Genomic DNA, 144,179 nt, shown 5'->3' on the forward strand with positions numbered 1-144,179 from the left:
TAACTTTGAGGCAGCGTGAATTTGATGAGTAGAGCTGTCTGCATCAGTGGCCATGTGAATCAGGAGATCTGGAGCTGGACCCATTGATGAGCAGAGGGCAGGCTGCTGGGGACATAGGGACAAAGCTGCAAGGGAGGGTGATTCATCTTCAGTTACAAAATTGCCCTGGAGATGTCATCTGAGAGATTAATTTTACCTGGAAGGGTGAGCAAGAAGAGGACAAGAGAGGCGGAACTGAGCCTGTTGATATGGTCAGGCCATGGCGGACCTCGCTGGAAGAGAGGAATCTGCCTCCAGTTCCCAAAACACCCCAGACATGTCATGCAGGAGATTAGTGTCTCCTGGAAGAGTAGAGAAGCAAGTAGAAAAATCTATATATTAGTTTTGTACATCAGTTAATTTATAGATCCCCTAAAGTTTCCTTCTCCAACTGGCCTGAACTTTTTACAATTGGTGGCATAACTTCAATGCCTGAGTCCCGAGAGTGACACTATCAGAAGTCATTTGGCTATTTTGAAATAACATATCATTACTTGCATTGTTGATTGAAGGCATCGTGAAGGCCCTTACAAGGTCAATTGTTTTTAATGGGAGAATTTAAAAGTTTTGGGAGATGTGCATAACAGGAAAATTTGCTCAAAGAATTTGAGAAAGTATAACCTGTCCCGGTGTGTGTGTGTGTGTGTGTGTGTGTGTGTGTGTGTGTGTGTGTGAGAGAGAGAGAGAGAGAGAGAGAGAGAGAGAGGGTCTCCCACATTATGGAAGCAGTGCGACTAATAAAACTTGGAGAAAAAAATTAGAGAAACAATGCAATGATGTATATCAATATTCTAGCAGCCTATTATGAGGATTCATAGGTCCTTAAGAACACATTGATTGTGACAAGAGAGAGTTAAAATCAGCCTAAATATTTAATTCTATGGAATAAATAAATGCCATAGAATTACATATGTACGGTATTCAGAAGACAAATATAGATGCATAATAATATTATATTTTAAATTTAATGAAAGACTGGGAAAATAATTAAGGCATAAAATGCTACTACATATTTTCAAAGACATATGTATCTATTAAGTATAGAAATTAATTTGAAATTAATTTTAATTTATAATTTTTATTTACTTATTTTATGATTTTAATTTATTTATAATTTATAGTAATTAATTTTAGTTAAATATACCATGACACAAATTGTTTCACATAAAGTATTAGTATAATGAAAAATGTTAAGCCACCACTGTGTATCATAGGCTTCTGACTAAATCAAACATTTTTTTAAATTGGTAATAGAGCCATGATCATAGTCATCGGCCAGGAGAACATAACTTGCATAAGACCAAAATTCTATCCCTGGTACTGCATGTCCCTCCAAACGGTGCTGAATGTAAATCTGGGAGTCCGCTACCATTCCATGATCGTTCCTGGTACCATTGGGTTCCATAGTGCTACATTTCCAGCCCCCGGTGTTGAATGCTGAAAATCTGGCTTACTTGGTTGAGTATTACAGGGAATGACTCTGGGCCCACTGAATACTGCTTGGGAAGCCCCACACCTCAAGTTACCAAAACACAGAATTTAAGTGACTTTCTTCTTTATGTAGGTGAAATTTCAAGGAAAAATATTTTAGAATTCTAAATTTAAGCTACACTTAATGAGAAATCATTAATGATTTCTCTTTAAGTGTAGCTTAAATTCTCCTTGTAAAAAAGTATCTAATTTCTTAAGAAAAAATAAATAAAAGTAAATTGAAATCCCATATGTATGATTATTAACATCTATTTTTCTTTATCAAATGAATCAATAAATACTATTAGTGCTAATTTTTTGATTATTAATTTATAGTTTGATAGGGAATCAAATTAGACAACATGGTTTAATGATTCAAACACTATATACCTTCATATACTGGCAATTGTAAAATTGTTTATATATATATATGTGTGTGGTTCAAGTTTTGGTTGGAAAAGGTAAAATATTTGTGGATTTGTGATTTGTGGCTTATATACTGGGTATATTTCTTCCTCTTTCTAATGAAATAAAATAATTCATATGTAACATTTATTTCAGGATCTGATAAAGAATCGAATATTTGTACTCCTATCACTAGGTAAAGCAATGGAATATTTACACATGATTGGAGCTTCTGGATTTGTACCTACCTTTATAGAGCATCAGTTTGTATTATCAAAGAAGACTGCGACTTTGATTGCTGGTTGTACTTATGCTTATCTGTTAGTTATACTTATTTTTTAATGAAAAGTTTTCTTATATGTATTTATGTTTAAGAATAAAGTAGTAGTATTCGTAACTTCTGCACAAAATATAAATATATAAGCACTATATGTTTCAATTAAAAATATACAAGTACTTTGCCCTTTTTTTCCTATTTGGATCACACCTCATGGTGCTCAGGGCTTACTTCTAACTCTGCACTCAGAAATCACTCCTGGCAAGGTTCTGGGACCAAGATGCTGGCGATCAAATATTGGTTGGTTTCATGCCAGGCAAGCATCCTACCCACTATGCTATCACTCCAGCTCACTTTTATCAATAGTTCTAAACACTAAAATCCTCATTAGGATAAATACCCCTTATACCATTATTTTCTTCCTCTATATGAGCAACCACTTGTCTAAAGTTAGAGTCCTTCCTATAATTTGCTTATTTTTTATGGTTTGTGTGTCAATCCACACATCACCTACATTTGACATATGCTTTTATATGTCTTTTTTCACTTTTACCTTAGGTTAGTTTTTATCAGTTATGTTGATCTGTGATTTATCATTGATCATTTTATGGGATCCTCTGGGATCCTATTTTGTAAATATGCCCATATTTATCCAAGACTGTGTTAATGGATATGAGGTGGTCTCCATGCAGTAACAGATTGGCTTAGCCATGTCTCCTTCCATACGACTATAAAAATTCGTGATGGATTACATGCTCAAAGAACCCATTTTAAAGAGTATTATGGATAATTCTGTGCTGATACATTGTAGAGTTTACATGAAATAGGCAAACCCTACAAGTGTCAAATTTAGTAAGTAAAGAGAATTAAGAAAATTTAAAAGGAGAAACGTGAATAGGCCTAATAAGAGTACTCAAGGTGTTTTTATCATAATGAAGGAAATACTGGCCTTATATTAGGAACAATTACACATTTTACTTAAGTGTCTGCATTAAAAAATAAAAGGTTGCAATAAAAACCTCTATGGGTATTAAAAAAACTAATAAGATGTAGAACATCTAACATAACCAAATATTATTTCACTACTGACATGTATAAAATCCCTTAGCGAGCGAGGGTGAATATACCTTTCTTAATCTAGTAGAGGGTAACCATAAGCGCCATGAGTGAGTGCAGATGCAAGACCATGAGCTGGACAGTTCACCCTGTTCTTTAAAGAACTCCCTTCACGCTTCTTGCAAAGCTGGTTTCAAGGTCATGGATTCCCTGAGCTGTTGCCTGTCTATGGAGCTCTGCACTGCAAATCTAGCTGGAGAGTGTCTTGGGAAGGTGTTCTTTCCCTTGACTTTTTTTGGTATATCTCCCTCCATTCTCTTCTGGCTCATAGAATCTCTTTAGAAAGATATGTGGTGACTCAAAAGCTTTCTTTTGTACTTTTTAATTTTATTTTTAAAATTTGTTGCTTTCAATATTTTGACTCTGTCTTTGGTTTTTGTCATTCTGAGCACAATGTGTTCTGCAGATTTCAAATTTTTTTTCTGGGACCTTTTGGGCCTCTTGTCTGTTTTCCTCAACTGTGAGAAGATTTTAACTCTTTTTTGAACTGTTAGACACTCATCAAACACATAGATGATTCTTCTATAGTTCCTCTTACGCACATATGATAGTCTTCTGGTGTGCTGTTTATTTCTTTTTGAACTTTTTCCATACATTCTATTTTTTTTCTAAAAGTTTCCTCTAACTCATATTGGAGCTACTCGATCCTTTCCTCTGCCAATGTTATTCTTCTGCTCAGAGCTTCTAATGCTTCTTAAAATCACGTACCTGACTTCCATTTTCTCTCATTTCTCCTTACAATTTTCTTATTTTGGCTCACACACTTTCCATCTGTGTCATCATTTCTTTGGGTCCACTAAACATCCTCACGGCGGTGTCAGTAAACTCATTTTCTAAAGATTTTCAGAGCTGATTGGTGTTGGTTAGAAACTTCTTTTTATTGTTTTGCCTATTGAATCTGGTGGGTTTCTACACATTTTCCCCACTGGTTTTCCAGTGTTTCTGCTGTGCTAAGGGTGAGTTTTGTAGTTGGATCTCCTGGGGAACTCTGAATGATTAGGCTGAGAGTTGCTCTTTTCCTTCTTTGCCAGTCTTTACCCGCTGATATGGAGTGTAACTGTGAGCACTATAAATGTGTTCCTGTGTACGCTTCAGGAGTTGGGGCAGGGGCTCATTAACATGGCAGAGGTAAAGAATGAAGCTGCTGGAACCTACTGGGAAGTCAGAGGCTCTGACTTATGTTCTGAGAAGGCCAGTGGTCTCAGCCAGAGATGAATCTCATCTGGAAGTTGGAGCCGCAAGTCAAGTTTCTGTATATATCTTTACTTTTTCTAAGATACTGAAAGGGCAGGGCTGGAGCCATAGCATAGGGTAGGGCATTTGCCTTGCATGCAGCAGACCCAGGTTCGATTCCTAAGTCCTTCTTGGAGAGCCTGGAAAGCTAACAAGAGTATCCCACCTGCACAGCAGAGCCTGGCAAGATCCCTGTGGTATATTCGATATGCCAAAAACAGTATCAAGTCTCACAATGGAAACATTACAGGTGCCCGCTCCAGCAAATCAATGAACAATGGGATGACAGTGCAACTGAAAAGACTGAGGGGTGGGGAGTGAGAATGAGTTTTGGGAGAAGATTACTGTCACTGTCACTGTCATCTCGTTGCTCATCGATTTGTTTGAGCAGGCACCAGTAACGTGTCTCATTGAGAGACTTATTGTTACTGTTTTTGGCACGGTAGCTTGCCAGGCTCTGCCTCGCGGGCTCGATACTTTTGATACTTTCAGTAGCTTGCCAGACTCTCCGAGAGGGGCAGAGGAATCAAACTGGGGTCGGCTGCGTGAAAGGGGAACGCCCAACCTCTGTGCTATCGGGAGAAGATTACACTTGTACAAATTGTTGTGGCCTGTATGCAGAGAACTCTGCATACATTTTAAAAAATTCATCTTATTCCCAGTGGTTGGTGTCAGAGATTGATAGTTAATATTTCAATGATGTTTTCTCTCCCTCACTTCTTCACTCAGGATTGAGTGTGTATTTGTAACATGTTTTGTCTAGGTTATTAATTCTATCTTTGAAAAATAAGCTACAATTGTGGTCCTTTTGCAAATGATATGCTATCTTCTAGCTTTCATCATTCTTGTCTATTACTGACATTATGAAATTTCCCTACACTTTGTTGCTTAATTTTGAATCTTTTTCAGTAGCTAGGGTTTACTTTTGTTACCAGGACCAATGTTGAATTCGTTGCAGAAATTTTCTATCCTCAAGATTGCTTCTCTGATATTTCTTTTGTAATAGTTTTCACTGTAGCTAGGTTCTGGTGGTCTTCGGCCGCTGGGAGCTCTACTGGGGTGGGGGAGGGAAGCTGGAGCCCATCCCCTTCCCCGGGGGGAAGACAGCCAAGCGTGCGGGCAAGAGACTCTCTGCCAGAACCTAGCTACAGCCATGCTGGAGGCTCCGCTCCACACGTTCGGACAGACCTCGTGCATGAAGGTACCGGCAGAGGAACCCAGGTGTGTGTAATCCCATCAACGGCCAACATCCAGAGAGAGACTTAAAAGCAAGCTCTCAGAAGTGCTCGGCCACGATATCTTTAGCCTACTTCTCCCTCTGGGAGAAGCTGGCAAGCTTCTGAGAGTTTCCTGCCCACATGGGACAGCCTTGCAAGCTTCCCATGGTGTATTCATATGCAAAATCCAGTAACAAGCTGGATCTCATTCCCCTGACCCTGAAGAGCCCCCAGTGCAAAATCGTTAGGAGGGCCGAGTCGATATGGACTTCTAAGATCTCAGGGAAAGGACGAAATGAGATGTTACTGAGCCCGCCCGAGAAATCGATGATTAACAGGATTTTGTGATTCGTGATTAGTGAATAATTTTCACAAATTATATAAAATATTCTGTGAAATTTCATATTCTCTTGCTACTACTTTCCCTATTTTTAATATTATTTTTAAACTGGTCTTAAACTGACAGAAAAAGTATTAACAGAACAGTGAGTTTTCATGTATTATACATCTAGCATCTCCTTTTGTTAATATTTTATATTAGTATGGTTGGTGTGTTAAAATGAATGAAATATTTGAACATTAATATTAGCTAAATATCTTCTGCATAATTTCTTTTTCTTTTCTCGTATCTCATTCAGGATACCAAGTTATAATTATTTGTCATGTTCTATAGGTTCCTCTTGCCCGGACAGTTCCTCAGTATTCCCTTTCTTTATAATGGTCTAAAGCTGAGGAATGCTGGTCTGGTATCTTTAGGAATTGATGTTTTTTCATGTTTACACAAAGATTATGAGCATTAGGGGAAAAAATAACAGAGATACAATTCCATTTCGTCACAGCACAACAAATAGGTACATATTACCAATATGGCTTAGGACTTTGACCTTGCTCATTTGAGGGAAGTAGAGTTTATCAGATTTCTCCATGGTAATTTTCTCATTATCTAGTGTCTTAATTTTTTGTTTAAGTTATACTAATTGTTTCAGTTATACTAATTCACTCTTTTTACCTTTTTATTTGTTTTTTATTTTTGTTAGACTTCAAAACTTAAGGCTCATTGTTTTGTTTTACTGACCTACATTCCAGTTCTGTTTTTCTAATAGAGTTTCAAAGAAACACAAATCTATCTATATTCCATATTGTCTGATAAAGATCAGAGGAAATTATGTAACATGTTTATTGAACATTTAAAATATAATATGCATAAACTTGTTAATAAAGAGTAAGCTTTTTTAAAGAGTACCTAGAAATTTCATTTATAAAATACTGAGTAAGTCGAGAGCTTGAATGCATCGCAGCTGAGGTCCTAGTGACACAACCATGCAAGTATTTGACCTCCATCAGCACAACTATATTGAGGTGCTAGACCAAAACAATTCTTCCAGGGAAATTAAGGGGGCAGAGCAATTGTATAGCAGGTAGGGAACTTACCTTGCACGCAGCCAACCTAGCTTTGATCCTTTGCACCCCATATGGTCCGCAGAGAACCACCAGTAGTGATTCCTGAGCACAGAGCCAGGAGTAAGACCTGAGCACTGCTGAGTGTGGCCCCCAAATCTTCTTACCTTTTAAATATAAGCTGGATTAATACCAAAATAGTATCCAGGGCTTTTCATATATTTAGATGGGACTTTTTTGCTCCAGATGTCTCTTGCTATACTCCTATTTAAATCTACTATGTCTATAAAGTAGAAAAATCTACTATTTCGAGAAAAGAGAAGATAATATCAATGCATAAATTTGCTGTGCTCTTTCATACATGTAATTAATTTAAAATTATGCTATTTTATACTACTTTTCTTCATCCTCCTTCTGCTTGTCTTTTTCTAGTTGCTTGTACTTGATTAAAAATAAAATTATGGGTGATACTAATTACTCTGAATTCTTACATTGTTGGAAATTACTGACACTGCATATCTACTTATTGAACTAATGGATGGCTTGCTTTCACTATTAGTCATGGACTCCTGTTTGTGCAGTTATCAGTGTGGAGTGCCTCTCTCTAATCACCTAATCCCAAGCAACTCTGCAACAATGTGTTTCAAGTACCACTTATTTTATGTCGTGTACAGATCAGGTTCTAGGTTTGTCTTAGGTGTCATTGCACGGACTTCATTATTGCCTTAGAGTCCAACTTAAAACTGTGTCTTTCATACATTGATGAGGTAGGCAAAGAATTAGGGAACACTGGTGGAGGGAAGTTGATACTGGTGGGGGGATTTGTCTTGAATTGTTATAGGCCCAAATTGCAGCTATCAGTAACTTTGTAAATCATCGCTCTTTAAGAAGAACTGAAAAATAAAGGGAAAAATTCCCACTTTGTCTTTCTCCTCAGGTTTAGATTTGTTGAGACATTTACCATGCCTATCTACATTTTTACTCTATCTTTTATTTGAATTTATGTATTAGATGTTTAAAGCGGGGAAAATTACATAAATGTCTGATTTTTTTACTATATTTGCTGATTTATTTGAGAACTATCTTAGCTGGTTATATTTTAACTATGCATTTTCCTTCCCTTCTCTGCTTCACAGGAATTGTTTTAATTCCAGCAAGTGCAATTGGTTATATTCTAGGAGGTCTCATTGCTTCCAATTTAAAACTGTCTGGTCGAGGCCTTATGAGACTTATAATGATTTCTTCTGGTGTGTCATTCATACTGTTTGTGGTTATAATGATTTTACACTGTGACCCGGTACCATTTGCTGGGCTCAATGAAGATTACGATGGGTAAATATTAATTTTACATTAGATTTTTACATCAAATTCAATAAGGTATTTCTCAGACAAATAATGATTATTTTTTCCAGGAATACATTTATGTGGTTGATGTAGATATTTTGTTGGAATTATTAAGTATGTAAAAGTAAAATATTACCTTTTTACTATTTATATTAAGGGTAGAAAATGATGATATGGCTATGTATTCTTAAAGAAATAAAACTTTGAGAACATTCAGAAAATATAATCAGAATTCTTTTGTTGATTTTTAAATTTTAGACCTGATTTATAAGGCCTTTTATAATGGAGTTTAGAGCATTAAATGTTCCAATTCCAAACCCACTACCAGTGTCATCATTGCCACCAATTTACCAAGATTCCTTCCCTCTCTTTGCCCCACCTCCTTAGAAAGCTTCCTTATTTTTGCCAGAGTGGACAGTGGGAACACCACGCAGTGCTCCTGGCTTACTCCTGGTCCTGTGTTTAGGTATCATTCCTGGTGGGCTTGGGGGACTATATAGGGTGCTAGGGATCAATGCAGATTTGCCATGTGTAAGGAAAGCACCCTAGGAAAGCTCTGGCCCCAGAAAACTTTTCTTAAAAAATACTTATTATAATAAATTTATCACATGTTTACAATAGTATTGACTCTTATGTTTTTTTTAAAATTTTATTTTATTATATTGAATCACCATGAAAAAAATACAAAGCTTTCAGGTATAAGTCTCAGTCATATAATGATTGAAACCCCATCCCTTCACCAGTGCACATGTCCCACCACCAAGAACCCCAATATACCCCCCTCCCACCCAGACCCCACCTAAGTAACTAATGATCTTCATTTTATTCTCTATACTTTGAATACATTCAGTATTTCAATAGAGAACTCACTATTATTGTTTGGAATTTCCCCCCAACAATCAGTCCTGTTGAAAAGGCATCATTTAATAATTTCTTTTCATTGCTGAGAATGAAGATTCTATGAGCTCAAGCGGCCGCGCGGTTTTGGATTTCTGATGTTTTAGTTCAATTCACAGTCTAGATGCATGTCTGTGAAAAGCCGCTCTGGGTGCCAAAATGGGTTAGAAGACCTCTTGGATCATAGTCTTAAGGAGCAGAGGGTCTGTTTCTCGAGCAGCAGCTCCGGATCTTATCTGGGCCGAGGGCGTGCCAGTACCGCCCCCTTCCCATGATCGCCTATGAGCCACAACATTGCAAAGTTCATACCTCTAGGCGGAAGTCTTAGGGGGTGGCTCTTGCCACGTGGATGATGCTGCACCGCCATTTTCCGTGCAGAACAGGGTGGAGAGGGAAAATCCCTCCCCGGGCGGCACATAGTCGTAGTACAGCTCAGTCTAGATGTATTTCTGTAAGAAGCCGCTCTGGGTGCCAAAATGGGTTAGAAGACCTATTGGATCATAGTCTTAAGGAGCAGAGGGTCCTCTTATGGTTTTAATATACAGAGTTAACTAATATCTAAGCTTTCAAAATGTCCAGGAACCCTTCTAATGCCTTCCTGTTATGTCAGTCCATTTGCTCATTCCCTCTCTCTAACCCATCCGACTTCCAAGGAGCTCTCATTTCTATAATCCAGAACCAAGGGTTTGTCATTGTATGATACCTCAATTCCCTTTTCTTACTGGTCTATATACACAGATATATGAGAATATGTGTCATTGGTCCTTCTCTCTCTGACTTGCTTTATTTAACATAAAAAAAAATCCTCCAATTACATCCAGATGCCATGAACTGCAAGATTTCATCTTTTCCTGTAATTGCACAGTATACTACTATAGGAACTTCTTTATCCATTTTTATGTTTTTGGCCATTTGGAGATTTCTATTACCAGGCAATTCTCCTGAGCACTGCAATGAACATGTGTGCATACATCTTTTTTAATTAATGAGTTTGGGTGGAAGGCATAGATAGAAATGATTTCCTTATTACAGTGGCTAGTCATAAGTGGGGGACACTACTGTCCTGGATAGCACAGTGGGTAGGGCATTTGCCTTGCAACGGGCCGACCCACGTTTGACTTGTCTGTCCCTCTCATAGAGCCCAGCAAGCTGCCAAGAGTATCCCGCCCGCACAGCAGAGTCTGGCAAGCTCTCTGTGGTGTATTTGATATGCCAAAAACAGTAACAACAAGTCCCATAATGGAGGCGTTACTGGTGCTTGCTGGAGCAAATAGATGAGCAATGGGATTACAGTGTTACAGTGATACAGTGCTACAAAGTTGGTCTTGTCTTGGGTTCCTGAATTGGCATAGCTGTTTTCTAAAAACATCAAAAATGGAATTGAAGTACAACAAGAAAGTGTATATGGATCAGGTCTTCTTTAAACTAAATGCGAGGAAAAAAAAAACACTCAAAGAACTGGGCAATGGTCGACATCAAATATAAGGCAACAGACTGGGCTCAGACAGAAAAAGACTGAGCTAATAAACTAAAGAAAATGTCTCCACTTCCAATACAGTGGAGAAGCTTTTGATCACACTGAGAACAGTCCAAGGAACTGAATAAAGTTTTAAAAAATATGTCTGAAGGCAGCAGATTGTTGCTTAAATCCTGAGAAAGACAAATCCTTGAGAGGAGAAATAATTTCCTGTAGTTACAGTTTCACTGAGTATATTTGTGATTTCTCAAACCTGCAAGAGGCTATGAACTAGAGCAAAGACTTGGGGAGGGGAAAATTATCTTACAAAGGGCTGGGAGATCACTCAGTGCAGTTGAGCACAGGCTGTGAGTGCAGGAAGTAGACCTGGGTTCAGTCAACAGCGCCATATGAAGCAACCCCACAGCTGGTCTGACCTGGAGCACAGCACAAAGAGGAGCCCTCATAACTCAGTGTTCACCAGAACAAGAACCAACCAAAATTCATCTGCTAGTTGAGTTTTTTAAAAATCATAAAAGCCTGAATTGGCAAAAATTAGGTCATAAATGGAGCATGATATCAGTGAAAGAGACTAAAGACATAAATCAAACAAATCTTATGAAAAGTAGAAAAAGTGGTTATCATTGTGACATTTTAAAAGCAAGAGTTGGAGATTAGAATATGCTGGAAGGAAAAAACAAAAGGAACACCCCATTCTCAGTTGTGATCTCTGTAAGGATGGAAGCTAAAAGGAAGACTATTCCTAAAGTATGTATCCTAGCAAGGAAATGATATGGTTTCTGATAAGGCTTATGGAATTAGCCTGTATTCTGTCTAGCAGCGGAAAGACAAAGAGAAATGTAAAATACTTGACATTTTTGTATATTGAATCAACTCAAAGTTCTTACACTGGAAAGAACATTTCCAACCAGACCAGAAATATGCTTCAAAACTGTGACTCTGGGCCAGAGAAATAGAGCAACTAGTAAGGTGCTTACCTTGCACAGAGCCAACCTGAGTTAGATCCCGGGCAATACCCAGGGACCACCGAGCCTGCCAAGAATGAGCCCTGAGTAGAGTCAGTACACCTGAGAACAGCTGGCTGTGGCCTTAACTCCCAAAACAAGCAACAGAAACAAGAAACACAAAACAAAGGAAAAAGAACAGAAACTGACTGACTCAAAATATGCCATAGACCCATAAGAAACTTAGATATTGGTCTCATCAAATAAGAATGGTAAATTTGAGGCCTGAGAAACAGAGTAATGGTTAAGGTACTTGCCTTGCACGCACATGCTGGTATTATCCTGATTTGAATCCCAGCACCACAAATACTCCCGTGAGCAACACAAGATATGACTGAGATAAGTGTGACTCCTGAACACAGACCGAGGTGTGACCCCTGAGTACCACCAGGAGTGGCTCCTGAATACCACCCGCTGTTGGCACAGGGTAGAGACCTAGATGTGACCCTCTGAACATAACCGGGAATGGCCTCTGAGCACTGCCTAGGGTAGTCCCCCTCCAAATACAGTGCTAAATTATATTGAGGGGCGCAGTAAGCACAAATTCTCATAAGGAAATGGGGTTTCAGAAGACAGTAGAATATCTTAGGAATGTTGAAAGATATACATTGTCAACTCATAATTTCTTGTCTAGTATATATTTTTAAGAATGAAAATGAAATATTTTATCAAGTGCATGATAAATATAATAATTTGTTAACTCCAAAATAAATGATGAAACACTGTCAGAGTTTAAGTGATACAAAAGGAAAACTTGAAGCTTAAAAGAGGTAAAAATTGATTCATAAGTAGCAAATATACTTATGTTTATTTTAATTTCAAATATATATGACTGTTGCAAACAAAAATTTAACATTGTCTGGTGTGGTTTTTAGGACTATATATGTAATATATGTAATGTATTTGACAAACATAAATCCAAAAAGAGAGGGTCTTAATATGTACATATTTTTTATTTTTTATTATTTTGTTTTGTTTGTTTTGTTTTTTTATATATTTTTTTAATTTTTTTTTTAAATTTTATCACCATGTGGAAAGTTACAAAGTTCTTAGGTTTATGTCTCAGCTATACAATATTCAAACACCATCCCTTCACCAGTGCCCATATTCCACCACCAAAATCCCCAGTATAGCCCCCGCCCCCCCACCCCCAATTGTATAACTGATGAATTTCACTTCATTTTCTCTTTACCTTGATTGTACATATTTCTTAAAGGGATAAAATATCAACTCAAAATACAGTGGCAAATTTGCTCATACACAAAACTATATATAAATAAACAGTTTAAGTTTATTAGTAACCTAGATATGCAAATAACTAAGATATCTACACATGCATGTATGATGCACCTTATTTTTATATCTATGACTGTAAGAACAATAGAAACATTGGACTTCTAGATTATATTACAACATATGAAGATCTTGTAAATAATCCCACATGTTCTCACACCAAGAAAAGATACAAATAAATTTAAAATCAACATCTCCTTAAATTCATTAGAGATTATCACAAAGAAAAGATGAGAAAACAGTATTATTAGCAGAAGCTGCTGAAGCCAAACACTAAAAAATTTGTAGTTTACTAATTGCCGGAGGTAGGACAGGTATTAATTTGAAACTTTTAAAAATTCTGGGGAGTACAATATTTACAGGAACCCCATACGCTTTCATTATTCATATACAGGTGCCTATCGGGTTCTAAGTGTGAAATCTGGCAAAAAAAATGGTTTTGGTCAGATTGAGAGGGAAAGTAACCATTTTGAAATATATGCCAAAGAGGTCTGTTCTCTGACAAATTCTGCCCGGTAGGTGCTGCTTTCCCAGATTTGACCCATCAAATTTTATGGAAGCATATTTAGACAAAGCAACAGTTCTTTTTCCCTCCTAACTCACATGAGGGAAAGGAAAAACTCACAGCTGAGAGGCCCCAGGCATACTGAAAGGATCCCATAAAATCTGGACTTTATCAAAACATTACACATCATGCCCCCTACAAAGCATTACCACTTCACGAAATCCTAAAATCTGATGTAATAAGAGAACTTGAATAGAAAGAACTCTCAGTTGAAGTGAGTTTAGTAATGAGTATCCAGAGGCAGATAGGAGATAGCTCAAAGCCTGGAGTGGAAACATAGGCAGAACCCTTTATCACATGAAATCTAAAGATATCTTCAATGAATCAGTACCACTGGCTAAGCAAACAGACGAAAATTGTAAACAAATGGGACTACGTCAAATTAAGAAGCTTCTGCATTTCAAGAGAAATGTCAAAAACAAATTTAAAAAATAAGTACAATAAAAACAAAAGAAAAAAATGATGCCTTGTACAAAAAGACACCTTTTACGAAAAGGTCATAAGAAATTATTTGTTCACCCCTCATATGACAATGAGTTAATATATAAAATATTAAAGTTAATTTAAAATGCAATACTGTAGCACTGTCGTCGGTTGTTCATCGATTTGCTCGAGCGGGTACCAGTAACATCTCCATTGTAAGACTTGTTGTTACTGTTTTTGGCATATCAAATACACCATGGGTAGCTTGCCAAGCTTTGCCATGGGACGGGATACTCTCAGTAGCCTGCCAGGCTCTCAGAGAGGGACGGAGGAGTTGAATCCAGGTCGACTACGTGCAAGGCAGATGCCCTACCTGCTGTGCTATCGCTCCAGTCCTTTAAAATGTAATACTAACCAAAAAAAATTAAAAAATAGAAAGTAACTATGGACACATTTATTTTAAAGAAGGTATACAGATGAACAATAGGAGGAATTCTCTGGGAAATTGAACCTACAGATATCCTTCATGGTTTGACACCAGAGGCAGACAACAAATTCAAAATTAAGAAATAGAACCAAAAAAAAAAAAAGAAATAGAACCATATCAAATGAAAACAATGTTCTGCATGGCAAAAGAAACTTGAGCTAAGTGTAAAAAGGCACTCCTACCCAGTGGGAGAAAATATTTGCATATTTATATATATACATATATAGGGGCTAATCATGAATATTTATAAATCACTCACAAAATTCAACAAAATTTATTTCCAACAAAATAACATCAAAAAATGTGGAAAGAAGAACAGACCCTACCCCAAAGCTAATAATCAGGTGTCAGTAGATATTTTCACTTCTCAGGAAAATACCAATCAAGACCACAGTGAAATATCGTCTCACACCAGTGAGAATGGCACATATGAAAAAACTAGAAACGAATATTGGAAGGGAGAGAGAAGGAGAAGATCTTCCATTCGCTGCTGGTGGGAATTTTCTCTGAGTTAGCTTTTATGAAAAGCATTATGGAGATTTTTCAGAAATGAATAAAAATACTAAAAGTCCTTTACAACACAGGATTCTTGACAGTGAACACCCCTCACCAATGCCAAACACAATTAATTAGAAAAGATACAGGCACACCATTACTCATTGTTGTGCTTATTACAACAGCTAAGACATGGACTCAAGGCAAATGTTCAACAACAACCAAGTGAACCGAGCTATGGCATGTATGCACAATAGAGTTCTGTGTAAGAGAAGCTGAAATCAACAGACCAAACATGATGACCTCTCAGTGTCTGTGTTGCAAGCCATAATGCCCCAAAGTAGAGAGAGTATGGAGAATATTGTCTGCCATGGAGGCAGGGGGAGGGTGGGAAATGGGGGGGGGCGGGTAAACTGCGGATATTGGTTGTGGGGAATGTGCACTGGTGGAGGGATGGGTGTTTGATCATTGTGTGATTGTAACCCAAACACGAAAGCCTGTAACTATCTCATGGTGATTCAATAAAATTTAAAAAAAAAAAAGCTGAAATCATACCGTTTGCCGCAAAGTAGATGGAATTGGAGGGAATTAGGTTAAGTGAAATAAGTCAGAGTAAATACAAAGCTGGATTATTTCATTCATCTGAGAAATAGGGAGAGACAAAAAAAAAAACAAGAGGATAGGTAGTGATCAATGAAAAATTTTGGAATTAGCATGTAAAGCCAATTACCAAACAGTTGGATAAGGGCAAGGTGGAATAAGGAAGATCAGATTAAAGATGACAGAGGGTCAGGGTGTGACCCCTTGAGTGCTGCTTTGATGTAGGACTTTTACATATTGTTTCTGTAAATTTTAATGCTAGTGTGACTTGACTACTGAAAACAAGTAGAAAGAAAATTTTAAGATTCATTTAATACAGAAACAAGTAAATTATGTGGAAGAGGAAGAGGAAAGTCCTATCATTTAAAAATAAGTAAAATAAAAATAAATCAGGAGACCAGGGCAATTGTACAGCAGATAGGGAATTTGCCTTGCAAGTGCCTGACCTGGCTTGGCCCCAGTCATCCGTGTGTCTCCCAACCACTGCCAAAAGTAATTCCTGAGTGCAGATCGAGGAGTAAGACAGAGCACTGTCAGGTGTGGCCTCCAAAACAGAAGATAAATAAATAAAAATTCTTAAATTAATAAAATTAAAATATAAAAATAAATCAAAAGAAAGTTGGTGAATAGTAACAGATGTGGTAAATTTTATAGCAGTCCAAATCCTTCAAACAACATTAGCAACATAAAGATATCATTTAAATAAAAAGTGGTCACTTAAAATTCACTATTATCCAGAATCTTTATGGACTTAAAGAAAACTTTACAACATTGGAAAAACTGTGCAAAGAAAACATAAAATTCCACAAATATAGTCGGTATCATGAAGCTCATCTCTTAGTTAATGACATGTATCCCAAAAAAAGAGTCAGTAATGATAGAATGCATTTAAATAGTACTTCCAACAAAATTTAAGTGACATTTGACCATCATGCACCATATTTTTCATATTCCTTTTAAGGACACATGAGACATTTAATGGAAAGTACCTTAATCTGTAAAAGAAGTCTAGGACAATTTAAATTTAAATCCTTAATTTAAAGGATTAAGTCACATAATGGAATTAAATCTTCTGATCATTAGAAATAAGTTAGTAACAATTTGGGGTATTATATCTAAATACCTGCTAGGTGGATAACAAACTTCCAAATAATCTGTGGATCAATAACTATTCAAAATGGAAATTGAAATGGCCAGAGTTATAACAACTTATGCTGTGAGCTTTATACATGGAAGAACCTATTTTAGGTTCTGGGCACCACAAAAAATAAATTAACATTTTTTAGAAAGAAAGAAAAGTAAAGTAAAAGGGAAAAGTGTGAAAAATATGTTTAAGAAAGTGTTAAATGTCTACAATAGAGAAAACAAAAAGCCTCAAGCCAATTATGTTTTCTTCTTATAACAAGAATGGGGGAAAAGTCAACATTAAAACAGACTGATTACAAACAAAATGCAAGGGATAAAAAGCAGTTGTTATCAGAACAGAAGTTAACGAAAACTTCAACGAATAGTGGAGAGGGCCTGAGTGATAGTATAGCAGGTGGGGCACTTGCCTTGCATGTAGCTAACCTGAAATAGATCCCCAGCATTCCATATTATCTCCTGAGCACTACCAGGAGAGTCACGAGTAACCCCTGAACATCACCTCAATGTGATGTGCCCTTCCCCTCAAAAATATATAACAAAGCAAAACAAAACAAAAATCCCTAGTAGTGGAGAAAATAGATAAAATCAGGGTTGTTGTTGTTTTTAAAATATTTATGCAATTTTCAAATCTCAAGTTAGGAAATTACCAGCAACAATATTTGGAATATATGTAATATATTGTAATATATGAATAAACTGTAATATAATAGTATAGAATGTACTTATATTAAAAATTATAGAATATCATTGCAATAAAGTTTATGCTCATACTTTTCACAACTTCAGTGAAATGGAATTTCCAGCAATTATCATACTATAAGGGGGAAAATTAGGTATGCAGTTAGGAAAAAAATTTTTTTTAAATTATTGAGGATAGGGCTGGAGCGATAGCACAGCGGGTAGGGTGTTTGCCTTGCAAGCGGCCGACCCAGGTTCTAATCCCAGCATCCCATATGGTCCCCTGAGCACCACCAGGGGTAATTCCTGAGTGAAAGAGCCAGGAGTAACCCCTGTGCATCGCCGGGTGTGACCCAAAAAAACAAAAAAAAAAAACAAAAAAAAATTATTGAGGATAATATGCTTATGAAGAAATATTTAAAACACCTATTTTTTAAATTAAATATATTTAGCAAGTTTTCAGGATATGTGATCCACAAAGAAGAATCTATGGGACCAAGAGATAGTGTAATGAGTATGGAATTTACCTTGCACTAAGGTCAACCCCACTTCAAAACCCAGCACTACAGATGATCCACCATGACCAGCTAGGAGTGATCCTTGAGCACACAGGCAGAAGTAAGCCTTGAGGCTAGAGCATCACTAGGTATAGGCAAAACTATTCTAACAATCTCAATCTTAATCGTATTTCTGTATATTACTGTTAAGTAGAAATTAATGTATAAAATAACATTTGTAATAGTAGTATCAAGAAAAAAGACTCTAGAACACTTGGTAAAATGAAACATTATTTTTTGCTGATCTTGGAAACAAAAATAGCAACATTACCAATAGTGTCAAGGAATAATATTTAGGGCAGATATGATAAAATGAAATTATGCAAGTCACATTCTGTGAATGCTACAAAGCATTGTTGAGGGAACCAGAGACCTAGGTGTGTTCTGGGTGTGATGCCTTCTAAGTGGTGCTCAGGAGGTCCTGGGGCGGGGAATGCTGTCTTGGTGGATATTAGCCAATTAGACTGGTGGTTCGATGCAAAGGTCCAAGAATGCAGAGCTGAGCCAACCTGGGAATTACCCTGACACTCCAGCAATGCTTGGGGGACCAGGTAGTGTCTTGGATCCAGAATTCAACAGTTCCTTAAAAAGATGGACACACACCTCCCATATGGTCCAAGCATTCTACATATAAATATGCTCACAAAAGATGGGGAGGCAAATGATAATAGAAAGTCGACATTAAATCAAGTTTCATCAGGGAAGTAAAGATAAGGAAAGTATGCTTGCTATGATTCCATTTCCCCAAAAGGTATGACACTTAAATAATCAGTAGTGACAGAAAGTAAATCAGTAAATGTTAAGGGCAATCAATTGGAAGGAGTTTTAAAGAAACTAAGGAAACGTTTTGTGTTGATGACCATTAGTATAGTTTCTGGTAGTCAAAAAATATGCACATATCAGAACACTTAACCTATATCTTTTAAGCATGTATAGTTTATGTGAAATAAAGCTGTCAAAATTATTTCAATTCTGGGCAGGAGACAAAGCACAGGTGATAAGGCACAGCCCCTGCACAAAGCCGACCTGGTTCAATAAATGGCACAGACCTCAGTGATCTTGAGCACAATGTCAAGAGTAGCCATGGCCATAGATAGGTGTAGCCCCTAAATAAAAATAATTTAAGCTACTATTTTATGTATAATAAGTATTTTACTTATGTAAATAAGCATAATACAGCAGCATTTTAATTACATACAATCTGGTTGTCTTTTAGTGTTTTTGTTTTGTTTTACAGAACAGGGAAGATTTTCAATCTAACAGCACCTTGCAATGATCATTGTCAATGCTTAACTTCATTTTATTCTCCTATATGTGGAAGAGATGGTGTTAGCTACTTTTCTTCATGCTTTGCAGGCTGCATGAGATCTAAAATAACAAATCAAATAAAGGTAGACATTCTTTTTATACTTCCTTTCGGTTAATATTTTAAGCTTATACGTGACATATACATTTTACTTGGGGCTCCTTTCGTTATTTCCCATATTTATAAAATTTTAAAAATAAGGACAAAATACTTGATTTGGAGAACTTATAATGTAATGGTTTATGGAAATGGGTAACTCCTTTATCAACACCCTGATTTACAAAGCCACTCATATAGACTTTCTGGCATGCAATGTTCCAAATGCAATCCCACCACCAGTGTTAATTCCCCTCTACCCATGTCCCCAACCCTTCCCCAGGCTGTCCCCTTGGCAGGCATATTTCTAAGTTTGGTTTGGCTCTCATGCTTACAGACTTGTTGGCTCTGTGTTTAGATATACACATGTAACTCACTTCTACACCACCAACATGCCTAAGATCCCTTGACCTCTGCCTCTATTATCACCCATCCATCTCATTTTACTCCCCCTTTTGATTTTTTTTCCTTTACTGTCATTGCAGTTTCTATACTCGAGGGTCAGGAGTATCACTGTATCACTGTCATCCTGTGGCTCATCGATTTGCTCGAGCAGGCACCAGTAACGTCTCCATTGTGAGACTTATTACTGTTTTTGGCATATTGAACACACCACGGGTAGCTTGCCAGGCTCTGCTATGCGGGCGGGATACTCTCAGTAGCTTACCAGGCTATCTGAGAGGGACAGAGGAATCAAACCCAGGTCAGCCGCATGCAAGGCAAAAGCCCTACCCTCTGTGCTATCACTCCTCTAGGTATTTACCCTTTGATGCCTTGCATTTCCTTGTCTTGGTTTTTCATTTGCTTGCTTGTTTGTTTGTCTTGGAGGATTTTTTTTTCCTGAGTGTTTTTTTTTTTCGTTTGGCCTTTGGACCACATCCTGCAGTGCTTAAAGACTTACTCTTGGCTCTGTGCTCAGGGATTATTTTGGGTAGTGCTTAGGGGATCATATAGGGTACCCTGGATAGAACCCAGGTCTGATACTGTGCAAGACTAATGCCCTACCTGCTGTGTGATTGCTCCGGCCTTGTTCTCCTTCTGACTTACTTCACTGAGCATGGGATCCCCCAGCTCCATCCAAGTTGAAATGAGTTGCATGATGTCATCATTTCTAGCAGCTGCCTATTATTCTGTGGTGCGTATATATCACACCATCATATTCCAAATGTTGTGCTAAGTGCTGCATGAATCATAGCACAGATAGGGCACGGATATGTACTTTTGAATGCATGTTTTTTTTTCTGTCCTCTGGGTAGAGACAGCGACGTATGGCAGCTCCATTCTTACTTTTCTGAGAAATGTCCATACTTGGGCTTGTACCAGACAGCATTCCCACCACCTCATGGTTTTCACCACATCCCACCAACAAAGATTGCTCCCAGTTGTTTTGATATGTGTCATTCTCATTGGTGACATGGGTGATATCTCATTGTTGTCTTGATTTTGTTTTTCCTGAGAGTAAGTGGCAATGAGCAGATTTTAATTTGCTTATTTGTCATCCATCCATATTCTTCAGATAAGTGTCTATACATTTTCTCTACTCATTTTTGGTAGGTTATTGGATTTACTGTTGATCTCTGTGAATACTTTATATCACTGTCACTGTCACTGTCATCCTGTTACTCATTGATTTCCTCGAGCAGGCACCAGTAACGTCTCCATTGTAAGACTTGTTACTGTTTTTGGCATATCGAATATGCCATGGGTAGCTTGCCAGGCTCTGCCATGAGGGCGGGATACCCTCGGAAGCTTGCCAGGCTCTTCGAGAGGGACAGAGGAATCAAACCCAGGTCTGCTGCGTGCAAGGCAAACGCCTTACCCGCTGTGCTATGGCTTTATATATCTTAGATATATAAAGATATAATACTTTATATATCTTAGATATTGGCCTTTTGCTGATGTGTTGAGTATAAATATTTTCTCCCATTTAGCTAGGTGTCTTTTAATATTCACTTGTGTTTCTTTTGCCATGCAGAAACGTTTTAATTTGATGTAGTCTCATTTACTTTTGTTTCTGTTGCCTGTGCCAATGAAATCATATAACAAATCATAGGACATTATTTGACTATAGCAATAGTTTCACTGTGCAGAAGCATTTTAGTTTGATATTGTCCCAAAGTTTAGTTTTACTTTCACTTTCCATGAAGATAGAATTGATTCATAAAAGACACTGCAGAAGTCGTATCATTTATTCCATATATTTTAAATTTAGCTACCCGTGGCGTATTTGATATGGCAAAAACATAACAACAAGTCTCACAATGGAGATGTTACTGATGCCTGCTCAAGCAAATTGGTGAACAACAGGACAACAGTGCTACAGTGCTACTAGTTATTTTATTATTCCATCAAGGCCAAAAAAATTCTTCTATTTTAATACTTATTGTTTGTTCTCAATGATAACAGTTGAGTTCTTTATAGAAATAATACAGGAAATCATTCTCTAATGTTCTCCTACATATCATTATTTGTGATGCAATACATATATTATAATAAAATTTTATAAACAAATATAAGCTGGCTCAGTGACAAACTCTTTTCTAGTTTTCAATTTTAAATGACATCTCAAATTGATAATAATCTGATGCCATTGTTGTAAACTTTTACAATATACTCTAAAGTAAATTAGAAGAGCATGTCAAACAACATTATACCTGAACCTTCTTAAAACAGTGTTTCCAATATTGGTCTCAAATTAAATATATATATAGATGTGCTGTGCATCTTCAGTTCAAAATCTAAATAACTATGAAAATAGAAAAATTAGTAAATAGTAGATATGAGTTTCTTTAAACATTACCACATTTCTTGAAAATTTAGTAGAAATTTTTCAAAGCATACTATTACAGTAGCACTGTAGCCCTATCATCCCATTTTTCATTGATTTGCTTGAGCGGACACCAGTAATGTCCCCATTGTGAGACTTATTATTACTGTTTTTGGTATATTGAATACGCCACAGGTAGCTTGCCAGGCTCTGCTGTGCTTTGGGATACTCTTGGTAGCTTGCCGGGCTCTCTGAGAGGGACTGAGAAATTGAACGTGAGCCGGCTTTGTGCAAGGCAAACGCCCTACCTGCTGTGCTATGTGTTGTCATTTTTTCTTTTCTAACATTTAATATGTGAGTTTGTTCCTAATTAGAAGAATCCCACTACTCTCTATTATCTGTTTATTGCTTTAAAGCTGTTTTAATTTCCCAAACATTTTGTAAACCTTCTTTCCCTAGTTTGCTTAAATTATAGCCATTTTCTAATGGGATATTCTTATTTTTAATTTTATAGATTCACTGTGAGATAGTTACAAGCTTACATGTCTGAGTTATAATCACACAGTGATTACCCATCCCTCCCCCAGTGCACATTCTCCACCACCAATATCCCCAGTATACCCCCCCCCCCGCTTCCCACCCTCCCCCTGCCTCCAAGGCAGACAATATTCCCCATACTCTCTCCTTTTGGACATTATGGTTTGCAATGCAGATACTGAGAGGTTTTTATGTTTGGTCCTTTATATACTTTTAGCATACATCTCCCATCCCGACTGATTCCTCCAGCCATCATTTTCTTAGTGATCCCTTCTCTATTCCAGCTGTCCTCTCACTGCCTGCTCTCGAGGCAGGCTTCCAACTATGGGGAAATCTTCCTGACCCTTCTATCTACTGTCCTTGGGTGTCGGTCTTGTGTTATGTTATTTCATACTCCACAAATGAATGCAGTTCTTCTATGTCTGTCCCTCTCTGACTCATTTCACATAGCATGATACTTCTTTTGTCTGACATTCACATCTATATTTGACCTTTTATTTCTTCATCACTTTGCCCCGAGAGAAAGCCCTGGGATGAGAGCTCCGTAGTCCTCTGGCTTTGGCCATTTCAATCTAACGAGCAGTCCTTGTGGAAAATAAGACATGCAGGAAATGTGACGTCATTGTGTCTATTTTTTTCATTCTTTCTCTTTTTTTCTTTCCTCTTCATTTTATTTTTTTGAATCTTTCTCTTGATATGGACGGACTTTCCTTGACTAAAGCTTTCTTTTCCTCAAAAAGACTCTTTCCTGGTGTTTTTCCTACTTTTGTATACTAGAGCAGTGCTTTAAAATCTACTTCCAATGTAAATAGCAGATTTGACCATCTTCACAATTTCCTCTCATCATAGTGGCTTCAGTTAACATTATCTTGCACTATTACCTCAATAAATGTATTACTAGTATTGTTTTGGGACAACACCCGGCAGTGTTCAGTACTTACTCCTGGCTCAGAGCTCACTCATGGCCATGCTCAGGGCCCACATGGGAGGTCCGGGACCCAACTCTATCTGCCCTTACCAGGCAGCACCCTGCCTGCTGTGCTATTGGGCCTAGTTCACCTCCTTTAGATTGTAAATTTTGTTTAATTATTCTATTATACACGAATCCGTACTTGGTTGAAACTCTCTCAGTTTTCCATCAGGTGGCATTAAATTAGATTGGAGGAGACTGAAGGGCCTCCTTGGGAAACCACGGGCAGTGCTGACCCCTGTGAATAGATGTCAGCCTCTGCAGTTGCTGTTGTCTGTGGAGTCAGGAAGGGAACTGGGTGGGGTGTCTAGTCTCTGCTGAGATGTTTATTTCAGATGAGTGAGTAACTGTCATCCCTTCATCTGGGCTCATCTGAAAGCAGGCCTTGGAGCAGCCAACACACCTTAGTGAGTGTACACTGATCACCAGATGTCTGAGATGCACTACAGACTAGGTTGTTTTAACTTTTGTCCTCTTTGCCTAGAATTTGTCCTATAATTCAGCATCTCCAAAGACCAAATGTCCCTTCCCACCATTTTCACTGTCTGCTCACCAGTTGTCCTGTTCCTTTTCCACTCACACTGTAGCCCGCAGGCTTCCACCTACTTTCTCTGAAATAAAAGGCATTGCAGTATCGGTTGGTATCTGAAGTACACAGGGTGCCTTTGTTTCACACCAAACTCTGTCTACTTCATACTTAACTCCTGGTTGTGCTTCAGAAGACAGCAAATAATCTCCTCTGTTACTACGTTGGTCTGAAACACACACACACACACACATACACAGAGCAATTATTTGTGTAACTGTTAGCAAACTATTTTGGTGAACCTTTTTAGATTAATGACATTTTTGCAGGGTGATATTAATTACATCTAATTATTTTTTAGATAAAATACCTTGGTTGTTATCATTAATGCTTCATATTCCAAATATGAATGTAAATTTTAATGTAAAGATATATGTAATAGACATATATTTATATTTTACTGTGTTTGGGAACCATATGGAATGCTGGGGATCTAACTCAGGTCAGCTGCATGTAAGTCAAGTGCCCTACACACTGTACGTTGCTCCAGCAAAATATCTAAAAATTAAACTACCTATTCTCCCTGATGTTATTGATTATTCTATAGCAATATATTTTGCTTTCTCACTGTATTTCTTAAAGATTGTTTACTTTCTTCATTTTTCATAGACATACTACAATTGTTCTTGCATTAATGTAGGATTAGTATCTGTAGATGAAGATAATGAATTTATTGATGCTAGTGATGGAAAGTGTGACTCAAACTGCGACAAATTGCATTTCTCCATTGCTATTTTCTTTTCTATGGTTGTATTTTCTGGGCTTTCTGGTATACCAGGAGAACTGATCATTCTCAGGTATGTATCTATTACTTATAATTGTTATTTATTTATTACATACAAAAGGGATCTTTAGGATATTGGAGCGAATTATTTGCTCTTTTGTTCCAAACAGAAACTGCTAGGGGGTAAGCAATGTCATTTTGTCAAAATTCAAACATATGCCTCATTACATATTTTAACTAATTTAATTACATGAATTTTCTATCACCTTTATTATAATCAAACATAAAATTGAATAAAACTACAAAATTTCCAAGTACAGGAAACGTTAAAATAAAAGTAAGATCATAATGTTTCACGGGTTATTAATGCTAATTTATAATTTACTTTTTTACTAGTCAATTTGAGTATAAGGAAACATTGGTGTCATCAACAAAGGAGCATAAACTTTAAAATTTTGTACTTTAAGGTACATTATTATTTTAAATTAAACCATTTTCATTTAAATATTCCTGAATTTGTGAAATACATATATTAAAATTAATCATAGTCGCTCATAATTTTATAAAGCACTGTCGTAGCACTGTTGTCCCATTGTTCATTAATTTGCTTGAGCAGGCACCAGTAACATCTCCATTGTGAGACTTGTTACTGTTTTTGGAATATCGAATATGCCATGGGTAGCTTGCCAGGCTCTGCCGTGTGGGCAAGATACTCTCGGTAGCTTGCTGGGCTCTCCGAGAGGAATGGAGGAATCAAACCCAGGTCTGCCGCGTGCAAGAAAAATGCCCTACCCACTGTACTATAGCTCCAGTTCATAATTTTATAATTATAATAGGTTAGCATAGCCTCTTAATTTATGGAGATGAATTTATTATCTCAAGGAAAACAGATTGGCAAATGAATAAATATATGGAAAAAAAAATCTCCAGATTAGGGAAATGCTGTGTCCTCCTTCAGGAAATTTGCAGCTTAAGTGAAAGATAAAATGTCGACATTAAAAAACAATGAGGTTGCCTTTTGTTGTTGTGTTTTGTTTTGGGGCCACATCGGAAGTTCAGGATTTACTCCTGACTTTACACCCAGAATTATTCTTGGCAGGGATTGGGGGACCATATGTCGTGCAAGTAAGGAATTCATTCCAGTTAGGCCTTAGTTCCGCAGCATGGAAAGCAAGTGTTCTACCAGCTGTAGCTTATCTCCAACCCCAGTGTTGCCTTTTTTAGCCACTCTTTTCTTCAGAATAATGAAAATTGCCTTCAAATTGCTTAGAATTTAGTAGGGAATTCAAAAATCACATGAAAAGAAATACAGTGATATTTTGATACCTCTTGATTGAAGCCTGCTCCAGGAACCAAGAAGGAAAGTGACAATTTCTAAATTAATTCGGTAGTACTTATAGAATGTATTGCTATAAGTTACAAAATTTAGTGATTTGCAGTGATGCTAACAATCTGGGCTCAAGTTCTTAACTAAAAAAGTGTTGACGTATAACATTCTTGCAAGGAGTTTGTTATGACAGGAAAATTCATAAAACTCCTTCATGATGATAAAGAACAGGAGATTTTAGCTTCTTTAGATGTATGAAGATTTTCTTTGCAACATTAATATAAATGTTGGTCTGTGTACAATGGGAAGACATTTAAAACAGTCTCAGAACTAACAAAGGTCAAATTTTTTAAGTAGAGAACTTTGAGGATTATATATAAGATGAACAAAAAGTGTACAAAAATGTTTTGTGAACCACAATGCAAAACATATGAATATGTAAATATATAAACATAAGTATATATAAAAACACATATTTGCGTATATAAATCTCCTCTCATAGAAGATGACTGGTGGGTAGGATATTGGTGGAGGAAAGTAAACACTGATGAAGGGGTCAGTGTTGAAACACTAGATGCCTGAATCCCAGACATGAAGCACTTGTATCACTTGTCATCCCGTTGTTCATCGATTTGTTTGAGCGGGTGCCAGTAATGTCTCCATTCGTCCCTATCTCGTGCTAGTGTAGCCCAATGACATCTGCTCGCTCCAGGGATACGAAGGGCCTCAAACTGTTCATTCGGAGTTTTGACGAAGTCTGACTATCTCATAGGTGGGCGGCCATGTGGTCTTTTGATGTCCTGTGGAATCCAGTCAGTAACAGCTCTAGTCCAGCGGTTATCTCTGAATTGCATTACGTGTCCAGCCCATCTGATTTTCACTTTTTCTTTTGGAAAATAAAGTGAATAATAGGAACATAAATTTAGGACATTATAAAAATGACCAAAAAAGATATATGTAATTATTATCAGAATTGAAGCAGAAGTGGAAGGCAACTTGTGAAATTACAAAGACTTTACAAAGTATAACATGTGAAGAAGATCTCAGTTTTGACAAATCTCAAATCCCTCTAGCATATATTTCTGCTCAGGAAAAACACCCCCTTAAGAGGAAAGTTCTAAGAATAGAGTTACCAAAAGAATAGATTTGAAAGTTATAGGTTCTTAGCACACACACACACACACAAAGTTGTAACTAAGTATAATAGTGACAAAAAAAATGGTTATGTTGTACATCTGAAATGACTCTATATTTCTGTATTTCCCATTGATTATTATAAATCACACTAAAATAAAAAAATGAAGCATAACACATATCAACAACTTGAAAAATAATGGAAATAACCATAAAAATGAAATAAAAATATTCAGTAGTCAAAAAACTAAGAGCTAAATTTTTTCTCTCTCTTTTGTTTTATTTTTTATTTTTATTTTTTTAATTATTTTTTTTAAAATTTGATCACCATGTGGAAAGTTACAAAGTTCTCAGGTTTATGTCTCAGTTATACAATATTCAAACACCATCCCTTCACCAGTGCCCATATTCCACCACCAAAATCCCCAGTATACCCTCCCACCCCCCCACCCCCAACTTTATAACTGATGAATTTCACTTCATTTTCTCTTTACCTTGATTACGTTCCATATTTCAACACAAAACTCACTATTGTTGTGGGAGTTATACCCCCAAACAAGATAGCCCTACTAAGGAAGCATTTGATAATTAGTTTTCCATTAAAAGATTGTATGTTTTCAGGTTTTAGAAAAGGTCGCTCGGATGTGTTCCAGTCCCAAATCCCGGAGCCCTGTTAATTGCTGCTCAGTGTCGCCAGGGCTCCATCTGGAGAAGGTGTGCTGGCTGCACCTCCTCCTTCCGGCTCCCCGGTGTTGCTGGCCCCAATTCGGGTCCAGAGCATTTTCTGGGCTGCGTTGCTCACCAGAATGCCTGGCCGCTTCTCTGTTGAATGTGGCAAGATGGCGCCGAGGGTGGGTCGAGGGCGTGACTTCCGGCGGCAGGGACCACGTGGAGGCTGGGCTGGCGCCGCCCCACTCCAGTGCCCACCCCCCCCCCCGAGGCTCGGATGTGTCCCAGTCCCGAATCCTGTAGCCATGTTAGTTGCTGCTCAGTGTCGCCAGGGTTCCATCTGGAGAAGGTGTGCTGGCTGCACCCTAAGAGCTAAATTTTAAGTGGCATTGTACATTGTAAGCTTCCTTCCGGCCTCCTTGTTGTAGAATTTGAAAAATTAAACTTACACAATCACTATGTTCATTTAGTAGAAGAAATTTGAAACAGTGGCTATGCACAGGTACATGGGGAGTGGGAAAGGAGGTGATAAGCTAATATTCAGTTATTTTTAACAGAAGATAGAAAGGGAGGAGGAAAAGGGGGAAAGAAGGATTAGAGGAGAAAGAAAAAAGAAAGAAGACTGAGACAGACTCTGTTGGCCATAAATCCTCCCTCTTTAAGAGTAGGAAGTCCTGGAATTCATTGGCAAGGAGCAGATAGAAGCAGGAGTTGCAGTTTTGTGTGTACATATACATATAGTATTGTGTGTATATATATATATATATATATATAATTCAAACATAATGAGCTCTGTCAACTGACTAAAAGGAGTCTGTGTTTAATGATGCACAGGAAAAAAATTAACTTTGATTCTAGAAAAACATTTTAACTAATAATAATGATATGTTGATATTATTACTGTTTACTTGCAGGATAGTACCTGAAGAAAAACGTTTGCTAACTTTCGGTTTGGGTTTTGAAATTTCGAGATTATTTGGTATGAATTTTGGCAAAATTTTATTAAATTGCTATACTCCTTGATATGTATGTCTATATCTAAAATGTCAAATAACTAATAATGGTAAACTAACATAGTACAAATAAATGGAGATGGGGGGACTAATTTTCAAAATTTAGGAAATAACACTTAATATAAAAATATATGTAAAGCATATCCAAAATGTTGTATAAAATAGCACTAACATTACATGCCATTAAAAATAGTTTATTTGATAAGTATATTATTATCAATTTTTTTGATAAAAAATATAAAACACTTTGTAAGTTGTTGCTTGCATGTTTGAAAGTCACCTACATAATTATTTTTAAGCATTTTCATGGCCAGCAACTTTGAATCTGATCCTTTTAAGAATTTGTAGGCAAAGCCACAAATTGGTTCTGCAGAATGTTGTATAATTTGGATTTCAGAATTTTAAAAAATGGTTTCACCTAGCTGCCATATCTGTATTATGACTGTATTAGAAACTAGGATTCAAAGATGCTGATTCAAATAAGATTGATAAGAGGCAGAGAGATAGGGCACTTGCCTTACATGTGGCCAATCCAGGTTCTACCCTTGCACTATATATGATCCTCATACAACCAAGTGTAAGCCTGGAGCTCAGAGCCAGAAGTAAACCTTGAGCACCACCAAGTGTGGTCCAAAAACTAAAGAAAAATATGCAAGAAAAAGATCAAATTGGATTAATGTCTGAAAGAATTATTGGATCAAATTGGATTAATGTCTGAAAGACATTAATATTATGTATTAAGTAAATGAATGTGGAGAACCTGAAGGTAGATTTATGGTGACCAGAGAAATCATTCTATAGGCAGGTAGGAGTAACTTTTCCTTCTGGCTTTTTTGATTCTTTATTCCATATAAAAGTCTCACTGATATGAGGTAATAATTAATTGTTGTTTTGATTCGCATTTTCCTGATCAGTGATGCACAGCTTATTTTTTATACACCTATTGATCACTTGTGTGTCTTTTTACTATTCTTTTTATTTATTTTTAAATAAATTTATTTATTGAATCACCGTAGAGCAGTTACAAAGCTTTCAGGTTTAAGTCTCGGTCATACAATGATGAAACACCCATCCCTTCACTAGTGCACATTTTCCTCCACCAAAACCCCCAGGACACCTCCCCATCCCACACAGTCCCCCTTTCTGTGTGGCAGATGATTTCCACGTTGCTCTCTCTCTCTCTACTTTGATTACATTCCATATTTTGACACCAGACCCACCATTATTATTTGGGATTTTACCCTAACACTCAGATCTGCCGAAAAGGCAACCTTAGACAGTTTGTATTCTATTATTGATTATGAATAGCATATGGTGTCGTGCAGCCACTACCGTGATTTTGGAAATCTGAAATTTTAATAATTAAATCTGGTGAGGTTTCTGCCAAAATTCACTGGGTTCTGAAATTTGTTTTTGAGTCCCTGGGATCATGGCTTAATCAGCTTGATCAGTAGCCAGAGGGCCTGATCGTGGATGGCGACTCGGGATCTCACTGGGGCAGGGAGGAAAGGACCACCCCCATGCTGTGGGGCTCTGTGTGTCTCATCACTGCAGGCCATACTGGTTGTCCATTGGCCTCTGAAAATGGCAGCCACCGAGCCCTTAGGGGGAACTGACAGAGGGACAACACCATTTCCCACCCGGGGGGCCCAGGGCCTGTAACCCAAGGTGAAGTCTGGACGCATTTCTGCCAAAAACCGCTGGGTTCCGAGATTTGTTTCTGAGTCTCTGTATGTCTTTTTAAAGGATGTTTCCATTTATTTGCCCCCTCTGTTATTTGATGGGGTTGTTTTATTTATAAGCTTTAAAAGTGATTTATGAATATTGAATATTGAACCCTTACTAGTTGAGTGATGGAAAAATACTTTTTTCCTAGTCTGTTTCGTGCTTTTAAAATTTTGGTTATCGTTCCTTTTGAGGTGCAAAAACTTCTTAATTTTATGTAATGTTCTTTATTTTTGCTTTCATTTGCTTGCTCATTGACATAAAACCATTAAAGATATCTCAAGATTTACTGTCATGAACTATAGTACCTATGTTTTCCTCAATGTATATGATATCAAACTCTTTTATCCATTTTGAGTTGTAATATAAATGTCTGAATTAATACATTTGATATGTTTCATAGCAAACAAGAACAATTAAATCTGAGACAGTTACAAATATTCTAAGGAATTAACATTATGGGTATTTTTTCCTTGGAATGAATAATAAATTTTTATTTAGAGAAATAATAAATAGCACTGTAGCACTATCGTAGCACTGTTGTCCCGTTGCTCATCGATTTACTCGAGCGGGCACCAGTAACGTCTCCATTGTGAGACTTGTTGTTACTGTTTTTGGCATATCAAATACGCCACAGGTAGCTTGCCACACTCTGTGTGAGGGCAGGATACTCTCGGTAGCTTGCCGAACTCTCTGAGAGGGACGGAGAAATCAAACCTGGGTCGCCTGCATACAAGGCAAACGCCCTACCGGCTGTGCTATTGATGACAATAAATAATAAATAAAAATAAAAATAATAAATTTTTTCTCTGATGAATAATACATATACATTACAAAATTTTGGTTGTTTGGGGGCCACACTAGGGGGCTTACTCCTGGTTCTGCACTCAGGATCACTCCTGAGGGGCTTAGGGGGGAACCATGTGGGGTGCTGGGGGTCAAACCTGGGTTGGCAGCAGCAGGGCCAATGCCTTACCTCTGTGCTTTGCTCTGATTCCAGAGTATTTCTGCATAAAATACTGTCTTCTAAATATTTTGTGAAAGAATAAATGAATAAAAATCATAGCACCTTTTAAGAATCAACTAAATAAGTATGAACACAATGTATTTCTGCTCTTGGGGGGGACACACCTGACAGTGCTCAAGGATTACTTCTGGCTCTGTGCTTGAAGGTCACATATGATAGGCTCGGGGACCACATGTAGGACCAGGTATCAAATCGGGGTCAGTTGCTTGCAAAGCCTGTTCCTTCTCTGCTGTACTATCTCTTCAACCCAAGCATAACGTTCTTTCAAGATAATTCTAGGTCTGGAGAGCTAGAACTAGAATTAAAGGTTAAAATAACTGCCTTGTATGCAGCTGATTCTGATTTTTAATCCCAGCACCACATACAGTCCTCTGAGCACTGCTGAAAGGGATGCCTAAGGAGAGAGACTGAGTATTGCTGGATGTGGACAACTTTCCAAGTTAAAGATAAAATTCTACTTATATTTTATACCTACAGGAATAAGAGACGGCCCGCCCCTTGACCCAAATATTAACATAAATGCTATTCTACTTAAATCTTGAAAATTTTTTCTGCATAACATGCTTCTTTAGCACCAAATATAAGTGGCTCCTAGTCACTTCCAGCTATTGCAATCCCACCCAAAATTAAACTCTTAGATAAGTTTCACATACTTATAGCCATAAGGATTAAATGTACAAGTGTAAGTTTAATTTTAGGAAAAGGATAATGGTTTCCATCTATGTTTTTATGAATAATTTACAAAATCTGCATTTGCTTCACAGGGACTATACCAGGAGCAATAATTATTAAATCAGTAGCAGAACTATCTTGTATATTTCGCAATGTTGAAACCTCTGAAACTGTAGGAAATTGTTGGATGTATAACTCAAGAGTTATGACCTATCAGTTGCTAACGTTATGTAAGTAATATCTACTGAAAAAATATAGGAGAGTACATTGCTTATGTTTGCTTAAAATCATATATAGTAATAAGAAATGATTAACAAATTGATATTTGGTGATTGAAGAAGCATGTTATATAGAAAATATTTTCAAGATTTAAGTAGCATAGCATTTATGTAAATATTCGGGTCAAGGGAGTGGGCAGCCTCCCCTCACTCTCATACTTCCAGAAACCCTGACAGCCATCTGTCCCCCAGCTCTGCCCTCTTTAGCAGACACGTACAAATTTACTTCATATTGCTTGTTCCAACACAATAACAAATGGAACTCTCCTAAAGTACATTTGTGGTCACTGCTATATCTCACAACGATATTCCTGAAGTCGTAGACTATTCACTGAGCTGGTTGAGCTTGGCTGGGCCTTCTATGTTACTGTTTTCACTCACTGAGCTTGGGAGGCTTCTATGCAACTCTAATGCCCAATTTGCTTTGCTTCTACTGGACTGTCAGAACTGGGAAATCAGAGGAGCCTTGGGGATGGACTTGCTTAAGTGCAGAGGAGGTTGGGTGTGGAGATGGCTGGGTCTTTCGGGAAGGAAGAGAGATCTGCAGGCCCCCATTCCTAGAAAGGCAGAGTTTGTTTTTTTTCTTATTTTGGCTTTCTGGGTCACATCTGGTAATGCTCAGGGGTTACTCCTGGCTCTGCATTCAGGAATTACTTCCAGCAGAGCTTGGGGGACCTGGGGATCAAACCCGAGTCTGGCACGTGCAACACAAATCCCCTACCCACTGTACTATGACTCAGGCCAGAAGAGAAATTTTTTTTTAATTTTTTATTAGTGAATCACCTAGAGGTACAGTTACAGACTTACAAACTTTCGTGTTTGCGTTTCAGTCATACAATGGTCAAGTACCCATCCCTCTATACCAGTGTGCATTCTCCACCACCAATGGTCCCAGCATCCCTCCTACCACCCCCACCCCTCCCCCTCCACCCCACTCTGCCTCTGTGACAGGGCATTCCCTTTTGCTCTCTTTCTCCTTTTGGGTGTTGTGGTTTTCAATGTTCGGTCTATAGTCTACTTTCAGCCTGCATCTCCCATCCCAAGCTGGCCCTCCTAGCACCCTTTACTTGGTGGTCCCTTCTCTATCTGAGCTGCTGAAGGGCAAAGTTTTTAGCCCGGAGATGGATCTACCTGAGATGGTTCAGTGGCTTGGCAACTTGTTGTTAATAATTTTTTAATGAGCCATTAAGAAATATCAAGCTATTCTACTTCACTTAAACACAAATTTCACATGATCTCCTTTTGCTCAACGAGACATTATTGTGTCGTATGTGAATCCTTTATTTCATCCCTTGTATGTGAGGCTCTGCTTCTCTCTTGCTTCTTTAGGTAGCATGTCTCTATCTTTGATTCTTGCCATTTTGGTTATATGTTTATTGGTATATGTGTACTGATAATGTTTTAGTTGGGTTTCCTTTGATGCTTGTTGGTGCTCTTGGATCAGTGCTCCCACTCTATCCTTAGAACTGGGAGAGTTCTCACCTATTACTTCATTGATTTGTTTTTCTTCCCCCCCTCTCTTTCTTCTCCTTTAATTCATATGATTCTGAGGTTGTTTATCTTGGGATTGTCAATAATAACCATTGGATTCGTTCTATTCTTTCTTCTTCTATTTTCCATTGCCTCATCTTGCTGAGGCTGTGCACCATCTCTTTAAGCTCATTGATCTGACTCAGTTTTTAACCATTCTGTTGCTAGACTTGCTACTGAATTTATCAGATCCTTTAATTCTATTTTCCTTTCAATATTTTTTGGTTTTAATTTGAGGGTCACACCTGGAGGCATTCAGGGTTTATTCCTGACTCAGGGATCACTTTTGAAGGGACTCAAAGGGACCATTTGGGAATCAGGGAGATCAAACCCAGGTCATCCATGTGAAAGGCAAGCACCTTACCCACTGTACTATTGCTCTGGCACCCTTTATTTCTGTTTCCATGAGCTCTTTCATTTTTTACCACCAGTTCTCTTCAAGTTTATTGTTTCTTTGTTCAAAGGAGGTTTTCACATCATTGAACATTGATAATGATTGTTGTCCTAAATTCTTCAGGAAGATTAAAAAGGTCTGACGTCAGGGGAATTTTTCTTGACTTTTGTCACTGCTAATAATTCTGAGTTCTTTGGTTTCTGGCTCCTGTTGTTCCCCACCCCCACAATTATTCTTGGTGCCTTAGTAACAGGGGTGGGATGCTAGTCACTTGCTATTGAGGGCATGTTCTCACCAGTGAGTGTGGCTCCATAGCTCCCCTAGGTCTCCTATTGCTGTGACTTCCTGCAAAGACTGAGGATGGACCTGGGCTTGACTTGCCAGAATGCACCCCAATGCTGGTGCTTATAGGCACGCTGAAGCAGTACATGGCACTGTGCTATATCTGTGGGTACTTGCAGGCTACCATGCTCAGTCACAGGGGCTCACCCCGAGACTTCTATGCCTAGTGAGTTTTATTAAAGGTGACATTTTTGCCACTGCAGTGTCCCTTTCATCATAAATCAGCTAATAATGCAGGCGTGTGCTTGCTTCTTGGATCGCTACTCATTAGTCACTGTGATGATATTTTCTTTACTAACCTATCCGGTCATTCCTAGAGCTTATTACTCAATTTTCTTATCAATGCCATATCACTTACAATGTTGTTTTTATTTTCAAGATACGATTGAATAATTGATATTGATCATATTTGTCTTTTTGGCATCCATATGAATTCTAATTCCCCTTTCAACTTCAGAGGAAATATTCCAGAAGAAATAATATTTTAATATTTTGTTTGAGACATAGGTACCACAAAATAACCTAAGAGAAGTGGTATTTTTAAATCTTTCTATCTAGAAGTGTGATCATTTTTCTCATTTACCTACCACTTAGTTTTTATAATTAAATAAATTTTATAGTTCACAATGTAGAGGTTCATGTAATTTTCAGTAGTGTTCTCTTGGTATTTGATTTTTTCTATTACTGCATTTGCTATATTATTTATTAAGAAAATATCTGCACACAATACATCAGATAAAAAGCTAATAACCAAAATCTATAGAGCATTCACAAGGCTCAACAACAACCATCAAACAAAGAGGAGGGAGAGGAAATCAACACTTTCCCAAAGGAGACTTATGAATAGCTAGTAGGCATATGAAGAAGTGTTTTCACTTATTGTCATGGAAATGAAAAAAATAACAATGAGATATTATTCTGCCTAGTGAGAATGGCATATACCCAAAGGACTTGAAAGAGCTGGTATTTCTGGGAATGTAGTGAGAATATAACCCTCATTCAACTGTTGGTGGGAATGTCACATGATCCTGACTCTGCCGAAAGCAATAAAAAAAAAACCTCTCAAAATAGTAAGATTATATCTCCTGTATGACCCAGCAATTGTATGTCTCGGTTTACCCCCCAAATAAAAGAAAAACCATCCACTTGAAAAGATACATGCATACCTGTGTGTGCTGCAGAGCTTAGCACAGTGGCCAGAGTATGAGAGGAGCTGAGTGGAGTAGCCAGAGTATGGGAAGAACTTGGTGCAATTTGGAAACAAATTTGTGTGCTAGGATATGAATATCCAACAATGAATGAGGGATAAAGAAGTTGTGAGACATGTACCCCGTGGAACTCTATGAAATGTAAGAAAAGATGAGATCATGTTTTCTTTCTGCAACGTGGATGGAAATGGATGGCATCATGTTAAGCAAATTAAGAAAAAGAAGGAAATATACTGGATGATCTTACTCATACTGAGAGACAAAAAAGAAAGTAAACAGTAATGAACAGTGGTAAACCTTTGGCATTGAAATATGAAGCCAAATAGTGGGAGAAGTGGCAGGCAGAAAGACCAGACTAGAGCTTGCGTAGGACCATGGTGGAGGGCTGCACGTGGGCCCTTTGGTGAGTCTGGAGTGCAGTATTTTATTTACAGGTACACTAAACACTATTTTTAGTGTTAATACTATTATAACTCCCTAAAATATAATACATTTCTAAAAATGAATAAGTCAGAAGTCTTTGTTACTTACATATACTATCTCTTGATCCCTACCTCACATCATATTACAATTAGTTATGGATTTCAAACTTTTATAGATAAGTCAGTGAGAAAATCGGGAAAGTGTACTTGGAACTTTGGAAGTGATAGTCCAACAGAACCCAAAAAGCAGCAGCTACTAAAAAACAGGTTGTATTAAATTTAATCACTCTAGTAACCAGAAAAAATAATTTAGAAATAAAAATTTAGCCACAATGTATAAAACAGTGAAAAGGTAAAAAAAATAACTAATATAAAAATATGCATAAAGAACTCTCACAACTCAATAATCGTCAATGAATTGATAAACTAGTAGAAAAGTAGACAGATAACCTGAAAAAAATTATAAAAGTGGATAATCAGATAGCAAATAAACAATGAAATATATAAAGTATAGCATGAACAATAAAGCATAGTATTTTGTGGAATACTATATAACCACAAAAGTGAAAGGCATATAACTACATAAAACAGAAAGGAGTTACACAAATACAAATAATGCTGGTAGTAAGACACCAAACATAAAGATATGCATGCATGAAGTTCACCTCCACATACAGTTTTAAGTCCACGTATGTGAAATCCACATACATGAAGCATGAAGTTTACCTCCCACGCAGTATTAAGACACAATCAAGGCAGTCTTTCTGAGTAAATGATTTTGATCATGAGAAACATGAGGAGGACTCTCCTGGAGTGCTCACCAGGTTTTTCTTGATCCAGATGCTGGCCACACCATTCCCAGCATGTTGAAAGTTGTTGCAGACAGGAATCATTTTAAGGGTGGGGCTGAGAGCCAAGCTAACACTTTCTCGGGAGGGGACCGCATGCCAGGAGCAACCTGAAAGCTAAAGGAAAGCCAAATCTGGACCTTGATTCACCCAGGACAGGGCCTGCCGGGGGACGGGGCACACACCGAAAAGAGACAGGCAGGGTTGCTAGGCCAACTGCAGTCTACTGGACAGGGCAGCCCTGTGGGAGCCGTAAGAGGCCACAGCAAAGAGACATGGAAGAGGCACCCAGGGTGTGGTGTGGGGGTGATCCAGAATGCTCCCCAGGGGCAGGGGCAAACTGCGGAGACAGGTCCCTCTCGCAGCACAGCCAGCAGTCCTCAGGGCAGGCGCCTCTGTGGGAACAACCACCACATGGACTTGAGGCCCAACTGTGAGATCACCTTTAAAGCAAAATTCTGACAAAACAGCAGGTGTTTAGTCAAACTTGATGGCGCAGCCCTTCGCAGAACTATCCACTGAGACCTGAGCAAAGGCCCACACACCTCAGGCCCACACCTTAACAAGACACCAGCATGGCCCAGCTGTGGTGCTACAGAGCCTCTGCCTGCCCATCAGAACTTCCCAACACGAGCTGGCACTTTGGGGCGTGACTGATCCGAAGCCTACTCCCTCAGAGTTGAATGAGTTTGTTTAAGTTATCCTTGCCCTCTCACCAGTCTGAAGAATGTATGTAATTTCCAGAAAACTGTCCATGAGGCAGCCCGCCACACCTTTGAAACCCCACACGAACCTATCACAATAGTAGGACTGTGTCATCCTGGCCATCTTTCAGGGTTATTTAAACATAATATTCAGGAATAAGGAGACACATTTGAATCAGTTCATCCTGATTCAAAACCTTCTCCAACTTCACAGGCCTATTCAAACCATTGCAACATCACCATGGTGTCACTGTATCACTGTATCACTGTCATCCTATTGTTCACTGATTTGCTCAAGCGGGCACAGTAACATCTCCATTCGTCCCAGCCTTGAAATTTTAGCAGCCAATCATTACTCATCTTTCCCAACGATCAGAAGCTCTTTTGGGGCCAGGGGAATGAGACCTGTCATTGTTACTGTATTTGGTATATTGAATATGCCATGGGGAGCTTGTCAGGTACTTCCATGTGGGCGGGATACTCTTGGTAGCTTGCTGCACTCTCTGAGAGGGATGGAGAATGTATATAAGAGAATACAAGCAAGTATGTTAAAACCAAACACACGTGTGCCGCTTTAGGTACATCAGTGGGTGAGACTTTAACAGGTTGCACAGTGGCATTGCAACCTGGTGCTTCCAGGAGCTTTGTTTTATAGTCTCTGGATCTTGGCCATTGATGGGATTACATGGCACCATGGGCAGTTTCTGGGTGTGGCTGCCAAGCTACTGGCAAATGGGGGATCTGGGTGGAGGAGGCCCGGTCCCGATCCGAGCAATCTTGGAGATCTCAGCCCCTGGTCCTGCATACCTGGGTTCCTCTGCCGGTTCCTTCATGCATGAGGTTTGTCTGAGCATGTGGAGAATGGCCTTGAGCATGGCTGTGGGTCGATTCCGGAGGGTTTCAGCTGCCGGGGCTCTGCTCGGGGTGGGGAGGGAAACTCAATCCACCCCCTTTGAGGGACCCAGTGAAGAAAGCTCGGGGGCAGGAGACTCTGTGTTGCTCTCTTCCAGGAGCTTTGTTTTATATAGTCTCTGGATTTATATAAAAAAATATAGACTGGAGCGATAGCACAGTGGGTAGGGCGTTTGCCTTGGATGCAGCCAACCAGGTTCAATTCCTCCGTCCCTCGCAGAGAGCTTGGCAAGCTACTGTGAGTATCCCGCCCCCATGGCAGAGACTGGCAAGCTACCCGTGGCGTATTCGATATGCCAAAACCAGTAACAACAAATCTCACAATGGAGATGTTACTGGTGCCTGCTCGAGCAAATCGATGAACAATGGGACAACAGCGCTACAATGCTGAATCTATAATGTAAGCCCTGTAATCCCATCAACAGCCAAGATCAAGAGACTATGTCACCAAGGTAGCCAAACAGATCTGCTAAACTTTGGCTCTATAATTTAAATCACTGTATAACTGTCATCACTGTCATCGCATTGTTCATTGATTTATTTGAGTGGGTGCCAGTAATGTCTCCATTCATCCCAACCCTGAGATTTTAGGAGTCTCTCTTTACTCATCTTTCTCAACTATTGGAGGCTCTTTCAGGGTCAGGGGAATGAGACTGTTATTGTTACTGTTTTTTGGCATATCGAATACGTCACAGGGAGCTTGCCAGGCTCTGCCTTATGCTTTTATAACACACCAAGACAATTTCAAGTAGTAGTGATTAACGCGGTGTATTCCCAGCCCCTAGAGAACAACACAAAGATTAGCTGGACAGTTGGGACTGGATATTCATGACCACTCTCCTCGGTCACTGCTTAGGCCATTAGATGGCCCCAATCAGTTGTCAGACACTAGGAACCTTGAAACTGAATCCTAACAAAATCAAACCAAAATCACCATTAATCTCATAATTTCATGCAAGCGCTGAACTATAGGCACCAGATCAATTTTGCAAACATGAGTCCTTGAGTCCTCTCAGATCTGCTGTGCTCGAATACTCACCCCAGCTCTCATGTAACACCAGGCATAATGGGGGGTGGGGAAGAAATCAGCTTTATTGATGGATGTGGGGGGACAAGAAGAACCAGGAAGGCGATCTTCTTCAACTTAAATATGTTCAAGCATTAATATTAGTGATATTCAAATACATGAAGAAACTATTGAAAGAAACTAGAAATAACCTTGTAAAGTATTTGAAGGAAGATATATAAAAAAAACACATTTAAGCAAAAAAGAAAAAGTGGTGTGTAGTTGGGCTTAAAAGCATCCTCATTTGCGACTTATCAACAGAATGTAAGAAGCCAAAATTCAAATTTGTGACCTAGTACTCACCATGAATAAAGAAAAGAAAAAAAAGAAATGAATCAGAATGCATTAAGGGACCATTAAAAATGTCTTGTACATTATTAAAAGAAATAACATCTCTTAAGACTTCCAGAAGCTTAAAAGAGAAGGGGAAAAACTGCTGGTGGAATAAATAATAATCAAGAAGTTCTCCCAGTGCCAGAAGGGATATTGAAATAAATTCCAAACAAAATAAACACAAATAAAAGAATGCCAAGACACTTTGTAAATAAGATGGCAAGACCATGTTAGAAATACATCTAGAAGCATCAAGAAAGAAGAAGACTCAAATATAGAGTAATCTGCATTATATCTCCCCAGTGACACTCTACAGGCCAAAAAGGAATAGTATGATATGTTAAAAATCTTGAACGAAAAGAATCCCTAAGCAAGAATCCTCTGTTTGGGCAGCTATCACTTAGATTTGAAGACATGATTAAAAAAACTCAGATAAACAATAGCTAAATCAGTCAAAGAACTTATTTGTTGGATCAAAAAACAAAACCCAATCTTTGCTGTTTTCAAGAGATAGAAATATCGCAATAAGCACATAAAAATTCCAAGTAAAAAGCTGGAAAACAATTATATTGACAAATGTTAATAAAAAAACAATGCAGGGATGACCACATTTGTATCAAATTAAATAGGTACAAATTTAAAAATGCAACAAGAGATGAATATTGTATAATGATTTAGGAATCAATCAATTTCAAAAATCCTTAATTTCTATCAACATATAAGCACCGAAGTAAAAGTAAAAGTTTACAAAGTTTGTAAAATTACTAAGGAAACTGGTGATACACAGAGGGCAGTATATTAATAGTGGGATATTTAACCCTACTCTCAACACTGATCAGATCAACCAGACCAAATCAGCAAGGGAACAAAACCTATGTGAATAAATTAAAGACTTAATAGCCACATATCTCCCTCCCATAATAGCTGACTAAAAATTCTTTTCAAGTGTGAATGGAATACTCTCCAGAATTGATCACAAGCTGGGGCACAAAATAAGTGTCCATAAAGTCACTAAGATAGAAATAATATATTTATATAAAAGTAAGACTTGACAATCAAAAATAAAAGCTGGGGAAAATTAAAATATTTGGAGATTAATAAAAAATACTGTTGAACAATCAATGGATCAAATCAAAAATCAAAGAAGAAGTTGAAGGATTTTTCAAAATGATAATTCTTAAAGCTATTAGGAAGTATGGGGCATGGCAAAAACAATGCTGCAAAGGGAAGTGTATAGTAATACAGAATTATAAGATACAAGAAAGATCTCAGCTTATTATCCTAACCTCACATTCTGAAAAACTAGGAAAAGAATAATAAGAAAGTAGGCAAAAAAGAAAGAAGAAAAATTGAAACAGCTATCAATAATATGGAAATTAAGAAAAAAATATAATATCAGTTAAAAACAAGTTTTCCAAAATAACAAGATTGACAAATGGCTGACTTGGTTCACAAAGAATCAGAGAAAATGGGCAGGAGAGAGAGTGCAGGAGTTAATTTGCCTTGCAGTTAGCTGACTCCAGTACAATCCCCAGTGCAGCATTTGGGCACTGCCAGGGGTGGTTACTTAGGAGAGAACCAAGAGCCCTGAGCTCTACTGGATGTGGCTCCAAAGCAAAACCATAAAAATTTTAAAAGACAAAACTTACAATTTATATCAGAAATGAAGGGGAGAAGTTAGATCACTACTATATAAATACCAAAAAGATCATAAAGATCACATAAAGATCAAAAGATTACTAGGACCAATTCTATGCTAGAGGACCTGGAAGAAATGATGAAATTTTAAAAATTATATAACTCCCAAAGACTAACTAAGGAGGAAGTAGAAAATATGGACAGACAAATTATTAGTGAGGAAATTTGAAACAGTTATCAAAGCTCTCTAAAACCAAAGTCCATGTCCAGACAGATTTAATAGTGAGTTCTATCAAGTACTGAGTACTTCCAAAGAATCCAACAAAGCTTAGTGACCCAAATTCAGCAATGTATTAAAAAGGATTATTACACTATAATCAAGTTGGACTTAAATCAGGAATGTAAAGATGGTTTAAGATATGCAGGTTGATTAATGTGATATAGTAAATAAACAAAGGAATATTTAAAATATGACTATGTCATTGAATCCAGAGAAAGCTTTATTTTTGTAAATTGGATCACCATGAGATATACAGTACAAAGCTGTGCATGACTGAGCTTCAGCCATACAATGTTCCAACACTATCCCTTCATCCTGTATAGTTTCTACCACAAATTACCCCAGTTTCCTTCCCCACTCCCTAGCCCTGCAGCCTTTCTTTCTCAGAGAAAGCTTTTAAGAAGATTCAACATCTGTTCATGATAAAATCTCAAAATAATCAGAATATAAGACACCTCAACGTAGTGAAGGAAAAGGGCTGATTAGATGCGACATTGGGCTCGTGAAGGAGAGTCTAGGTCTTAGGTGGTGGAGGTGCAGTAACTTTTCCTTGTACACCAAAAACATAAACCACTGCCACAATGCTACCTTAATTTTTTGAACTGGAGATCTAATTAATGCATAGCTTACATAGATCCTGAATGCTTAGTTAGATGTCTTTCATTAACGACTATACCAGAGGAACTCACATCCACAACAAGATATAAAAATTTGCACAATTTACTTTCATTACTCCACAGATAAACCTTTCAGATTTCTGTCACCGTAAGTTGTTTCTCTTGTTCCTGAAGTGTATGAAAATATATATATTCTAAAAATTAATTTATTTACCCTTTTTAATTTATTTGCTTTTGAAAGATCCATACATATTTTTTCTACAGTGGTTTATGCTTTTCAAAATTTAGAAGTCATATTTCATTTGTAAATATACTATAGTCTATCCATTTTTAAATATAATATAAATTTGGGATGTTGGAGGGTATTTTCCTATTACAAATAAATGTGCAAAATATTGTGCCATAGGTGGCACAGAATTTCAGTGCCTCCTACTTTATTATCATATAGAATAATTGATTTCGTTGTTATAAAATACATTTTACTTTATTTGAGTATGGGCATGTGCATCCAAAAGTCAAATATCTTAATACAATGCCTATAATAAGTTAACACTCTGAAACTTGAAATAAAAATTAATTTTAAAAGAACTAAAGTATATTTTATATTGGGAAAGTGAAGACTATTTTAACAAGATATAAGTTTAATAAGCAAACTTAAACAATTTCTCATTCCAACTGATAATTTTGCTTATATATAATTTTTAAAACTATTATATATATATATTTTCTTTTTAGACCTTTTTATTGATTGAGGTTCTGTGACTTACAATACTTCTAATGATACATTCCCAGGTACAGAATCCCAGCACCACATCATCGTACCCACTTGCTTCCCCCAAAGACCCTAACATCTCTCCCTTTCAATCTGTTTCTGCCCCAAACTGAGTTCTGTAGATCAGTTCCCCATTGGAAGGTCTTCGGCCATTTGTTACCACCTTGCTGTATATCCCACGTATGTGAAAGATCATTCTATATCTTTCCCTTTCCTTCTGATTGACTTCACTCAGCATGACATCCTCTAGTTGCATCCATGTCATGGTAAATTGTATGATTTTGTTCTTTGTCAGAGCTGTATAGTATTCCATTTTACATGTATAACATAGCTTATTGATCCATTCATCTGTGACTGGGCATTTGGATTGTTTACATCTCTCAACTATTGGACTATGTGCATATATAGATAGATATGCAAATATCCTTCTGAATTAATGTTTTTGTATTTGGGGAATAGATGCCAAGAAGTGGTATTGTGACTTGAAAGAGAGTTCTAGTCCTTTCTCGGAGACATGTCCAGGTTGCTTTCCATAGAGTCTGATCCAAAGGGCATGTCCACATCAGTGGATGGGGGTTTCTTTTTCATCACAACCCTGCTAACATTGACTGTTTCCAGACTTTTAGATATGTACCATTCTGACTGCGGGGAGATGATACCTCAATGTTGTTCTGGTTTTTATTTCCCTAATCAAGAGTAACAATGGACACTTTTTCATATACCTGGAGGTCATCAATATGTCTTCTTTGGGGAGCGTCTATTCATCTCCTTTCCCTATTTGTGGATGGAATCATTGGAATTTTGTTGAGTTTTCTGAGTTTATAGATCTTGAATATCAGCTCTTTATTAGATTGTGTGCACATATTTTCTCTCATTCAGTAGCATGTCTTTTTACTGTACCTTTTGTTTATTTTGCTATGCAGAAGCTCTTTAATTTGATCTAGTTCAATTTGGGTTTTTCATTTGTTCTACTTGTCTCTTTGAGCATCTCATTGAAGACACGTCTGTGTGTTCAATTTCTTGAAGGGTACCTGGAGAGCTGATATTTTCAATTTATTTTATGGATTCAGGTCTAATCTTGAGGTCTTTATTCCACTTTTAATTTACTTTTGGTGTGAGGTGTGAGGTACAGTTCTCCTCTCACTTTTCTTTCTTTTTGTATTGTTTGGTCCACACCTGACACTGCTGAATTCTTACTACTGGCTCTGTTTTAAAGGATCTCTCCCTATGGTGCTCGTGAACTGTGTGGGGTACAAGGCATCGAGCCTAGATTGGCTACATGCAAGGCAAGGGCCCTACCCCCTGTGCTATTACTCAGACCCCTAATTTCATTCTTTACATGTGGTTCTCCAGTTTACTTATATCATTTATTAAAGAGATTTTCTTTGTTCCATTTTTAAATACTTACTTGTTTTAATGTAGATTAACTATCTTTATATCTGGGCATTTAACTAATAACTATCTTTATGTTTGGGCATTTAGCTAATAACTCTCAATTCTGTTCCATTGGTTTGCAGTTCTGCCTTAATTCCAATATTTATCTTTATAAAGCTTCTAATTTTATAGCTTTGTAGTATAGTTCAAATTTCAGAACTGCAATGCCTCCCATCTTCTACCTTTTTCTTTTCTTAGGATTGCTTTGGCTATTTTAGGAGTCTTATGATCCTATAAAAAGTTAGTTCAAATATTTGTTTAAAGCAAACTTAGTGCTCATATTCTTGAACCTCTTTCAAATTACTAAGGAAACTGAAAACTGTCCCAATAGCTTTTATTTAATTTTTTTCCTGCTTCTTGGGTCACACCCGGCAATACACAGGGGTCACTCCTGGCTCTGCACTCAGAAATTACCCCTGGTGGTCCTCAGAGAATCATATGGGATACTGGAAATCAAACCCGGGTCGGCTGCGTGCAAGACAAACACGCTACCCGCTGTACTATTATTCCAGCCTTCGCCAATAGCTTTTATAAAGCCAGTTTTACACTGATAGCTAAAACTGACAAAGGAACTGCTTAAAAAATAGGCCAATATCCTTGATGAATATCAACGCAAAGTTGTTCACCAAAATCTGAGTGAACAGAATACAGCAATATATCAAAAGAACTATACACCGTGAGCAAGTGGGGTTCAGCCTAGAAATGCAAAAATGCTTTAATATATAGACATCAATTAATATATAGGCACCATATCACCAAAAAGAAAGATAAAAACCATACTGATAAATGAATTGACACAGAAAAAACTTTTGACAAGAGTCAATATTCATTTATAACAAAAAATCCTCTGAAAAATAGTAATAGAAGGAACGTACCCTAAGATAGTAATGACCAGCTACAAGAAACCCAAAGCTAATATAATACTTGTAGTGAAAAACTGAAAGCTTTTCCCTTGAGATCAGGGAAAAGGCAAGGTTGTTCCCACTCTTATTCAACATAGAAAGTTTTTAATATGGGAAGTCCTCACTGTGGCAATCAGACAAAGAAAAAGATATAAAAGGGATCCAAATTGGAAACAGAGTAATCAAACTATCACTATTTGCAAACAACATGATACTATGTGATGAAAATCGTAAAGGCTGCACACACTCACACACACACACACACACACACACACACACACACACACAAAACTCTTGGAAATAATAAACCAATACAGTAAGGTAGCAGGCTACAAAATTAATACACAAATGCAGTGAAAACTATAAACCACTGCTAAGAGAAATAGAAAAGGAAAAGAAATGGAGAGATATTCTCTGTTCATTAATTACAAGATTCAACATTGTCAGAATGACTGTCTTGCCCAAAGTATTATACAGATTCAATGCAATGCCCATTCAAATCTAATGGTACTTTGGAAAGATTTTATTATATTGTTAATATTTTAAAATTAGTGCAGACCAAAAAGTAATAGCACATCTAGAATTTTTCTTGGTTTGTATGTTTAATAAATTTAAGAATTTTATAAACATTTGATAAATTTTAAGTAATGTAACATATTTATGGCATTGATTGAGTTCTAAAATTGAGAAATTGATACCCAGTGAAAAGAACTAGGGCTGGAGCAATAGCACAGCGGGCAGGCCCTGCACGCGGCCATCCTGGGTTCAAATCCCAGCATCCCATATGATCCTCCAAGCACTGCCAGAAGTTATTCCTGAGTGCAGAGTCAGGAGTAATCCATGTGCATCGCAGAGTGTGACCCAAAAAGAAAAAAAAAAGAAAAGAACTATACTTACCTATTTTTAAGTGACATTCTTTCAATAAATGTTATTGCTGCATATAAATGGCTGCATGTAATGGTTGTATTTTCTTTTAATTTAGGTTGTTTTTGCAAATTTTTGACATTTTTCTTCACTTTAATTTCAAATTATTGGTACAAACCATTGCCGCAGGATTACAATCAAAGCTCAACACCTAAGAAGCTTCAAAAAGCTAAGAGGAAAAACAAGTAACTAAAAAGGATCGTTACTGTGTAAGATTTGTAAATTACCAATCAACTAGTTACTAGTAAAATTTATGACTGTAAAGTAGTTATAATGAAGTTTAATGTAAACAAATAAACATCATTGAAGTTATCCTGTTTTGGGTATATACATACTAATATTGCCTCTGTGTTTTACATTTTGTAAAAATTATTTTAATTTTCCTAAATGTACTTAAACACTTGTGCAAAATAACTGCAGTTATTCATAATACAGTTGCTATCCCATGGCGTATTCGATATGCCAAAAACAGTAACAAGTCTCACAATGGAGACGTTACTGGTGCCCGCTCCAGTAAATCAATGAACAACGGACAACAGTGCTACAGTTGTTATAAGCATTCAATGTTCCAACACAAATCCCATTACCATGTTTCCCTCCACATTGTCCACAGTTTCCCACCCACTCTTCAAGCCTGCTCTCTTAACAGGCATAAAATAATTTTATATTGCCTGTTACAACAATATGTCTGAAGGTTTACTGAGCTGTTTGCTGTTAGTTGTTAGATGAGCCTTCTCTGTCATTTTTGTGTTTATTGAACTGAGTTGGCTACTATGCTACTTTCCCATCTAATTTGGTGTGCTCGTACTGGGCTGTAAGCATTGTAGAATTTGGAGATGTCTCACGGCCACATGCAAGTCATGTGTAGAATTTGGTGAGTTTACATGACAGCAACTGTGGCCTGTGGGTGTGGCTTCTGGAGCGCCCAGGAGTGGAGGGGGCGTGGGGGAAGACTGTCTGCCTCCACTCTCAGAAGACTGAAAACTGGTCCATCTGGAATTTTCACTGGCTCGGTTTCTTTGCAGACATTAATCGTAAAGCAGTGGAGCTGGGTTGCTGGCCTGACAGCAGCTGTGGGGCTGGGTGTGGCACTCCGGGGGTCAGCAGAGTGGGGACTGAGCCTAACCCTTTCTCGAGAATATTCCAGAGTTTTCGGCAGAAGTTTGGTGTACCCGTGAATTTTAGGGGTTTGTCTTGCATCTCTTCGGAGATTAGTCACGAATCTGGGAGCTTGGCAGATGAGTTTAATGGTGGTGGCTGGGTGGGATCTATGTTAACATACTTTTTTTTTCCCGCTTTTTGGGTCACACCCGGCAATGCACAGGGGTCACTCCTGGTTCTGCACTCAGGAATTACTCCTGGTGGTGCTCAGGGGACCATAAGGGATGCTAGGAATCAAACCCCAGTCGGCTGCGTGCAAGGCAAACACCCTACCCGCTGTGCTATCACTCCAGCCCCTATGTTAACATACTTTTGATAGAAATAAAACACTTCGGAAGAAAAGGATGAAATAAAAATGAGAAAATTGGTATGCTATTTATGAGTACAATGCTAGAAATTACTTACTGACTTTGATTACATAGATTACTTAGGTTTCATATAGTTTATTCTTGTTACATTTTTATAGTAGTTATCAATTTTCTTCAATATTTTTTCAAAATAAAATTAGACTTGCTATTTCAGTTCATATCATAAACTTTTAATGTCAAATTTATTGTATAAAAGAATATCCCAAAACCTTTTAAAATTAACATCTTGTCATTTATTTGGTCCTGGAGTGCTTTATCATAATCTTTTTTTATCAATTGGCCAGTTTGGATTACATATATTTTTTATGAATCTCTAAATTTAAGTAGACATAAAATTCATTATGCTTATGTACCTGTCTAGTCTTTATATTGAATTTTATTCATTTTTATTAAAAAGTTTTATTAAATTTTATTAAAATTTTAATTTTTAAAAATTTATTAAAACTAAATCATAAATGATTTGATAGTCATTTTTGTTCTTTAATACTCTATTTTATGATCAATCACAGTAAATGTAAAAAACATTCAAATTTGAATGTAGAAAATATGTCAGCTTTGTGGAAGTAAGCTTAAGTGTGTTAAGAATTTAAGCCTAAATGTAATCCTATAAGAGGTTTAATTATAATTATTTTGTGGATCATTTTATATCCATCCAAATTGTGTGGTAAAGCGGGTAGGGCGTTTGCCTTGCACGCGGCCGACCCGGGTTCGATCCCCGGCATCCCATATGGTCCCCCAAGCACCGCCAGGAGTAATTCCTGAGTGCAAAGCCAGGAGTAACCCCTGAGCATCGCTGGGTGTGACCCAAAAAAAAAAAAAAAAAAGCAAATTGTGTGGTAATTTTTCAAATTATGTTGGACAATAGATGAGATGGTAATAAAGCTCCTGAGAAGGTCCATTGGCTAATACAATATTTCTCTGAGAGAGAAGAAGCAACTGATGAAAATTCTCCTTTGATATTCACATTATTCAATTTAGTAAGAATAATGTGTGATGGGACAATGCCCAATGCATGGTCATGGCTGGTAGTGAAGCAGTGAATATTCTAGATGATTACCTTCCTTAATTTAAACATATATATGTGTGAAAATCTATAAAATTGTCTCCATATAAAACTCATCTTGACTGCTTGATTCTTCTCTGTTTGGTTCAGTATGAATGCAGAAACTTTGAGGATGTAAAATTTGAAATATCTTCTCTCTTGAAGATTCTACAAAAGCTGTTAGTGCGTCCTCCATCCAGAAAAGGAGAACCACATATGAATTAGTTAAATACTATAAATTTATCTATGGTGATCCATATTTTCATATTAAAATAATTCCTCTAGAAGCATTTCTAATTTTCTGATTATGTGGTATTTTAAATACCACTGTGTACTACAGTTTCTTGCTAAGAGAATTAAAATTTTATTAATTTACCTTCATCCTTTCTTAATGCTCTATTACTTAAAAATTATTATTTAGGGGCCGGAGCGATAGCACAGCGGGTAGGGCGTTTGCCTTGCACGCGGCCGACCCGGGTTCGATCCCCGGCATCCCATATGGTCCCCTAAGCACCGCCAGGAGTAGTTCCTGAGTGCAAAGCCAGGAGTAACCCCTGAGCATCGCTGGGTGTGACCCAAAAAGCAAAAAAAAAAAAAAAAAAAAAAAAAAAAAAAATTATTATTTAAAAATTTACAACTAAGGATTAAGATAATTAACAATAACATTAATAAGCATTGATAAACAATAACATTCAAATGCATTTTGAAAGTTCTTTTAAAATGTTTGTATGCTATATATATATAAATATATATGTAGTACACATATATTAAACCCTAGGAAATTTAGGAGCAGTGTTAGACTTTACACGTAAATATAGGCTCTAGCTATAGCAGAACATGTGTTTATGTTGTTTATGTTAAAAACTGATTGACAAATAGAAGATGAAGCATAACACAGAAGGTCCATTGGCTAATACCAATTTTGCTTCACTTGAAACAATCTGAGAAGCTTTCTCACAATGAAAGATAGACCTTGGCAGTAAATGAAGTCCAGAAAAGTCAGCTAAAATACTTACAGAAGTACGCTTTTGTAATCTTTTTTGAATGATTTACTGCATTTTAGAATTGTCATGTTTTTTACAATGAAGGAGCTGCAAAACATATTCCTAATGATCAGATTTCTCCTTCTCCTCCTCCTCCTCTGTTTTTTTTGCCACAACCGGTTTCTCAGGGCTTATTACTGGCTCCGCCCTCAGGGGTCACCCCTGGGTTGGGGACCATATCTGGTACTGGGGATTGAGCCGGGTCGCTGTGTGTGAGGAAAGTACTAGAACAGTTGCTCTGTGTCTCTTGCCCCAACTGTGATCATTCTTCTTAGAATTCAGGTTATAAAGTTCCATACATTTTTAGTGATTAACCTCAGCATTATTTTCTTCACATTTACAGTTATTTCTCATGCTCAAGTTTTCCTAAAAGAACATTTGTGTCCCCCCCGCCAACAAATAGAAAGGACTTATTTGTTTACACTAAAAGTAGTAAACGAAAGGATGGTTGCAATCACAGAAAATATTTTAAGATTAGTGACTTGAGAGGATTCTGAAGACTGATTTTTTGAATGGATTATTTTTTCTCTCTGTCCTCATAGTCATTACTTCATGGCCCAGTTCTAAGAACTTAAATTCTATCATACAATTGGTTTGATACAACTCTTTTTTTTTTCATCTTTTCTTTTTCTAATAGAGTCTTTTTTCCTTGCTGTGAAAATCTTTTTATGAATCTTGCCAAAATACCAATCTGATCATATTTTGCAATATGTTGTAAACTTTTGCCTCCCTGGGTTTTTTTTTTCCAGACTATGGTCTTTGAAACAAATGCTGTGCTGTTCACTCATCACTCTGTTGCATTTTTTTCAAGGTATTAGATGATCGTAAAATATTGGTAGAATAAATGAGCGACTAGCTACTTTATTATTAAAGTCGCTTACCTCAAAGTCTCAACTTTCAATAGAGTTTCACAAAATATAGTCCTAAAAACAAGTATAAAAATTTCTGTGGGGATTAAAGAATGTAGGAGATCTTTTGGAAAGCTCTTCTTAACTTGTTCCAGCTTCCTGACTTGCATATGCTGTTTCCTCAGTGTATTGAATTGTGCCCCTCAGCAAAACCTGCTCAAGTCCTAACCCCAAGCACTTATGACTGTAACTGGATTGGAAACAGGATATTTGATGATGAAATAAACCTAAAGCATCCTTCTCAGAAGAGAAAGATTCAAATCACAGAATACAAGAAAGAATACCAAGAGAAGACCGAGTGAGGAAACAGGTACACGTCTGTGAGCCAAGGAACAGTGAGGAGCGGCATTTCCAGGAAGAGGAAATAAAGAGAACTTCCTTACACTGCTCAGCTGTGTTTGGACTTGGCTTCAAGCTAGACTTTACAATTTTAGTCCCCTGTGAGGAAATAAAGTCATGGTGTTTCAAGCCACGCAGTTTATTATATTTATTAATATAATAAATTATATTATTTATTATACACCAGACATAAGAAACTTTTATGCCGTCTTAACTCCTTTTTTTTCCCTGTAGCACTGTAGTAGCATTGTCATCCAATTGCTCATCGATTTGCTCAAGTGGGCACCAATGTCTCCATTGTGAGAATTGTTGTTACTGTGTTTGGCATATTGAATATGCCACAGGTATATTGCCAGGCTCTGCCGTGTGGGCGGGATACTCACGGTAGCTTACCAGGCTCGCCGAGCGGGGCAGAAGAATCGAACCCAGGTCAGACACATGCAAGGCAAATGCCTTACCCGCTATGCCATCAGAGTTCTAGCTAATGAGACTAATAGTTTAACTTTTAATTTTTTGGATTTTTTGTTGTTATCTAGGGCTACACCCTGTGGTGCTCAGGGGACCACATAGAGTGCCAAAGATTGGCCCGGGTTGCCTGCATGTAAGCCCAGCTCCTTGCCTGCTGTACTCTCTCTACTCTCTCTCTGGCCCCAGTTTATTATGTATATTTTTTGGTGGGGGGGGATTGAGCATGCCTGTATATTGTTCAGAGTTACTCTCCTGACTCTGCACTCAGGAATCACTCCTGGTAGTGCTCTGAGGATCAAACTTGGGTCAGTTGTGTTCAAGGCAAGCACCTTACCTGCTGTACTATCTCTCTGGCTCCCAAATCCAATTTTTAAAATTTTAATAGACTTTAATTTAAAGAGCTGCATGTGGCAGGTGGTCACATAATGTACTTATTGGAGATCACAGATCAAAATCTTGAATGTTAGGGCCAGAGAGATAGTACAGCAGGTATTGAGCCGCACAACCAGGTGTGGCCCCAAAACAAACAGATCTATGGATGCAGTCATCAACTGACATCAAATTCCACTCAAATATGTCCTCTCCGGAGAGCGGCGCAGCATTAAAAGGCTGAGACAGGGCCACGATGCTTTCATCATAAATTCTGAGGTTGGCTGCATGCGAGACAAATGCCCTAATTCCTGTACTCAATTTCCAGGGGCATGGAATTATACCCATAGCCTCACACCTGCAAGGCAAGTGACCTGACATTAACTCACATCCCCAGCCTAAAATTTAATTGAACTTAATTGAGTTTAAGTTCATGCCTTTGGATTTGAGGGACACACCAGACCATACTCAGGACTTGCTCCTGGCAGGGCTCAGGATATTATAGGGTGTCGGGGATTGAATCCAGGTTGGCTGCATGTAAAGCCTTACATGCTGTACTATCTCTCTGGCCCCAATTTTTTAAAAAAGAAAGTATTTTCTAAATGTGAAACACTTAAAATTGTTAATGGTGAGTGATAAAATTGATAGCAGCATTATCCTTTAACAATTATTCCCAGGGGCCAGAGTGATAGTGCAGCAGGTAGGGCATTTGCTCGCCCTGCATGTGGCCGATCTGGGTTCGATCCCTGGCACTGCATATGGTCTTGTGAGGCAAATGCAACAGCAAACAGGTGTTGAGCTATTGGTGTTGGTGTTTTGGGAAGTAAAAATATAATTATGAACTTGCAGCTATATAAATCCCAGCTTTGGGGAGGAGGAAGGGTGGACAGGTGGTGATAGTGGAATTACACACCTGGCAATTCTCAGGGCTCTCTCCTGGCTCTGCAATCAGGGATCACTCCTGATGGGCTCAGGGGACCATATTAGGTGCCAGAAATCAAACCCAGGTCAGTCTACACACAAGGCAAGCATCCAACCCGCTGTACTATTGTTCTGGCCCCAATTTCAACTTTTTAATGAAAAAAACTCTCACTTACCTACCCAACAAGCTACTCTTCCCAGTCACCACGTACAATTCAAACTATAAACCTCTCCTTTATTAGCTTCAGAACAGGACTGTACTTACTTCACACTATTGTTTGAATTTCTTTTATTTATTTTAGGTTCCACAATAGTGCAATTTCGTAATATGCTTGCGGTATACTTGCAGTGCTGACATACCCAATTGCAGCGTGCCATGATCAGCTTCTATTTGGCTTCTGATTTTCTTGACAACTTTTCCCCCTTCTTATTTGAATGTTATTTGACACTAAGGGGAAAGATTCTGAATGACACTAATGCGTCTAATCGGATAGAAAGTGGCACCAAGAAAATAACAGGGACTAAGCAGATGGCAGGAAAAATTTACCACAAGTCACAAACTTGTCATGTGGGAAGAGTCTTTGTGCTCAGGTAATCTCGGGAGGATCCCAAACTGGTTCTGAAAGCAAATGTTGTCAGTCAAGTGCTTCAGTATCAACATTGTGCTGTTCAGAAGGTTGTTTTCAGCATACCAAGGTGGACTTCTTTGTTTTTTTTAATCCCCTTTCATTTATCACTGTTGCAATTGCCAAGAGTCAGCTGGTTTCACCTGGTTTCACCTACCATAGCTGGAGTGCTCATACACGTCCTGGTGCCCGTGCTGGCTGGCATCACTCACTCCAGCCACAGTGCCTCATTTCCCAGCTGCAGTGCACTAGAATCACTGGAATCACATTCTGTCCTAGCACCAGAAAACAGCTGTAAAATTAGTTTTAATTTTTTAATTTCAATTTATTTTTATTATTTTTTATTTGATGTGTAAATTTTTTCAGAACTGAGTTGCAGGCATACTATGTTTCAACACCAATCCTACCACCAGTGTCAGCTTCCCTCCATAAGTGTTCCCATCCTGCCCTGCCACCTCCAACCTCCTCCAAACTGCACATTTTCAAATTTTATTACTGCAATTTGGATCTCATCATTTCCATTCTGTTGGTTCTGTGATTCAAATATAGACTTGTATCTCACCTCTACATTACCAGGGTGTCCAAAACTGCTGGCCTCTGCCCCTGTTACCTACTGTCTGCCTCTTCTTAGTTCCCCTCTTCAGTTTCCTTCCTTTCCAGTCCTCCTTAGTTTTATGATATAGAGACCAGAGTCATCTAGGTATCCCTCTCCGACTCTTGCCTTCATGCCTTGCCTACCCTTGTCTTGTTAAATACATTTATCATCAACTTGAGAACTAGTACAGTGGGGGAGATGCTTATCTTATGCATTGCCAACCTGTATTTGATTCCCAGCACTGCATAAGGACCCTGACGGAATGACCCCTGACAACAGAGACAGGTGTAAGTCCTGAGCACAGCCAGGTGTAACCTCAAAGAAAACATTAATGAAAATTAAATGAATTCATCACCTTTAAAATCAGTGAAAAGGCAATTTTTTGTGGTGAATATTTAGGATGGTATTATGTCAAACAATATAGTTTTAAAACTAGATTAAGCAAAATTGTTTCAAAGGATTGTATATACATTAAACATCTTTGTTGTAATATAAAGTTCGATTTATATTACAAAACATGAACCAAAGCAGTAGAGGATTAAAAATAATAAGTTTGACATTATTTCCTTATTTCATTGTCCATATTGCAACAAGATCATTTTCTTACTTTTTATCTAACCTAGACTTTTAGAGCCACCGCTCTTCTCAACAGGTCTGTGCGCCCCACTGCGCACTCCCTTCTTACCCAGCCCCGTGCCCCTCAATGCCACCGCCGGATAGGCTCTGGGGACACCTGCCCAGACTTCCATGGGAGCTCCCGCCCAACTAGCCCCTGCTCTTCTCAACAAGTCTGTGGGCCCAGGGACTAGCATCCGGACCGGCTGTGGGTGTGGCCTTCACAGAAGGGGGCGTGGCTACCTCAAACCTGGGCGGGGCCTTCTGTTCCCAGCACTCTTGACTCACATCCCAACCTTTATCACCTAACTCTGTGGAAAACGTCCTGGCCACCTCAAACACAATACGACAGTAATCCACTGACCTACTCCAATTCCAGCAAAAGACTAGTGTATGCAAGCAGCTGTACAAGCACAATATAAAAAAGCACCTCCTCCAATGCTTCACTAGATGCCAATTATAAGTCACAGAATAATGTCTGAGAAGAAGGACGTATATAGAAGGGTAGAAGGTTGCCCACCGTCAACCATATTTATTCAGAAGCCTTTCCTGCAATAAGAGGAACAGTGCTAGTGAACTTGAAGGTTTTACCTCTATACAACCACAACAGCATGAAGAAACAGCAAAAATCTCCACTACGAGGAGAAGATGAAGAAGAGTCCCAAATCCTCAACAGGGGTGACCCACAAATGTGATCTATCTGACAAAGAATTCCAAGATGAAAAGCTGAGGATGTTCAAGGAACTCAAAGAATCAATGGAACAGACATCCAGAAAATTAAAGAAAGAAATGAAAGAAACAGTGAAATGGATAGCCGAGAAAATACAGAAAGAAATGAGAGAAGAAATAAGAAAGTTACAAAATGAAGTGACACAAATAAATAATTTGGTAGATAAAATAAAAAACTCAGTGGGTGCCCTCAACCGTAGGATGACTACACCTGAAGACAGAATCAGTGAGCTTGAAGATGAGCAGCAGAAATCGTACAGGCAACAACAAACAATGGGAAAAGATCTCAAAATAGCTCTAAGGCAAATCAGAGACCTAGGGGATGACTCCAAGAGGAACAACATTAGAATCATTGGAGTACCAGAAAAACAGGGAGACAACCCCAGTGAAAAAGCCACAGTTAAAGATATCATTGCTGAAAAGTTCCCAGAGTTAGAGAATGCAGTCATCCAGATTCAAGGAGCCAGAAGGGTGCCAGCTAAGAGACCCTAATAAAATAACCTAGACTTTTGGTGTGATTATGAGTTATCTAAACTGGCTCTTGCCATATAGCTACCTCTAATAAGTAGCTCAGCTATGCATTCATAAAGGGAATGCAAGGCTCAAGGGGATTCAGGTACATCAAAAGCATTAAGGGATGACAGAGCTAAATATCCAGACCACAGAGTCAACAACACTGAAATCATGAGTCTGAAACTTTAACAACCTTTCATAGATAAGAAAAGAGGAGAGATTACACAACAGGCTTGTGTTTAGCCAATCCAGTTTTAGTCCCCAGTACCTTATATGGTTCTCTGAGCCCCTCAAGGAGTGATTCCTGAGCCAGGAAAAGCCCTGAGCAGAACTGGGTATGCATCCTTACCCCCCAGAGGGGAGAAACATTTCTGTAAATCATTTTGGAAAATGAAACCTAAATGGCTTACCTCGGCCCAGATAAATCTGGAGCTGCTGAGCGTGAAGCGGACCCTCTGCGCCTAAAGACTTTGATTCCAGAAATCTAACACATTCGGGCATCCAGCGCAGCATCTAATAGCAATGCACTGGGACTGCGAACTGGGCTACAACTCTGTGCTGCCAGGGGGTGGATTTTTTTCCTCCCCACCCTGTCTTCCTGCACGGAAAACAGCGGGTTGGCGGCACCCACGTGGCAGGCGCCATCTTCTAAGACTCCAAACCCACAGGTATTCGGTTTTTACTTTTAGGGCTCCCAGGAACTCATGGGAAGGGGGCATAACCGGCACGCCCTCGGCCCAGATAAATCCAGAGCCGCTGAGCGTGAAGCGGACCCTCTGCGCCTAAAGACTTTGATTCCAGAGACTTCTTACAGCAATGCACTGGGACTGTGAGTGAGCTCCACTCAATTTCTGGCAGAACTTTCCCTGGACTTTATACAGAAATCCAAAACCGCGCGGACGCAACTTAACATCTATTATTGTCAGCAATGTGAAACGGTTCCTTTTGAACAGGTCTGACTTGGGGGGGAAACTCCAAATAATAACAGTAAGTTTTTGTTGAAATATTGAAGGTTATTAATGTAGCAGCCACCTCTCTGGACTGTGAACTAAGCAAAAGCCCCACGCTGCCAACGCAGCGTGGCATACACCATACTATGAGGCGCGGGAAGGGGATGAGGGAGAAAAAAAAAAAAGGAAAAGGAAAAAGGAAAAAAAAAAGAGAGAGTTATGTACTTGTAGCAGTGGGGCTACATATCTCTTCATTTCCAGCAATGGAAAACTAATTATCAAATGCTTTCTTGGTAGTAGGTCTGTCTCTCTTGGGTGGAAACTCCAACAACTATAGTGAGTTTTGTGTTGAATTATGGAATGTAATCAAGGTAAAGAGAAAATAATGTGAAATTCATTACATATACAGTAGGGGGTAGGGGTTGGGGGCAGGGGGTATACTGGGGTTTTTGGTGGTGGAATATGGGCACTGGTGAAGGGATGGGTGTTTGAATATTGTATAACTGAGACATAAACCTGAGAACTTTGTAACTTTCCACATGGTGATTTAATAAAAAGTTTAAAAAAAAAAAGAAACCTAAAGGGCTTAATGAAACCTAAGTGGCAGCTGAGACCCTCATTTGATCCCTCACACCAAAAAAAAAAAAAATTCTGCTGATGTAATGAAATTTTAGTTTCACAATTTAAAATTTAATTTTAGAATTGAATTTTAATTCTACTTAGACACAATGGCTAGTAATTAGCCGCAGCTAAAAACTTGTCTCACCTAGAAATCAGATGAACTGGCGTCTAAACATTATCTATGAATTTGGCAATTAATGAAATGAGCGTTGCCAGGTGTAGACCCCAGACGACAGTGGCACGTGATCTTAGTGGCCCCAGGGTTACCCTTGAACAAGAAGGACACAGCTGGAACAAGAAGGACCTTCCACCCACCCAAGCATTGCACCATCCATCCCCTCTGGCAGAGCACCACCATGAACTGTCCCTGGGTGCCTGAGTACTGGTTGATAACTCCCCAAATAATAACAATAAGATAAATATTATTGTATGCATTATATAGCAATATACACACCAATTATGAAACATTTTATTATACAATATAGGCCCATACATTGTTCTCATTTAAACAGCCATTCAATTTGCAGCACTGAATGCATTAATTGAAAAGAAAATCAGATAAATCACTTAAACCTTCAACAATGGAAGTTATAGATATAAGAACAAATTAAATCCAAAGTGGTAGAAAATAAATAATGATTTTATTTATTTATTGACTTTTGAGCCACACTGAGAGGTGTGTAGGCTTACTTCTGGCTCTGCTCTTGGAGGTACATATGTGGTGCCAGGGATCAAACCCAATTTGCTCATGTGCAAGGCAAGAGCTGTACTGTCTCGAGAGCTGTATTATCACTGCACCTGCTGCATCTGCTCTGGGGCTATTTCTCCAGCACCAGAAAATAAAGGATGTTTTTGACAACATTTTGAAATGATGTTTTGGGGCTGGAGTGATAGCACAGTGGGTAGGGCATTTGCCTTGCACGCAGCCTACCCGGGTTTGATTCTCAGCATCCCATATGGTCCCCCAAGCACTGCCAGAAGTAATTCCTGAGTTCATGAGCCAGGAGTGACCCCTGTGCATTGCCGGGTGTGACCCAAAAAAGAAAAAAAAATAAATGATGTTTTAAAAAAAATCAAAATTAAATTAAAAAGTCAAAATCAATGAAAATGGAAAATTAATCAAGAAAAGCAATGGTGTCAAATTGTATCTCATTTTAGAGAGAAAAGTCTTGGTTTTCCTCAGAATAAAACTGCCACGTGTCTTCCTCAAAACTCCTTCATGTGCCCAATTAGTTGTCATGTGGTTCCTGAAAAAGCTCTGAAGCCCCTAAATATTTGAACTTCATGCATCAGACTGAACTTGCTTAAAGCTTAGAAACACTCTCTCATGAGATGAAAAAGGAAAGACATTGTCACTTTGCATATCAGGACAAGCAGTCGAAGGTACCTCAGCTAGGACCACAACGGAGACATCTCAAAAGCCTGGTAGCCTCCTTGGACCACCCTGTGAACTCTGCCTCTCTGTCGGTTACTCAGACAGTGGTCTCCTGTAAAAAATACAAACGTGCGTGCGCACACTCGGGAGGAGGTGATATGATGTGTGTTGTTCATGGGCTCTCGGGGTGGCTCTCTCTCTCTCTCTCTCTCTCTCTCTCTCTCTCTCTCTCTCTCTCTCTCTCTCTCTCTCTCTCTCTCTCTCTCTCTCTCTCCACTCACATTCGGTGCTCTTGAGCAGCTGTGTATGGACCAGATCGGGACGGCTCCTCCTTGTGCTCTGCTTCTGTCTGCTTCTGTGTGTGCCGCTGTACTCTCTTCTGTCTGTCTCTCTATCTCTGATTCTGTCTCTGTCATCTCTTTTTAGGTCTCTTCCAGTCTTTCTACCAATCCCTCCTGGTCTTTCTTCTTCCCATATCTCCCTGGAGCCCTTCTGCTTCTCTCTCTGGAACCCTTCTCATTCTCACATCTGACTGTCTCTTACTTCTGACTCTGACCCTTACTTCTGACTCTCACTTGCTTTGTGCTCTTTCTTTCCCCTGCTTCTGGCTCTGATGACGCCCTCATTCTCTTTCACTCTGTGCTCTGCTACTGTGTCTTCTCCAATACTTCTCTTACGGCCTTAGTTTATACAGCAATCACATAGGGTGGTGACACAAAGGTGGCTTGAACACTAACAAATCAGCAAAGAGGAGTAAGACCACTCCTCCGGGAGATTAACAAAACCTCATCTAAGAAGATTACTCCAGATTACTAGGAGATCTGTTTAAGAATGGGATCCCATCCAGGGTGTGTCGCTTTCTTCCTTCCTCAGCTAGTAATCCACTTGTAGTAAATTTACTTCTAATATTCCAGCAATGTCGTTCTGTATGAACACAGTAAGAGATATATCAAATTTAAAGTTTGGTTCTTCCTGAGGACATCTCACTATATATTCCAGACCACACTCCTCAGAAGGTTAGTCTTCCTAACCCCAGCAGGGTCCTAGTCTCGTCGCTACTTTTAGATCATGACACCATTTGTCCATGACCATGCTCTCAACTTATAGTTGAGTATTGTGGCGCTTTGGCCTGGCCCATTTCGATGCCAGGGTAGCTAACAGCTTGCCCTGGGTCCATTCCATCCCTCATCGGGACCCTGCTTTTGAGGTAGTAAGAACTAAGGGCAACTGAGTTGAGAAAGCAGATGCCCAGATAAATATTATTGGAGTCAATGAACTCCCAAGTTACAAAGCATATTTACTGTCTTCTTGTGTCCATACAGAAAGGACATTGCTTTAAGGTAAACTAAGTTCCCTGCGGCAAGGCTGAAAGGGCAAACCCAATGTTATCTTACAGTCCCTCACCCCACCCCCCTGCCCCGCCCCCATGGGCCTCAGCAATCTTTCAGTTCGTGATAAAGTCATTGCCACTTACCTGAGAGGCTTTTAACAGCCATCTGGAAAAATAAAAATAGAAGCTGAGGGCCAGAGAAAATGACCCCAAGTGCTGGAGCCTAAGCATATGGAAGCTGTGGGTTCAATCCTAGGCATCATAAAGTCCTTCAGCGCTGCCAGGAGTAGCCCCAGCACCTCTGGAACTACTCAAACCCTCAAACCAAAGCTGAACATAAACAACCACAGTCTGAGGTGTGGTCCAGGTCTGGAGATATAAAGAGTTTGAAACAAACCCAGATTCTGCATTAGTATGTCTGGAGCTTGCAGGTTTGATTCCTCACTTGTATGTTGCTGAAATAGTCATGGGGCAGAGGCTCATCCCTTAGTCTGTCTATATTTAATGCCATCTTTGTTATTTATCTAAAAGTGCAATTTTATCCTTCAATTTCCTTAATTCTTCTAGTAATCTTGTTAAATTTATCATTTAAAACACAAAACAGTTTGTTTAGACCCTCTTCTCTTTGTAATAAAAATAAAACTGTATAAAAATAAAAGCCCTGGTTCTTTGTAAAGTCCAATAACATCAGCATCTGGGATGGAGAGATAGTTAAATGGATGGCCACAAGCTTCCCAGGCAGAGTCCTGGGTTTGGTCCAGAGAGGCACATGTACGGCTCTTTCAGCCACAGGCCACCAGGAGTGAACCCCAAACACAGCAAGAAGTAGCACTGAAAAAACCAAACCAAAACATCTTTTGTCAGAATAATGATAAAAAGGAGAGAGTGGAAGGGAACATCAATTACTAAAAAACGCAAAATGATATATTACTGAGGCTCCAATGAGTACATTAAAAAAAAAAATCTTGCAAACTCTATATCCACAAATTTTGCCACACAGTAAAATAGATTAATTCCATGAAAGACACAATTATAGACATATCTATTTTTTAAATTGAGTCAATAATTAATGATATTCTAAAACAGAAAGCACAAGTCCCAGACAGACGCCCTAGTGATTTCTAATAAAACAGTTATGAAATTAGGAGTAGAAGAATACTTGCTTGCTAACTCATTTAATGAAATTTCAAGTTAACATAAAGTCAAAACCACAGAAAGCTATTACAAAAAGTTAAAAGACATCAATATTTCTCACGTACATAAAGGTCTCAACAAAGTATTAATAAATTGGATTCAGCAATGTATAAAAAGAATTCTGCATCATGACCAAGTGGGTTGTAGCCCAGATGCACAAGACTGATTAATTGTCAAAAATTAATGCAGTTCATCACATCAATAGGCTGAAATAAAAAGCATAGTATTAATAAATGCATAAGAACATTTCATAAAAAGAACACCCATTTATAATAAAATTATCATTAAACTGGAAATAGAAGAAAACTTCCCTTTTTTTTCTTTTTGAGTCACACCCAGCAATGCTTAGGGGTAACTCCTGGCTCTGCACCCAGAAATTACTCTTGTGGCCTTGGGGGACCATCTGGGATGCTGAAGATCTAACCCAGGGTGGCTGGAAGGCAAATGCCCTCCCTCTGTACTATTGCTTTGGCCACAAGGAAATCTTTGTTATCTTCATAAAAATCATAGCTATAAAAAAACTAAATAATTTCAGACATAATGGTAAGAATATCAAGTTTTTCGATTGGGATCAGTAACAAAGTGAGAAAGTCCCATCTCCCCATTACTTTCCAACATTGTACCAGAGATTCTAGCTAATACATTAAGCCAATAAAAACAATGGAAAAAATTCAATGATTGAGAGGGAGAAATACAATAATGACTTGTTTACAGATTTAAAAAATGCAAAATGAGTCATGAACATAAATTTAAAATAAAAACTTCTAAAATAGAAAAATCAGATTTTGAGTGGTATGATTTTTACATTCCAAATTAATGTTAGATTTAGTTAATAATAAATGTTTGCAGGCTCTGCTTTGCAAAAATCAATATCAAGATCATGTAAGATAAGTTAGAAACAGAAAGTAATTGCCAAGAACACAAAATAAAGGAGTGCTGTCCAAATTATAAGAGAATTTTTAAAATTTAATAGTAAATAACCAACCAATAGATGGAAACAACCCAAGTGCCCAAGATTAGATGAGTGGTTAAAGACATTGCAGTATACTTACACTATGGAATAGCAAAATTATGTGTTGAAATCACGCAATTCACTGCTACAGGATGGGGTTTCGGGTGTTGGGCTGAGAGATGTCAATCAGGTGAGGGCCAAATGCAGAATGATCCCTCTCACGTGTGGAATATTAAGAAATGCAGCGTGAAGCATAGCAAATGGCCCATGATGATGGCCCTTGAGAGTAAGCCCACAGAACTGAACTCACCAAGAAGAGAGGCGAGGGATGGGTGCAAGGAGACCTTGAGACGTTAATGGAGAGAAGCTGACACAGGTGGTGGTGGGTGTAGCTTTGAAACACTGTAGGCCCAAAACATCAGTGCTAATAGTGTTGTAGGCCACACTGATTAAAAATGGGAGATAGCACAAGGGTCAGGGTATTGGCTTTCCACCGGCAAGGACCAGCAGTCCATGGTGCCAGGGCATTGTGAGCACCACGCTAGGTCACCATGGAGTCCCAGTACCACAGTGCTGGGCCTTAACATTGAACCAGCTGGACAGGCTGACCGAGTGACCTTGAGACCCCTGTGCATCTCCGGGGGTGACCCAAAAAGAAAAAAAATGTGTGGACAATTAATTTAGACAAAGAGGTTGGGGGCATACAGTGCAACCAAAAAAGCCTCTTAAGTAAATGGCTCTGGGAAAAGTGGTTAACTATGTGCAAAAAATAAAGTCAAACCCAACAAAGTTTAGTTCTGAACGGATTAAACACCTTGATACCAAATCTGTCTCTACAAAATCCTTTTAGGAAAATATGTGTGAGAGTCTCCAAGATCTTGACCTCAGAGATTTTTTAGTGATTTAACCTCATTCTTAATGACAACAGAAGTAGAAATATATGAAATTATACCGAAATAATAGAGTCTGGCAAGCTCCCCATGGCGTATTCGATATGCCCAAAACAGTAACGATATATCTTATTGCCCCAACCCTGGAAGAGCCTCCAATTGTTGGGAAAGCTGAGTAAGGAGAGGCTGCTAAAATCTCAGGGCCGACTATAATAGAGATATTACTGGTGCCCACTCAGTAAATCGGCCAACAATGGGATGACAGTGATACAATGATACAGTGATACGGAGATAAACTTTTTATTTCAGGAAAAAGAAATTAAATCTACTATAGAAAGACACCCTAATAATTAGAAAACAATATTTGCACACCATACATCTGACAAAAGGCAATATCCAAGTGTCCAAGATGTAAAAAAGCTCTGTCAAAGGTCAATCACTGTAGGATAACATATCTTCAGATAGTTTAGGTTTATTGGGTTACTCCCATCACAGTGCTCCCATTCCTCTGTGTTTATTTGTAGCTTCTTTCTTAGTGTTCTGTTGACTTGTAAATAATGTTTTTCTCTTCTCCTTGAGTCCTTTGCTTAGTTTATTCAGAGCAAGTCCCTTTTGTATGGACACAGGAAGACTTAACAAATGTTATGCTTTTGTAACCTGGAACTCATTTGACTCTACATGATATTTTCCTCCAGGACATCTGTTCTCTTGACCTAAGCCTCAGCTGCCCCTACTTCCTAGCATCCCCAAAGCAGGGTCCCGACGTGGGACGAGAAGGACCCAGGGCAAGCGGTGAGTTGTGTGCTACCCTGGCATCGAGATGGGCCTGGCCAAGGTGCCTAATACTTAACTATAAGTTAAGAACTTGATCATGGACAAATGCTGTCATGATCCAAACAGTGATACCTAGATTTGGACCCTTCTAGGGTGAGGAATGATTAATCTGGCCTGAGTGCTGTGGTCTGAGTCTGTGGCAAGATGTTGCCAGGAGAGCTGCCTTGCAAGCCTCAATGTATCTCTTGCTATGTCCATGAAAAATAACTAGTATTAAGATGTTAATAAGTGTTTGGACTAAGGAAAGAAAAAAAACCTTAAGAGTGAGGAAGGGCTTTGGAATGCCCTGCCCTCAGGAAGGGCTTTCTTATGTTGATTTTGCTACTGGCTGGGTGTAGCCTAGAGGGCAAGGTGGGAGAGAGAAGAGGAGGAGAGAGTAGAGAAGAAAAAGGCTGGAGTAGATCAAGAGAGAGGACGGAGCTGGGAGTGCAGGAGATGAGAAAGATGGAAGATTGAATAAACGGTAACTAATCAGCAACTAGCTTGGTCCTCGTTCTTCCTTCGCCTGTCCTTGACCACCAGCCTTCCCGATCCAGTCCACACACTGTGGTTCCAGGGCACCGAACGCGGGTGGTGAGACAGAGCGCCCGGAGAGCCCGAGAATGCACTCACCCCTTGGCGAACCTTAGTTTTTTACAAATCACAAGAAAAATATATAACTCCAACAAAATATGAGGAGAATAGATGAACAAACATGTATTAAAGAAAATATAGAGAGGGTCAAGAGTATTATTAAACAATTGTTCATCATCACTGATTATCAGAGAAATGCAATCCAAATACAATGAGAAATCACCTCACACCAGTGGAAACAATCTATATATATTAATGGCTCCAGGTGAGATACAAAAATCTTTACGCACTTTCCTCTAAGAAACTTTTTTTTATCATTTTAAGCAAATTATTCATTACAAGCAATACAAAATAAATTATTTAGGTCCAGTTTGGGGGCAGGCTTTTGAGGAGGGGAGGAATTCAAAATAATGGTTGTGGGAAGGTGTAATGGTGGTAGAATTGGTGTTGGAATATTGAATGTAATAAATTATTGTGAAAAACTTTATAAAATAAAAATTTAAAGAAAATAAAACAAAAGACCAGCAATAATAAGCACCAGTGGGGATTTGGTGAGAAAAGCATTTACGTAGGTGGGACTCTGGCATGTTTTAATCTCCTTGGAAAATGATTTTGAGACATCTTAAAACATACAACTAGAGCTTCCCTAGCAGCCAGTGAGTCCACTCCTGGCCATATACCCTAATAACACAAAAACATTAATTCAAAATAATAATAATGTGTATATCTATGCCCACTGCAGAATTATTTCCAATAGTGAAGATCTAGAAACAACCCAAGTGTCCAATAATATATGAATCAATAAAGAAATTGTGACACATCCCAAAAAACAAAAGCAACCAGTGTTGGCGTGGATGTGGGAAGAAAGGGACTCTTCTTCACTGCTGGTGGGAATGCCGACTGGTTCAGCCCTTTTGGAAAACAATATGGACGATTCTCAAAAAGTTAGAAATTGAGCTTCCATTTGACCCAGCAATACCACGCCTGGGAATATATATATCCCGGAGAGGCAAAAAGGTATAGTAGAAATGACATCTACATTTCTATGTTCATTGCAGCACTGTTTACAATAGCCACAATATGGAAAAAAACAGAGTGCCCAAAAACAGATTACTGGTTAAAGAAACTCTGGTACATCTACACAATGGAATACTATGCAGCTTTTAGAAAAGATGAAGTCATGAAATTTGCATATAAGTGGATCAACATGGAAAGTATCATGCTGAGTGAAATGAGTCAGAAAGAAAGAGACAGACACAGAAAGATTGCACTCATATGTGGAATATAAAGTAGCTGAGAGGTACAAGCTTGCAATGATGCAATTTCTGGCAGATATTTCTCTGGACCTAGTTACTAAAATACTAAAATACAGAAATCCAAAACCATGTGGCCGCTAGTGCGGCCACTCGATCTCATAGCTCTTCATTCTCAGCAATGGAAAACAAATTATCAAATGCTTCCTTTTCGGCAGGTCCAATTTTAGGGAGGAGAAACTCTAAACAGTAATAGTGAGTTTTTTGTTGAAATATTGAATGTAATCAAAGTAAAGTGAAAGTAAAGTGAAATTTATCAGTTACACAGGCAGGGGGTCCGGGGAGGTGGGGGGGTTGGGGGAGGTATACTGTGGTTCTTGGTGGTGGAATATGTGCACTGGTGAAGGGGTGGGTGTTCGAGCATTGTGTAACTGAGACTAAACCTGAAAGCTTTGTAACTTTCCACATGGTGATTTAATAGAAGAATAATTTTTTTTTGAAAAAAGGAATTGTGACATATTTGCATAGCAGAATATTCCTCAGCACTGGAAAAAGATAAAATTTTGCCATGTTGAACTTGGATAGGAGGATTTGGTGCTAAGTGTAGTAAGCCAAATGATCACACTTAGGTACAGAAGAAACAAGGAAAGGGGCTAGATAGTAGCAATTGGAACTAGTACTGAGATATGATCAATAGAACTGAAAACTGAGAAAATTAAAGGGTGTAAGAGGACAGACACATTGGACAGTAGTGGAAGGGCTGTAAAACACTCAGGGTGGGGTTAGAGTTTGAGCACTGTAGCACTGTTGCCCCATTGTTCATCGATTTGCTCGAGTGGGCACCAGTAATGTCTCCATTGTGAGACCTGTTGTTACTGTTTTTGGCATATGGAATAAGCCACGGATAGCTTTTCAGGCTCTGCCATACGGGCGGGATACTCTTGATAGCTTGCTAGGCTCTCTGAGAAGGATGGAGGGATCGAACCCAGGTTGGCTGAGTGCAAGGCAAGTGCCCTACCCACTGTGCTATCAGTCCAGTCCAGAGTAACAGCATTACAGCAACAGTATGATGGCTGGAGTGGTTGGAGGGATGGATCAGCATGTAAGACGCTTGCCAGAGCTAAGAGGCAAAGTGATCACAGTAGAAACAGTGTTCAATATTTTTGTTGTGCATGTAATATTCTAATACTATTTCGCTTTATTCAGCAATGCTTTATTAATACTATTTTTCTTATTAATATACTTTATAAGATTTTTGTTTTTATAAGAAATTAAAACAAGTTGGCATTTTTTTCAAGAAGCAAAATTACAAGTCAATCTAGGAGAACAGGATTTACTTGTTCCAGAAACAAAGTAAAACAGCATGGCAATGTATTACTGAATTCAATTTTCATCTTCCTATTTCTAAAGCCCAAAAGAAAACATATCATGTAACTTCACTCGTATGATCTGATAAAGAAAGACATCAATTCTTACAGTGTTTTGAATGTGATTTTAAACTAAAATTACATATAACCTAGTAAGGTTTATCTTCCCAGTTTGGGTTTCCAACCTCTAGCATCACAAGATAATACATTTTTATTGATTCAAATCACTAGGTGTTTTTGTAATTTGTTAAGGCAGAAAACTCCTAAATCTATTCATCCTCAGACCTTTTATGAACTCTATTATCACAGACGCAATAATCATTAACTGCCCTGTTTCCTCCCCGCATCTTCTAAGCTCCCTTAAAGTTAAGTGTTACTCCCTCTGGCCAGGGAAATGTAAGCAGCAATGAAAAAGGGCACTTGCAGCGCCGATTCTCTTCTCCTGGTTCTGTGGCTATGTTGTTTTGAGGGTGCAGCTACATGACGGGAGCTTTGCAATCAATCTGGGTCCCCAAGTGTCCATTAGAGCATAATAAATACCGAAATCCTTGTTAGACATGAAACGGAATGAGAAATTATATTTTCTTCTCTTAAATCACTAAATTCAATGTTCATCTTTCTATTTCTAAAGCTCAAAGGAAAACATGTTACTTCATTTCTATGTTTGATAAATTATTACTCCTATGTGTGATATTGAGAGTCTTGCCCCGCGCCTGACTGTCTTCACCTGGGCCCCTCGGAGCGGGGCGGATTGAGTTTCCCTCCCCGTTCGGAGTGGAGCCCTGGCATCTGAAGACCTTCAGAACCCAGCCACAGTCATGCTCAAGGCCCCTCTCCACACATTCGGACGAGCCTCCTTATAGCCTCTTGTAGCCTAGTTCTCCCTCTCAGAGAACCTGGCAAGGTACAAGAGAGAGTATCCTGCCTGCATGGCAGAGCCTGGCAAGCTCTCCGTGGCATATTCATATGCCAAATACAGTAACAATGATGGATCTTATTCCCCTTATCCCGAAAGAGCCTCCAATGTGGCATCATTGGGAAGAACAAGTAAAGAGAGGCTACTAAAATCTCAGGGCTAGGACAAATAGAGACATTACTGGTGCCTGCTCGAGCAAATCAATGGGATGACAGTGATACAGTGATGAGTGATAGTGAAATATGACTTGGTGGACTTTAAAAATAAAGATATAGAATTATACCTTTGACAAGACATTTTATTCAGAAACTGTTTCCCTTACATCTAAAATTCTGTCGAAAAAGTAAAAAATCACAGAATTTTGCAGGTTTCATGGCTAGCATTACCCTTAAACTATTACATGCCATGTCTATGGGGTAGAGGCATACTCAGCAGTGCTCAGGGCATACTCCTAACACAGTCCTCAGCGATCACTCTTGGCAGTGCTCAGGGAATGAAATGCAGTGCCAGTGATTCACCCAGAGTCAGCTGCATGTAAGGCAAGCAAACTTCACCTCTGTAGTATCCCTTCTTCACTTCTAGCTGTTCTTGTAAAACACTCCAGATATCTAGTACCAAATTGTACTGTGTTGTCGTGCCAGAAATGATGACTGCAAGTACACGGAGACAGACAAAAGCAAACACTACTCCTTATACACATTGGTCAGTAGCAGATTAAGAAGCGATCATACACAAATGATCTAATCATTTGTTTCTTCTCAGCAGCCCCACCTCCTCACTGGAGTGCCTGGGCTCTGTCCAGGTCTGGTAAGGAGCCAATGCTTGTTTTATCTAAGAGCTTTTCCTCTCCTGTATGCTGGAACAAATGTTTCTTTGGCAGCTCAGAGAAACCTGCCAAAGAATTAAATTCAGATTTTATCTGAACCTCCGGAGTTTTGAAAGTCAAATGGCTGCCACTTGACCAATTCAATTACAGATGAACCGGAGTGGGAATCTCTTACATAAATGCACCAAAGATGACCCCATGGCTGTTGATCTCTCACCACAGTCTGGCACCGTTAGCTCAAAGACTACTGGTGCCAAATTAAAAGTTTTGTACATTCCATTTTTTTTTCAATTAATCCAAATAAGCCAATCGCCCTGCCCCCCTGTTTTAAGCCTGCTGCTTTGCATAACCTCAACCCCACTATGTACTCTAGATAGCAGAGAGGTTGTGAGTCCTGTAATGAGGACAAGTTCTGGATGCCTGCTGCCATTTGGAGATCTCTCACCCACATGCCCTGCCAGGCTGCCAACGGCCCCTGCCCCTCCAGACTCCCTCCCCTACATTCACCTGCCTCTGCTACATGGGTTCTCATTTGCCTTATTGCTGTAGTCTGGAGGAAGGGTGTGTGTTTGTGTATGTGTGTGTGTGTGTGTGTGTGTCTCTTGTGTGTGTGTTGGGGGGGGTGCAAGACTTAAGGGACTTTCTCCACCACAAATCAGCTCAAATGTGGCCCAAATAAAACTAATATGTGCTACTGTCACCTTGTGGTCAAAATTTTCCCTAGGAAATTCCTTGAAATCACTACAGGATTTTACAGAATGTCTGATTTTGTTTATTATTGATGGACTCACCGGCTACTCCTTGCAAATGTCATCTCCAAGAAGTAAAGAGGAGAATTTACTATTTAATTGACCTGCTTGATATTAATTTTATGGTAAATAATCAGATGATGGTGAATTCCATGGTTTCCTTAGGCTGGGAGAGGACGGACGGGCAGGGTGGGGAGGGAGAACTAGTTAATTTAATTGTTCATTTTAATTCTCACCCACCAAAGAGTAACCCGGTCAAAACAGGTAATAGGATGACTGGGGGTCAGAGGCGGCAGAAGATAAAAGGGAGCGCCCTAGGACTAGAGTAATAGCACTGCAGGTAGGGCACTTGTCTCACACATGGCCACCCCAGGTGATCTGGGATTGATCCCTAGCTCCACAAACAGTCCCCTGAGCCTGCCAAGAGCGACCCTTGAATGCAGAGCCAGAAGTAAATCCTGAGCACAGCTGGGTGCAGCCCCCAAACCAAACCCACAGAAAAAGAGGAAGTCCCCAGCAGGCAACACCCTGTGCCCCCTCAACTACACCAAGATAGATCAGCACAGCAGAGATCTCGCCTGGGCATGTGGGGCCAAGGCAGGGGACTCGGGGAAGGTGCTGGGCCGTTGCAGAGAGGTCCAGGGATTCCAGAACAGCAGGTCCAGCCAAGATCCAGCAAGACACAGGTGAGAGGGTTCCAGCTGCAGATTTCAGACCAGGATCATGTACACTGGACAGAGAATTGTGTCGGGACAAGACTAGGCCATCATACACTGGAGGCAGACAGATGGCCTAGGCGTAGGTCCAGGATGTTCTAATTTGGTCCAGGCATTCAGGGACAAGAGAAATGGCATCGTTCTGGGGTAAAAGGAGAGGCCAGGATGCTGGCCTGGTGAGTGGTGGTGGGGAGGAGAAAGGGACGGCGGGGTGTATACTCATTCACTTAAACAATAAACTATTTTTTTCAGCATCTGAGCTTTGTCAGCAAATCTTTCATGCAATATTTAAACCTTAAGGGTTCAAGAATAGTCCACTTTTACAGTGATCGTTTCACATCATTGGATACAAAACTGTAAAGTATGTTTTCCTAAATTTGTTTCGCAACATATTTTTAGATCCATTATAAAAAATTGTGGTTTAAAACAACTTTTTATTTTAAACAGGCATATGATTCTTATTGTACAGGACTTGTAATGACATTATAATTCAGTGATTAGGATTGCCTTTCAGAGACTAGCCCTGGAATGCTACTTTGTCATTTAGTTACACAATTTTACTCATTTTCTTTATTAAAAACATGGGATGATAATAGGTTTTAAATAATCTCTAACAAATTAATCTAGAATTTGATGTAGAAGACAAGAACTCTTTTTTTTTTTTTTAATTTATTTATTTTTAATTAGAGAATCACCGTGAGGGTACAGTTACAGATTTATACACTTTTGTGCTTATACTTTCCTCATACAAAGTTTGGAACCCATCCCTTCACCAGTGCCCATTCTCCACCACCCATAAACCCAGTGTCCCTCCCACCCTCCCCAATCCCATCTCCCCCCCACCCCACCCTGCCACTGTGGCAAGGCATTCCCTTCTGTTTTCTCTCTCTAATTAGCTGTTGTGGTTTGCAATAAAGGTGTTGAGTGGCCGCTGTGCTCAGTCTCTAGCCCTCATTCAGCCCGCAACTCCCTTCCCCCACATGGCCTTCGACTACAATGTAGTTGGTGATCGCTTCTCTGAGTTGACCTTTCCCCGGAACGTGAGGCCAGCCTCGAAGCCATGGAGTCAACCTCCTGGTACTTATTTCTACAGTTCTTGAGTGTTAGTCTCCCACTCTGTTATTCTATATACCATAGATGAGTGCAATCTTTCTATGTCTGTCTCTCTCTTTCTGACTCATTTCACTCAGCATGAAACTTTTCATGCCCATCCACTTGACTACAAAATTCTTGACCTCCTTTTTTCTAACAGCTGCATAGTATTCCATTGTATAGATGTACCAAAGTTTCCTCAACCAGTCGTCCGTTCTGGGGCATTCGGGTTTTTTCCAGATTCTGGCTATTGTAAACAGTGCTGCGATGAACATACATGTGCAGATGTTGTTTCGATTGTACTTTTTTGCCTCTCTGGGATATATTCCCAGCAGTGGTATTGCTGGGTCAAATGGGAGTTCAATATCTAATTTTTTGAGAGTCGTCCAAATTGTTTTCCAGAAGGGCTGAACCAGTCGGCATTCCCACCAGCAGTGAAGAAGGGTCCCTTTCTCCCCACATCCTCTCCAACAGCGGTTGCTTTTGTTCTTTTGGATGTGTGCTAGTCTCTGTGGTGTGAGGTGGTATCTCAAAGTTGTTTTGATCTGCATCTCTCTGATGATTAGTGATGCAGAGCACTTTTTCATGTGCCTTTTGGCCATTCGTATTTCTTCCTTGGTAAAGTTTCTGTTCATTTCTTCGCCCCATTTTTTGATGGGGTTGGATGTTTTCTTCTTGTAGAGTTCAACCAGTGCTTTATATACCATTGATATCAACCCCTTATCTGATGGGTATTGTGTAAATATCCTTTCCCATTCTGTGGATAGTCTTTGTATTCTGGTCACTGTATCTCTTGCGGTGCAGAAGCTTTTTAGTTTAATGTAGTCCCATTTGTTGATCTCTGTTTTTACTAGATTGCTTAGTTCCGTGTCACCTTTGAAGATACCTTTATCTTCAATATCGTGGAGGGTTTCGCCGACCTTGTCTTCAATGTACCTTATGGTTTGTGGTCTAATGTTGAGGTCTTTAATCCATTTTGATCTGACTTTTGTGCATGGGAAGACAAGAACTCTTAGACTTCAGTTCCCAGTTCCTGCTGGTTAGGAATCTTGGTGCAGTTGACCTGGATTCTGTGTCGGACGTCAAGGGTTGGTTCACTTGTGGCAGTTAGGGTTGCAAGGTTGATAAGAAAAGTGGATTCAAGCTCACTCAGATGATTATGATAGGGTTGTTGGGAGAATTCAGTTTCTCAAGAGTTGTTAGACTCATAATCTTACTTCCTCATGGCTTTTGTTCTGTTTTTGGTTTTGAGGCCACACTTTGCAGTGTTCAGGGATCACTCAGAACACATACAGTGCCTTGGGTCAAACCTAGTGTGGCTGCAACGAGGTGCCTGCCTTCTTCCTGTGTATTTCGTCTCTCCTGCCTGTCTGGGCTTCTGTTGCGAGTATTGCCCCAAGTGGGCTCACACCTCCACTTGCTTTACCAGAGTAGCAAGCTAGCAGAGACAGAAAAAATAAGACAAGATGTTCTTCCATAGATTAGTTTTAGAACTGACACTGTATCACCTACAAGAAAAAAATAGAAGTCAAACTTGGGTTAAATTTATGAAGATTGAATCAGGTTTTCTATCACTGTTGTACAGTTGTGGGATTCAGTACATGATGTTATGTTGCATTGAGTTATCCTGTCTCCTCCCTCTCTTTGACCTGCGACCATTCCTCAGAACGAAACATATTCATGATGTAAAACTTTGATAAAAAATAATCCTGTAGAGAAGGGAATGCCCTGCCACAGTGGCAGGGTGGGGTGGGGGGGAGATGGGATTGGGGAGGGTGGGAGGGACGCTGGGTTTACGGGTGGTGGAGAATGGGCACTGGTAAAGGGATGGGTTCCCGAACTTTGTATGAGGGAAGTATAAGCACAAAAGTGTATAAATCTGTAACTGTACCCTCACGGTGATTCTCTAATTAAAAATAAATAAATTAAAAAAAATTATCCTGTAGAATGCCCTGAATTTAATTAACACATTTTCAAGATTATGTTGCAGTTTCATACAATGGGAAGAAGTGATTTTCCCTTTACACTGTATCAGATCTTTTGTGAGGTAGGTGGGTGTTTGGGGGCCAATTTTGACTGTGCTCAGAACTTACTACTGGGTCTGTGTTCAGAGATTTCTCTTGGGCTGGCTCAGGAGACCCTATAGAAAAGAAAAGTTCCCTGTTCATTTATTTCACTATCTCTCTGGTCCCAGCTTCATCTTCTCCTTGCTATAGTATATCAAATATGTATTTGCTGTGTTATTACCCTTGATAAATCAGTCAATTTTGTTTTCACCAGATTTCATGTCAAAGTCTGTACACACTGAATTTCACATAGCAAAATTACCAATTTTTTTTTCATATCAGACTCATACCACTTTTGATATATCCTATTGATCAGGTGCAAGTCATTAGGTTCAGTCACCAAACATAAAGGAGGAAGACAGGGTTCACTGAGAGCCATTTGGGAATCTTACTATCTCACTATAAAAAATGGGTTAGGAAATGATGCAGTAGGTAAGATAAGGATACAACAATGCACACAAAGAACTTTACAGCATATTATAGTTAAAATTAATGGGGTAGTTACTGTGAACATTACTACAAAGATAACAAATTTATGATACACTTTCACACTGATTCATTCTTTAGATATTGTTCAACAAATGTTTGATGTTTATTGAATTATTACTAAGCTAAGAGTAGAAATACAAGACAACTCTAGTTTGAAAGAGAGAGAGATACATAGATAAAGAAAGTATTTGTAGAAGCTGCAGAGATCATTCAAAGGGCTGGAATCCACAGATAGCTTGCCTGGTTCCATCTCCAGCATTCCTGGTCTTCTGAGCATTGCTAGGTGCTCAGTGTAGCACAGAGTAATCCCAGCACTACCAATGAGGCCACCCCCAGAACAAGCAAATGTCACTGTCATTGTCATCAAGTTGCTCATCAATTTGCTCGAGCAGGCACCAGTAACGTCTCCATTTTGAGACTTGTTGTTACTGTTTTTGGCATATGGAATATACCACAGGTAGCTGGTAGCTGGTCAGGCTCTGCCGTGCGGGTGAGATACTCTCGGTAGCTTGCCAGGCTCTCGGAGAGGAGCAGAGGAATCAAACCCTGGTCGGTTGCATGCAAGCAAATGTATGAAACATAAAATTGTAATATACAGTATCAGGAAAGTAATCTGGATAAGGCAATAGGACTATGTGTGAGTATGTGTATGTGTGCATATGTGAGTGTGTGTATGTGTGTGTATATGTATGTGTGTGTGTGTAATTTATTTCCATAAAACAGACAGCCTTCTGGAAAATGCTGGGACTGAATGTTGAAAATCAGCTCTATAAGATTCTGGAAGTTAATATCTATTTTAAAAAGTGGTGAATTCAAGGACCATGAGACAATTCAAGAAGGTTTTGTCTCATGAAGTTAAAAATAGGAGAATTTTATGACTAAATTTTGTAAGGAAGGGCTAAAACAGAACATTAAAGATGCAGACAAGGACTGAAATATAGAGAGCCTTACAGGCATGGGTACATTATTTTATTCTAACTAAAATGGAATTCACTGAAAGATTTTTATGAAAGGTGATAATCAGATCTTATTTTCATAAAATTTACCAAACTATACATTCACAAAGATGGTACAAGGAAGTTTCATATAATCTTTACTCAAATGATCCATATATATGTATGTACATATATATATATATATATATACACGTATGCAGAACCATCCCAATTGATTCCTATAAGTTTACTTTTTGTAGCATTTTCAGCAGTTTTTCATAACAAAGAATACAAAATGTATGATTTTGGTTCTGCTTTGGGGCAGGGATTGGGGTTCAGGATAGAAACACCTGAAATATGGTGGTAGGAAGGTATAATGGTGGTAGGACTGGTGTTTGCATATTAAATGTAATGAAATATTGTGAACTACTTTATAAAATTAAAATATATAAATTTATAAATAAATATAAATATATGTGTATATTTTGCATAATTGTACATATTAAAGAAATTTTTAAAGAGAAAAAAGTTTATTTACTTTATTTTTCCTTATTTATAACTAAATCTAATACATCTAGTAGATATACAGAATATAAGGATTTACCTTACATTAATAAAGTCTAAATTTTGCACTGCACAGTAGCACTGTTGTCCTGCTGTACATCGATTTGCTCGAGCGGGCACCAGTAACATCTCCATTGTGAGACTCGTTGTTACTGTTTTTGGCATATCAAATACACCATGGGGAGCTTGCCAGGCTCTTCCTAAAATCTAAATGTTACATCTCAAATACATATATCCAATTATGTACAAATATTATCATTGGTCAACTTCTTGAAGCTTCACTTGTATCACTTGAACCACTTGCCATCCCGTTGATCTTCAATTTGTTCAAGCAGGCACCAGTAACGTCTCCTTCTGTCCCTGTTGTGTGCTAGTGTAGCCCAATGATATCTTCTTGCTCCAGGAACATGAAGGACCTCAAACCATTCGTTCAGGGTTTTGACGAAGAACTCTGACCATCTCCTTGGTGCGCAGCCACATGGTCTTTTGATGTCCCGTGGAATCCAGTCGGTAACAGCTCTAGTCCAGAGGTCGTCTCTGAATCACATTACGTGTCTGGCCCATCTGATTTTTGATGCCTTGGCAAATGAGACAGCGTCCCTGATTCTTGACTGTTAACAGAGGTTGGAACTCCGGATTCCTTCTCTCACTTGAGTGAGATGTGATACTCCTAGCATAGCTCTTTTGATTCCTCTTTGGGATACCAGAATAGCATTTTCATCCTGTTTGCGTAGGGCCCAGGTCTCTGAGGCGTATGTTAGTGCAGGAATAATGGTGGAGTCACAAAGATGTGCCTGGTGTTTGAGGTTCTTCATTCGCTTATCCATTTCTTCAACGCTCTTGAAGGCACTCCAGGATGCTCTCTTCCTCCTGCACAGTTCTGGCACCAAGGCATTCCTCATGTTGAGTTCTCGACTAGGTATACACATAGCTGTTGCATTCGGAGACGTTCATTCCATTGAGAGCAAATGGAACGTCAGGGACTAGTTCGTTTTTCATGAACATTATTTTGCTGAGATTCAGCTGCATTCCTACCTTTCCACACCCTCGGTTGAAGTTGGCTAGCATTTGTGCTGATTGGCTAATGTTTGGTGTTATGAGAATGATGTCCTCAGCGAAGCAAACATGGTGTAGTTGCCGGTGTAGTTGCCGACTATCTATCGTCACTCCCATTCCTTCCCATTCCAGTCACTGCATGACATTCTGGAGGGTGGCACTGAAGAGTTTCGGTGAAATGGAATCACCCTGCCAAACCCCTCTCTTTACATCGACGATCACTCTCTTGTAGAATGGTGAGATCCTGGTGGTGAATCTGTAATACAGATCTCGGAGGATCTTGATGTACTGAGTTTGAACGCCCTGTTTGGCTAGGGCTTCAAAGACCGCTTCAGTCTCAACAAAATCAAAGGCCTTTTTTAAATCGATGAATATTACACAGAGCAGCATCTTCTTGCAAAACTTCAATAAGTTCAGTCACTGTGTGGATATGGTGCTGAATGTATATTCAATCAGTCGATATTCAATTGTCCTGAGTCCTTTTTGGAACCTGGCTTGCTCACATGGTTGTCTGTCGTCCAGTGTTCTGCCTATTCTATTCAGGATGACTCAAGTGAACAACTTGTAGACAAAGGACAATAGGCAGATGGGGTGATAGTTGCCGATGTTGTGGATATCTCCCTTCTTGTGCAACAGAACATTCCTGTTGGTTTTCCATTGGGACGTACCTTGCATACGGACAGGTAGCGTATGAAAAAGAGCCAAGCCAGTGTATTGATGAGTACTGGCAGCAGAGTCTTTAGGTGTTTGGGTCTGAACTTGTCTGGGCCGGGTATGTACTTGTCTTTACCGACTTGTCTCGTCCCTGGAAAGAGCAGCCATTGGGCTACACTAGCACGAGACAGGGACGAATGAAGACGTTACTGGCGCCCGCTTGAGCAAATAGATGAGCAACGGGATGACAATTGATACAAGGGAAGTGATACCTGAGTTAGACCTCAGTTGTCCTTACTTCCTAACACTCCCAAAAGGAGGGTCCCAGCAAGGGATAAGGATGGACCCAGGTTAAACTGTGAGCTACCCTGGCATTGAAAGGGGACAAGCTAAGTGCCATACGTATAATAAACTAAGAGTACAGTCATGGGACAGACTCTGTCATGATCCAAAAAGAAGTAACTGAATAAGGACCCTGTTGGGGTTAGGGAAGCCTAATCTGGCCTGAACACTGTGGTCTGGGATATACAATGAGATGTCTTCAGGAAGAGCCAACCTTTAAGCTTAACATATCTCTTACCGTGGTCATACAAAATGACTAGAAATATTATAAGAAGTAAATTTACTCTGATTGTTTAAATGGATTACTAGCTGAGGAAAGGAGAAAGCAATACACCTGGACAGAATCCGGGCCTTGAGCAGATCTCCTAGCAATCTGGGGTGCTGAACCCTCAGATGAGATTTTGTCCTTGAGTTGATCTCCTTCAGTTGAACTCCTAATGAAGTTCCATATCTGTTTGTTGTTATGACAGTGTTCGACCCCACCTATGTGTACCCCCACCCTTCATGATTTCTATATAATTCTGCTGCGAGGGGAGAAAAGGGACTGGGATGTGACTACGACTAGGATGACTATGATGTCTATGACGGGGAAGAGAAGAGAGATTATGCTGCTGCAAGCAGAGGTCGGGTCCCGCTGGGGAGAAAGTAGGAGAAATGACTCTGCTGAGAGGGAAGAGATCAAACCGTGCTGGGGAGAAGAGAGAAAGAAACTGTCTCCCAACAACCCAGGGCCTGGCTTCTCTGCTCTTTGGGTCCTCCGTCTGTCTGTTGCATCTGTCTGCTGCCGTGGGCCGGCTAAGGGAACGATTCCCATCCACCGAACACTTGAGTCCCACGTGCCCACGCTTCTTTAAACATCACAGCTGTTTTAATCTATTGTTTTGAGGAGGTTTTTTGTAGTGTTTTTAGGGTCTTCCACATTGGTGGTAGAAGTGTGCTGTGACTTTGTAGTTCTATACCAGAACTTGAACACAACTGTAGCCTTATTACCTAGATAGAAATTTTAAAAATAATTTACAAAACCAAAAAAAAATTAGTTTTTCCTTTCTCTCTTGGATAATAATATTGTGGAACAAGAATTGTGGTGTTGTGTGCTGTTCTTTTCTTTAATTTATGGCTCAAACTTTCATAAAAAGCCCTTATAGGTTCTGTCTTTGGCTTTATGCCCCAGTGCCGCACTAGTGCAACACATTGTGACCTTTATTGCTTTGGATTTTGAGAGCCACATACAGCACTGCTCCATGACTATGGGGTGGGGTGTGTGTGTGAGTGGGGTGGTGGGGAAGGGGGCTATGCAGTGTCCATTCTAACCTGGGCCTCTGACATCCAAAGCTCTTGGTCAGCCTGGAAAACTATCTCTGACCCAAGAATGCTCTTGTAAAGCATTCACTAAATTGTCATTTACTGTGTTAAAAATCTCCAAATCTTTTTTTTTTGTAACCAAAACTTTAATCCCAAGGGTTCTCACAATACATATTATAAATGACAGCATGAAAAAAAATCTTGCACAGTAACTTCAAAGCTTAGCTCTACAATGTACCCTTAAACTGGCAGAAGGCTTGAAGAGTCTCAAATTTCCAAATTAAGACATTTGATGAAGACCTATACATTCAAATATAGCATAACAAGCAACTTAGAACCTAAAGCAAACTTAAATTTTAGATTCCACACTAATGATCATCCTCCACCCAGTGTGGACTATTTGGAATGGGAACTAAGGAAAAAAAAAAAACCCTCTAGGGGGCCGGAGCGATAGCACAGCGGGTAAGGCGTTTGCCTTGCACTCGGCCGACCCGGGTTCCATCCCCGGCATCCCATATGGTCCCCAAGCACCGCCAGGAATAATTCCTGAGTGCAAAGCCAGGAGTAACCCCTGAGCATCGCTGGGTGTGACCCAAAAAGCAAAAAAACAAAAACAAAAACAAAACCCTCTAGCTGATAATGGTGCAGCTTTTATAAGAGCATTCTTTAACAAACTATAGCTGCACGCTATTCCCCAGCTATAGTTAAAAGTCAGGGTTCAATTTTAAGTTATTTTCCTAATGTACTTTACCTGGGCAGAATTTAGATTTATTGTCAGTCTACACAAGACTATAAATTCGAGTTCAAGGCAAATTCAATTCTGCTTAAGGGAACATTGTAAAGTAACAATTCTTGATAGTGTATGCCTCTATGATCCATTTCAAATCATAGAGAATCACATCTTTGCGTCCCTGTTCCAAGAGACAAATAAATGTGACCAGCTAAAACATCTTAAAAATGCACCAAGCTTATGAAGTCTCAAACAAAACTTGAATTTTCTGTTCAAGCTCCTGTCCAATGAAGTTATTTCCTGTACACCACTCTTCTTGGGAACTGGTCTTCTGTCTTCCATTTGACCTAGATGGGCTGCGAGACCTGGAGCAGGATGGAGAGGGCTTGTGATCCTCCCCAGGCAGTGCTGTCTCTCTGCTCCTGTCTCCAGAAAGGGACCCGCTCCGGCCGCGGAGACGCTTCCCCGCCTTGCCGCGCGGCTGGCGGGCGCTCCGTCCCGGGCGGTCATCCCGCGGGCGGGCCCCACGAGGGCGCGCTCCGTCTCGGGTGCTCATCCCGCGGGCGGGCCCCACGAGGGCGCGCTCCGTCCCGGGTGCTCGTCCCGCGGGCGGGCCCCACGAGGGCGGGCCACGGCCCCGACTGCTCTTCTCGCCGTCCAGAGCCCCACCCGCACGCGACAGCCGCGCAGCCTCCTCCCGTCCAGCTCTCGGACCGCGTCCGCCGCAGCCCCGGGGTCTTCGAACCCCATGAAAGCGAATCCGCGGGGGTTCCTGGCCCCCTCACGCCCGCCCCGTCTCCGTCTCGTTCCCGCGGTCCCGGGGTTGCCCGCGGACACCTCGCAGCCCGGGGGCACGAGTCGCGATGCATGGCGGGAAGTGGGCGAGAGACCAGCTGCCCGACGCCAAGAGTCTCCCCGCTGCCCCCGCGGCCCCACGGCTGCGCTCGCTGCCCCGCGGCACGAAACGGCGGGAAAATCTCCAAATCTCCTAGTCACCCTAAGGGAAAGGAATCGAAACATACCCTGCCTTGGTTTGTGTCCTTTTTGCTTTTTCTATCAAATAAATCTCAGTTTAGATGTTAGTTCTATAGAGTTCTCAGTGCCCACCCTGAATAAAACAACTCTCTGAGTTCTTTCAATGACATATATTTTGGTTTATCTGCATAGCACCTTCAGACACTTTATGCCAGAGGAATGTATACTTTCTCCATTGGACAAACTAGTAAAAAAACTTGCTCAGAGGTCCACAGTCAGAAAATGGTAAAGCATCATAGTTTTATAACTTATAACATACTTTATACATATAAAAGCTTTTGATTATATATTTGATCATCATCATCATCATTATCCCATTGATCATGGATTTTCTCGAGCAGTCTCAGTAACATTTCCATTCGTGATCATATATGTGATATACGCATATTATATATGTCATAAAAGTTATAATTGTCGTAATGGTCACAGTAACTACTATTAAGTTTAACTGTGATGTGCCTTAAAGTCATTTATGTGCATTATAATATCCTTTGTTTGGAAGAGCCTTATGCATGAAGGAACCGGCAAAGGAACCCAGGTGTGCGGGATCTGTGGCTGAGATCTCCAAGCCTGCTCCGATCAGGACTAGGTCTCTTCTGCCCAGATCCCCCATTTTTCAGTAGCTAGGCAGTCACACCCAGGGACTAGCCCCAGGTAATCCCACCAACGCCAACATCCAGAGACTATAAAACTAAGCTCCTAATAGTGCTTGGCTGCAAAGTGGCCATACATCATCTTAGAGCCCAGTTAACCTCTAGGAGAACCTGGCAAGCTACTGAGAATTTCCTGCCCACATGGGAGAGCCTGGAAAACTCCCCATTGTGTATTCATATGCCAAAACCAGTAACAATGATGGATCTCATTCCCTTGACCCTGAAAGAGCCTCCAATGTGACATCATTGGGAAGGACGAGTAAAGAGAGGCTTCTAAACTCATAGGACGAATGGAGACATTACTGAGACCGCTCGAAAAAATCGACGATCAATGGGAATATGATGATGATGACGATGATATCCTTATCTTGTAAAATATTTAACTCAGAGCATAGTTCTATGGAGATACTTATGGCCATAAGGCTTTTAGAAATACATGTACAGAATTTGTCCCTTTAACCAAGTTCTCTTAAGGAGATATTTTATGAGAAATAACCTACTCATAGTTCACCAATTGTAAAGGGATCATTTATACTATTGTGTGAAAGTAGAGAGTAGCAGAAGTGCCACAATATCCTCTAGAACATTTATTTGTAATACTTCTAAAGTTCACATCACCCTTTCTCACACCACCTGGCCCTTTCTGTTTCTTTCTGCTTCTGTGTATTTTGAATGGATATGCTTTTTGTAGTTCTCTTTCCTGTTAATATCCAACTCCCTTTGCTCCATCATAGAATTCCTCAGAAGTTAGTGAAATATAGTTACCACTAAGCCAACGGACTCAGCTGCTGCATTCTTTTGCTCTTCTCCATCTTCTAGTTCCTTCTATACATTTACACATCGTGGCAATGTCACTAGGCTTCTGTTTCAACCAGAAAGTTGCCTTGGTCACACATTCTGTTTATTCAAAACTATCTTAGAGGCGGGCAGTATTTTACATTGTAAGAGGAAACTAGAAAATCAGGTTGATATAATATGAAATTGAATATTTACTTGAGAATGGGAGGGTGTTGTGCTCCTTTTCTGTGGAGAAATTTGTACAGGCCAGCCCTGTCATGGACTGTTTATTGGAGCAGCTTTGGTTTCTTATTGTCCACTGCTAAATAGTGGGTGTCTGTGAGTAGCAAGTAATGGTCTTTTTCTTCCTTTCCTTTCCTTTCCTTCCATCTGTCTTGATTTTTAAATTAACGTTTCAGTTGACTGATCAGTATAATGGCTCTTTGGATGATATAATTTACCTTGCTAACTGGATTTGAGATTAATAAATTATTAGCTGTTGGTAGCTTTATCTCCTATCTATACAACTATATAAAAATCACTTTATTTTCTGTGAAGCAAAAATTCTTACAATGCCAGATTGATATTACTCTCTATGTTAAAAATATAATTTGTTAAAAATATCTGGAGCAGTAGCACGACGGGTAGGGCGCTTGCCTTGCACACGGCCAACCCAGGTTCGACTCTTCTGTCCCTCTCGGAGAGCCTGGCAAGCTACAGAGAATATCCTGCCCCACATGCAGAGCCTGGCAAGCTCCCCGTGGCATATGCAATATGCCAAAAACAGTAACAAGTCTCACAATGGAGACGTTACTGGTGCCTGCCTGAGCAAATTGATGAACAACGAATGACAGTGCTACAGTGCTACAATGATATACTAGACTTTGTGGGTTTTTTTTTTTTATCATTATTAGAAAAACAAAAGCAGCATTGCTGTACCTACTACATAAGAGCTAGGAATCACAGTTAGGCAACTTTTTTTTTAAATGCCCTGCCAACAAATGAAAGGGCTTTGGGGGACGACTGAAATGACTGGGAGAGTCACAGATCAGCACCCAAAGGCTGGTGGGGACCAGAATGGTGTCCACACAAACACCCAGGGCACTTTTATTTCGAAGCTTGAGTTTTACTTTAGAAATTTTGCCTTTACTTTTGACATTTTGTAAAATTGCAAGGAAATACAAGGATAAATTTATGAACCACGTGTATTACAAAGTAATGTGCATTTGGAGGCACAGAGACAGTTCCGGGTGTAGCATCTGCTTCCCTGGCACTGGGCCCTGAGCTGGATCCCAGACCTCCTTTCGTGGAAGCAGTACGGCAGTAGCGCTGCAGTTTGAGATTCCAACACTGGAACCAAGTGTGTGATCTTCGACCCCTGGCGTCACAAAGTCAACAAGAACAGGGAAGTAAAAAGCAAAGAAAATTGAAAGAAGAATGGGTGTTTGAGAGACAGGGATATGTCTCTGGCAAAGCAAATGTCTTGCCCATGTGAGGACCTGGGCTCAGTTCCTGGCAGTGTAGGACTCTCCCTCCCTAAACTTCTCTCTAGGGAGTCATGATAGTGCCTGAGCGTACCCAGGGCTAAGTACTGCCAGGAGAGGCCCTAAGCAAAAAGAGTGTGTAGCTGCGTCCAAAACTTTGACAGCAACAATGCTACCTGATAGGACCCTGACATAATTAGGAATTAGTGCTTATGTTTATATTAACAATGCTTACAGCATACTATACTTACTGATTTATTTCATTGTATTATTCTTACATGGCACTTATTCATTATACCTTTCATATTCAGGTGTCTCACCTGGGAGTGCAGTCACTGATGTACCGTTGAATGTGCCCACCTGTTTTATGACTCATCCCACTCCACGGATGGTCTTTGTCTGACATCATTCTTGTTTCCCTTCTTTCTACCTACAGCACAGAACTGAGTTTCTCTGTTGTCATGTGTTTTAAATGCCTTAGACATAAATAGGAGGTCAGAGTCAGGGTAAATACATAGTTCATCTGAGAACTTCAGAGATCTATTGTCTGATTAGTCAAAGGATGCTAAGAAAGGAAGGTGGTCACACCCAACAAACATCTTGGTGAGCTCATGGCTAACTCTAATGAGGCTCCATCACAGTGCATTCATTTGACTGGCAAAGGCCCTGGGGAAAATGAGGGTTCTGACTCGGAGAATAGGGTTGGGTAAGGTTTATGAGAGGTTCAGTGGAAAGCCAGAATCCTAATTATGATTGTAGAACTAAGTAGTTTGATGAAACCAAGTTTATATTCACTTTTTAAGAAACTTTTAGCGAACTGCACATTTTTTTCTACATCACCAAAATTATGATTTGAAATAGGATTCAGAGACTCTTTGATCAGTGTCTATAATTTTAATGACTCCTGCCAAATCCTTAATAACTGACTACTTCACGTCTGCAATGACAGAGAACTTATAACATATTGAATTTTTTTCTATATAATTTGATACAAATATCTCAATGACTAAAACTCTTTGGTCTTGGGACCCATTTATATTCTCAGAACTAATTAAAGATGGCAAAGAGCTGTTGTTTATGTGGTGTATATCAACTGAAATTTATTCTATTTGAAATTTAAAGGCACCATGTGAAGAATTCATAGCCCAGCAAGCTACCGAGAGTATCCCGCCCACACAGCAGAGCCTGGCAAGCTACCTGTGGCATATTTGATATGCCAAAAACAGTAACAAGTCGCACAATGGAAACGTTACTGGTACCCCCTCAAGCAAATCGATGAACATCGGATGACAGTGCTATAGTGCTCCATAGCAATGATAAGCACATTACAGATCAACAAGTGTTTTAATGAGTATTTCCTCTCACAACTATGGTGTGCCAGGTTCTGGAGATGTGGGACAGAAACGGGCGTGGGGCTTCTGAAACTCTCCAGCTCCCTAACTCTGCAATCTGGCAAGGCCTTGGGCTCTGGGTTCAGTGAATCCTACGTGCCTTGGGTTGCAGGTGCTTTACCCGGGCCTGCACAGAGGAGCAGGGACTAAATCATCAGCAACAGTAGCTGTAGAATTAGCCTGCAGTGGCCGGCACTTGTGCGTACCAGCAATAGAAGCAGCTGGGCAGAGTCAGCAGCAGCAGCAGCTCTGCAGGAAAGGGACATTAAAAAGGGACAAGAATAGTGTCCCAAAGTGGGGGATGGGGAGAGACAGACAGATAAAGAAGGAAAGTGCCTGCGGCAGAGGCAGCTAGGGGAAGGGTGGCAGGAGGGGTACTGGGGACAGCGGTGGTAGGAATATACACTGGTGGAGGCCTGGGTGCTGGAACACTGATTGAAACCCAACCGTGATCATCTTTGTAACTCTGTATCTCATGGCGACTCACTCAAAAAGTAAGAATTAAAAAAAAAATACATTAAAAAAGCAATGCAAACTCTACAGCCACTTTCATGGCAGTTCCAATTTGGATTTTAAATGTAAATTCATACAAAGCCTTTCTTTTGCTTCTTTGGATATTTTCTGTAACATATGGAGGTTATTGAAGAGTAAACTCAAGGGCTGCTTATGCATGTGATTACTATAACTTTAATGACTAGGAAAATCTATTTTAGAATTGTCGGCTTTGTCAATAATTCATCGGGAATAAAAATTGGCTCCTCTGAAAAATAAACCAACAAATGACTAAAAAGGAGTCAGAGACTGCTGGAGACTTAGCCAGTAAACTGGTTGCCCAAAGCAACTCAGACCAGTCTTCCCAGGGAAGACAGGGGAGATGCGGAGTGTGGGGAATGTATACCTGGACGCCACAGGAAATTCACTTGACTTGGATGGACACCGTCTAGTGGTCCTGAACGTGTCTCCACCCCTGGGCAAGGTCTTCTCCGGCCCAGAGAGTGGACATTGCCCATCTGCTTATCTCACAGGGGCCACTAGGCAGAAGGACTAGAGGTCTACCTGCTTAACCTTTTTTTTTTTTTAATAGTAGTGCTCTTAAATCAAGTTACAGGAAGATGACTATTGCCTAATTTCACCAGCATGTGAAAACTAATCCAAATGGGGCAGAGTTAATTAAGGACTGTCCGAGGCTTAGGAATGGGGAAGGAGAGACCCCCTGCCAGGATTACAGTTCTTGTTACAGGATGAATAAACTGCCCACCTACCAAACAGGCCAGTAGTTAGTGAAGATTACTCTATTTCATCCCTGCACTTTGCAGAGAGAGTAGGTCAGTGTTCGACAAAGGTAACTAGGGGAACGAAACATGTCAAAATTACCTGGATGTGGTCACAATTGCACAATGGATGCACATATTAAATTATATGGTACACCTTGAATAAATACTTTTGTTTTTTAAGTATAGCTCAATAAAGGAAGACGGATATATTTTCAAATGTAGTATAGAATTTTTTTGCTTCTGTTCACACATCTCTGCTGTCTGGCTGAAGGGTTCCTGGGCTGGGGTGAGGACTCCGTGGCGGAGCACTGTCTGGCAAGCACAGAGGCGAGAGTCTGACCCCTGGCATTGTCACATGCCCCAGGCTCCTCCACAGACTCACTGAGCCTCGAAACCGTTGTGCAACCCCCAGATAAGAAGAAGGAAGAGATAAGGGGGTGCTTGTGTCTCTGTGCTATGTCACGTGAAATAGCCTCTAGACAACTCTACTACACATTGCTAAGAAATCAAAAGTGTAAGAGACAAAAACCATTCTAGAATTTATTTCAATATGGTTTTGAACCTGTAATCCCCTTAAGAGTTTTCAGATTGCACTTGGGCTTTTATTTGCCAGGCACTGCCGTACGGGCAGGATACTCTCAGTAGATTGCCGGGCTCTTCAAGAGGGATGGAGGAATCAAACCCGGGTTTGCAAGGCAAATGTCTACCCACTGTGCTATTACTCCAGTCCAGATATTATTTATCATCATCATCATCATCCCGTTGATCGTCAATTTTCTCGAGAGGTCTCGGTAATGTCTCCATTTGTCTTAGCCCTGAGATTTTAGAAGCCTCTCTTTACTCTTTCTTCCCAACATTGCCCATTGGAGACTAATATTAAATATATTATATACTAATATACTAATAAATTGATATTTATTAACATATATTAAATATATTTAATCATTTTTAGTGAAGTACTAGATTTACAACTGCATAAATACTAGATTTAGTACTAGATTTACTTTTGTGCATAAATAATTTCAGTCTGACACCCATCACCAGAGAGCTGCTTCTCTCTAGCACTTGCAGCCGTTCAGCATGTTTGGAGGGCCGTTTATAAATCCTGTAGGGCTTAGGAGAAATCCCTGTTATTCCCAGCCCACATTTTCCTTCTACTTCCAAATCCTTTTACGAATCTCAAGAGCCTTTAAAAACGTTTTGACATTCAATTGTTTTCAGCAGCTCTTTCGCTATCTTTCAGGATGAACTTTCATAGTTCTTCCAACCAAATATTTATTACCTGATAAATTTCAATTCTTCTTTCCATCTCAGATTATCCTTGATCTGCTCCTGTCAGTGGTTTTCTTGGTGCAGTTATTAGGATCAAATACAACATTTCAGGAGCATTTAGGTGAGTGGACTAGACATAGCCTTTGTGGGAAGGGAGGGTGGTTTAAGTTTGGGCATCTTGGTGCTGCTCTCCAGGGTCACGCCTGGCGGGCGGTACTTGGGAGACCACATGAGGTACAGGGGGTCATGCAAGGCACATGCCTTAACCCCAGAGAGAAAAGCTCATTGGGTCACATACTTTAAATGAATGTCTCTTAAATTTATATAATCTTCATTTGCATTTTAATCTGTTACTGTTTTTCAGGTCACACCCAGCAGTGCGTAGCAGGGCCAGGGAGGGGTGGTAGCTCTGGAAGGACTTTAGCTTCAAACCATGACCTATTACATGCAATGTGAAGTTTGTTATTCAGTCAAATCTTTGTGTGTGGGGGACAGGTGTGTGGGGAGGGGTTTTAGGCTATCCCTAGCTGTGCTCAGGACTTTCTGCTGGCTGTGATCAGAGGTCAGTTCTGGGTGTTGGGAGAAACCCCAAAACAAAAACAAAGTGGGGAGATTTAGGTCCCTGAATTCAGCGTTTGAAGAACTTTCTAGAGAAGCCTCTGAAGAGGGAAATCAAAGTATAACTATTCATGAGACAGAAACTTATTTACTGCTTAATGCTCATGGGGCTAATAATTTATCTTAACTTATATGCTCAGGTCTCATTGCAATTCCACTGTATCACCATTCATGTGTTATTCAATCACTGTTTTATAATAAATAGTCTTTGAATGGAAAAGAACTATAATGCCTCAAGTTTTTGAGTACTATATTATCATTTGTCTTACATTTGTCACATACAAATAATGTTAAGATAATTCTTGGGACACGCCATGACAAAGTTCAGGTGAATGAACAATGTGGACATCATAGAGTTGAGATGCAGAGCTGCTGCCAAAGCTGCTCTATAGCTTTAATTTCTGAAGGGATTTGTGTAGAGTTAGTGTTATCTGAGATGAGCTACAGAAGTCACTTATGAAACCACTTGCTTTATGAAAAAAGTCCCATAAACAGACCGTCTTTAAGGGCTGGTTTTAAACTACCAATTCAACTTTTTCAATAAATCCGAACTTCTTTAGGTTATCTATTACCTCTTGAGAGTATTTTGTAATTTTTCTTCTAATTATTTTTCCCATGTCATTTAAACTTTCACTTAGCCCATTTAATTTCTTACAAAATGTTTTCCTCTTTCATCTTTCTCTTTTGGGTTCATTTTATGTTAAATTTATGCACTTTTCTTTTTCTTTTTTTTTTGAGTTTTACTGTTAGAACTATTTATTTTCTTTTTTAAAACTTTTTCTTTTACTTTTTTCTTTTCTTTTCGGGTCACACCCGGCAATGCACAGGGGTTACTCCTGGCTCTGCACTCAGGAATCACCCCTGTCAGTGCTAGGGGACCATATGGGATGCTGGGAATCGAACCCGGGTTGGCCTCATGCAAGGCAAACGCCCTACCTGCTGTGCTATTGTTCCAGCCCAACTTTTTATTTTCTTAATACAGAAACTAAAGCCATTGTTCTAAATAGTTTTGTTGGCACAAGTAATAGGAAATAAATTTTTTATGTGCCTGCCAAGGGGGCTAGTAGATGGGAGAGAATCTGGGACACTGATGGAGGGAAGCTCACACGGGTACTGGAATTGGCCTGAAATAACTCTATCATGAACAACTTTGTAAATTTCAGTGTCTTAGATAAATAAATAAATAAATAAATAAACCAATCTATAAGTTCTTTTGTTTCTATTTTTATTTGGTTCAAAATTGTTTCAATTTTCTTGTTGCTGATTTTGTTCTTGACTCAAGTTATTTATGATGTTTCTCAGTTGTGGGGCAACCTGGTCCCTCTATGTCCCCACCTCAATAACAGATCAAGGAAGCCATGGGGAAAAATCATGGAGGTATAAGGGCTGGGGGTACCTGGCGGTACCAGGGTCACAGGAAGGAAACAAAGTCAGAAGGGCAGTATGTTCTGAGAAGGGCTGATAAACACCAGTTTAGGATGTGTGATGTATTTTTCACATATTTAGAGATCTCTTAAATGTCATTGCTATTGACTTCTGATTTAATTTCTCTATGATCAGAGAATATACTTTGGTTGGTTAGAAGCCTTTTAAAGTATTGCCACATTTTTCATAGCTTGGAATCTGATTTATCTTGATAAATATTCCATGCATACTTTGAAGGTGTGTAGCTGCTATTGGTGATCGAAAATTCAGTAAATATTAACTTGTCATTGGTGAGGCCAAATTTGTGAATAATGTATTGAGTCTACTATTTTCTTTTAATAAAGCTGTGTTCAGGGAGCCACATTCTGAGAAGATAGATAAATTCTCAGGCCTTGAACATGTGCTGCTGGTTGGGCCCTATGGTGCTGGGTTTCCAGAGGTGTTGGAGGGGACCATGTGGTGCAGGAATAAAACCTGGGGCCTTACATATGCAAGGTACAGACTTGAGCCCTGAGCTAGCTCTAAGAACTTACTTTGCTCTTAATTTCCCATCTTTTTTCCTGACTATGTGCATTCTTATATTTCTGACAGCTTTTATTTCATACACGTTAACACTGGTTTTTGTGCATGGTTGTTGAGAACTCAAATACTCTTGACTTTTCTTCTTTATCAATAGTAAATAACTTTATCTCAAATAAGATTCTTTGTTAAGAAATCTCTTTGGACAGTCAATGTAGCCATTCAAGCTTTCATTTAATTAGTAGCACTGTGGTCCCATTGTTTATTAATTTGCTCAAGCGGGCACCAGTAATGTCTCCATTGTGAGACTTGTTGTTACTGTTCTTGGCATATCAAATATGCCATGAGTAGCTTGCCAGCCTCTCCCATGTGGGTGGGATACTCTCGGTAGCTTGCCGGGCTCTCCGAGAGGGACGGAGGAATTGAACCTGGATTGCCGCGTGCAAAGCAAATGCCCTACCTGCTGTGCTATATCATCTTTAATCTTTTATTTTTTACTATTGCTATTTAGATTTAAATTGTGTTTCTTGTGGACAGTTATTAGATCATATCTGCTTTCATACTGGTTCTGACATTTTTTTCCTTTTGATCGGAACTGTTGCTCTTACATTTAGTGTGGTTAATTATAGTTAGGTTTAGGCTTGAGAGATAGTATAGGGGTTAAAACACTTGCCTTGCATATGGCAAACTCCAGTTTGATTCCAACACCACATCTGGTCCCCAAGCCTTACCAGGAATGGTCCCTAAGCACAAAGCCAGGAGTAAGCCCTGAGCACTGATGGGTGTGCCCCCCAAATAAATACAGTTAGGTTTAGACCCTCAGTTATTACTTAGGTTTTGTCTTATCTCATTTTTCCCCCTTGTCCTCTTACTCTGCCTTCATTTGGAGTTATTTCATAGTTTTTTTTTCCCTTTTCTTGTTGTTGCTATTTTATAGGTTGCTTGTGGGTTTATAGTGTAATTCATTCTTATATTCTACTTTTGGCATTATATCCCTTCATATATAAGACATATGATACATTAAGACATTTAAAGAAGCATCCTTCATTTTTTTTATCTGACCTTTGTACCAACCAAATATATTACTGTCACACATTATATCTTTACATAATTATCAATTCTACAATATATTCTGTTCAACTAGTGAGCTATTTTAAAGCTACAAAAAATAATATTGAAATAATGAGAAAAATAGTTCTCCATAAATCTTAAACTACGTTTCATTTCTGGTGCTCATTTTTCCTTCTCCTTTGAGGTCAAACTTGGTTTGATTTGGTGTCCACAGTTGCCTCTCCTCAGGGAATACTCCTGGCATTGCATGGGGGACCATGCACGGTGCCAGGGATCGAACCTGGGTCAATCTCATCGATGACAAGTACAACTCTCTCTGGACCCATTTTTCCTTTGTAAAAATTATTTATATATGGGCCCCTCAGAGTGGAGTGGGTTGATTTTCTGTTTCCACCCTGAGCAGAGCCCCTGCAGTCAAAGACCTCTGGAACCCAGCCACAGCCATGCTCGAACCAGCCTCACGCATGAAGGAACCGGCAGAGGAACCCAGGTGTACGGCACCCGAGACTGAGATCTCCAAGGCTGCTCGAATAGGGACTGGGCCTCCTCCACCCAGATTTCCCATTGTCCTGTAGCTTGGCAGCCACACCCACAAACTGCCCCAGCCCCCACAATGACGTGTAATCCCATCTATGGCCAAGATCCAGAGACTATAAAACAAAGCTTACGGAAGCATGCAGTAGTAGTTGTGCGACTTCTTTTCGCCTAGTTCTCCCTCTCGGAAAACCTGGCAAGGAACTGAGAACATCTTGCCCACACGGCAGAGCCTGGCAAGCTCTCTGTTGCGTATTTGATATGTCAGATATGGTAACAATTATAGGTCTCATTACCCTTACCCTGAAAGAGCCTCCAATGGCACCACTGAGAAGAACAAGGAAAGAGAGGCTGCTAAAATCTCAGGGCTAGGATGAATGGAAATGTTACTGGCACCCACTCGAGCAAATAGATGATAAACGGGATGACAATGATACAGTGGTATCATTCCCCTTCTGTCTGAAGGGCTTCTATTCACGTGTGTGCAGGTATCCTGGGTCATGAATTTTTTTTTTTTTTTTTTGCTTGTTAAGTCAGACCTGGCGATGCACAGGAGTTACTCCTGGCTCTGCACTCAGGAATCACCCCTGGCGGTGCTCAGGAGACCATATGGGATGCTGGGAATCGAACCTGGGTTGGCCGCGTACAAGGCAAATGCCCTACCCGCTGTGCTATCGCTCCAGCCCCTGAATATTTTATTTTTAATGTCTGAGAATGAATACTGATCATTGTTCCTCCAATCCCATCATATAATTACTTCTCTGGTCTAGGAGAGTTTCTTCAAACACATGATGATGGTCTGTAAACCTGCTGAATGTCTGAGGCCCCTCTGCTCTCACCTCTGCCCACCTTTCTCTTGTGTTATAACTCTACCCTCACATTCTCCACCTTGGCCTCCCTAATCAGTTCTGAAGGTCAGCTGCATTTTGGGTGAACTTCTGTCTCGTCCCATGCTTCCATGCTATTACTTGCCAACTCTCTCCAGGAGGTGACCTCCTTACTTTGTCTGCCTTCTGTCTCAGAACAGTCACTGTCCTTTGTTACCTATGTCCAGTCTCTTAAACATCTGCTTTTCTTGCACACATCTTGCCTTTGTCTTCTTTGAATTCATTCAGATGGAGATTGCCTCCAATTTTTTCCTATCTTGACTGGAAATGAAATTCTCTCCATTGGTTGTACATTTTTGGGGGATGGGTATTGGGGACACACTTGATTGTGCTCAGAACTGCCAGCTCTGTCCATAGGAGGTCACTCCTGGCAGGTCTTGTAGGACCTTAAAGTGCCAGGGATTGAACCCGGGTCAGCCACATGTAAGGCAAGCATCTGAGTTGTCTCTCACCCATTCCATTAGATATACTTTAATTTTGTATTTTTTGTATTTAAAAATACAAAATAAAAATACAGCATTTAAAAATATTCAAATTTTTGTATTTAAAAAGTTATCATGGTTGACTACTCCCTTGGATATTTATTCTTTCTAGTCTTTAGTATTATTTTCCCTCTCTCTGTTACCAAATTTTTGTTTGTTCTGATAAGCTGGAGTATAAAGATTTATTTTCTTCAAAGATTCAGTACTCAAGTCTGAGTTTTATCTGAAACTTGACCAATTTTCTACTTCTTTGGCATAATATAATATCTTTATATGACATAGAAGAACAAAGATTCTGTGTCAGAAGAATCATGCTAATGACAGAACATGTCAGTAGCATGCTTTGACAATTATAACTTGTAACGTAGTAATGTAAGGATTTTTTTCCTGTTATTTTTTTTAAACCTATGTCTGCTGACTTGAAACCTGGTCATTAATAGCCTACTAGCTTCTCAACCTCCCTAGATATCTAACATAGAACACCGAGAAAAGAATACGTAGGATATCCTTTAGTAGTGCTAAAAATCCTTGGAAAATGCAGCCTTAAGTAAATGGACATCAACCTTTATGAAAATGTATGTAGTATAAGAAAAGCAGGTCCTTGAATAATATCATTTTGTTCAACATTAACCTGGATTATTTCTCCCCTTCATCAATATTATAATGAAAATATATTGAATGGAAAGACGTTATTGAGGGCCTGCCATACAGTGAAAGAATAAATATTTGAATTTCTTAGTCACCACTATCACTCTATCTGTTATTGATTCATTTCCTGCTTCTGATTGCCCTGAGCTTTTGAGTAGATAAGACATTAACTATCCTTGAAGCAGACTGCTGGAATGAATCATACCCTTATAGATTTATCAGTATAATTTTAATAACACTCACCTGCTTTCTTCTATGAATAAATAATAGTTAATTTGTGAGTGTGTCAGTGGAACAAGAATTGCAGTACTGCTGTTTTTGTAGTAAAGAGGCATATTGGCATGATCGTGATATTGTGATCATGTAGAGAATGTTATATTAATATCTTCTATTTATATAGTGTAGCACTGAAGCACTGTTGCACTGTCGTCCTGTTGTTCATGGATTTGCTCCAGCGGGCACCAGTAACGTCTCCATTGTGAGACTTGTTGCTACTGTTTTTGGCATATCGAATACACTACGGGGAGCTTGCCAGGCTCTGCCTTGTGGGCAGTATACTCCTGATAACTTGTCAGGCTCTCCAAGAAGGATGGAGGAATCGAACCTGGGTCGGCTGTGTGTAAGGCAAATGCCCTACCACTGTGCTAATATAGTGTATTAAAGAAAAATCAAATCTTGAGTAGAAAAGACATGCTAAAAATATTAACTATTAATCCACTGTAGCCCAATTTTGTCTAGTTTAAAGAATACGCAAATCTAATTCTGCCACATTAATGATGTGATATAGGTTTTAATTATGTTTATTATAATAAGTATGTGTTATAGGTCATAAAAATGTTTTTATATAATTTTTCATGTATAAATAATAAAAATAAATGTTTATCAGCAAAAATCTGATAATATAGTAAATTTTACTCTTGTAGTATAATTTTCACTACCTGAATTAACTTTCTCATGGGATTATTCTAATAAATGTTTATGTTTTTAAAATTATGATAAGTCATGTTAACCACTGTATCTTTTTTGTAATGCTTTAATATTAGTAGATAAAAAGAAAGGGCATAGCTATATTTCATGTCAACATAAATATATCCTCTGAAAACTGAAGTTTAAATAGTATTAAAAAATACAACACATTTTTTTCTTAGATATCATTTTTAATTATATATTTTTAGATCACTAAAAATTAAAAAGATAAATGAGGAATGCACTAAAGATTATTTAGATTGCCTCGTTGCTGTATTTAATTAGAACCAAGTAGCTTTAATAACCTTTAATACTGAAATTTTTCATAAAGTTCAGTAATATCTAATATCTGCATTTGGCCAATGCTATATTCAGATTCTCAGGACTTCTCTGATTTTAATATTCACAAGCCTTTTAGAGTTGTTCTACTAAAGTTTTTACATCCTGCAACTGGAAGGAAAATAAGAAAGTATTAAATGAACATAACCTCTTGATAGCTGCTGTCACTAAGTCACTTCATCTTGGTGCATCTGATTTCTGTTAAGACCTACAGTGTATCTCAGACAATTTTACCAAGAGGTAGGGACTCCTGCTCCTGTGTGCGCTGTTTGGGCTATAACATCTGCATATTCTTTTTTCCCATTTCCTACTCTTTAAAAACATTTTAGTAATAGGCACTAAAATTGCAATGTACCAGTGATCAGATATTTAACACTACATTTTGGCTTTTCTCACCAGATTACCTTGGATTGAACTTAAAAAAGAAAAAAACCAACATTGTAGTTGGGGTGGCCTCAACTGGTCTTGCTAAGGGCTTTCTCCCAGCTCTGAGCTGAGGAATCACTCCCGGAGATTTGGGGGACTCTACAGGCATTGGTCCTGGGCTGGCCACATGCAAGGCAAACTCTCTACCTGCTGCACTATAGCTTCCGTCTCTGAGGATATGTACATATACATATACATATACATATACATATACATATACATATACATATGCATATGCATATATAATGACAATCTGTTTCAAAATTATCAGAGACAAAAATCAAGATAGATAGGTTTTGCCTGTCTTTGTTGCAAGCTTAACCCCCTTCCTTCCTTTTTCACTCATTGCGGCATGAAGACTGTGAGGGAGCAGGAAAGTAGTGTTGCTAACACGCCAGTAACAGCAAGATGTATTTAAGATGAAGCAATAGTACTTTCACTAGCTTTCCCACAAACCTTTGTTCTACAATAATGCTAGAGCATAAATTTCTGCATAGCATGGACTGAAGTGCATTATAATTATTCATTTATTCTGGTAGTACAATATTATTTTGATGGTATAGGTAGAACCAGAGTCAGATCTACTCACACCTCTACACATTTATTTTCCATTTTCTGGGGACTTTTTAAAATAGAAAACTATGAGGCTATATACTAAGCCATTTGGGTATCTGCAAAATCTGGGCTTTTCAGAGAAGCTGTTTTCTAAGGCCCTCCCTCCCTCCTCCAATCTTAGAAATATGAGTACTGATCTCACAGAATGGCTATGAAATGATTCTAAATGACAGGGATGGGGACAGAAGTTCAAAGAGAGAAATGACAATAATCCAGGGGAGATAACTGTTAAGAGAGTAAGTTCAAATTCTTTAGTAGGTCTTGAATTAGAGATAGGATTTTGAGAAAGTAAACAGTCCTCCTAGGAATGCAGTTTTTTTAAGTAAATACAATATAAATAATCATAGCTACTGTTCCGGTAGGTATTAATAATGAGCTACAGAGCAGTTATTTGAAAAATCCAGTTCCTACTTCTGCTCTTCTCCACTGTCTAAGGTCAGTCTTTTATCATGAAGAAACAAAGACAGGATAAGGGGATGCTTGAAAATGCAGACATTTTAATCTCAATTTTTCAACTTAACGAAGTATAGGGGAGAGATAGTTGTTTGGGCATTTACCTTGCACCCAGCTGACAGGGCATCCCATATGTGCGACCCCCAAGAGGCCCTCCAGGAGTGATACCTGAGCACAGAGCCAGGATTAAGCCCTGAGCACTGCTGCTGTGGCTCAAAACCCAAAACAAACACACAAAAACAAACAACCCCCGTCCTGCAAAAACAAAAACAAAGACAAATATAAATATCTTAAACAGGATTTTCACAAAATAGGAACAGGACACACACACCGTTTTCTCTCTTGGAAACACCAATTTATTTTCTGCAGGCCTTGGGTGTTGGGGCCTTGGGCCATCTAAATTGAATCTGGCGGCTACACTTAGAAGGAATGTTTCAGATTCTTGTTTCAGAATAGGAGGCGGCCTCTGTTTTAGCATATTACCCCCTCCGGGATTTAGAGGACCCTCGAGACCACCAGGTGCTACCAGATGCTGGCTTCTTCTGAAAGTGCAAGCAGCTTCCCAGGCCAGCAATCAAGAGTGGAATGAGGATGGCAAGATTGAGAAGTGCTGAATCAACACAGCGAAGGAGACTAACTGGTAATGAAGAGGATTCTTAGAAACGCAGAGCAGAGCTGGTGTACTGAAAATAAGACAGCATAGCGGTACACTGCCCAGTGGCCCCTAAGACCTCCACTCAGTGTACCCAAGGGGGTCTGCCACTGCTTGGGGACACTTTACAGCCAATGGGCACACTCGGGGAAGCGGATCCTCCGACCCTGGCATTTCACGACGGTACCAACTTTGTACGGGGCAGAGAGCACAGGGCCAATGGAAACACAGAGCTTATTTTATTAACGTCCAGAGAGTCACGTGCCGTCAGTGAGAGCTGGGCCTTTCTGTCAGGGGCCTGGGGGCACCGCAGAGAGATAGGAGCATCCTGAGACCCCGCACGGGGCCCCGCCGCGTCGGGAGCAGGCTGCGTGTCCGCAAGCGCAGAGCGAGCGCAGATATGTTGATAAATGTATTTTAACCCTCATCGCCGGCGGACCCGGGGGTGCAGGGGTGCCAGCGCCCCCGTCGCGGGGAAAGCCCGGGTCTGAGTCACAGCAGCCCGGCAGGGGTCCCAGTCCCGCCCCGGTTCCGAGCTGCCCCAGCGGTTTTGGCGCGGGGCTCTGCGGGGCTGGGTCCGGCCCACCTGGGTGCCGGCGGGGGTCTCGGCTTCGGGCCCCCCTCCGCACGCCCCCACCTGCGGGAGTGGAAACGCGTCTCGGGCCGCGCGGTGACCCCCGGGAGGCGGCGGGCAGCCGTTGGGTGGGCTCGCCGCGCGGGAGCACGGCACCGCGCCCGCCGGGGCCGCGGGTGGGCGACCCGCACGGCCCTTGGGCGCCCGGGCCGGGACCAGGCGGGCCGCGGCTCGGTTCCGGCCCGTTTCCCTCCGGAGCGCGGCCCCGCCGGGCGGCTGCGGCGGAGTTAACGGCTGCCGGCCCGAGCGCACCTGCCCGGGGCGGCTCCAGCCGCGTCCCGGGACCCCGCGGGCCCGACCCCCGCCCGCCCCGCCCCGCCCCGGCCGCGCCCCCCGCCCTGCGCCCCCGCCCCCGGGCGGGCGACGGGCGACGCTCGGGGCGCGGCCACCTGCGCGCGGCGGGCGGGGCGGGCCGGGGCCGCAGAGGCGGGCGCGCACCATGCCGGGCGCCGCGGGGGTCGAGAACCCCGCCTTCGAGCCCCCCAGCCCCGCCGCGCCGCGCCGCGCCGCCTCGCCCACCCTCGTCCGCCTGTCCGTGCCGGCCGCCGCGCCCCCCGCGCCGCCCGCGCCGCCCGCGCCGCCCCCCGAGCCCCCCGCGCCCCCCGCGCCCGCGTCCGACTCCGAGGAGGGCCCGTGCGGCTGGGGGAGTCTGCAGCCGCGGGGGCTGCAGCGCTGCAACACGCCGCAGGGCTTCCTCGCCCACTACTGCCTGCTGGCGCTCACGCAAGGTGAGGCGCGCGCCCCCCGACGCCCCCCGCGCGGCGCTGGCCGGGGGTCCTGCTGCGGGTGGGGGCGGAGGGCGCGGGGCGCGGACTCCCCGAGATCGGGGCGTCGGGGCAGGGTCTGGGGGCGCGGGCCCCGCGGGAGGGTCGCTCCGGGCGGGCGGGGGCTTCGGGCGCGGGTGCGGAGCCCGCCGGCACCTGGGGGGTGGACGGAGCCGGCGCCCCGCGGGAGTCAGTGCTGCCCAAGGCGGGCTGGGGCGAGGAGGAGGAGGAAGAAGGGACCCCCGGGTGTGACAAAGCCGGACAGACCGGGCTCTCAGTCCCAGGGGGTGGTGGTGGTGTGTGTGTGGGGGGTGGTGGTGTGTGTGTGTGTGTTATGGAATTATACGCTGTGTTGATGCTTGGTTGTTTTTTTTTTTTTGAGGGGTCATTTATAGTTAAAAAATACTTTGCAACACAGACACTGAGAGGTTCTCATGTTTGCCCAAAAGTAGAGAGAGAGTATGGGGAATATTGTCTGCCTTAGAGGGGGGGGGGAGGGTGGGAAAGGTGGGGTACACCCGGGAGATTGGTGATGGGGAATGTGCACTGGTGGAGGGATGGGTGTTTGATCATTGTGAGATTGTAACCTAAACATGAAAGCTTGTAACTATCTCACGGTGATTCAATAAAACTAAAAAAAAAAAAAATTAAAAAAATACTTTGGACAGAGGCTGTTATGGACCCATGGAAAGAAATGTAGTTCAATACTTTTTTTTTGGGTGGGGTGGGTGGTGCTAGAGGGGGTTGGCCATGACTCTTCGCCCTTTCCCCAGATTGGAAGGGTCTGAACTCCCCCTGTGATCCCTTCTCTCCCCTGTCTCAGAGGAACTCACTGCCCCAGCTCTGCTGCTGGGGCCGAGACAGTCGCTAAGACAGGCCAGTTAGAGTTCTGCACGGGTAGTTTTGTGCCAGAGGTGTCCTGTGGTGTGAAGGTGTCTTCCTCTCTCCGCTTGCCCTCGCCCATGTCTACCGTCTGTCTGTCTGATCTTAGTTACTCTAGGAGTTGGCATGAATTGTCCCTGCACGATTCCTTTGTATCAGAGGAACACAAAGTTCCAGGAAGGTGGACACAGTGAAATGTCTTACCTTTTGGTTATGAACTCCCTGATGGAGTTTCTAGAATACCTTAGGACACATTCATTGGTGGCTGTCCAATAGGAAAGATTGCTTACGATTATTTTCAGATGTGATTGGCATTCTCAGAGAAGTTCCAGTCCAGAGCTGTAACCACCTGGACAGAGCCCTCCCACTCAGAAGCCAACCTAACCTATAAGTCCTCCTGGTTTTCCTTTATTAGGATGCCTGAAGACATTGCTGCTGTCTTGTTTGTCACATGTGGTCCTTGGGAAGACCATCCCCATGGCACAGTGACTGTGTAACTGGGTGAATCTCCCACACTTATCAGAGAGCAAGTTTTGGTTTTGTTTGTGGGCCACACCCAGCCACACTAAGGGCTTAGTCTGCACTCAGGGGTCACTCGTGGGGTTCCCAGTGACTGTCCTGGCGCTGGCATGGAGCCCTGGTCTGCTGGGTAGAGGCAAGCCCCCCAGCTCTGTCTCACTCCCCCTATCCAGCAAGGACGTTTGTTGTAAGAGCCAGTCCGAGTTCTCCGAGCTCAACAGGACTTCTCTTGGCACTGAATTTCCCGGTGTTCCCTCTCTGCAGGTGTTTATGACAGCCACACAGTATTTCGTAGAAGTTCTTTCTTCCTCATTATTTTTTTAAGAGTTTTTGGAACTTGCATAGCATAAAATGGGGATCCAGAGGCTCAAAGTACCATCCTTGCTGCAGAGTTCACAGGTGAACTTTTAAAGAGGTTTTCTGTCCTGGCAGTGAGTTGTGAATTTTCGGGAATTCGGCCCGAGGCGTCTCGGTGGCGTATGGAGAGCAGGTGGCCTAAGGCTTCCAGGGGCCTATGCCCGGGCGCAGACCTGGGCCCTCTGCATGCTAGGCTCTGCCGCTTCCCCCAAGCACAGCAGTGCTCCAGCTTTAAAATTGTGTGAGGGGAGAGTCAGCGAAGTGCATATTCAAGGTAAGAACGCGGGCTTCAGAGTGAAAATAAAGGAACAGACCAGCAAGGTTCATGTTAGGTGGAGAACATGGGCTCGAAGAATGAGTGAATTTTAGTCAGTACGACACATTTGCAGGACTGAGTACACTTTCATATAACCTTGTTTCCTGATAAACTCAGAGTTTCTATACACAGATACTTGACCTGGAAATTTCAGGAATTACAAATGGATTTAGAAACTTAGTAAACAAAAGAAGATGTTGGACTTTTCCAAACTTGCTAGTAATTTTCGTGAAATATTTATTACAAGAAGTGTAAATACACACACACACATGCTGATAAAGATAAATTTGAAGGGATTGTAGAGATCATGACCTGTCTGTATTCTTTCCATGAATGAATGAAACAATCCAGGTATTCAATTCATTAACAGCGGTAGCTAATTAAAAGTGGAGGCTGGAGTGATAGTACAGCAGGTAGAGCATTTGCTTTGCACAAGGCCAACCCGAATTCGATTCCCAGCTTCACACATGGTCCCCCGGAGCACCGCTTAGAGTAATTCCTGAGTGCAAAGCCAGGAGTAACCCCTGTGCATCTCCAGGTGTGACCCAAAGAGAAAAAAAATAAAGCTTTGTAATTGAATTTTTAAATTTTTCAGTCAATAATGATGTGTAAACTGTAAGTTTACTCTTATGTCTCGAGAGGATTGTTATAATGTTGATCAAAGGTGGATTCCCATCTGTCCTTTGTTTACCTTCCATTCTTCTGTCCTTGTGATTCTGTGCAGATGAAATCTCAGGTTTTGTTTTTTCAATTTCTTTTTTTTTTCTCTCTGATTCCACATAGACTTCAGGTTTCTGTGGAAGGAATATTCCTGACCTTGGGCGTGGCTTGTCCATTCTGTGGCCTGTTGACAGTGAGTCAATTGGAATAGGCCACAATGGGAAACTCCCCGGGAAAAGTGGCCTCAGGAGACTTTACCATTCTGACCTTTTTATTGACCAATAAAAGAAAAGCCACGTGAGCTGTAATTTAGAAGTGATAAGCATCAGTTATTTGTTTACTTTTGCCTGAGTCCACACAGTTCTCTACCTGCTGAGCGTGTGGTTCAGTGCAAGGTCTTGAAAATGTGACTTTTGCCTGCAGCACAGGGGATCCCCAGGGCCACGGCTAGGCACACCCGGGTTTCACCTTGGCAACGCTCCGGACCACATGGTGCCAGACATGAAACCCGGGCCAGGTGCTAGGCAGGTGCCCTAACTGCTGTCTTCTCTTCCCAGCGCTGTTCGCATCCATTTTAACCACTCCTTGAACATTGATTTCTAAGTGAATTAATTAGTCAGAATGTAAGTTTTCTCTGTTTTTTGTTTTATGTTTTTTTTTCTTTTTGGGTCACCATACCTGGCGATGCTCAGGGGTTACTGCTAGTTCTGCACTCAGGAATCACTCCTGGCGATGCTCAGGGGTTACTGCTGATTCTGCACTCAGGAATTACTCCTGGCGGTGCTCAGGTGACCACATGGAATGCAGGGAATTGAACCTGGGTCGGCAGTGTGCAAGGCAAACACCCTACCCATTGTACTATCACTCTGGTCCCAAGGATGTAAGTTTGTGAGTTGCCAGGCTCTGAAGCTTTGATAACATTATTACACCAAAGATGTAAAAATAACAAAATTTTAAGTATGCCATGTGCACAGTGATTAAGTTGTAATAATGTACATGTGTTTCCTTTTTTCTTTTCTAGGTATTGTGGTCAATGGCCTCGTAAATATCAGCATCTCCACAATTGAGAAGCGCTACGAGCTAAAGAGTTCCCTCACGGGCCTGATATCGTCAAGCTACGACATCTCCTTTTGTTTGCTGAGTTTATTCGTCTCCTTCTTTGGTGAGAACGGACACAAGCCCAGATGGCTTTCGTTTGCATCCTTTATGATAGGACTGGGAGCATTTGTATTTTCACTGCCAAGATTTTTCAGTGGGCCCTACCAAATGGGGTCCCTTTTTGAAGGTAAGTTTCTGCCGCCTGTGTTCGTTTTCACTGAAGTAGCATGAAACTAGATCCTGGGCTTTGTTGGTCAGTCTGTGGGCTGGGAGGGGCTCAACCGGTTTCCCAGTTTGCTGCTTTGTCTTATATGAATCCTGTGAAGTGTGAATTATAGCGCCAGATTGCATGTTGTTCATTGCTTCTGGGGTGCCCCCAATTTTTAATCTTCTGGTACTCCTGCCCCATGTTGCACTCTCTGCTACTCAGAAAGCAGGGCCTTGTTTCGCTTTGCAGGTATTGGCCTCTTTTTTCCCCATTCGGGCTTGTTTTTGCTGGGTTTCCCACTTAGCTCTGTCTCCCGAATGTGTTGATTCCAGTTTGGAGATTTGGAGAGGTGAGACTTAAGGACAGTTTTTCTTAACAGTGGAAGTTGTTCTTAAGATGGTGATTTTGAGACATAGAACTTCCTGGAGTTACTGCATATGTTGTCTCAGTTAGATGAAATACAGTATTCAAAAGCTCAAAGGAAATTTCATATTTTTAAGTATCCTTCTAGGACTTTCACTGCACTGCACTGTAGCACTGTTGTCCCATTGCTCATCGATTTGCTTGAGCGGGCACCAGTAATGTCCCCATTGTGAAGACTTGTTGTTACTGTGTTTGGCATATCAAATACGCCACAGGTAGCTTGCCAGGCTCTGCTGTTTGGGCAGGATACCCTCGGTAGCTTGCCGGGCTCTCCAATAGGGGCAGAGGAATTGAACCTGGGTCGGCCTCGTGCAAGGCAAACACCCTACTCATTGTGCTATTGCTCCAGTCTGATAATACACATTAGAATACAATAATCTTGTTTTGTTATTGTCACAGTCTTCTTGATCCCATGCACTGGAAAAGGGTACACAAAAATTGAGAGTAATAAAACTTAACCGATACACTTCTCATTTCATCAGACTCTCTGGTCATAAAAATAATCCCTGTCTGGAACTGGAGAGCTAGTACAGCAGGTAGGGTGTTTGCCTCGCACACGCATGACCCAGGTTTGATCCCTGGTATCCCATATGGTCCCTTGGGCTCAACGGGAGTGACTCCTGAGTGCAGAGCCAGGAAAAAGCTCTGAGTATCGACAGGTGCGTGCCCACCCCCCACTCCCCGCAAAAGAAAGAAAAAACAAGACAATAATGTATTTCTGTTCCGCCACAGGGTCACAGCTGCCTCCATGTGCCCCTCCACAGAGCTCTCACCTCTCTCTGCGGTGGCATGAGCTGCATTTCCAAAGTTGAATTCTCAGACCAGGAAAGGCAACAATATATACAATTTGGAGCAGACAGATATACATTGTCTTGTAAAATTGATAAATCAACCTTGGCACCATTTCATGTTAGTGCATTTTATTAGCAGCTATTAAAATAAAACTAGACATTTATAAAATTAGAAGGTTTCAGGGATTGGTTAGGCGAAGAAAATGCTTCGGATAATAAAACAAACAGGAGCAGTGGCAGTATAGTCATTATTTTTTAAAAAGTTTAGAGTGTTATATTTGTGCTTGCTAATGTTAAAATATAAGTATTTCCCAATTCAGTTTCCTAATTACAGAATGAAAATAAATAGGAAAATATTTTCAACAAGAAATATATATTTGGGGGGGGCAGGGGGAAGCTGGGGACATTGTTGATGGGAAATGTATACTGGTGACAGCACAGGTGTTGGGACATTATATGACTGAAACACAATCATGAACAACTTTGTAACTTGTGTATCTCACTGTGACTCAGTTAAAACAAGATCTTACGTAGTGAAGCACCGTCTTAGGAATGCACTAATCAGGCAGGCCAAGTCTTGGAAATAAACACAATATGGGATCCTACAGACTCATGGCATTTTTGTTTTACTTTATTTTTGTTTTTAATTTTTTTTATTGAATTGCTGTGAGATATCCCTCCGGCAGTGTACATTTGTCAGCATCAGTGTCCCCAGTTTCCTGACCCCCTCCCCTCACTATCACCCCAGCCTTTTGGGCATTGTGGTTTGCAACACAGATACTGAGAGGTTATCAGGAATATCCCTTACCTACTTTCAACACTCAGTTTGTATCCAACGTGATTATTTCCAACTATTATTGTCATACTGGTCCTTACTCTATCTTACCTACCCTCTGCCCCACACTCACTTGTGGTAGATTTCAACCACTGACCACTCCTCCTGGCCCCTGTTTTTCTTGGTCTTGATTATTGGTCTCATACTTTATTTTAATATGCATGCCACAAATGAGTGCAGTCATTCTAGATCTGTCCCTCTCCTTCTCACTCATTTCACTCAGCACGATACTCATCATGCCAGTCCTTTCTAGGCAAGTTTCATGACTTCATTTTTCCTGACAGCTGTGTAGAATTCCAATGTGTATGTGTGCCATAGTTTCTTTGTCCAGTTGTCTGTTCTCGGCATTCAGGGTGTTTCCAGCTTCTGGCTACTGTGAATAGTGCTGCAATGAACATAGGTGTGCAGATGGTGTTTCTGCTATGTGTTTTTGGTTCCCCAGGGAATATTCCCAGAAGTGGTATTGCTGGACTGTATGGAAGCTCAGTTTCTAGTTTTTTGAGGAATTCCCATAATGTTTTTCAAAGAGTCTGGAACCAGTCAGCATTCCTACTAACAAAGTCAGAGTCCCTTTCTCCCTGCATCCATACCAGCACTGGTTGTTCTTGTTCTTTTGCATGTGTACCAGTTTCTGTGGTGTGAGATGATATCTCATGGTTGTTTTGATGTGCATCTCTCTAATGATTAGTGATGAAGGGCATTTTTTCACATGCCTTTAGGACATGTTTTTAAAACATCCTAAGGTTTAGAATGAAAGAGATAAGGAAAATATTTTATCAGTGGAAAGAGCAGGTATGTAGATTCTAGGAGGGTCTGCCGAATTGGGTATGTTTGTAAAGATCAGCTTCTTACAATAAAGGAAAATCTAAAATTTATTCTTTCACACAAAAAAACATGATTATGATTCTAGGATGTCAGAAGTACTATTTCTAGCCTTCAGGTGGCAGTCTCTGAGTGGAGCAACTCTCCAACTTCTTAAATGCTTAAAGCATCAACTTGAAAAATCTGACTCTCAGGACTAAAACCTTAAGTACCTCTCCTATTACAAAAGCCTGATCTATTTATAGAAATTTCCTTAGCTACATTCCTTGTCATATACACCTTGAGTTATCACCAAACTGAACAATTTGTACTTCCCAAAGGGAATGACCACAAATTGATGGGTGTGTGTGTATGTATGTCTGTGTTTGTGTTTATATATGTCTGTGGTCAAAGAGAGTTTCAAAAATCACTAAAGCCAGATTATAAGCTTTGAGTGTGTGATTGTGTACATTAAGTTTCCCCCATATTTCAAGTGATTTCTTGTCAATTTCACAAATTATTTAAGCTATTTAAACTATTTAAATTATTTTAAATAAAGTAGGAGAACTTTAGAGACTGCTGATCTATTAATTTTTTACTCTAAATCAGAGGTTTTCAAGCTTCTTTGACCTATCACTACCTTTTCAGAAAAAAAATGATAATTGTTCTAGTGAAAGTATTTTTTGTATCACTTGTATCACTTGTAGTCCCCTTGATCTTCGTACTTTCACTTTACTTTGCGAAAGTATTTTTAAAATTTTTTAATTAATTAATTATTTATTTATTTGTCACACCGGGATGCTCAGGGGTTACTGCTGGCTCAATGCAAGAGAGGTCATGGCAAGGGATGAATTTAGAGCTAGGAAGGTAATAGTATGAGGCACTTTAAAATTTTCCTTTAAGCATGATGACAAGTTTATGAGTTTGTTGACCAGGAACAATATATAGTGTATCTTGTTTACATTTAAAAAATGGTGATTTGGACTGAGATTGTTGTGAGACATGAGGAAAAGGGAGGGGATTGCAGAGGATATTCGGACTGCAGTTTGCCTGATCTGTCAGTGAGATTGGGACCACGCTGGTAGCAGTGAAAATCCGGAGGCATTTGAGAGATTGAGATCTCGGCCAGAGAGGTCACGCCGCAGTTCCCATAAGCCTCTTGCCTTGCGCGTGTCTGACCCCATTTGGTATGGCCCTGCACATGGCCCTCTGGGCCAGGAGTCAGCCCTGAGGTGTGACCCCAGACCCCACCACCGTGCCCCTCCAAGAGAGTTTTCCAGCTCATATTAATGTATTTTGAGGGCAAAGGAGAAAAGTCTCATGGGTTCACCGTGAGGAGCAGCAGGGCAGTGTTGCGGGGGGCCTCGGGATGGCCCCCAGAGGCGCTGGGTGCTGGGCTGGACCCTGACCAGGCGCCCTCGCTGCTGCATACTCGCCACCAGGAAACCAGACCTTTCCATGAGAAACGCAGGCAAGTGAGTGTGAAATGCCCCTAGCTAAACTATAAGCAAAAGAATATTTGGTTTTCCGGGTGACAGAGCTGCAAAAAAAAATCTAAGGAACATGACATTAAAAATTGAGTTATTAATTGAAACCACACATGTAACTTAAAACTAGCAGAAAATGAATGTGTGTGTGTTAGTGCTGTTTTTTTTTTTTTTAATTTGAGGGAAACCAAAGTCAGGGTGCAGTGTGGGTAAGATTATCTCTGAAGGAGAAGATTAATGTAATCTAATATCATTGGCAAATAGAAAAAAAACAAAATATGAAATAAGATCAGTATGTATAGTTTCCACAGGTGTGAGAATTACCCAGAAGGAGGTTAAAAGTTAACAAAAGATAGAAAAGAATGTTTGGAAGCATGCTTGAATTTTCTCCTGTAAAATGTAAATTTGAGTAGGCATGGAGAAATATTTTTAAAAGATAGCGACTATAGAGACATAAAGTTTAGGGGTGATTATCTAATGACTTTGAATGGAGAAAACATATATCAACGCCCAGATTTGGCTTTTGACTTGTCTATCAAAAAAAAGGGAAAGAAACTAAAATTACAATGGACTAGAGGCTAATTCTTGTATTTATTTACCTGAAAATAGAATTATGTCATAAATATTTTCAAGTAAACATATTTGGAATTCATTTTTGATATATTTTAATAGGACTTAATATCACTTTTTTATATCTTTTGAATATTTTAAATGTCATAAGTCTTTTTGATCTTACACTTTATCTCCATATGAGTACTTTTAAATTCTTTCAGATAAGTGTTATATGTTGGTAAGATATATGTTGGTAAGCAAATACTCTTTTTGAGATTGGAGACTTCTTGAAATTATTTCGAGAGGTGGGAGTTATGAGTAAAACCTTAAGAATTATGGAGAAGTCATTCCTGAATCCAGTAACCAACAGTTTGTTTCCTGTTAGGTTTTTTTGCTTCTCCTTCTTTTTTTCCCCTTCCCTTTACCTTCACCTCCCCTCCCCTCCCCCTCCCTTCCCTGCCTTATCCCTTGTTTCAGTGCTAAATTTATAGTTGTTTTTTTTTTTCCGAGAGAATTCATAACCAAAGGACTTTGGTTATGTGGTGTGACTACTTAAAAAATGTTGAAGTGAGCTTAACAAGGGTGGTAAAATGGGAAATATTTTTAGTTCTCACCTCACCAGGTGGGTCTAGGGGAGGGAGCCTTCAGGCCTTGGAGGAGGAAGTTGATTCTGGTGGTGAGTGTGATGTCAGAATGGTGCATGTTTGAAACTCTGCCATTAGCAGTCTTTTAAAACAATATTTCACTATGTAGAATCCTACATTATTTTATTCCAAGATGATTTCATTGTGCTCCAAGAAAAAATGGAAAGAAACGGAAATACTTAATAAAATAATAGAACCATCTTAGAATGGATTATCGAAAAACAGTCTAATGAGGAAAATGATTAGAGGATTCAAAGTTGATTTCTTACTAAGTCTTCATGTATATATTTTTGTCTTTCATTCACGCTTAAACATTTTATTTATGTTTAGTGAATGGATAATGTGTGTCTGGATGGCAGAAGATGGGAGGATTTGGGTTTTTGATCACTAATTCAGTATTAGACGCTTGAATTTTGCTTTCCCCAGAGTATTCTTTCTTCAACCCTTTGTTTTTGCATGATATTTCTTTTTTTTCTTACATTTGAATTTTTTTGTAACCAAAATAAAGAGGAGAGCTCATTTTGTATGTTAGAAGACGTATAACAAAATGCCTTCAAAACTTTTAAATTGAATACACACAGTAAAGGAGCTAGAGCAATTTAAGAATGGTCAGTTTTGGGCTGGACAAATTGAACAGGGACGTGGGCCCCCGCCCAGGTTGCAGCCAGCCCAGTGGGATCCCTGGCACCTTTTCAGAACTCCAGTACCAGAGTACCAGTGATCCCTTGGGCACGGATTCACGAGAAGCCCTGAGCACAGCCGGGCGTGGCCACCAAACTTCAAGATGCTAGGAATTGCCATGGATCAGTGCTGGTCTTATTTCATGCCCTTTGGAAAGTTTGATTTCAGCAGTTTGCAACAAGGCTCTGGAATTTATGTTAAAAATTCAGGTTATTGTATCAGTCTAGTTTGCAAAATGTTTCACTGTTATTTTGTAGTTTTAACTATGGACCTAGAGCGAAAACTCATTTCATGAAAGGATTATTATTTTGTATTACCCTTTATTTTTTAATTTCATGTATTGGATTTTTTGGCCCAAACTGGCCTTGCTCCTGGCTCTGTGATTAGGGGTCACTCCTGACATTTTTTTTTGGGGGGGGCATCCTGCGTGCTGGGGATTGAACCCAAATTGGCCCTAAGCTCCTTATACACTATATTATCTCTCCATCTCCTTTATATTTCTTTTAAAAACAGTTTCATAAGTATTGTGACATGCTGGGTAATCTGATACAGACATTTGTTGAAATAACTCACTTTCTGAAACAGGAAATTCACAGAGAAAAGTAGCAAAGCCTGTGTCAGTGAGGTAATGAGGCTGAGTGCGTGCACACAGTTTTGCTTAACTTGATGATTTGCCCGTCCTCGTTATTTAGGCAGGAGAAAATAGTGTCCCCGCACTTCCCAGAGTGGGGTTTGTACAGCAGCTTCTGAAGGGATGTTAGGAGCCACTCACCTGTTCAAAGAGGAGGTGGAAAATGAAAGTAAACATTTCTGACACCTTCATCAAAGGGGAGTATGTCCTGGGTTTGGCTCAGCCTCTTTCCTCTGCTTCCTTTGCTCTCTTTAGCTTTGTCCTCCCGCTAATGATTTCTGGGAAAGGACTTTAGAAAATCTGCTGTCTGCTCTTACATCTTTGTAACATGATTTTGAAAGTCCTCGTGGAGTTTCAAAACTTCAGTGCAGCATGTGCTTATATAGAAGTTACTCAGGAAATATTTGAATTGTCACATAGTTAGTTAGTGAATTAATGTCTTTAGTGTAGGCCACGTACGGGCCCAGTTTGGCCACAGGAGATAGGAAAAGTAAAATCAGTATCTTATGGCAGATAAGGGAAGTTTGAAATTCTCTGTTGTACATTTTTCGTAAAGAATGTATCTACGAAATAATGATATCACAAGCAAAAAATTATTTACCATAAATTATCTTTACGGCAAAGATATCTTTACACAACACATCGCCCCCCCAAAAAAAAATCTTCATGTGAAAAATAAAGTAAAATGGGAAACAATTAGAATGTCAAGTGTTTTAATATTCTTCTTTTGAATTTAATTTTAATCACTTGCTAAAAAAATATTTGTTTCTCTTATACTTATCCTACTTTTTAAGGTGGAATGCCAGGATTTTTTTTTTTAAAGGCTAATGATCGTGGTTGCTTTTATTTTTCTTGAAGTATCAGGTATCCAACCTGGTATAATGTATGGGAGATAATGATTAAGCAATGCATTTTGTACTTTCCTCATCACGGTTGGCAAATGTGGTTTGTAGTCAGAAAAAAATGAGGAAATTCTGTTGTTATTGCTCAAAAAGACAGCACTTAGCAATGTGAGTTTAAATGTGTTTTTTCCTCTTTCGTTATAAGCCTGTTACCAAAAGTATGTAATTTATGAAAAATATGTCTCAACATATGTACCAGGCATGCAGTTTTTAGGCAAAACTGCATTTAGGGTTGTGTTGACTCCTGTGGGATATAGTTTGTCTCAAGGCTCTCCAGGGCAAGGCCTGGTGAGGATCTCTGGTGAGGATCGCTGCTTCCTCAGAGGAAATGATAGTCCTGTATGATAACAGTTGCCTGTGGTAGCCATTCTCTGAATAATAGCCATGGGAGAGAAGTTAGTTTTCTTGATAATCAAGTAACTGTTCTTCTAATGTAAATACAGCTGCCACCCTGTCTTTCTGTTTGGTTAGCAAATGCAGCTACATCACTAGAACTACTACAGAGTCTTTTCATAGTACACCCCCAAACGTTTTTATAGTTTTGGGTGATTATATGGGATGCGGGTGATCCCAGTGACGTCAGCTATGTTCCAGGCAACTGCCTTAACCCCTATACTACCTCTCAGGTTCCTAGCAGAACATTTAGTTTGTTTTTTGACCACACTCAGCTGTGCTCTGGGCTTATGCCTGGGTCTGTGCTTAAGGGTCACACTCTTGGCAGGCCCAAGGATCATGTGTGGTGCCGGGATTCAAAATGGATCCGTTGTGCAAGCAAGTGCCCTGCCCGCTGTGCTATCTCTCTGCCCCCCCTTTTTTTTATTCTTTATTTTAAAGAACTTAGTGGTGTTTAAAAGATGTTATTATAAGAGAATAAGTGATAGCATAGATATTTCCCTTTTGTTCTTGGTAAATATGCCATTTTACAGTATTTTAAAAAATTATTGATGCTTCTGCTTAATTTAAGCTGAGGTATATTCAGAAGTTCTAATGCAGCATTTAAATTTTCCCTTACATTGCTTAGTCTATGGTTTCTCTCTCTTTTCATTATTCATACCTGTTACAGTCTTGTGTTTTTCAGTTCATTTTTTTGGATTATTTTTCTTCCTTCTTTCATGTTTATATTTGTTGCCATAATAGAACAGAAGAATTTTTCAGATTATAATTTTATCATATCAGTTGCCATTAATTTTTTTGAGGTATTTAGGGTTATAATTTCTCAATTTTTTTTTGTTTGTTTTTGTTTTTGGGTCACACCCGGCAATGCACAGGGGTCACTCCTGGCTCGTGCATTCAGGAATTACTCCTGGTGGTGCTCTGGGGACCATATGGGATGCTGGGATTCGAACCCGGGTCAGCTGCGTGCAAGGCAAACGCCATACCCGCTGTGCTATTGCTCCAGCCCCTTCTCATTTTCTTGGTAGCAGATAAAATATGCTAGGTTCACTGCTGGGTTCAAATTAGCGACTGTGTAAATGTTTAGTAAAGTGAATGACCACTCAGGGCTTTTGATGATGAAAACTTATTGAATCTTATCTTTATTAATATATAATATATTAAGGATTAATATATAACCCTTAACTTTTCACAGCCCCCCAAAGACCTCTGAGGTATATGTTGTGTGGGTATTCTTCACTTGCCCAGCCCGGCCCGGGGGAGCATCCAGGCAGCTGTGCACGTGTGCTGATGTGTGTGGGTGAGGCATTCTCAGTCTCTCGGGGAGAGCACAGTCTGAACCAAATGATGGGGTTCGGAGCTTTATAACCGATTCTCAGGCCTAGAAAGTTTATAGATCTGGAACACGAGAGGTTTCCTACATGCGTCTGGGTGTTGGGGATGGACTGAGCTATCAGGGCGAGCCCATGTAGACTGTACTATAGACAGGAACATTTTCCTCCTGCAAGCTGCCTTCAGAAAATAATTCCAGTATCTTGTAAGGGGCAGTCAGTGTTCCTTTTCTCACAGAAGCCTGGATGGCCTTTGACATGCAGATCTCAGGTGTTAGTCCAGCCTGATCTTTGATATTGTAAATTGCAGGCTTTGGCCCAGCCTAGTCTTTGGGATGTAGATTTCAGGTACTGCCCAGTTTTTATTTAAAGTGCAGATTTCAGGTGGCAGCCCAGACTTGTCTTTGGGATGTAAATCCAAGTGCCTGTAGCTCAAGAAAGGTTTCAGTTTTGGTTTTGTATCTGCTTCTGGAGGCCAAAATTACTGACCTGCAGATGCAAGGAAACAATGTATATTCTACTGCCTCAATGTTCTTCTGTAACTTCTTTTGATGCCTTTGGTGACGTCACTGTATCCTGCCCTTTAGAGGTACCATGATCAATAAAAGGAGATCACAAGGCTCTTTACCTTGTCTCAGAGTCAGAGAGAACCTAGACCGTCCATGACATACATTTCTTCCGAGTTCCTTGTCTCAGCGCCTCTGACCGCAGGAATGTTCACGCAACATCTGGTAGTACTAATATTTCTCTTCCTCTAAGCCTCTCTCTGAGGCATTTTGTTGAGTTTTGGCTGGGGGTGGGTGGGAAGTAGTGATATTGGAGATGGTAGATAATGAGTGAATGCAACTAACCTAGAAGCGTTAGACCCTCTGCTTACGCAGGGAATTGTGGAGTGAGAAGAGTTCACCTAAGGCGTGTCTTGGTCCTACAGGAAGTACAGTCAACCCCATCCTGTCGATGATGTTTCCTTAGTCCTGCATGTAGGATGTGTAAATACAGACAGGTAGACACGGTCTCCACATTGACTTCCCGGGCTGTGGATTGAAGATGTTGCAGGCAGGGCTGTGTGGTAAACCATAAGGAATACCATGTCCTTAATTTTGTCCCTAAGGGAATTTCGGTGATGAGAAAGACCATCAAAGATTTGAAAAATAGAGTATACCATATTTTGGCCCATTTTTCATGTGCTGGGCCAGTGTAGGATGTTTCTGGAATGACCATTGGCACAGCTCAGGGTGGGGCCCTCTCCTCCCCTTGGTTATCCACACGACTAGTTCCATCGGAAAGCTGGGTTGGAAATAATGTTACTTTCCTGTATGTGTACATACAGGCACATTCAGAAGCTGCTGCTGAGCCTGAAGGGAGTCCATTGTGTCTGATCCTTGGGTACAGAGTGTGTCATGTGTGCTTCGCAAGGCACAGGGCATTCTCAGCCTAGACTGCGTCGGCCGTGGCCTCGCCGAGCGGGGCTGGATGTGTGCCACTCGGCTACTGAACTGTTGAATCTGAAAATCTGCTTAGGGAAGTTTTGCTTCCTTCTGTAGTCTTGTTGCATCCCTCAAAAACGAATGTTTCCATTAGATAGCACAGTCATTATTTCCTTAGTTCAAAGATGAAACCACCCCCTAAGATTTTTTTAAATCATTTTTGGGGGGTGGGGTGCCCCTGACTCTGCGCCCCGGACGCTCTCTGGCTGGGCTCAAGGAAGTTACGTGCGGGCAGGCAACCCAGGGTGAGCTCCGCCCCTCTCCCATCTGTCCAGACCCTGGGGACCACAGTCACACCAGTCACCAGGGAGAGAAGATGGGAGCAGAACTGAGAGAGATGGATGCCAGCTGTTAAGCGGAAGTTGGGTTATTTCTGAACAGGGCAAAGAGAAAGGGTCTTTCAGATTCACGGAAGTGCTGGCTGCTTCTTACTGACCCCGTTCATGCTAGTACCAGGTACAGGAAAAACTGACAGCCCAAAAGGAGAGAACTGGAAATCTGCGAAGAACACATAGGACCAACTAAAGGCATGGGCAGGAGCTAAGGGCGTGCAGCGGAGGGCAGAGAGAAACAGAGGCTGCTTGGGCTCTGCCCCTCTAGGAGGAAGGGCGGCGGGGCTGCATCACTTTGTCACTTTCTCTCACGACCTTTCAGTTCCCCACTGTGGTGCTGTGAAGGTCACGGGGGACTGTAGTTCTCATGTGGACAAGGATAAAAATAGGGGCTGGAGAGAGAGCCATGGGGTCTAGGCACTTGGCTTGTTTGCACCAAGTCTGGTTCCATCCCCGAGACACTGGTGTGGCCCCAGGAGTGCTGCCAGGAGTGATCCCTGGGGGCTGGAGCCGGGAGTCTGCCCTGAGCACAATCAGGTGTGGCCTCAAAACCAGAGACAACAACAAAATTAGATGCAAGCAACAAATAGTATGGGGTGGAATGTTCTAGGAATTTGTTGCCATTAATCCCTCTAGGGATACTGTTTGTCTTTGTTTTGTGCTGATGGAGAAGCTGCATGGACTTGCTCCCTTGTGGCCTTTTTTGGGGGTGCGTGGGGTTCACACTTGGCAGTGCTCGGGGCTTACGCCGGTCTCTGTTCTCTGGGGTCACTCCTGGCAGTGCAGGATGCAGGGTGCCCAGGATCGAACCCTCATCGGTCTCCTGCAAGGCAAACGCCCTCCTCACGGCACCCGCCCTCTGGCGCTCCCTGGCATGCTCTGTGGCCCAACACGAGATGCATGAAGCGACTGTTTGCCCCTCCCTCCCGGGACCGTGCCTGGAGCGTTTGCCTCAGCTCTCTAAACAGGGCCCCTGTTGATCAGACACCACTGAAAGACCCTGGACCGTTTGAAAGGTTGCCTCTGCTTTGCTTCTTTCTGCTCCCTGGGTTTTGCTTGGTCCTTCCCGAGGGATTCACGCATTCACCTCTAAGTTTTGTTGTTTTTCCCCTTGGTTTGGGGCTGCACCCAGCAGTGTTCAGGGGCTCTTGTGGCCCAGGGTGAGCCCGAGCGGTTCTCGGGGGCTCCTAGGCGGTGCCTGGATGGAACCAGGCTCAGTTTTACCTTCTGGACTAGCTCGCCTGCCCCAAGTTTAGTTTTGAAGTTTTGTGGCTGGGGAGATGGTACAACGAACAGGGCGCCTGCATTGGTGTGGCCGATCTGGGTTCCATCACTCCAGGGACAGTGATCTCTGAGCACAGAGTTCAGAGTAAGGTCAGTGCTGCCCAGTGTACTCTAAAGACCCAAAGGAGAAACATACCAAAAAATGCTTTGAAGTTTCTTCATACAGATGACAGCAATTTTGGGATGAGGTTAAATGTTTTATAGGAGAATGCTATATTCTATATGTTAGGAGTACTGATGGTACCAAGGAGTTGGCTTTTTAATATCCTGTCATTAGTGGTGGTGGGCAGGAAGCTTTTTTTAATGCTGTTATTAACTGTCCGGAAAAATCAATGCAGATAGGATGGTTGGAGGGGTAGATGCTGGGTTTCATTTTAGTTTATTCCAGAATAATGCCTTCATTTTAAAAAAAATGTTTAATAGTCAACGTTTTCTTTTAATGATATTTTCAAAATGTGCACATCAGATTTTCTGACATTTAAAAAGTTATAGGGACCCCACCCAGCAGTGTTGGGTGGAGCCAGGGTGAGGATTCCCAATAATCCTTTTTTATTTTAACTTTGGGAGTCACACCCGTTGAAGCCCAGGGGTTATTTCTGACCCTACACTCAGGACTTTCTCCTGGTGGTGCTCGGAGATGGAGATCAAACCAGGGTGGGCCACATGCAAGGCAAACGCCCCCCCCCCCCCACAGTACTGTCACTCGCCCGTTCCAACGGTTCTTGGTCCTGTGGTGTTCCCCCACAAGCTTGGGGTTCACAGCGCCGGGGTCAGGGGCCCACAGTGCTGGGGATCAAACCCAGGGCCCTGTGACTCCAGCCCTGAGCGTCCCCACTTCACTCCCCTCTCTGGGCCCTGATTTTTCTGAGCATTTCCTGGTTTCCAAGCTGGCCTTTGGGAGGTTTTCATTTTTGAAAAGATAAGAAGTTTGAGCCTCAGATCTTATCAGGAAGCCTTTAATCTCTAGTGGGAGTCAGAAACCCTTATGGAAATGTTTGCACGCCCAGCCCCTCCCATGCATGGACACGAGTGTGCAGGTGAGCATTCCTGCTGGCCCCTTTGCTCACAGGGCTCGCTCGCCTTCCGGCCACACCTGAAGAGCTGTGCCCTGACCGGGACTCTACCCTGGGGGTCTGGGGCCGCCGGAAGTGCTCTGATACTCCCTTGCGTCCTTGGGGGCTGCTGCTGGCACCGCGTTGGGGGCAGGCGCCTGGCTTAAGCACGAACCTTCCTTGCCACCTTTTGAGCTTTCTCTGGCCTTCAGTGTTCAGAGTGAACCGAAACAGCTTGCTGCCTGCTGGCACATTTGTGTTCCTTAAAGGATCTCTCGCCACCTACAGAACTTGCGCTGCAGAAACCACTACTTGTTCTCAGATTTGGCCTCTGTGGAAAACAAAGAAACCACTAAACAAACCCTGCCCCATTGAAGGTGTCCCCCTGCTTTGTGTCTGACTGTCCCTTCAGCCTCCCTGGGACCCTCACGCTGTGCTGACACAGGCCTGTGGGATTGCAGGCCCCCAGGGCTGTCTGGACCTGGGTAGGGTGGTCCCCACTTCCCTGCAGAAGAACCTTCCTGGCCGCCTTCTCAGAATCCGCGGGCCGCGGCTTGATGTTTAACTCCTCAAGGTGCTCTTATGCAGATTCGCTCTTGCCCTTTTGCCTTTCGATCCAGTAAATGTGCGTGGGGTGCACTGGTCACTGGTTTGTCCATTAAATTCCGAGTTCTGAGTCTTAAAGGCTAGGACAACTCTCCGAGTCTTTAGACAGCAGAGGAGCGCCCCCTTGTGGTGTTCCGGCCGACCTCGTTTCATTCCTTTGTTTTTCACTTATTAATCTTTTACTTATTAATGCTGGCATTTAAGCAGTAGCTACAGTATTTTCTAACATAAAGCCAGTCTTTAAAAAATTAATAATAAAATCTAGCCCTTCTGTAAAGATTTGTTATAACGAGTGCAATTATAATCAGTTATTTAATTTTACTTGTTGCCTTCAGAATAGTCCAGATTTGCTTGGTCGCATTTTTGATATGCATAAATACATTCATTTTATTTTTTCCTCTTACATATTGAATTTTCCCTTCTATCTCATCATCTATAAAGCCTTTCTGTTTCTGCCTCACACTTTCCAAATCCCTGGTAATTCCTAAGTGTTGAGAGTGATAAAAAGCTGTCTTTCTTGTGGTAATGAAGTCACTTTCCAGAAGCCCCTTGGATGGGGACCAATTAATCCTCAGTGGTGCCCACTTGGAGCTTTAGAGGGCTCCAAGCTTTTGGAGAGATGATGGTTTCTGGTCTGCAGTCACCATTAGTCAGTGACTATCAGTCACGCCAGAACTAACTAAATAACAAAAAACTCAGCTTTGAGTTCATTTAAATATCTATTCGGCCTTATGAAAAGCTTCATGAATTAGCATGAAGGAACATACAGGAACCCCACAGAGTTGATAAAGGCAGGGTAAGAAAGCCACAAACAGATGATGTTTTTGCCCGTTCTGGAGAATGGAAGAGGAATCTATGTCAGGTCACCTCCACTTAGGGCGTGGAAGCTCACCGTGTGGATGTCTTTACAAGAAGAAGCTAGTAGGGGCCGGAGCGATAGCACAGCGGGTAGGGCGTTTGCCTTGCACGCGGCCAACCCGGGTTCGATCCCCGGCATCCCATATGGTCCCCCAAGCACCGCCAGGAGTAATTCCTGAGTGCAAAGCCAGGAGTAAATCCTGAGCATCGCTGGGTGTGACCCAAAAAGCAAAAAAAAAAAAAAAAAAAAAAAAGAAGAAGCTAGTAGGGCCAGTGCTCGTACAGCTCCTAAGTGGGGTGAATCTCACCTTAACAGCCGATCCAGGTTCTGTTTCCTGTACCCCATATGACCCTCTGAGCCCCAGCAAAAGTGACCCCTGAGTGCAGAGCTAGGAATAAGCCCTGGGCACCACCAGGTGTGGCCCCCAAACAAGCAGAAAACATAAGGGCCCCAAATGGATTTATGCCATACTCAAGTCTCTGAACTGAGATTTAATGTCTAACTTAATTGCAATTCCAACCACTCCCAGGAATTTAATCTGAGCAATTCAGAACCATAATAGCTGATTGTCTGTGAACCTCTAAGTGTGTGGGTGGGGGGGGGAGGGGTCTAACAGCACTAATCTTGATTTTGCTAGTAATAATCCGTAAGGGACCAGGGGATATGATCCCGGGCTATGCAGCTCCGGCCTTGGTATGCGGGATCCACTCTGAACTTGAGGAGTATGACCAGCACCTGCAGGGCTCTTAGCATCTCAGCAGCAGAAAGGCTGGAAGAAAGCTATAAGGCAGAGGCCTCTGACTTGAGTGTAGGACAAGGGGGGAGAGAAGAGGCATCCTGGTGAAGCGCTTTCCCTTAGGAGGTGTTAGGGGTCTCCTTGCAGGTAGATTGACTCCTGATAACCAGAAAACCCAAAATTTGCTGGCTTAAAATTCCACTTTTGGGAAAGGCTGAAACGGCATTTTATTTAAATAGTTAGACTTCATTTAAAAACTTGGAACTTGGCATAAAAACTCCATTTGAGGTCTTTTCTTTTTTCCAGATGACTCTCTCTCTCTCTCTCTTTCTCTTTCTCTCTCTCTCTCTCTATATATATACACACACACACACACACACACATATGTTTTTCCATATTTTTTAAATTAAAGCACTGTGATTTACAGAGTTATTCCTAGTTGAGGTTTAGACACAGACATTGCATCATGGATCCCACCACGTGTCAGCTCCCCCCGCCCCCCTGCCAGCCAGTGTCCCCAGGCCTCTCCCTTATCTACCCTCCACCAGCCTGACCTCTTGACAGGCACCTTTCTAAGTTCGGTTGTTGAGGTTTGCATTGGGACGTCAGTGTTGTTGACCTTGATTTCAGTGTGTTGACTCAGTGGTTGGGACATTTGGCTCTGTCATTCCTTAACACCTCTGTTCTCTTATTCCCTGTCCTGGCCCTGTGCTTCTCGTCTGTCTCTCCCCACACCCCCCCACTCTTTGTTTCTGGGGCCAGAGTTGATCAGGGCATCATCCCTTTGAAATATTGCATTCCCTCATCCAGTCACTCCTAATACCATATGTAAGTGATACCACCCTGTGTTCATCCTTCTTATGCCTTACTTCACTTAAAATTATGTCTTTTTCTTCCATTCATGTTGCTCTGAGTTGCATTATTTCATCATTCCTTAAAACTGTGCATGTATCTCTCTCTATATATATTTAAATAACTTTATTTTATTTTTTAATGAATCACCGTGAGGTACAGTTACAGATTTGCAAACATTCATGCTTACATTTCAGTCATACAATGATCGAGTACTCATCTCTCCACCAGTGCCCATTCTCCACCACCAATGGTCCCAGCATCCCTCCCACCACCCCACTCCATCCCGCCAACCCCACCTTGCCTCATTCCCTTTTGTTCTCTCTCCTTTTGGGTGTTGTGCTTTGCAGTAGAGATATCTAGTGGCCATCATGTTCAGCCTATAGTCTACTTTCAGCCTGCCTCTCCCATCCCGAGCAGGCCCTCCAAGCACCCTTTACTTGGTGGTCCCTTCTCTATCTGAACTGCCTTTTCCCCAGGCATGTGAGGATGGCTTCTAAGCTGTGGAGCCAACCTCCTGGTACTTATTTCTACTATTCTTGGGTGTAAGTCTCGCATTCTGTTACTTTATATTCCACAACTGAGTGCAATCTTTCTATGAAAATGACTATTTTTTAACAGGGCTAATTGAAGAGACATTCCCACCAATGAGTTGAGATTACAGTCCCTGGAAAGGTTGAGACATTAGGCAGTGGATTTAGGTTACGTGCTCTCTCGGTGGCTTTAGCACCCGCAACACCGTCCTGTGTCTGCTCCGTCTCTGAGATGCCGTGTACAGAGGCCTCTGTTAGGAGATTTGAAGACTGGCCACCAGGCAACTGGGTGGAGAATGTTTAGGACGTGGGGGAGAGTGTGTCTGCTTCACACGTGGCCCTGAGTTGCTCTGCCCTCTGGGTCTGACATTGTTTCGGCCTTTGCAATAAACTGGTGTCAAGTTCTCTGAGTTACTCGAGCTGTTGTAGAAAATTTGAGAAGAGGGTTGAACCTCAAATTATTATGCCCAGTAGGTCAAAAGTACCAGCTATAACCTACACTTGGTCTTCCCTAAGTGAATATCGTACCTAAATTTCCCACCTAAGAACCTATGCCTTAGAAATATATGCAAGTTATTGATTTCATTCTAATTTCATCTAAAAATGTTAATTCCATTGGATCATTGTGCTGAAGTGCTTTTTTATGTTGTCATGTTATATTTTAGGTTGTTGTTCATATTTCATACATTATTTTTTGTATTAGTATTTTGATATGAAATTTATGATTTTCTATTGTTCATATTTTTCACATGTTGATATCAATTTGTACTCATTTCTAAAGAAAAAAAATTCTAGAACCAGAGAGATAATACGTAGGTGAGGAGCTCGCCTACATGTGGCGGGCCCTGGTTCGATCCTCAGCACTGCATATGGTTCCCTGCGTCTCACCAGGAGGGACCCCAGAACAGAGCCAGGAATAAGCCCTGAGCACCGCTGGGTGTGGCCCCATAGCAAAATCAAACAAAAATAACCTTTAATACTTATTCTCTGTTCTAGAATAGTTGAATGCATTAGACTTCTCTGTCTTATTATTGGCATTCTTCTCATATAGTATTTTGAGATGTAGTAAAATTTTCCCTAAGAGTATCTGAACTGGGGAATCAACCATTTTAATTTTCAGATTTATTTTCCAAAAACCTGTGATCTCACAATTATAATTTTTTTTCTAAAAACCTAAAAAATCAATCTGAAAAAGTGAAGGTATAATATTTTTAGTGCTTAAGTCTCATGCCTCTAATATTTCTATTTAGTTCTTGGTTATCTCTGGTTTTCTTGATGATTTGCTCTCAGAATAAGGAAGGTGAACATTAAAATCTCCTGTTTCAACTTTTAGTCTTGCATCTCCTATAGTATTTAAAATTATCGCTGTATTTTTTATTACATTTTTTATTTTAGAGGGTGTTGGGTCACACAGGCTGTGCTCAGGGCTTACTCCTGGTTCTGTACTCAGCATCGCTCCTGGTGATTCTCAGGGTGCCACATGTGGTGACGGGATCAGACTGGGCTCGGTGGCAAGGCCTTACCTCCTCTACTACCTTTCTGGCTCTACTAGATTTTTATTTTAACTTTTATGGAACTTTAGTTTTTTATTTGTAATTGATCGGCTTATTCTTTATTTATTTTTTAAAATAGCACTTCAGAATAGGTCTAGATTTTCAGAAAAACTGGAAAATTATGTAGTTTTCATATTAAGATAGCCTTAGTATTTATTTGTATTTTTTCCTTGCACAATCTCATTCAACATGTTTTATGACAGCTAGTTGCTGTGCCTCCTTAGAGTCTTCTGGGCTGTGATAATCAGATCGTCCCTCCTTTTTTCTTTCTTTCTTTCTTTTTTTTTTTTAATAATAGTGAAACTACTGGAGCAATAGTACAGCGGGTAGGCCATTTGCCTTGCATGCGGCTGACCTGGGTTTGATTCCTCCGTCCCTTTCAGAAAGCCCGGCAAGCTACTGAGAGTATCCTGCCCACATAGCAGAGGCTGGCAAGCTATTTATGGCGTATTCGACATGCCAAAAACAGTAACAACAAGTCTCAATGGAGACGTTATTGGTGCCTGCTTGAGCGAATCGATGAACAACCGGATGACAGTGCTACAGTGCTACAGATATGGTAGTACTATGAGTTTCATACCAAATCTTTGTGGCCTTTTAAATGACTTCATAAAATTTGTGTATGTGACATTTTTGTGTGCTCTGACACTCGGTAAATGTTGACAAACGTATAATATCATGTATCCATGATCAGACATCATGTAGTCATTTTACCACCCTTAAACCATCCCTTGCATGTCAGGGACTCCACATTTAGGCTACCGCTGGTGCTTTTACCTGCCCTATGAATTTGCCATTTCAGGTAGTCCCATGCTTGGAATCATAAAATCTGTGTCTTTTTCAAATGTGATTCTTTCACACTAGCACTGTAGCACTGTAGCACTGCCGTCCTATTGTTCATGGATTTGCTCAAGCGGGCACCAGTAACATCTCCATTGTGAGACTTGTTACTGTGTTTGGCATATCAAATACCCCACGGGTAGTTTGCCAGGCTCTGCCGTGCAGGCCGGATAGTCTTGGTAGCTTGCCAGGCTCTCGGAGAGGGACGGAGGAATCGAACCCAGGTCGGCCGTGTGCAAGGCAAATGCCCTACACACTGTGCTACTGGAGTATATTTAAATTGATCTAGGCTTTTTTTGTATCTTGAGATGTCATGTCTTTTAATCAGTTCTAAGAAAAGCAATAGAAGAAAATGATTCAGAGAAAGTAATGTACCGAGTGCACTGGTGTTTAGAAGTAAATGTCAGATCTTTCGTATTTGAGAATGATAAATTGGGATCTGTTTAACTGTTACTGAGTCACTGGTGAATAATGTACAATGACTGAATTTTGAACTGAAATCTTATCTGAAGTGATTACAAGGAATTTTGTTGCAGACACAAAATAGAGTATCCAGAAATAAACCCACACACTGAAAATTCAATAAAATTTTGTTGTTTGATTTATTATAATATTGCATCCATATCTCATCCTATCAAAATGCATTACATATGAATTAAAAATAAATATAAGTTCTAGGGTTAAAAGCCTTGTTGGTTTATATGTAATCACAGATAAAGGAAGACTTGTAAGTCAGACATCAAACTGAGAACATAGAAAGGAAATTTGAAAAATTTGCTAAAAAAAACCTAGTGGCCAGTAAACAAAATATTTAAATTTATTGTTGATTTAACAAGTGAAATCTTTTATATGTACACATATATAGTCCTAAGATTGGTAGTGATTTTTTAAGTTTCATAAAGTGTTGTTACATGTCTGGTGGTATCACATACTTTTATAACTTTGATAAAGGCCTTTTGGCATATCAAAATGTAAATATTTACATACTTTGACCTAGCACTTCTACTTTTTTGAACCTTCCCTATGGATATGTTTGAACAAATATGGAAGATAAATTAAAAAGATAATGATCATAACATTGTTTATAATGACTGCTTGATACCTAGGGTATGTAAATATGTTAATATTGTGTATATTGCTCATTTTTGAGTGTAAATTTAGATCTGGGTGAAGAGCTCATTGCGCAGTTACGTTGTGGCATATTATTACATTGCTTGCCAAAAAATAGAAATGTGTTTTGGGCAATAGAAGAGGGGTCTGGTAGATAGAATGATGAGTGGGGCACTCGCCTTGCATTCAGTCTCCAGCACCCCTTGGGATCCCAGAGCCCCCAGTGTGACCCATGGGTACAGAGCCAGGGCTCAGCCCTGCGCATGCTGGTTATGACCTAAACGAGCAAACAAAAAAGCAGACCAGGAAAGACAACCCGAAACAAACTCCTCCAGCCAAATCTTGGCCAACTGCACTGCACAGCGTACCTGAGGCCTGACCTGTCATTTCGGGGGGGGGAGGGGTAGGGTGGGAGGTAAGGTGTTACCTTTGCCTTTGGCCGACCCCAGTTTGGTCCCTCCGACTCTGCCAGGAGTAAGCCCTGAGCACCGCTGAGTGTGGCCTGGAAACTAAAGTTAGAAAAGAAGAAGGATGAAGGAATTAAAGACGTTCAGGTCACCAGTGAAAACTGGACATTCTTTATTGCCAGGGCAGAGAACCCCTTTGGCACCTGTTCAGAACTCTGGCTCCAGGGTGCACCTCTGGACCAGTCCAGCAGTGCTCCAGGGGCACCGTATGCTGCCAGGGTCAAACATGCACCAGCTCCATAGAAGGCGAGCACCTTCACCCCGGCACCAGCCCTCTGGCCTCCCCGAAACTGGGCAATGATGAGAGTAAGGAGAATGCGTGCAGTCCAGACGGACTTACGTAAAAGTGGAGATGACTAAGAAACGTGTGTGTCTGAGAAAACGCCTGAAAAACAGTTGCATGACTAGTGGAGCATAGAGACAAGCCAGGGATGGAGGGGGGGGGTGTTTTCTCTGGCCCCTTTTCTGCCATTTAAGATGGATTTGCACAGACAGTGCTGCCTCTGGAAGGAACAACAAACAGGAACCTCGTGCTCCTCTAGCAGTCAAGGCTAACCTACCAGGCGTGTTTCCCACAGAGCACGGTTCTCTGAGCACTGCTTGGGGAGCCCTGTGGGCCTCCAGCACTGCTGGGGTGGGACAAGAGTCCCTGGCCTCACAGGACACAAGCAGCATTTAGCCTTAGGCTCTTGTGTGGAGCCACTCTGAGAATGGCAGGTTATGAGCACTGCATGGCGGAGTCCCCTGTAAGAACAATCAAAGATCCCTGTGGAATTCTCCTATGATCAAAGTATCTCCCTGACCACAAAATGGTTCCGTAAAGGACATTTTTGTACATTGCAGAAACATTTTTCCATATATTGAATTGTAGATTATTAGTTTAATCTGCTGCTTCTAGGAAATTGAATATTGAAACCAGCAAGTACTATGCAAATCCTCATGTGACCAGTCAAGTAACAAATAATCCAGGCCTATTTGTTTGGAGAAACAAATCATCTGCCAAACTATTATTCATCCTCTTACCTCAAAATGATACACAGCATTGTGTATGGTCATATTTTAAACCTAAAATTTAAAGTAAATGGGTGTGCTTTCCCTAGATTTATTGAGAGATATTTGACATCTATCACTGTATAGGACATCCAGCATGGTAATTTTATTTATAAATCAATCTGAAATGATTACAGTACGTTCAGATAATATATGTCATCGCAGATAGAAATAGTAAAAGGAAAAAATGGATAAAATAGTCTTGTTTTAAGTCTTACCCTTAATTTTACTATCTATGTAAATTACATAACATGTAGTTATGTTGATTATGATTATTGTGAAGTACATTAGATTTGTTAGTACTGGTTGATTTTATTTAGTTTGTATCTTTTGCACACACCTTTAATTCCTTCTTCCTTCACCCTCTGCCTTGTGTAACCACAAATCTGATATTTTTCTGATTTTTCTTTTTTTTAGATTCTATGTGTAATTGCAGTCATGCAATATTTGTTTACCACTTATTTCATGCAGTAAAATGCTTTCATTGTCCAGTTAGGTTGAGAATGATAGAATTTCTTCCTTTCATTTTTTTAAATGACTGAATCACCTTTAAAATGCATTACAATTTGCTTAGGAATGCTTTTTTTTTTTTTTTTTTTTTGCTTTTTGGGTCACACCCGGCGATGCACAGGGGTCACTCCTGGCTCATGCACTCAGGAATCACCCCTGGCGGTGCTCAGGGGACCATATGGGATGCTGGGATTCCAACCCGGGTCGGCCGCGTGCAAGGCAAACGCCCTACCCGCTGTGCTATCACTCCAGCCCCAGGAATGCTTTTTTGACTGTGAACCAGGTAATGAATTTTCTAAAAAACTCTCAGGGTTTACTTAGCTACTCCATTAGGAAATAATAAATTGGATACTAACACAATGGAAAGAGTTAGTTGAGGCTGTTTTGAAAGTGCAAATTCAGTGCACATGCCAGATTCACAGGGACGGGAAAGGACTGGAGATATATTTTTATAAGCATGTGAGTTCATTATTGTTGTCAAATGAGATTTGCAAATACCATGATACCATAATAGTAGTCTTTGAATGTGATTTTTAAAAGATTTAATTTTTTGTGGTGTTGAGATCAAACCCAGGGCCTTATTGTATACAAGGCATGTATATGGATACCACCGAGCTTCATCCCTGTCCCTATTTAAAAAGAAAGACTTCCATAAAATCTGGAAGATAACCATTTTTCTTTGACATTCAAAAGAATATTTGGTAAGCTGAAGTTGGCTTCAAAAATAAATATGACAAACTTGTTTGAGCTATACAAATATTAAACACAGGACTGATCTCTGAGAACAGCCAGGTGTGGCCCCAAAACAAACAAACAAAAAAGCAACATAGCTTCAAATCACTGTTTTGTAATGAATACTGAGAATAACTAAGCATTCCAAAATCTGTGTGTTTTCAAATGTTTTAGATATTAATCAATATCAATATGTTTTAGATATTGATTAATAAGCCCCTATGGTGGTCATATGTATTTGAGACTTTAATAAAAGAATAAAAGTTCATTTCTTTTGCCCTTAATTTGAGTACTGACCTCCTGATGTCACTTGAAACAGTTGTGTTTACATTAATTTATCTGAATACTTATTGATTTTGAGTCTTACCATTTTCAGTTTTGTATTCTATTTTCTCCATTTTGAAGTGGTGATAATATGAAATGTTCCTCAAGAATACATTTATTAAAATGAGTTCCAATACAATCGAAGTGAAGTGGTTGGAACTAACACAGGGGGTACTTTAGGCAAACATCATGTGTCAGGTAGATGTTGAAATTGTTCGACGTATTTCTGTGAACTTAAAACTCTCTTTTCGTCCTTTAGATACTTGCTCGACGGCGGGGAATAGGACCAGCTGCAACTCGTCAGGTTCCTCCCTTTCCAACTTCCTGTATGTCTTCATCCTGGGACAGCTGTTTCTGGGGACAGGAGGGACTCCTCTCTACACCCTGGGCACGGCCTTTATCGATGATTCTGTCCCCACACACAAGTCTTCCCTCTATATAGGTAAGTTTGCTCCCGGCTCATTCACCAGTGGGGGCACCTGCTCCTTGCACAGTCGGAGCTTCCTGGTGCCTCTCAAGGCCGGACACTGTTCACTGGGGCGAGTGGGTTTATGGCGTTTGCTGACATCCTGCTCTCTTCCCCGTCGGGGCACGCCGGTCTTCCTGGAAGGGGCGGCCAAGGAGTGTCCTGTCTGAATTGCTTCGGGCTCATTTGCACAGGGTGTGGAGATGGGCGCTGCCGTTCTGCATGACTACTGCCCCTTCCATGGACTGAAACAGAGTCAACAAAAGAAACCACAAACAGTTCCAGAAACTTCAGTAGCCTCTCGGTTCATATTAACCCCTTTGTTCTACGAAACTGGGCCCCTCCCCCGCTCCCTTCCCCTGGGGATCTAAGGCCTGTTTTTTGTTGGTGTTGGGTTTGTTGTTGGGCCTCACCTGGCAATGCTCAGGGATTACTCTTGGCTCTGCACTCAGCATGGGGCTGGGGGATGGCAAGCGCCCTACCCACCTCTGGCCCCTGTGATCTAATCCTTGGTAGCGTAACTTTTCTTAACATCCCTTCACCGGTGCTTCTGTGATGTGGCGCAGACAGCAGTGGCTCGGGCCGGGGGTTTGGTCCTGGGTAAGATGCAGGCCCTACATGCCCGAGTCCGGCATGGCAAAGAGTTCATCTGCATAAAAGACACAAATGAGGTAGACAACTATGATGTTCCTTTGGCTGTAGACCGACTCATGAAACAGAAGAAACGTCTTTCTCATGGGCCTAGAGACTGAAGCGGGCCAGGTCATCCTGGTCCCGACATCCGGCACGGAGAGATCTCATTTCTGGGCGTCGGACTGGGGTTTGCTGTGACCTCACATGCACGGCCCTCTCCCAGTCTCTTCTCAGGCCACTGGAATCCCAGTAATCAGGCACTGACTCTTGTCATTTGGTCACTTCTCAAGGCCTCTTGCCACGCAAGCCATCACATTGGGGATTAGGTTTCAATCTAACGTGCTTTCATGGATGGTACAGACACGGGCACTGGGGACCGCCACTCACTTCCTGGAACGCCCCACCAAGTCTGCCCAGGTGGAAACACAGCACTTCTGTGCTTTTCCTTCCGGCCTTGCTGTCTCTTTTCTGCAGGGTTGGGAGCTCTCGCTGTAAGTTCTGCCATATCTCACCGTCTTTTCACCCTCCTAATGAGCACTCTGTTCTTTCACTGTAGACGGCTTTCTTCCTGCAGCCCTTCTGGTCAGTGCTCTTCTCGAGCCCTTTTATCACTTGTGCTCAGATAAGAAAAGGCGGCGGGAAATTATTTCGGCATGGCTGGTCGCGGTGAGGCACGTCTCCAGCTTGGAAACATGCTGGACTCGCAACTGCAGCAGGCCTCGTCTCGGCCGTGACTCACTTCGGTCAAAGGATCCAGTCTGCAGGGGAGAGGGGTAGGAGTTGCAGTGCAGCCAGGACCAATGCCAGCTCTCGCTCCTGGAGCCGGGCGGGTTACAGTTCGCTCTGCCAGCAGTGGCTGGGGCGCCGTGTGCTATGTGCTTTCTGCCTGCTGAGTTCTTTCGAAATGCAATGCCCAGGGCTTTTGTTTGGGGCCAGTCATGCAGGGGCCTCCTGGCCCTGCGCACACCAGAGTCCAGACCTCCGGAAGGCAGACATGTGTCCAACAAAACCTTATTGTTTGCAAACCAATCTTGGTCTGGCACCGTGACCCTGGACACTGTGGTCCAGGAATGCTGGGTTCTTCCGGATGTTTCGTTCGGGTGCCAGGGCAGCTAAAGTGTATCCTCTGCTCTCTTCCTTGTCCCCTTTGCATTCACGAGACAGTTTAATAGGACTTTATTTTCTTCCTCTATGAACTTTCCAGGTCTGTGTTCTTTTGTTGTTCCTCCACAAACTATACAGTGGATTCAGATTTGACTTTCGGTGTGTGTGGAGCGACACCCCAACGTGCCCAGCTCTGTGCTCAGGGCTTACCCTTAGTATTTTGCTCAGGGATTACTCCTGGCAGTACTTAGACTCAACGACCAACCATATGAGGTACCTGGGTCAAGCCCAGGTAGGGCACCTCACCCTACCGTCTCTCTGGCTGCAAGCTTACTTTTATTACCGTTATTGTTGATAAGGTGACCTGTTTGCAGTATTTATGGTTTGAGAAACAGTCAACACACACCGACAGTGTCCTGATGTTCCCTTTGCTTGGCCTCTTCATTCCCTTCTCTCTTCCCAGTGCGGGAATCTGCTTTGTCCTCCAGGCCTGAGGGGTTGGTACCTTTCTGTGCTGTGTGTTCCCTAGTATTGTCATACCTCGTTTGATGAAGCTCAGTTTTTTGACGCTTTTCGATCCCTTTCACTTTATTTTGCATCCTCCCAATGTTTATGTACTTAGTTCTGTATAATTGAATCTCCTAATTAATTCTCTGAAATAATAGCTTTAAAGGCACTTATTCTATCCATGTCTGCTTTTTTTCTTTGCTCTTCTTTACATCGATGAGCCTTACAGAAGGGTATTAGTGTCCTTATAGATAACAGTGGGCTAAACCTGAGTAGAGGTTTTTGCTTTTAAAGGGAAAGACTTATGAAAGCTAATTTCAGATCATTGGCATTCCGCATTCTTTTCTAAATTTTTTTAGTATTTTTAGTTATTTATTTATTCATTTAGTTAGTTATTTATTGCTTTTTGTGTCACACCCAGCAATGCACAGGGGTTACTCCTGGCTCTGCACTCAGGAATCCTGGCAGTGCTCAGGGGACCATATGGGATGCTGGGAATCGAACCCGGATTGGCCGCATGCAAAGCAAATGCCCTACCCACTGTGTTATTGCTCCAGCCCCGACATTCAGCATTCTTAAACAGACTCATCTATCCAGAACTTTCTCTGAGCATGAGTAGTTTATGTATGTTCACATAATTATATACTTGAGTATTTCTACTAAGGTTCTTGAGCAAAATTGATATGCATCTGTACTATAAATTAAGAGAGTGACATGTAAATAAAAGATTTTTTACATTCTTATGTCATCTTGCTTGATCTTTGGAGACTTGGTCTAGTACCCAGGACTTGGGGCTGGAGGGAGAGGACAGGGTGATTGTCTTGTGTGTGATGGACCCAGGTTTGATCCCCAGCACCCCACATAATTCCCGAGCCCTGCCAGGAATGACCCTTGAGCACAGAGCCAGCGGTGAGCCGTAAGCACAGCTGATGGGGCCCCAAAACAAAGCAACAGCAACGAAAACTTTGTAATGGCATGTTTAACCCTGGAGGAGATACATTCTTATTCTTCGCATAGGGAAATCAGCAGTTAATACAAGACTCCAGAAGGTGTGTCCGATGCATGCATACTTTTTTGCAGACATTTGAACTTATTATGTTAAAAAATTTTTAAATAACAGAGGGAAATAAGCTGACTTGCTTCAAATAAAAGTGAAAGCATCACTCAGAATGGGGGAGTGGCACATATTTAAAAAGCAGGTTGACCAGACCATGTCTTGACTGCTGTTAGGCCAAAGACAGAATGCGTCAGACATGTGTACAGTGTGTAAAAGCTTCCTATTTCACTAGCTTCCCATAGGAATCACAAACAACCCTTATCATCATCAGTAGGTATAATAGTAGGTACAACCCCCTGCTCTCAGGTAACAACATTCAATCAATTTCTCCTTGTTGGGTTTATTGAAATTTACATTAAGTTTTATAGTTTAAGCTCCATTGAAGTGATACTATTCAAATTGTATTTAAAATGAGAATTTTTATGCAATTCTAATCGCTCTGATTTTTGTACAATAAAATATTTTTTCTTGAATGTTATGAGGTACTCAAAGCAGTGTTGCACTGATTACTATTCTTAGTGTCTTTGTTCTTCTAGGAATTGGCTATTCTATGTCCATCTTGGGCCCTGCTATCGGCTATGTGTTGGGAGGGCAGCTGCTGACTGTGTACATCGACTTCGGCATGGGGCAGAGGTAAGGCCAGACGTATTTTTATTTCATTGAATTTAATTTAAGTTTGAGCACATAGAACATTTTCACAGTATTTTCTCTGTATATGAGTATCTTAAAAGCAAGCTCCCAGAAGCGTGAGGCCTCTTCACGGCCTCACGATATCCTATAACCTACTTCTCCCTCTGGGAGAAACTGGCAAGCTACTGGGAGTTTCCTGCCCACATGGGAAAGCCTCGCAAGCTTCCCATGGTATATTCATACGCCAAAGCCAGTAACAAGCTGGGTCTCATTCCCCTGACCCTGAAAGAGCCTCCAGTGCAGCATCATTGGGAAGGCTGAGTGGAGAGAGGCTTCTAAAATCTCAGGGAATGAAGACGTTATTGAGACCGCTCGAGAAATTCGATGATCAGCGGGATTTCTTGACTCGAACTTGTGATGAGTATCTCATATATGTGTATATGAGTATCTCATGTGCGTAACAAATCTCACACATGAATGTACTGGCAGAGGAACCCAGATGTGTGGGACCTGGGGCTGAGACCTCAAAGCCTGCTCGGATCAGGACTGGACCTCTTCTGCCCCAATTTCCCATTTTCCAGTAGCTAGGCGGTCACACCCAGGGACTGCCCCTGGCACCCTGTAATCCCACCAACGGCCAACACTCAGAGACTTAAAAGCAAGCTCCCAGAAGTGACATCTTACAGCCTACTTCTTCCTCTGGGAGAACCTGGCAAGCTACCGAGAGTTTCCTGCCCACATGGGAGAGCCTCGAAAACTCCTCATGGTGTGTTCATATGCCAAAACCAGTAACAAGCTGGGTCTCATTCCCCTAACACTGAAAGAGCCTCCACTGCAGTGTCATTGGGAAGGATGAGTAGAGAGGCTTCTAAAATCTCAGGGCTAGGATGAATGGAGATGTTACTGAGACCACTCGAGAAATTCGAGGATCAGTGGGATGATGATGATGATAATGAGGATGATGATGATGATGACGAGTATCTCAGAAATGAAACTGAATAATACAAAGCCAAATTATTATATAGCACTGTAGCACTGTCGTCCCTTTATTCATCGATTTGCTCGATTAGGCACCAGTAATGTCTCCATTGTGAGACTTGTTACTATTTTTGGCATATCGAATATGCCACGGGTAGCTTGCCAGGCTCTGCCATGTGGGCGGGATACTCTTGGTAGCTTTCCGGGCTCTCCGAGATGAGTGCAGAAATTGAACCCAGGTCGTTTGCGTGCAAGGCAAACGCCCTACCCACTGTGCTATTACTCCAGTCCAGATTATTAATATTTTCCAAGTTTTGGACCATGTGCAGCAGTGCTTAGCGACTACTCTGGGTGTGGTGCTGGGGTTGCTCCTGGTGGTGCTTGGGGGGAACTTGCTGTGCTGGGGACCAAACCCAGGGGTCTAGCCTTGTCTCAAACCCTGCGCACAGTTATAGGGATGGTTCGTTCATTGTATCCCCTCCTGAATGAATGCCAGACCTCTCTTAGCTTAATGCATTTATTCCTACGTGAGCACGTTTATTAGTCACTTAGTGAGATTTTTCACAATACACAGCTTTGAGCTTAGGCTTCGTTAAAAAAGTTTATTTGAATTTTGTTGTTCCTATTAGATGTCGCCAGAGGTAGATTGCCTGAAGAACCCTGGGTCTGACTCTCAGGCTAAGTTCTGTGGCAGCTCTGGTAATGCTGTGGAGATCCAGCTCTGATGATGGCAGAAAATAGCTGATACTGATTTCACATTATGTTTACACAGCGCATGCTTTTGAGTTATATTTCATAAGGCAGCTTCCTCAGTTCTCTTTATAATCCGATAATGTAGTTTTTATACACCTCTGGTAAGCAGACAAGGCTTGAATCAAAGCTCTTATTCTAATCAAAATTTTGATGTAGCTACTAGAATACTTCCTTATTTCACTGGGATAATAGGAACCACACCATCTGTAGCATGACTGAGCAATGAATAAGAGAGCATCGTCATGGGGATGTGATCTGTTCTTTGAGCTGTTAGTTGTAGGTTAATCTTTTAGAGATTATATAAAAGGCGTGCAGTGAAAAATCACTGAAGCAGAGAGCTGGGTTTTCAAGACAGGACATTTTTCTGTCAGTGGAGAATGACTTAAGTGGTGATGTGTTCTCAGGAACAGCTTATTGATAGAAAAATGTGAGAAGTAGGAGGCCCAAAAGAGTACAGCAGATAAGGTGCTTGCCTTGAGCCACGCTCGACAAGGTTCAATCCCTAGCACCCCATTTGGGGCCTCAAATTCCACCAGGAGTGATCTCAGAGCCCAGAACAGGAGTAAGCCTGAAACTGCTGGTTTACAAAAAAGGTTTGAGAGAGAGAGAGAGAGAGAGAGAGAGAGAGAGAGAGAGAGAGAGAGAGAGAGAGAGAGAGAGAGAGAGAGAGAGAGAGAGAGAGAGAGAGAGAGCACCATCATAAAATTATTATAAAACTGTTAATAAATCACTTTGAAAGAATTTTGTATTTAAATGAATTTCCTGATTTGAGCACTGTGGATCAGTTTTTAGCACAAATTTGTGATTTGCTGTGAGGCCTGTTTAACTTAAAACTTAACATAGCAGAGAAAAAGGCTCATCTGAGTGAGAGCAATCAAAATCCTATGTACACTTTGAGGTATAAAGACTTAAAATTTCATTTCAGGGGCTGGAGCAATAGCACAGTGGGTAGGGCGTTTGCCTTGCACACGGCCGACCCGGGTTCGATTCCCAGCGTCCCATATGGTCCCCTGAGCACCGCCAGGAGTAATTCCTGAGTGCAGAGCCAGGAGTAACCCCTGTGCATTGCCAGGTGTGACCCAAAAAGAAAAAAAAAATTCATTTCATTTGCCACATTGAAATACTTTGTAAGCCACTTTTTTAGAGCTTTCATTCATCCTTGCCATCATCACTGCGACGCGGTTGGAATCTGGGTGCTGGGGTTAAAAGCATGTGTTTGCACGCAAGTTCTCATTCGCGGCAGAGGGTTGATTCTTGCCTGTTGGTCTGTCAGCAGCATTGATATCACCGAGGATGACCCGAGATGGCTGGGAGCATGGTGGATCGGATTTCTTCTGGTGTGGCTTTTTGCATGGTCTTTGATAATACCGTTTTCTTGCTTTCCAAAGCATTTACCAGGTAAATATATTTTCTTTAAAACCAGAAAGTTCTATTTCAGACTTGCCACGTATTGATTTTTTATGCAGATAACAAGAGCCATGGAAAATTTGTTTGATACAATCCCAATTGCCGAGAGATACACTTTTGAATCCGTCTGTATTTTTGTTGTGTAGTAGCTATAATGTTCTTGATTGTTATTAAGTTAGCGATCAGTACAACTGTACGATTCGAGCGGGCACCAGTAACGTCTCTCATTGAGAGACTTTTGTTACTGTTTTTGGCATTTGCAATACGCACGGGTAGCTTGCCAGGCTCTGCCATGCGGGCTCCATACTCTAGGTAGCTTGCCGGGCTCTCCGAGAGGGGCGGAGGAATCAAACACGGGTCGGCTGCGTGAAAGGCGAACGCCCAACCGCTGTGCTATTGCTCCAGTCCACAACTGTGCAATACTAAACATATTTCTTATGTGTTGTGTGGAATCCTCACTTATGCACTTGAAAAATATTGTGTATTTTAAACTATTTTTTGACACCAGCTTTGAAGTCTATAAGTATGTTTTAAGTCAGTGATACTCAATTTTGCTTGTGTTTTTTTTCCAATGATTTTTGGGCCGCCCTCCTGATGATGCTCGGTTACTCCTGGCTCCACGCTCAGGAGTTATTCCTGGTGGTGCCCTGGCCCCTGACACTCCTTTTAGTTGAGGAAATAACAAGGACTGTTCTTTCAGTTGTCACCAAAGTCATGCTATATAGCTCAACTTTTACCATCTTTAATACTAATCTATTCAAAAGCTCAGATTGATAGAAAAGAATTTCCATTTCCATGTGGGATATAGCACAGCAGGTAGGGCGTTTGCCTTGCATGTGGCCGACCCGGGTTCGATTACTCTTCCCTCTCGGAGAGCCCGGCACGCTACCAAGAGTATCCTGCTCACACAGCAGAGCCTGGCAAGCTCCCTGTGGCGTATTCGATATGCCAAACACAGTAACAAGTCTCACAATGGAGACGTTACTGGTGCCCGCTCGAGCAAATCAATGGGAGGACAGTGCTACAGTGCTACAGTGCTCTTCTATTATTTAAAACTGACCTGTGGAAGTATTTTCTTAGATTGAAGATCTTTAGCTGTTTTTGTTAAAAACAAGAATAGGTGTAATTAGCTTTTTGATAGGGGCAAAAGCAGTGTGGACAGAGTGAAAGTAGGTGAGATCACATTTCTTTCTAATCTGAGTGGTCCAGCTCACAATTCCACATATTATTCACTTTTTTCAGAGTTAGTCATAGCTCCACTATAAAAATCCATAAAGGTATAGTGTGATAGAAAATATATTTTCAACTGCAAAGCCAGTCTGAATTAAAGAGAGTAAAGAGTGGAGAAAATGCCTGAAAACTACTTGATTGGTACAAAAAAAAATGAAAAAGAAAATATTTTAACAGAGGAGAAATTTGAGATTTTAAAAATGAGAATAAATACTTGGTGTAAAATTATCTCATTTTAATTGTGAGACTGGTTGGTTCTTTTGTAGCTAAATAGTAATAATACCAGTTTTTTTTCCGAGCATATTACAGATGCAGAATTTATATTGACAAAGAGAGTACGCTTTTTCTATTAAGGAGTTTATATGTCTGGGGAAGTGTGTGTCATTAAAAGTAAGAGCATCTTGGAAGTTGAAGATTGAAGTGACAGAATGAACACATTGACTGTTTCTTTAGGAACTGCACAAATTCAAGAAGGAAAAATTTCCCAGACCCATCAGAGTAAGAGTACTTCTGAACAGACATCAGATGAAAATTTTGGAAAAAGCTTTAAAGATTTTCCAGCTGCTCTAAAGGTACATGAGCGTATGTGCAAACATGCGCACACGCGCACACACACACACACACACACACACACACACACACACACACTGATGTATATATACATGCATGAATTAAATATGTACTTACATAAATCAAGTACATGATATACTATTGTTTGCTTATTTACTAGAGTTCCAGTTTTTATGAGCAGTTCAGATTTAATTTTATTGTGCTTTAAGTAACTGAAAAGTAATGCTTAGAAGAGCATGAATGATCTTATTGTCACTGTCAGACATTAAGTGATTTCTTATTAATGCTGTTGTCCATATTGCACATAGTTACTCTTTTTTTTTTTTTTTTTTTTTTTGCTTTTTGGGTCACACCCAGTGATGCTCAGGGGTTACTCCTGGTTCTGCACTCAGGAATTACTCCTGGCAGTGCTTGGGGGACCATATGGGATGCCGGGGATCGAACCCGGGTCGGCCGCGTGCAAGGCAAACGCCCTACCCGCTGTGCTATCGCTCCGGCCCCATAGTTACTCTTATACAATGAACTGATCAGCTGTCAGTGAATTGTAAAAATATAATTGAGAATACTAAACCAAGATTTTCCCCTTGTTTTAGAGGTGGTAGTTGATACCGAGTTTGAAATTGAGATGGAGAAATACCAGTACATGAACTGTACTATTGTATTCAGAAAATAAAATTTTCTATTTTAGTATCATAGAAGTTTAATATGTAATATATGTAAGGAGGTTACAATTTTATCTTTGTAAGATTTGAAATTATTTACTTATTTTTCTCTTCAAATGAAGGCCCTAAAATGACTCCATCTTTGAATTCTGCTTCCTCTCACCCATGTAGGTGATTACTGGGTTTAACTGAGTCTCCATAATTTTTAATTCTGACTACAACAATTCTACATTTCCTCTGAGTTTATTTTGTGTGCATATTTATTTTCTAAATTCTCAATATTACTATCACGAATGATTAGTTACCAATCTTTTTTTAAAATAAGTCATGGCATGAAAACCCAAGTATTCTTGAATGCCTGAATGATACACTAGAAGAATACTTTGGGGTCAAGCTTTAATCCCAAGAGTATGTCAATTTCGTTTTGTTCATTTTAGAAAACATGTTGCAGTTGAGAAAAGTTTTGTTAATGTTATTCTGTTTATCTTTCATTTCAGGAAACTTAAACTAGATTATGCTTAAGGATGTATTTTTATAACTGCCTAATTGTGTTAGAACTCCATTATCTTTTTCATTCAAAAGATAATTTTTGTTATATTATTGCATGTCTTTACTCAGGTGCTTTTACTTACTTTCTACTATTCTTGTTAGATCCCTGGCTCTGACTTCTGAATCTCATTTCCTTGGGGGATTTTGTATTTTGGGGGGCCATAACCAGTGGTGCTCAGATCCTGGCTCTGTGTGCAGTGATCACTCCTGGTGGTGCTTGGGGACCATGCGTGGTGCCAGGACCCGGCCGGTGTCTGTCGCGTGAAAGGCAAGCGCCCTACCCCCTGCATTACTCCCCGGCCCTACCTTGCCTGTTTGTCACTTGTGTGTGGGGGTGGAACTACTCAGATGTCACCGAAGTCTTGCTATAGTGTTTTTATCTCTCTCCATCTTTTAGTATATGGTAATATGTTAAAAAATATGAATGGAAATGTGTTCACCTTTTTTCTCTCTGACAATTTTGTTTCTGTATTATTATTGTATATGACACATTTATACATGTGCATGGGAGGATATTGCTCAGAATTAAGAAATATTTTGGTTTGCATTTAATATTACAGAGCAATAATTTTATTGTTACTTTATGGCTAAATATATTGAAATAATTAAATTTTATTCTCCCCTTGATGAATTACTAAATTTTGAGAAGCTCAGGAATATAGATTCTATTTGAAATTCCTAAATCTATATCTGCCTAAGGTCCTTACCTTCTGATTCCCTTACTCTTGAAACAATACTACAAATTTGACCCCTTTTTCTGTGCTCTTGGTCCAGTTCCTCAATTATTGGACATAGCAGTTGAGAACAATAAAAATATTTGATTAGGCTTAAGTGTGTTATATCAATCTTTATAAGATAACAAAGCACATTTCCAAGTGATTTTTTTCCTTTTGTTCCTTAACTATATAAAGTACATAGTTACCTTGTTAATAAATAAATTGTCAGTTTTTTAGGTGCACTACACTTTCTCAAATTGACATAGTTGTTGATCATTCATATTTATACTTTTGTGTTAGAGAAAATGCTAAATATCTTTTGTTTATTAAAAATGTACCATTTCATCACGCTAGCCCCTGAATGCTGCATTTTGCAGTGAAACCATAGACATTCATTTGGTGAACTGTATTTTTTTCTCTAGAATTTGATGAGGAATACTGTCTTTATGTGTTTAGTTCTATCAACTTCTTCAGAAGCCTTAGTTACTACTGGATTTGCTACATTTTTACCTAAATTTATAGAAAACCAGTTTGGATTGTCATCCAGCTTTGCTGCTACCCTCGGAGGTAAACTATTTTCTTAGTTCTCTTAATCTAGTAGTTTCAATTTACACATTAAATGTTTACTAGAGTAGTATTTAAATTTTTAATCAAGCTTATTTACTTCTGGTTATATAGAACTGTTTATATATAATTTTGTGTGCCCATTTATTGAGACTTAAACTTTCTACTAATTTGATTAAAAGAATGGCTTTGTTTACGTGCACTTTGTTGTATAAATGGTAGAATCAGACATATAGCTAGAGAAAACATGTTTTAATCCTCATCTTGAAGATTGTATTACTGTTAATATTATTTTTACTTATTCATGTTTCTAAAACAAATGTGTGTTTTCATATGTTAAATCCTATTGGTGTTGTACTTGATGTTTCCTGCAGAATATATTGGTATATTTTCTCACTGTGCCTTCCTTCCTTTTCCTTAGGGGCTATTTTAATTCCTGGCGCTGCTCTTGGCCAGGTTTTAGGTGGTGTCCTTGTTTCAAAATTCAGAATGACATGTAGAAGCACAATGAAGTTTGCTTTGATTACATCAATCATTGCTTTCGGACTGAGCTCTGTATTTTTATATGCCAACTGTGAGAATGAGCCATTTGCTGGTGTTACTGAATCATATAACGGGTAAATATATCTTAATGCTTTTTGGATTTTGATGTGGGGTAGTAAGCTATTGTGTATTTGCCAAGTATATTCTTCTTAAATCAAACATTATGAGTTTGGCTATTTTTTTTTTTAATTTGATGGTTATGTAAGGGGGATCTTATTTGGGGAGGTTAATAATTGGTATATTAGTGACATTTGTGTTTTATATTAGAGAGTATTTAAAGAGCAACTACTGTGTACTGGGTAGTAACACTCTGTAATGCACAGTTAATACCACAGGATATGGGATTGAGAGTCCAAGGAGAAATTAACATTATACATCCCTATTGATTTACATTTTGAAAGTGGAGATGAGTGCCTGGCATGAAATTGCTATTGCATGGGTTGAAAATTGGCTTGGAGTAATTAAAGTAAAACTCATTCTAATTATTAATGGAATAAAAGTAATGACTATGACTGTGTATACCTGTGACTGGTTTAACCCTTTTATCTTAATGTGAGGAGTGGAGGGGGGCCCCCAAGCAGTACTCAAGGTGTTCTGAGACCACCTTGGTCCCATCCCTGATTAACCAGGATGGAAGGCTCTGGCTGCTTAGATCTAGCAGGGCTGGGAACCTCCAGGGTCACCCAGCAGTGTGACACATTCTGGCAGCACACTAGCCCTTTGAGCAATCTCCCCAGCACCCATTTTCGCTTGCTTTTCTTTGAAACCCTAAACCATGAGTAGAAGAGCAGGCCGATGGTATTGTACTGCTGTGTATTTTGTATTGAATAGCCTACAGGTGTACTTTAATGGTTTTGTGCTTGATTTCATTGTTGTTTTACATGTACTTAAGCCTGTAACAAAAGCCATGCCCTGAAACCTAGGAGGAGGATTGGTTTCAATATGGTTAGGTACAATATGGGGAATATGGCATTGCATATAATATGGCATTTTGTATAACTTATCACTTAAATGAAATCAAACGTGATTAGCTAGGAAAAGTTTGCCAATACGCGTTATGATTTGTTGCTTATCTATCATTCTTTTGCCTTCCTGCCTGCCTCCCTCCCTCTCTCCCTCCCTTGCCTCCGTCTCTCCCTCCCTCCCTTCCTTTCCTCTCCCCTTCCCTTCCCTTCCTTCCCCTTTCCTGTAGAATTCGTCAGTGAACTTATCTGGTCTAGTGCCTTCGTTTTCAGGGAGCCTTGATTCCTGTTTCTATTTCTAGACTAGTGGTTGTTCTATTTAGACTCTCTATTTCTTCCCAGTTCAGTCCTGGAAAGATTTACGCTTCTAAAAGTGTGTTCATTGTTTTCTAGGTTGCTTGCATATAGATAATTATAGCTGTCTTTTACAATTCTTTATATTTCTGCCATATCAATTGTACCATCACCTTTTCCATTCCTCAATCTTTTTGTCAGGATCGTCTCTTCTTTCTTCATGAACCTAATGAGGGCTTACTGATTTTAGGCATCCTCTTCAAGAAACCTTTCTTGGTTTTGTGGTCACTTACATACCTTCTTCGTGGTCTCTACTTGATTCTGCTGTTATTTCCTTTCTTCTGCTGTCTTTTTTTACCCCTCTTTTCTAGTTCCATAATGTGTGTTTTGAATGTTTATTTGAGGCTTTTCTTATTGGTGTAGACTTGTATTGAGGTAACATCCCTCTTAATAGTACTCTCCTTACATCCCATGGAATCTGATAGGTCTTTTTGTTCCTATTCCTCAGATCATTCTTTTTTTTTCTTTTTTTGCTTTTTGGGTCACACCTGGCGATGCACAGGGATTACCCCTAGCTATATACTCAGGAATTACTCCTGGCGGTGCTTAGGGGACCATATGGGATGCTGGGAATCGAACCTGGGTTGGCCACATACCCTACCCACTGTGCTATTGCTCCAGCCCCCTTCAGATCATTCTTAATTTTCTTTTGATTTTCTTCCTGTTCCAAGAGTTAAATTCAGAAGCATGTTGTTTAGTCTCCACATGTTTGGCTTTATATTCCTGTTGTATTTTTGTTGTTGATTTAGAGTCTTGTGCTTTTGTAAATAGAAAAAATGTTGGTATAAAATGATTTTTCTCTTCGAATGTTAAGACTTCTTTTATATCTCAACATGATCTTTAAAAATGTTCCATTTACAGTTGCGAAGAATGTATATTTCTGTTGGTGTATATATTTCAGTATATATTAAATTCTTATCAATTACTTAATTTAATGCAGTTATTTCCATCTTAATTTTTTGATGCATTGCCATAAATAGCATGTTGGGATCCCCTATAATTATTATAATTAAATATAATGTAATCTTTGTAGATTGCATATAATATAATATTGGTAGATAAATATAATCTTGGTGTATAAATATTTTGTTATAATCTTTAATATATTCTTGGTAGACGGATTTAAGATTATATACATATCCTAATCTATAAATATAAGATTATATAAATCTTGATATAATCTTCAATATAATATTGTTATGTACATATACAGTTATACAAATATAATCTTGGTATATAAATATAATCTTGTTAGAGTGAATAATTGAATGTATATAATGATTTCCCTCTTAATTCTTTCTGTCTGGGTGCATTGCTGTCAGCGGTATGTTGAGATCCCCTATAATTATTGAGTTGCTGTCAGAGTGCTCCTTGAGCTCTGATTATAGTCTGTTTTTATATTTGAGTGCTCCCGTATTTGTGCATAAATATTGTAAAAATCATTTCTTGTTAGATATGAATCCTTGGTTATAAGATATTACCCACATTTTTCCATTACTATTTTTTTAGTTAAAAGTGTATTTTTTTTCAGATATTACAAGATTTTACCAGCTATTCTGCATTAGTGACTTAGAACTTAATTCCTACCTTTACCTTATATTTATCTTTCTGTCTGATGTGAAACCCTTATTAGAATATCGTGACTGTTAGAACTATCTCCCTACATAATCTGTATTATTGACCTGAAGGGTTTTTTGAATAGAGGGTTAAAATGGAATTCAAATGAATTTTATCAGTAATCCTAGTTTATTGATAGCTATGAAAAAATTGTTCTACCCAACTGTGCTTTTGTGTGAGATGCAAAGATTCCGTGCAGTACTCCTGAAACTATACTGACAAGCCCTTCTCTCCCCACTTGCTGATGGGCTAATATTTGAGCCTCACGGGCAGTAGCTGCCCCTTCAGACTCACTGACCTAAACTTTGACTTGTTTGAAGTGTCCTTCCTCCTTGTTTCCTAGATAAAACACTTATCCAACATTTTATCTACATGAATTTACTTTTTACTCTGACACTGAAATCTCTGGGACTGTGATTTCTGAACTTCATAGTCCGTCCCCAGAGTGGGCCATGTACTTGCTCAGTCTGTTGGTCAAAGGGTTGCAAGCAGGAGTCACTGCACTAGCGTTTTGGCTGAGGGTCACCCCCTCTTACTACATTCTTCCTGGTAAGTGGCCCCCAGCATGGGGCAGCCCTGGGCTTGGCTCTCTCTGCATCCTCCCCGCCCCCTTCACTCCTCTTCCTTCCAGGTTCTCAGGGCTGACCCCTGGTCTGTGCTCAGGGGTCACGCCGAGTGGGGATCTGGATGCTGTTTTGACAGAGAAAGAAAATAGATCTAATTCTTTCCGGGCTTCTGTTTTCCTACGAATATAAATGAATGTGTCGGCCCATGGTGGTTTTATCTATCCCTCCGGGCTTAAAATGTTCCCTTTATACCAAAGAAATTTGACAAGGTCCAGTATGTCTGGGGGTTGGAAAGGACCAGGGGAATGGCAGTGGCACGAGGAGCTAGAGCAGGGGTGCAGCTGATGTCCTCTGAGCTGGAGTGAACACCTGCGCTGCCGGGGCCCTCGACGACTGACTGACAGCATGGGAGAAACTGCTCGTTGGCCAGTGCTGCTTTATATCATGCAGCTGTGGTTTACACTGCCTGTCTAGCACAAGAAAGTTAAGCTCTTGTAAACGCAGACATTCGATTTATTTTTATTTGTTTGCAATTTAAATACATGTCATGCTGACTGAGTGCTCATAAATGAGCAGCAGTGGTAGCAGGCAAGCTAGTGAATTTTTCATTAAAATGTCAAATGTGGGTAATTTCTCCTTTCTTCTGGACAGGACAGGAGAGCTGGGAACCTTGACTGCTCCATGTAACACTGACTGTAACTGCTTGAGATCGTATTATTATCCCGTCTGTGGAGCAAATAGAGTCCAGTACTTCTCTCCGTGCTTTGCAGGTTGCAAACACTCTTTTTCCCAAGGACAGTCAA

General features: G+C 40.6%; 2 protein-coding genes across 2 annotated transcripts in view; both read left to right on the forward strand.

Moving 5' to 3' along the window:
- Nucleotides 1–259: 259 nt before the first annotated feature.
- Nucleotides 260–55,838, forward strand: SLCO6A1 (solute carrier organic anion transporter family member 6A1). The gene is made up of 7 exons (XM_055126721.1): nt 260–361; nt 2,071–2,215; nt 8,292–8,487; nt 19,359–19,512; nt 24,993–25,180; nt 54,351–54,488; nt 55,742–55,838. Exons 1-7 carry the CDS (start codon nt 260–262, stop codon nt 55,836–55,838), a joined length of 1,020 nt encoding a protein of 339 aa, XP_054982696.1.
- Nucleotides 55,839–99,345: 43,507 nt separating this feature from the next.
- SLCO4C1 (solute carrier organic anion transporter family member 4C1) overlaps nt 99,346–144,179 on the forward strand; it is a 58,105-nt gene continuing 13,271 nt past the window's right edge. Inside the window, exons 1-9 of the mRNA XM_055141959.1 lie at nt 99,346–99,634; nt 103,426–103,689; nt 127,768–127,950; nt 131,812–131,908; nt 134,913–135,034; nt 136,727–136,845; nt 139,193–139,337; nt 139,756–139,951; nt 144,028–144,179. The exon at nt 144,028–144,179 is cut by the window's right edge and continues 2 nt beyond it. Coding sequence (XP_054997934.1) covers nt 99,346–99,634; nt 103,426–103,689; nt 127,768–127,950; nt 131,812–131,908; nt 134,913–135,034; nt 136,727–136,845; nt 139,193–139,337; nt 139,756–139,951; nt 144,028–144,179 — 1,567 coding nt within the window. The remainder of the gene's footprint in view (nt 99,635–103,425; nt 103,690–127,767; nt 127,951–131,811; nt 131,909–134,912; nt 135,035–136,726; nt 136,846–139,192; nt 139,338–139,755; nt 139,952–144,027) is intronic.

Source organism: Sorex araneus, chromosome 1 (assembly GCF_027595985.1).
Source record: "Sorex araneus isolate mSorAra2 chromosome 1, mSorAra2.pri, whole genome shotgun sequence".
NCBI lineage: Eukaryota > Metazoa > Chordata > Mammalia > Eulipotyphla > Soricidae > Sorex > Sorex araneus.

Excerpts from the sequence above, each read along its gene's own strand:
- SLCO6A1 (XM_055126721.1), top strand. The coding sequence starts at position 260 with ATGGCGGACCTCGCTGGAAGAGAGGAATCTGCCTCCAGTTCCCAAAAC. Across the intron at positions 2,216-8,291 it reads GACTGCGACTTTGATTGCTG|GAATTGTTTTAATTCCAGCA; the intron begins GTTGTACTTATG and ends TCTGCTTCACAG. Across the intron at positions 25,181-54,350 it reads GGAGAACTGATCATTCTCAG|GGGAAAGATTCTGAATGACA; the intron begins GTATGTATCTAT and ends TTTGACACTAAG.